The 144179-nt window shown below is 41.2% G+C and overlaps 7 protein-coding genes, 5 non-coding genes and 1 pseudogene across 13 annotated transcripts in view; 6 read left to right on the top strand and 7 right to left on the bottom strand.

Moving 5' to 3' along the window:
* LOC139479393 (uncharacterized) overlaps window positions 1-595 on the bottom strand; it is a 939-nt gene extending 344 nt beyond the window's left edge. Inside the window, exon 1 of the mRNA XM_071262246.1 lies at window positions 1-595. This exon is cut by the window's left edge and continues 344 nt beyond it. Coding sequence (XP_071118347.1) covers window positions 1-595 — 595 coding nt within the window.
* A 192-nt stretch (window positions 596-787) lies between these two features.
* LOC139479392 (uncharacterized) lies at window positions 788-1606 on the bottom strand. Its single transcript, XM_071262245.1, has one exon. It carries the CDS (start codon window positions 1604-1606, stop codon window positions 788-790), a length of 819 nt encoding a protein of 272 aa, XP_071118346.1.
* A 61213-nt stretch (window positions 1607-62819) lies between these two features.
* On the top strand, window positions 62820-82411 carry LOC139480044 (uncharacterized). 2 transcript variants are annotated; one of them, XM_071263025.1, is made up of 10 exons: window positions 62820-62887; window positions 71959-72102; window positions 73765-73848; window positions 74652-74731; window positions 76071-76124; window positions 77558-77650; window positions 78734-78843; window positions 79358-79448; window positions 81327-81416; window positions 82219-82411. In XM_071263025.1, exons 1-10 carry the CDS (start codon window positions 62846-62848, stop codon window positions 82280-82282), a joined length of 852 nt encoding a protein of 283 aa, XP_071119126.1. In that variant the 5' UTR covers window positions 62820-62845; the 3' UTR covers window positions 82283-82411. The 2 variants fall into 2 exon arrangements, with proteins under 2 accessions (XP_071119126.1, XP_071119127.1); XM_071263026.1 differs by lacking the exon at window positions 62820-62887 and adding an exon at window positions 70796-70875.
* LOC139479227 (uncharacterized) lies at window positions 64936-70646 on the bottom strand. Its single transcript, XM_071262083.1, has 3 exons — window positions 70129-70646; window positions 68340-68413; window positions 64936-65539 (listed from the first exon to the last, which is right to left on the bottom strand). Exons 1-3 carry the CDS (start codon window positions 70506-70508, stop codon window positions 65292-65294), a joined length of 702 nt encoding a protein of 233 aa, XP_071118184.1. The 5' UTR covers window positions 70509-70646; the 3' UTR covers window positions 64936-65291.
* A 9922-nt stretch (window positions 82412-92333) lies between the features above and the next one.
* Window positions 92334-98682, bottom strand: LOC139478755 (coiled-coil-helix-coiled-coil-helix domain-containing protein 7-like). The gene is made up of 3 exons (XM_071261368.1): window positions 98508-98682; window positions 97040-97138; window positions 92334-95035 (listed from the first exon to the last, which is right to left on the bottom strand). The coding sequence occupies exons 1-3, from the start codon at window positions 98607-98609 to the stop codon at window positions 94928-94930; spliced, it is 309 nt and encodes a 102-aa protein (XP_071117469.1). The 5' UTR covers window positions 98610-98682; the 3' UTR covers window positions 92334-94927.
* Window positions 98683-99053: 371 nt separating this feature from the next.
* LOC139479975 (histone-lysine N-methyltransferase PRDM9-like) lies at window positions 99054-118017 on the top strand. The gene is made up of 7 exons (XM_071262930.1): window positions 99054-99120; window positions 103815-104626; window positions 105796-105928; window positions 107436-107559; window positions 107869-108021; window positions 110625-110760; window positions 111649-118017. The coding sequence occupies exons 2-7, from the start codon at window positions 103861-103863 to the stop codon at window positions 113586-113588; spliced, it is 3252 nt and encodes a 1083-aa protein (XP_071119031.1). The 5' UTR covers window positions 99054-99120; window positions 103815-103860; the 3' UTR covers window positions 113589-118017.
* Window positions 118018-121778: 3761 nt separating this feature from the next.
* LOC139478642 (uncharacterized) lies at window positions 121779-133017 on the bottom strand (annotated as a pseudogene).
* On the top strand, window positions 124543-124614 carry Trnah-gug (transfer RNA histidin (anticodon GUG)). The gene has a single exon. It is a non-coding gene; the product is annotated as a tRNA-His (tRNA).
* On the top strand, window positions 125694-125765 carry Trnah-gug (transfer RNA histidin (anticodon GUG)). Its single transcript has one exon. It is a non-coding gene; the product is annotated as a tRNA-His (tRNA).
* On the top strand, window positions 126838-126909 carry Trnah-gug (transfer RNA histidin (anticodon GUG)). The gene has a single exon. It is a non-coding gene; the product is annotated as a tRNA-His (tRNA).
* On the top strand, window positions 129502-129573 carry Trnah-gug (transfer RNA histidin (anticodon GUG)). The gene has a single exon. It is a non-coding gene; the product is annotated as a tRNA-His (tRNA).
* Window positions 133018-136264: 3247 nt separating the features above from the next.
* Trnac-gca (transfer RNA cysteine (anticodon GCA)) lies at window positions 136265-136336 on the bottom strand. The gene has a single exon. It is a non-coding gene; the product is annotated as a tRNA-Cys (tRNA).
* Window positions 136337-141835: 5499 nt separating this feature from the next.
* Window positions 141836-144179, bottom strand: part of LOC139479390 (peptidase inhibitor 16-like) — a 10339-nt gene continuing 7995 nt past the window's right edge. The window contains exons 7-8 of the mRNA XM_071262244.1: window positions 143259-143632; window positions 141836-142244 (exon numbers count right to left, since the gene is read on the bottom strand). Of these exons, the coding sequence (XP_071118345.1) occupies window positions 142123-142244; window positions 143259-143632 (496 nt within the window). The 3' untranslated portion in view covers window positions 141836-142122. The remainder of the gene's footprint in view (window positions 142245-143258; window positions 143633-144179) is intronic.

Raw genomic sequence — 144179 nt, 5'->3', positions numbered from 1 at the left:
TCTGGTCCTGATGATGTTCTGATTCTGATGATGTTCTGGTCCTGATGATGTCTGGTCCTGATGATGTTCTGGTTCCGATGATGCTCTTGTTCTGATGATGTCTGGTCCTGATGATGTCTGGTTCTGATGATATTCTGGTTCTGATGATGTTCTGGTTCTGATGATGTCTGGTCCTGATGATGTCTGGTCCTGATGATGTTCTGGTTTCGATGATGCTCTGGTTCTGATCATGTTCTGGTCCTGATGATTTCTGGTCCTGACGATGTTCTGGTCCTGATGATGTTCTGGTTCTGATGATGTCTGGTCCTGATGATGTCTGGTCCTGATGATGTCTGGTCCTTATGATGTCTGGTCCTGATGATGTTCTGGTTCCGATGATGCTCTTGTTCTGATGATGTCTGGTCCTGATGATGCTCTGGTTCTGATGATGTTCTGGTCCTGATGATGTCTGGTTCTGATGATGTTCTGGTCCTGATGATGTTCTGGTTCTGGTGATGTCTGGTCCTGATGATGTCTGGTCCTGATGATGTTCTGGTTCCGATGATGCTCTGGTTCTGATGATGTCTGGTCCTGATGATGCTCTAGTTCTGATCATGTTCTGGTCCTGATGATTTCTGGTCCTGACGATGTTCTGGTCCTGATGATGTTCTGGTTCTGATGATGTCTGGTCCTGATGATGTCTGGTCCTTATGATGTCTGGTCCTGATGATGTTCTGGTTCCGATGATGCTCTGGTTCTGATGATGTCTGGTCCTGATGATGCTCTGGTTCTGATGATGTTCTGGTCCTTATGATGTCTGGTCCTGATGATGTTCTGGTTCCGATGATGCTCTGGTTCTGATGATGTCTGGTTCTGATGATGCTCTGGTCCTGATGATGTCTATTCCTGATGAGTCTCTGGTTCTGATGATGTCTGGTCCTGATGATGTCTGGTCCTGATGATGTTCTGGTCCTGATGATGTTCTGATTCTGATGAGTCTCTGGTCCTGATGATGTCTGGTCCTGATGATGTCTGGTCCTGATGATGTTCTGGTCCTGATGATGTTCTGATTCTGATGATGTTCTGGTCCTGATGATGTCTGGTCCTGATGATGTTCTGGTTCCGATGATGCTCTTGTTCTGATGATGTCTGGTCCTGATGATGTCTGGTTCTGATGATATTCTGGTTCTGATGATGTTCTGGTTCTGATGATGTCTGGTCCTGATGATGTTCTGGTTTCGATGATGCTCTGGTTCTGATCATGTTCTGGTCCTGATGATTTCTGGTCCTGACGATGTTCTGGTCCTGATGATGTTCTGGTTCTGATGATGTCTGGTCCTGATGATGTCTGGTCCTGATGATGTCTGGTCCTTATGATGTCTGGTCCTGATGATGTTCTGGTTCCGATGATGCTCTTGTTCTGATGATGTCTGGTCCTGATGATGCTCTGGTTCTGATGATGTTCTGGTCCTGATGATGTCTGGTTCTGATGATGTTCTGGTCCTGATGATGTTCTGGTTCTGGTGATGTCTGGTCCTGATGATGTCTGGTCCTGATGATGTTCTGGTTCCGATGATGCTCTGGTTCTGATGATGTCTGGTCCTGATGATGCTCTAGTTCTGATCATGTTCTGGTCCTGATGATTTCTGGTCCTGACGATGTTCTGGTCCTGATGATGTTCTGGTTCTGATGATGTCTGGTCCTGATGATGTCTGGTCCTTATGATGTCTGGTCCTGATGATGTTCTGGTTCCGATGATGCTCTGGTTCTGATGATGTCTGGTCCTGATGATGCTCTGGTTCTGATGATGTTCTGGTTCTGATGATTTCTGGTCCTGATGATGCTCTGGTTCTGATGATGTTCTGGTCCTGATGATGTCTGGTCCTGATGATGCTCTGGTTCTGATGATGCTCTGGTCCTGATGACGCCTGGTCCTGATGATGCTCTGGTTCTGATGATGTCTGGTCCTGATGATGCCTGCTCCTGATGGTGTTCTTGTCCTGATGATGTCTGGTCCTGATGATGTCTGGTCCTGATGGTGTTCTGGTCATGATGATGTCTGGTCCTGATGATGCACTGGTTGTGATGATGTCTGGTCCTGATGATGTCTGGTCCTGATGATGCTCTTGTTCTGATGATGCTCTGGTCCTGATGATGCTCTGGTCCTGATGATGTTCTAGCTCTTACATCCATTCCATACTGTTAAACAAATCATGCCCCATATACATGGAAAATATAAAACGAACCTGAAGAGAAATATACGACATACAATTCAAAGTATTCAAGGGACACAGTCATTATCTTGAAACAATATATGATATGATGCTCTATTTATATAAATATTGTTCAGTTAATTATTTTTATTTTTATATATTCTTTTCAATTATATGTCTTTGTTTTATCTCTATCTTGAAACGTTTCAAGGATGTTTTTAAAGAAATTCAATTTACACTTAAAATGAAAAAAAATAGCAAGTAATATGAGATCACATACATGATCAGTAATTATATTTTCCCTTATTTCAAATAACAGAAGCTGAGCATCCAATTTACATCATTTTCAAAACTAACAATCACCCTGTTGGTCCTAGGACCAGTTTTAAGGCACTGGCATTGTAAGTTGTTGAATATTCAATCAGGAGAGCCACAGAGCCACATTACTATTTTTCAAAAGTCTTTTGATAACATTCTTATCTCGATGTCTGCGGTATATCGATATGTAATATATAACTTATACGTCAGTGTTTAATATCTTTTGGTTTGATGTCAACGATATGTCGATATATATACTTGTCGGATCGTTCGATAATCTTAAAGAAATCGGCGCAAAACAGCTCTCTCCAACTCTTCCAAGCAACTCGGTCCTTCGTCCACCCTTCACTTGATTATCTCGAGGTGAACATGACGTCCCGTTCATAACCTACACATGAAATACATTAAATACATTGTTTCCATCATGTCATTGAGAGACTTTGATCTAATGTTTCTGTATAACATCAACTTTGTTCATCGGCATACTACTAATTCTAGTTCAACAAAATAAATGATGCTTCAACTACAAAGAATTTTGGAATCATATTTCTAGTGTAACCGAAGACCCTTACAGGTATAATCGCGAATTACCAATGTCATGATTTGTAATATAATACGATTATATTGCGTTGTGCAATATGACTCCATGTACTTTCAAGCTGAAAAAAGACTGTTGATTTTACTAAGTAAATAAAGGAAATATCCTGCAAATTAATCCCTCCGACCGGTAACACAACTCCGCTTCGTTGCACTTCTGTGCTTCAGCCCCGAGAACCAGATACGGCCAGGATTATCGGCTTTTTGATTCCACCGCCATGACGCTACCATTATGGTACGGCGTCGAGTCGACTATTTCATGAGCGGAGGCTAGCATTGTCCCAGAAAGGCCTTGATTCCTAGAACGATGTCCCGTGTTCCTCCTTTGTGTAACAGGAATCTGGTCGATGAACGTATAGGTCAAAACTTACCACTTCGCCATGAAGGTCAGAAGGTCGTGGGTCAGATTTGAAATATTCATTTCTGGTGATAATGGAGCTTCGCTGGAAACTGTAAAGATACCGCTTCGCGGGAGTCTTGTGGGATTTACTGGGCTTTTCAGTGTTTGAATCTGTAGAGGCGAGGCTCAGATTTAATGTGCTGGCGTATTATCCTCGGATGGTCCCCTCGTCATATAGCACGTTGGCAGGTCGATCAAGTCAAAGTTAGGATCAATTCTGGCCCATTTGATTTAATATAGATTTGTCATAATGTTATTATATTTTGCCAGGCGAGATAAAATCAATTCCGAAGCTTCTGGAGCGACGCCGCAGGTCATGAACATAAACTGTTCAATACTGCATGTGGAAAGAGGTAGCGTGCCCTTAGTCTTGGTTTTGAAGATCACACATAACCTCATGGCATGTATATAGGTTAATGGTTGTAGATATATGGCATATTCGCATAGCAACGGGACAGTGTAATATTTGCTGTAGCAGTATCAGCAGTAACGCGCATTGCATGTCACGCAAACGTTATTTATTCTTCATAAACTACACTCTTCTGAGTTCTAGTGCTTCTGTTTCTCGTACGGGGCGGTCCGGAAGTCTAGTGGTTAAAGCGTTCGCTCGTCACGCCGAAGACCCGGGTTCGATTCCCCACATGGGTACAATGTCTGAAGCCCATTTCTGGTGTCCCCCGCCTTGATATTGCTGGAATATTGCTAAAAGGAATACTGCTGAAAGGAATACTGCTGAAAGGAATACTGCTGAAAGGAATACTGCTAAAAGGAATACTGCTGAAAGGGGCGTAAAATCCAACTCACTCCAGAATACAAGAATCTGTCATTCATCCATGTTTGCAGTGAACGTCAAGGTACACTAAACAATAAAATAAAATGCATAACAACTGGCCATTAAATAACTGACCTCGTGGCACGTGGCATGTCTGTTTTGCTCGTCCCTAAGGAACATAAAAATCAATATTACTTACTCACTCACTCACTGTTTCTCGTACATGTTGTATAATTATTGCACATAGTTTTCCTTTGGTCAAAATGAACAATATGTTAGTGAGTGGGGTTTTATTTACAGCGCGTTGACCTGTTTCAGTTGTATCATTGATATGAAACAAACGCACTATATTAATTATTGGTCTGTAGTCTTTTGGTTGGTTGTTTTTCTTTTCAAAGCACCCCATGCTTGTCGCGACACCTGACTACGCAAATGATCGAGGAATTGGGATCTAATGGGCACTGTGCATGGCATCCGATTCGATGTTTGCAATATCAACTATAGGTTTGTCTGCCACAAGTCTGATTATTTTCTGGCTGCAATTACAATGAAACCAAACTACCAAACTCCAGGATCCGCTGGTCGTACTTTCGAATCACAGTTTCTCTGATTGTGAGTACAGCCACCCAGCTACAATCCTGGGTTTCACCAATACGGTAAAGGTCACGTCAAGTCTGCTGCTCCATGATAAACATAACCCCATTCGAGAACAAACGATCAGCGCAGCCTCGCATTGAAAGGGACACAACTCTGAAATACGAATGGACCATTGACACCAATTTCAGTTAGAACAAAACAATTTCCACCATGATTCTTCGCTGTATAATTTTCGTTAAACTGACATGCATGACAATAAAACCTCATAACAATAATGTTTATTATCATTTTAATAATGTAAAAAATAAACAGAAAAATACTAATTAAAACTTTCCCTTTTTTCTGCCAAATGATTGTTTTCTTTTCGTCCTATTTTTCATACGATTGACGGACCAGGCACTAATTACAATGTTTAGATAATCAAGTACTCTCGATGCTAAGGTTCAACAAAGGGCATAACCTTAGAAACAGATCAATAATGTATGTATGTCATGTGCAAATATAAAACGCTTAATCGTCGGGAACAATAAATGTTTCAATTAAAACAATCGTTTTCGGTATTCTTACCGTGAAAAAATAGATCTGAAAGTTGAACGTGTCGTGCCCTTTAAGCCTGTGTATATATCATTGTGTATTGTTCATCTTTAAGTAGAATGTGGCAGGGCGAAACGGATCTTTCCACTCAGTCATCCACCAGCTAATGATTTATTCTAATCCTGAATAGATCCTCTTGTGACAAGAGGGGTCTAAGTGCTTGTTTCCTCTTGGTCGGATTGTTATGTTGTTGGCGACAGTCGCGCGGAGCTTCGTTCAGTGGGTTATAAAGTTGCAGCAAACGAGGCAGAAAACATCCCATCAATGACATTTGTCTGATGACACGCATCAGTTACTTGACGATGTGAGGTGTGACTTACACATAAGCGTTATTATTGCGAGACTGGATGTTATTAAGACCGCCAGGGAATAAGTGTGTTAGATGTCGCGTTTTTGAAATTGTATTAAAAGACATGCGAAGGACCGAGTAATTATAAGGCATTATAACTGGCATAAAAGCCCAATTAATGACGTAGAAAGAGAAAAGGTATGAACGATGGCGACGGCGGAGACGACGTGGGTGACGAATAAGAGTGCAATATTCACGTTACATCACGGCGGGGATATACATTATAATACACTTAAAAAAAATGAATATGACCCACAAATTATAAACGTTAACAAAAGCATACTAGACGTCGAAACAATGCAAACATTAGTTCCAGAACACAACTATAATACCCATATCTTATACATCACCATCGAAGAACCATTTCATGTTTTGTTTCATTTTTAGCCACTATCAAACAAGACTGTGTACTTTTTTTTTACCAGCACTGTATTTTTCAGAATAGGTTCCATGTCGCCCCTACCTGTAACAGAATATACTGGTGATCGGGTCGATAGAATGTGTGACCTGGCTAATTGTGTGTCATCGTATACTGACGTCATTGGTAGCTCATGCTATTAGTCATTGGGTTGTGTTGTCAAGGCTTTAGAAGTTTATGGGCTGACGTGATACAGCTGTTATATCGCTGGCTACGTAAGTCAACATGTATTCCTACGCGATAATGCACACGCGGTCACGGTGCGGGATTAGCGAAGGCACATTACTAACATTGGTCAATACCAAACCGACAGTGACGCACTCAATGATGATGTCTCCACGATGCTTAGTCGTTTCAAGTTGAAAAAAAACGTTACTACATGGCACTTGTTGTTACCCTGCCTGGCGTTCGGGATAAGACAAGGCAGGCTGTGGGATGGTATGCTATGTCTGTATACAAACTCCGTCAACGGATCTCAGTGGGTTAGCAAAACCGGCTAACTCCCGACTCGCACAAGCAGGCACACACACACACACATACGAGCACGTCACTGTTTAAGTGCAATAATCTTGAACGCGTCGTTTAACCCCATTTCACCTCACCTTAGGGACCTACTATACCATTTGATATTCTTTGGTGGGGGTGGGGTGGGGTGGGGTGGGGTGTGTGTTTGGATTTTGTATTGAAACCAGAGACATATTAAAACTTAGAGCCACAAAATGTTTGTGGCAGACAATGTCTTTCTTTTCCAACAATATGGCAACAATGTCGCGGGTTTGCATATCCGTTATAATCGTCATATCCGGAGATGGATATGCAATGACCATATGTTCAACTATTTTCCTATTTTTCAATTTCTTGTGTTTCCATGGAAACAATTTGGACAATATGTTATGATGTATTGATATTCCCAGGATCGACAGACTGATCTAGCCGGAACTAGAGAACACCACCCACTGTGCTTTAACCAGGTGGACATTTCATGCTGTCAACTCAAACCGATATTGATTTCTGTTTACCCTTTAAAATATTTTAACAACTTTTCTAAAGATTCACCTCAGAGTAGATTTTCTTCAGAATTTTAATCTTTTAAGATGTCGTTATTTAAACGATTTGACGGTAACTTGGTCGATGATGATGGAGTGTGGCCCTGTCTCCGATTGAGACATCAAAGAGAGGGCGGCAGCTTCTGCAGAAGGAACCAAGGCAGGGTGTTGTTTTGCTATTTATTTCGAGAAAAATTGATGATTTGTTCTTCAAATGTGTTGGAAAATCGATTGTGAAGTATCTCTTTCTCGATAAATCCCACACTTACTGTCAGAAAAGAGAGCTATTGGTTATCGGCAGCGTCTTACAGCCAATAAAAAGACGATTAGTTTAGGGTGAGAAGCTACAAGTCAGGTTCAGCCGCGAGCTGATAGTTACCTCCCCTTACCTATATCGATTGTTTGAATGGGTGGGTTGAGTGATGTGTGTATTGTTCAGGTTTGGTGAGAGGTTATTGAAGCGGATGTCGAGAAAGTAAGCATCCAAAGTTCCCGTCTTGACCAGAGTCACTGACACGGCGAAATTAATCGCTGACACAAACTGGAATCTGGGCTTGAAAGTGTCAGCAAGGAATCTACAAAACCGCTCAACAACACAAGACCCTCTGTGGAACATTGTCGCTAAATTCTACATATTGATTCTGAAGTTTATGTCTGTACTTTTGCTGGCTCCCCTTTCAAACCAATAATTCCAAATTGTTTATCTGAGCTTTGCTATATTATTGTCTCTGTATAATAAATCTTGTATCAATGTATTAGTTTTTCATTCCAAAGCATTATTTTATATCGGGGTTCAAGTGTCGTCATTAAATGCCTACTCTATCCATCATTGTAAAAGTAAGCAGGTGTGGATGTACGCACTGACCCGACTCCAAAGGGACGTTACCGGTGTGGGGACAAGGGAAAATCAAAGGTCCAACTCATTCATTATGCTCGAGCAAGTTGTTACCCCTTCCAGACTAAATGAATTAAATTATGGCGTTGCAAGAGACAGCTCGTCTATCCTCCTGGACACTTCTTCGACCGGTTCCCCGCTCGGTGCTCACTGTGGCCAACATAAGCCTCCATTACTTCTGAGCTTCGTTTGTTTACTATGTTTCGTGGAGGCAGTTAAGTTGATGTACTTGACTACAGTCGACATCAAACACAAGAATGGGCTGATGTCGGTCTGTTTATTGCCTATCAACAAGATATGTGGCTCGTGGGATATGCTGGTACAGAAACATACGGTGTTGTATTGTCTGGCAGCCATCGAGAAGACCCTTCGCAGACCTTGCGTTGACCCATTCGTAATTATTCCAATGACAATATATTATGAAAAGCAGTTATCACAATACAGACATAGTGCGTGTGTGTGAGAGTAGGTAATCGAGGGTTCGACGTCGCTTTTAGCAGTATTTATGAAATATCAATTCGGAGAACAGAAATAAGCTTCATACTATGTATCCATATTGGGAGTCGAAGCTGTATTTTCTGTGTAATATGTGAACGTCTAACCGCTAGGCAAAGCTAGCACCTCGATCTGTGGCACCAGAGGTTTGAGAGAAATATGGGAGTGAACAGGCAAGGAGTCAACGCATCATAGACTACAACGACTCTCCCACTCCTTAACAATGCCCATCGGCACCCACACCCACATCCACATCCACACAAACACCCACACCCAGACATCCACACACACATCCACACCCACACCCATACACACATCCACACCAACCCACACACACATCCACACCCACCCACACACATCCGCACCCCCCCCCCCCCCCCCCCCCCCCACCCCACACACACACATTCCCCATACCCACATCCACACATCCATACACACTGACACAAGTACCTTACGTGCATATATGAAGTAACATTCTGTTGCTCATTTAATGTTAAAGCGGGTTCTGTAAATTTGCATTATTTAACTCACTTATGTAAAAACAAAATGAAAATCAAAATATTAACGATTTCTGTTGGTTCTGACATATTTGACAATTATTTATGTACTGACAACTAAGCCATACAGTTTCTATAAAACCAATCAAGTAACAGAACAACGTTAATGTATAGCAATATTCCAGCAATATCACGGCGGGGGACACCAGAAATGGGCTTCACACATTGTACCCATTTCGGGAATCTTCGGCGTGATAAGCCAACGCTTTAACCACTAGGCTACCCGACCGCCCCCAACATGAAGTGAACATTCTTTGTATACAGAAGCAATATCAGCAACATGGGACATGTTCCACTTCTTGTGCTTCCTTGGAGTTTATACATCGTCATTATATGGATAGGTAGCCTTGTGGTTAAAGCGGTTCCGAAGGCCCGAGTTCGATTAGTTTCAGTAAATGCTTGAAAATGGTTTTACATCTCTTTTAGCAAAATTCAAGCCTTAGAACAGCGATGGACACCAGCAGTCGGCGTAACCCGGGTCTTCGGCACCGCCAGCCAACACTTTATCCCCGAGGCTACCCCACTGCCTCAACATCACACGGGAACCCGTATGCTGGTCGTTACGCCAGCAATAACATAAGAAGTGGTACACCCTCATTACTTCTGCATACCAGTACCAGTGATGATGTATAGCTCCCAGGATACTTACCAGCCGACGACAATACACTGTAAATGATGAGATTCCAACATACCACAGGACCTACCGTTCTCAACACAATCTCAAGAATTCTGTTTCTGTATTGATGCAGCCTAATGCTAACTGAAGGTTGAGATGAGACACGTTCCGATGGTGGTGGTTGTGTCAAGACTTATACGATCTGCGGCCATGATGTAGTTCACGTATATATCCTCAAAGGTCAAGGTCAAGGTCACGGTGAACTGTTTGCATACAAATACACCATGTGTTTTAAAGAAGTGTTTGCTGGTTAATGTCAATGGACTCTTCTTTTGATGCTTAAAGTTGATTCAACGGACTGAAAAAATCAATGAGATAGTTCTAATTTATCATGATGGTCAAACGCGTGAGATAGTCTCTTGATGAAAAGGTCTTTTGACTTTAAAAAACGAACATAATTAAACCAACGGTGCCATCGCTGCAAGTACCACTGAGATAAAATATACGTTTGGGTGTATAAATGCATCGCTTTCAAATATATCAATCTGGAAATCGTGTTTTTAAAGTACGTTGTACCTTGATCGATGAGAAGGAACGTGGATACACAGATTATATGGGGAACATGGCCATTCATTTTCTACTGAATTTCTTTTCATCAGAAAAACGTATGAGGCATTTACCAAACTTGGACCTCGTGAGAATTAACCAAAGAAGGCTTCACCCACACTTATTCCGTATTTCTTCCGAAAAAACGCCAACAACTTGAGAGGCGTGAATGATTGAATGACAGACGGGAGCCGGGCAGCTGGGTCTCGTGGAGTGGGACTGGGCTGATATGTACCGCGTGGCATGCTACACTTTGAGCAGAGGCGGTAGTGGAATACTTGAAATATACTCATGGAAAGACAGAACGGAACGAACAAAGAAAAACAAGGTTTTTTTCAGAAATGATAGACCGGTAATAAAACATACTTTTCTTTCCAAACTACGAACGTCTGAAGGGTATGTGATTGATATGAAATTCCGAAAACCAGAGATTTTGCGACAGAGTGTTCACCGGAGTTGGATTTAACGCCGCTTTTAACAGTATTCCAGTTATATCGCGGCGTGTCAACTTCATGTGGGAGGTAAGCCCGTGATGCAGGTCTCAGACGTTTACCACTTCGGTGAAACCCATGAGCACGGGTATGGTACTGACAAACCTAGAAACATAATTGCGGCGAACCGGGATTCGAACCCACGGTCCTAGGTTTCCGGCGTGACCAAGGGACGCAACTCTCCACAGCGGTTTGCGGCGCCTCGACCTGGCTACCCGGGCCCCTTTGGTTTTGATCTTAAGACCAACGAACAACGAATATCATGAAGTATTGTATGACTTTGCCAACCATTTAACCGGGAAGTGAAGGTTAGCTTGTTATTGGAACAGGACACGACCGGACGCAATCAGTCTCGTCACCGAGGCTGACCACATTTGAAAAGAACCCCAGACAATTAACAAAACTTGCTGTCAGTATCAATACTCAAATATTTTCTGCATTAGTATTGTGGACTAATAACTAACACTAAAGGATATTTATTATATTTTTTGAGCGGCCGTATTGAAATTCGATTTTGGTGCATTGAACACATTTTTTACACCGTTATTGTAGCAAAACCCCAAACAAAATGTCTTCTGAATCCATGTTCGGAAATGAAACCTGCACAGACAGGTTGCCGTCGATAAAACATCTCACGACTGATTAATATAAATGTCAACATCACGAGAAAGCGAGGCTGCTTTTATCCTGCACTGAATATCTGAGTACCTCTGAACAAGAAATAAAAAACGCAATTTGATGAAACAGTTCGAAAAGAATAGAAACGACAAATTGGCTGTTTGGTAACTTTATCAACTGCATATCTATACAAACACATAGCTTCAGAAATGAAAATACTTCGATATTTTTTTATTTGATGATTTTGATTATATAATAGAAAGGAGACGAGAGAAACATAACTAATCTAGACTTGCCAAAGTGTGGAGACTTGTTTTCGAATATATTTGTTTCCGTGTCTGTGGAGAGACTTGTGCACGCCAGTGTGATCTAAACAAACTGTATGACGTCATGTAGCAACCATTGCGTCGAGCGGCGGCAACGCGAGCTTGATATCTGACTCCATGATGCATTTCCTACATTTCCCACATATTCAAATATTCGAATATCAGTCAACAACAGGCTGGCTGTTTGAGATTGCTGAAATTGCAATAATATGTCAATAAAAATCGAATGGATATTTCAGTTTCAATTATGCTGATTCTGCACTCGAACGCAAAGTAACCAAGTCTCCATTTGAGATCAGGAAATACACTGTTCTACATTTTCTCTGAAAAAGATTATAGGGAATAAAAAGAATAACCTTGAAGCGACGAGAAAGTATGGATTACCTGTCTCTCGGAACTTGCCAAATGAATTCACTCGGGACAGATAATCTGTAACTCCTCGACGCTCGAAGTTCATTCTCTAAATGTTGATAAAAAATCTTCACACAAAGCAGATACATACTACTCAAAAGAAGTTAAAGAACACGATTCTATCATATGACAGATTAACTATAGTAATATGAAAGCATGGGTGTGTTAACTTTTGTGGTAGATATCTTACTCTAAATGTGCAACTCAGTGCAGGTGGTCAAGTGACCATGCTGGAAAGTGAGTGACTAATTTTATCAGGTCGTCGAAGTGAGTGAGTGAATGAGTTGGGTTTAACGCCGCTTTTAACAGTATTCCAGTTATATCATGGCGTGTCAGCTTTATGTGGGAGGAAATCCTGAAGTGATGCAGGTCTCAGACGTTTACCACTTCGGTGAAACCCACGACAATTGAGAATTGTCTTTTTTTAAAAGAAGAGACGTAACCCTGGTAATACTGATGTGGGTTTTAATCATAAAAGAGAGCTGAGATTTTTTCATTCGCATTTAAAATTATACATATGGACGGAATGTTGAAATTTTCTCACTATCTACTTAAATATAAATTAACAGTACAGACATATGTGCTTTAATAACAATCCACGTAGTTCTGCGCAAAAAAGAATTTGATTGACTCATGGCCCTATTTAGCTATTGGATCCACCGCCCCCAGGCCAAGTTATCAAAACAAATAGCAAATCACACCTCCCAATAGCGCTGAGTAGTACGTATTTCCTAAAAAGCAATAGTGTTTTCCTAAAAACAACTCTTATATCAATGTTTATTCTGTTGGCGGAGTAGATGTCCATTATGTAATTTCTAGTTTTTGGATGACATATTGTTCTCAGTAACCGTAATGTACATGTGGAAATAGATAGTTGATTGGTTTTATATTCAAGTTGGTATTTCCGCTATTCAACGTGTTCAGTGAGGCCGTCTTATCAACAGTCATTTCTGAGACAAAAATGCAAAGTATAATTACCCTATTCGACGTAATAAGCGCCCCGCTCTAATAAACGCCCACGGCGATATTTGCTAATATATTGGCTAGTTAACAATCCGAATTAGCACTCGTTATATGCACACTTAATTATGGGCAATTAAATTCGGGAAAAATATATCTGTCGTACATAAACATTTCAGGCTGTCAGCATAAACCACGAAATTAATCTTATTAATATTCTAATTTTGAGAGCTCCCTTGGCGCTTATTACGTCGAATACGATTATTAAGTCTACGCTAATTCTTTTGCATTTATAATTAACTCGAACGTTAATTTCAAGATTTACAGTACATACTATTCAAAAGAAGTTAAAGAACACCCGATTCCTTCAAATGACTACGGTTAGTCATTAGAGGAAGCGATAGGGCGAGAAAGCTATAGAGCGATAAAGCGATAAAGCGATAGAGCGAGAAAGCGATAGAGCGATATAGCGAGAAAGCGATGTCCCCTCTCGGCCACCATACAAACTTGGTTATACTTCAATCTTATTAGCATACGTCATCCTGCAAAGAAAACAACAATGGAGCTTTGCCTCTTTTAAACATGCAGATACGTAACACGGTTAATACTTCCGGGCTACTACCACAATTCGTGACCATGCTGTGACTCGCCATGTGGCTTCTATGGTACCGATTGATACAGCGAATTTACTGTTCCACATGCCCTGAAAACAAAGGTTTAACTGTTAATACCGACAGTCAGTTCTTCATTGGTGGGCTTTAGGTGAAGATGCCGCACACGTGGCAGATACATGAACTGTAAGTTTTCGAGAATGTCATGTCTCAGGTAGTAGTTTTTGTCGAACCAGTCATGAATAAGCTTTTTACTATACAATCGCATGATGTCGTTTTTTTGTCATTTTCAATTTTTTTCAAAGTTATTTTACGACTGACGTTCGTCATCTGTTGAAGTTTACACGCAAGAATGTTTCGAACAAATGGTCCTTGTGTGTCATAAGAGGAAAGGGTACAGTCGTGTCGTGACAATATATGGTTCCCGGCCTCTCGACGTTTGGCCAAATTGTTTTCTTGTATGATTGAGGTCTTTTGAGACTTGTTTGTTTTATTTTTCAATTTAATTCTGCACGTGTAATACAGCACGGACTACACGAACTCCCGCCATATTGCACCCCTTAATTGAAAAAGTAATTGTAAAAATAAATGTCATTATAAATATAAAACGTCAACGCCAGAGAATAACCAGTCTCAAAGATCAGCCGACACAAATTCCATTGAACGCAAAAGACAAACTTATGAATGAATCACTGAAAATCAGCGGTGACACCAACTTTGGGCGAAATACCTGTTAACCTTAACTACCTCATGGAGTCTAGTATCCTGCTAAAAGTGGCGCAAAACAACATGCACGTTCTCATTCACGTTTGGGCGTGATTATCGATCGCGATTAATATTCATAGGGAGAAAACATAAAGAGACAACTCCATTTGTGGCTAGGAGTTAAAAATATAAATATTTGCTTCATTTAATAGATATCATGTCAATTTTTCTTCCGTGTGTTAGACTGATCGTTTGCCATACCTCACAGCGCGACGGGGTCTATCGTTAAACCCAACTGCGCAGTTGAAAAAGAAATCGATTTCTATTTTTTTCAGCCTAGATACATCATTTCGGTACATCACAACCAATACATGTAAATGTAGGAACTGTGTATTTCCGGACTGGTAATACGAAAAAAAGGAAATGAAAGCGGAACAAAAGCAGATGACGTGGTAATGTTTTCTCCCGTGTCATGTTTACCCAGTAAGTGAGAACTATTTGCCTCTTCAGTCTCCGTCAACATTCAGGGTCTAGTTTGCATGTTCTCAGTGGCAACTACGGGCAATAAGCATGCTTCTACTCGTGACCGCCAAGCCTTACTTCCAATATTTCAGTGCACAGACAGCTGATCTCTGAGTTTACATATCACCACATGTTAGAGAGATGGCTTAAGTTCCAAAAATCAGATCATAATGTCAACAGGACTTACTTCGACTTCAGGGTATACTCTGCTCTTCTTGAGTTAAAATGCCATCAGTAAAAGTCCATTTCGCGTGGGTGCGCTGCTTAGTAAGCCCAACAGACGTACTGAAGGTATTTCTCGAGTCAATGACAACTGCATCTGCCATATGTGGGCGAGTATTGATATTTGCCGCTTTTAACGATATTCAAGATATTCATATCACCGAGAATGGACTACCAAGTCGGGACTCCGAGCTAACCGGGGACATCTGTGTGACGAGTGGACGCCATGTCAGTAAGGTACCCAGTCATTCAAATATGACAGTGATTCAAAAGGAAAATAGTTGATTATATTGGAGATTTTGACTCGCAGCCCCCCTCCCCCCACACAAACCCTCCAAAAAACCCCAACAAAACAAACAAACAAACAAACAACAACACCAAAAAACACCAAAAAACCACACACAACAAAACAACAACAAACAAACAAACAAACGAAAAACAAAAAAACCATACAAACGCAAAAGTAGTAAGATCGAGTGTTGCTGATATCTATACAAAATAATACCATAAATAAATCGGCATTTCTGCATGGATTGGGAATGATATGTGTGGAAAATAATAAAGTATTGCCGAAATTTGGTGAAAAGATGAAAAAATCGTACAAATACAACCACCTGAGAGCCTGGCCCTGCATGGAAGGGTAGTTAGTTTTGGACTGATGGTGGCCATACAAGATACTGAGCAAAAATGACCTTCACCTTGAAAATCTACTGTTCCATGTGTACCAAATGAAACCTGGGTCAATGACAATGATGTGTGCCAATTCTGAACAAACGAATACCATCTGTTGATTGTTTATATGATGTATGAAATATACATCTAACAATATTTTTTTGTGATTTTCTTGCAGAGTATAATTGTCTTTAAAAAAGCAATAGGACTCCCCACCACCACCACCACACCCCACACCCCACACCCCTCAACCCCACAAACACACTTCCCCAAAGTAAACGGTAGAAGGTCTGAAGTGCGCAACCCATGGCATATACAGAGAGCGCGTTTTCATTATTCAGATATCAAGTAATCATAAATACATGACATATAGAAATGGCCAATTTGTAAACACCACTCATTCGAGTATCAAATAATTATTATAATTACCCTAATTAATCTAATATGCTTGGTCTTTCGTTTGAACACGTGCAACCTTTCGACTGATTAAAAAACCCAGACTTCAATTGAGGTATTTTTTTCTGTCAGATCCCCCAAAATATTACGATATCTCCATTGTACTTGGTATACTGTTCTAAGTCTTGCATATGGTGTACGTATTAAGTGCGTGCGTGCGTGCGTGCGTGCGTGCGTGTGCGTGTGCGTGTGCGTGTGCGTGCGTCTGTGTGTGCATCGTCCGCGCGACTTTGTGTGTATGCGCACGTCTGTGTTTGTGTCCGCGAATGTGTGTGTGTAGGTGTGTGTGTGTGTGTGTGTGTGTGTGTGTGTGTGTGTGTGTGTGTGTGTGTGTGTGTAGGTGTGCATCATCTGTGTATGTGCTAGCGTGTGTGTTTGTGTGTGTGTGTAGGTGTGTGTGTGTGTGCATCATCTGTGTTTGAGTCCGTGTATGTGCTAGCGTGTGTGTGTGTGTTTGTGTCCGTGAATGTGTGTGTGTCCGTGAATGTGTGTGTGTCCGTGAATGTGTGTGTGTGTGTGTGTGTGTGTGTGTGTGTGTGTGTGTGTGTGTGTGTGTGTGTGTGTGTGTGTGTGTGTGTGTGTGTGTGTGTGTGTGTGTGTGTGTGTGTGTGTGGGTGCATCATCTTTGTTTGAGTCCGTGTATGTGCTAGCGTGTTACCAATTTTAAATCTGGATCTGTTGTCTCCATATTTTCTGTAATTATATTGGTAATATATATAATATCAATCAAAAATATGTAAAGTTGAAGTAGCCATCTCATCACTCTTACTCGGTCAGTAAAAGGACTATGACAAGGTTGTCCATCTTGCAATCACCCTGAATCTATCGCTCACTTGTTACTGGAATGTCAAGGCCACGCCCCAGCCCGGGCTCGGTTAAAACAAGAATTGTTAGATCCGCTATCTGTCGTATATAGATCTCAAAAAGCCAAAAGATGCAATAGCGAAGGCCAAACTAACTATATTTCTGAGAGATGGTCAGCTCTTCGTTTATAAACACAGCGGCCAAAGAAATTCAATTAATTTCTAAAAATCCAAAATGAAATCATATCTGAAGGGAAAAAGAAATCTTATCAATACTAAATCTCACAATAGATAAGTGTACTCTACTCACACGCATGAGTCCTAAAGAGGGACAGGTCAGCCGAATTTGCCAAGGCAGAAGGCGACCTCTTAAACACTTAAAGCAACAACAACCAGTTATGTATTACTTCTGCTTTACTTCTTACCGTCTTTTACCGAGGCTGTCCCATGGTCGACGGGTGAGGTGAGGTGAGATGAGGTGAGGTGAGAAGGGGTGGATGGGGTGAGGTGAGATGGGGTCAGATGAGAAGTGGTGGATGGAGTGAGGTGAGATGGGGTGGATGGGGTGAGGTGAGATGGGGTGGATGGGGTGGATGGGGTGAGATGAGATGGGATGAGGTGAGATGGGGTGGATGGGGTGAGGTGAGATGGGGTGGATGGGGTGAGATGAGATGGGATGAGGTGAGATGGGGTGGATGAGGTGAGGTGAGATGGGGCGGATGGGATGAGGTGAGATGGGGTGGATGGGGTGAGGTGAGATGGGGTGGATGGGGTGAGATGAGAAGAGGTGAGGTGAGATGGGGTGGATGAGGTGAGGTGAGATGGGGTCGATGGGATGAGGTGAGATGGGGTGAGGTGAGATGGGGTGAGATGAGAAGGGGTGGATGGGGTGAGGTGGGGTGAACTTTGTTTGTGTGCCGCACTCAGCAATATTCCAGTGACTGATATCGTTAGGTCAGGGAGTCAACCGATCCTCTTGCTCGCCTCTTACGACTAGCATGGGTTGCTTATGACCTTTTCTACCCCGTATCTTCACGGGTCTTTGTACAAATGGGTCTAGGTGAACCCATTAACCTCATCGTAAAACCGGCACTCTGTTAAATAGAAGCGACGATCCAGGCTAACAAATCATTAATTTGGTGATGACTAAATTATCCACGGAAACATCAAACAGGAAGGATCTGACAATACCTAGTACAACTTAAACAGTTCCTTAGACGCAAAGACTGCCTTTAAAGTCACGGTTTGACATAATGACACTTTCAGACTGCCTTTTAAATGTTTCTATAAATATTTGACTACCATATCGATCGTTGTCTAACAACAACACGCTAAGAGCATACCACGTATATTGGTATGAACTCCGTCATGGTTCCAGTTTTAACAGCTGTATATGGAGGCTGATGGACTTCCAGTCGCGGTAAAGTGTGGCTAATGGTGGCGAAGGTCTCGGGGGTCCATAGTAAGAGCATTGAAGACGGGCTGATGCCCTGCAGAAGGTGGGCAGGTGAACACAGGTAGCAGGACTATTATGGCGAGTTGAAACGACTACAGCAGCTGGAGGAAGAACAATAGCTGGGGTTCGCTGGGTCTGTAATTGTTTGTTGTTGTGCCGTTGGTGGTGATGGCTGAAGACGAGCATGGAGACTAAATGTTCATTGGGGTAAAACATTTTGAATTCTTGGACACCCACGTTGTCATTGCAAGACATGGTCTTGATAGATCAAAGGGCAACTCATTCCGAATAATGATTGTGTGTGTGTGTGTGTGTGTGTGTATGTGTATGTGTGCGTGCGTGTGTGCGTGCGTGCGTGCGTACGTGTGTGTGTGTGTGTTCTTAACGCCGCACTCAGCAATATTCCAGCTATACATGATAATGACAAAGTAGACACAATTTATGGATAACAATTCCGTTGTCAAGCCGTTATCTACACTCTTGCCTGACAACTGTATAAGAATCTAAACCGAAACGTCGCCTTTACAGTAAATAAAGAAGTTGTTATCCATAAATTGTGTCTACTTTGTCAACCGTTAAACTTCTACGTAATGTCTACCAAGAAATATATGACGATGGCCTGTAAAAAATCGAACCTGGACCAGACAAGCCAGTGATTAACATCAGGAGCATCCATCAACGCAATTGGAATACGATGACATGCATCAGCCAAGCCAGTGAGCCATACCACCTTATCCCGTTAGTCGCCTCTCACGACAAGAGGACCTGTTTTAACTCGGAACCCCACTACTTCTTGATGATAATATAAAAAAAAGTCAGATAAGAAGGCTTTGGATATAGGTAGGAGATGTGATGTTATTTGTCAGTGCGGAAGTAGATGCCCACTGTTGCAGATCTCAGTTGACAGGAGACTGTCAGAATTCTATCTTTGAGATAACGGCATCATTCTTATACAACTGTGTATCTCCTGTGCCTTACTTGTTGGCGGGGAAAGCTATACTGACAGCACTCACCCAACCCTGCGCCGGGTTAGAACGATAATTCACTGTTGACCTACAGGTGGTTGTTCTTGTCAAAAGCTGCATTTAGTATAAATGTGTACTTGAGCATCAACCCACGCCCTCGAACATTCGTCACCACTCGAATCTTTCCGTAATCTGCAAGGCTAGTTCCGGAATGGCACGAGTTGGTCACGAATGGTCATCAGTGCACGATGACACGCTGTCTGTCAAGTGACACCTTCCCGAGGTAAGGGAGTTAGCTCACTCTAAAAGTCCAGTTTCCATCCTTGCCGAACAAGGCTGGAATTTCTGGGTTCGATCGTAGCGCCACCAGTGGCTATTACGAATAATGTCCCTTCTATGCCCCTCCTTTTGACCAGTCAGATTCCACCTCTCATATCACTTTCATTTGCTTTATACTAAATGGCGGCGCCCAGTCAAGACAATCTGATCGATGATCAAGATCTATATCTAATAAAACGGGTCTTACCTCGCGAAGTGCATCAAATTACGTGAGCACCTAGATTTAAAACATGAAAAGATTTGGTAAATATCTGTCGACGCCCAGTTGACGGTACACATGCTTTGCAAATACTGCAGTCGACCGAAATCTGCACGTTGAAGTTAATGGTGATTACGAACCGGATGTCGATTTCGTTACGCGATTTTGATTGGTCTATTCACAGACTCGTTAGTCCAGCCAAAATAAAACTCCAAAATTTGAACCTGGTTCGGCAAAGGTGGAAACTGGACTCTTTCGGTCAGTTTACTCCCTTGCCTCGGGAAGATGGTAAGTAACGGAGCAGAACAAGGCAGCCGGTCCTCCGGATTTCACGGCAAGAGTACTTGGTAGTTATTCTACTCCGGACCGCGGGCCTTATTCCTATTCATTAAAAAAATTTAATCATCATTAATTTAAATATGATATAAAGAGGTTCGTCTACATCTCGGAGCTACGACAGCTGCATTTGTGATGAAAGACTTTACCACCTTAGCCAGTGGACATCGACGTCTTAAATCTGTAACTATACGGATGATAAATGCGATAAGTGATAAATGTAACAGAACGTATGTTTTTATAATTTGCATCGGCGTGTTAAATTTAATCTCGGGGATCATTTAGAAACGCAGGTGATATTACAAGAGAGTGCGGGTAGGAAAAAAAGAAGCGAACGAATTAGTTTTAGAACTCAACAGACATCATATATTCCGCAATAGACATTAATCAGAATTCACCGACTGATACTGTCATTAAAGGTGATTTTCTCAGTTCATGTAATCATGTCGTTATCAGGAGACGAAAAAGCCCTAACCCGTAAAACGTGCAACTTGAGACGATTAAGAATGCAGAAAATAAAGGGAGATAACCTCATAGGCATAAAGACGAAAACGGCGATAAAACCGTTAATTTGTAAGAAGGAATTAGTCCAATACGCTTTATTTTGATCCGGCCGATGAGAGAAAGAAGACACACTGCCTTATTAATCTCCGAAGGACGTTCTTTATCTAGCTGCTGTGTCCTACGACCTTTAAGCTGCAATTGAAGCTGCTGAGAATAGCTTGTTTTGTCTCCAACTCCTAATCGACAGTGAGCAGACGTAGGGTCTTTGATAGTACCATGGCGCTATCATCTCAGAGCGAGGCTCTGTCCGAGTAGACGTAGATCAAAGCAAAATTCTGTCACCTTATTGCTAAACAAAGAGAAGTCGGCGGCGCACCCGCTTTTGATTTAAACATCATAGATCCATTTTTTATGAGTTGAAATCAAATTCCTTGAGGTCATAACAGGTCATTTACAAACTGTACATTATGAAACACTATGATAAATACAGAATCGGACAGTTATAGTGGGCCTAACGACACAATCGCTGCTGAGAAAGCCGTTTAAAATCGGATTTGATTTCTGAGACTGCCATCACCGCATCCCTGTTTATCCAGAGTATCATATCTCCATTCTATTGGGAGAAATACCCTGGACCCATTCACCACTATATATTCGTCTCGGAGGTTACCTTCATCGCTACCATAAATGTGCACGATATTTCCCTCGCTCATTAGAGTAGTTTTATTGGATGGCTACTTTTAGATTCGTACCATTCGAAGCGGTCTCAATAGGAAGCTATGATGGTGAATTGGTCCAGAGTATATGCTACTTAAATGGGGATATAAGACACTGGACAATCGAGGATAACACCATTTCCATTTCAAAAATGAAACTTTAATTTTAAAAATCAACGCAAATAAATCCTCCAAATTTAACAATGCTCTATGTATAATGTGATACACGTCCACGGCACGTTTCTATTTTTTAGAAATGCGAAAAAAATGGAAACCCCCCCCCCCCCCCCCCGAAACTACACGTGCAATAAGGGTATATAAATTATACGGAAGGCATTTCAGACCCTCGCACTGATTGAAAAAAACACATCACAGAAATGCCACCACTGACACCCGAATAACGCGAGCGGGCCCTAGGTATGCTACAGATGGGAGCCATCAATGCTCACACTGCTAGAACTTTCGTTGCTCCAATTTTGCTGTAACTAGCCTCATGCAGCGTTACAGACACACCGGGCAGATATCAGACAGGCCAAGTACAAGTAGACCCAGGGTAACGACACCCAATGAAGAACGGTACTTGCGTACAATGCATTTCCGGAATCTATTCCTGACAGTGACGTCATCAGCGACGAATGCGACGAAGGACATATGGTTTGTCGACAGACAGTAGCCAGGTGACTCTGGGCTCAAGGAATTAGGGCTTCAAGAGGATGGTTATTGACAGTGCAACAGCGTCGTCAGAGATTGAGATGGACTCGGCCTGTACGTTGGCAGCGACGTGACCGGCAGAGGGTCGTCTTCACTGATGAAAGCCGGTTCGGTCTCTTCAGAGCCGATGGAAGACAACGTGTTTACCACCGAAGAAGAGAAATAACGGCGACATGTTGCGTTTAGGAGGTCGTGCCGTATGGTGGAGGAGGTGTTATGGTGTGGGGTGGAATTTGTGGGCAGGAGAGAACACCACTGATCATCGGTAACGATGACAGATCAGCGTTACATGCATTGGATGACATTCTTAGTCCGATTGTCCTACCGTTTCTACAACAGCTGCCACGTGGTGTCCTTCATCAGCATGACAACGCCAGACCCCATGCAGCCCTAATCGTACAGAACCTCCTTGCAGCCAACAACGTCAACGTTTTGCCATGGCCTGCACGCTCCAAAGACATGTAGCCTATAGAACATCTCTGGGGTGTCATAGATCGTCGTGTTCATCAGCGATCACTTCCTCCAGCATTCCGACAAGAACTGATCCAGGCCCTCTTAGAAGAATAGCGACGTATCCCATGTGACGTCATCAGACGACTAACATTTTCTGTGCCCCGGAGAGCTTTTGCCTGTCTTGTTTGCAGGGGTCGTCATACATGCTATAAATGTGACGTGCCTTTGAACTTTAGATGTGTTTGCCCTTTGTCCATGAAAAGATTTTTTATTGTTACCCCACCTCAATTCGGGCAACTGTCTTGCCAATTTCGGATGCTGTATGACTGTCATATCAAATGTTGATTTCGATGAGATTTTGATCTTTTCAATATATTTTACTTCATGGATCTCTTGTGGTTTTCGTGGGAACGGGTGGCCCAGTGGTTTTCAAAACTACAGTAAAGTTTCTTTTGGTCGTCACTGTAGTTTCGAGATGTCGCCAAAGGCCAAATTGGGATGTACCATCTAACTTCATCAAAAGGTTCAAGATCACAATTGTTGTTTCTTTTATAAATCGTAGCATTTCATAAACCTAAAACATGACAGAACCGAGCGTTGAGGATAATATCTGGGGTAAATCATTCGGGAACTTCGGCTGCTCTGTCTGTAACGTTTATCTACAGTTCGCAGCGTAAAGACAGTAAATAACGCGTTTTCATGAGAGAGTCTTAATTGGTTGATATAAACAGTTCGATAAGGATTACATTGAATCCCAGTGCCGTAATGATGATGATGTTGATGATGATGACGACGATGGTAATGATGATGATGATGATGATGACGATGGTAATGATGATGATACAAAGCCGATATGATGAAGAGAGGCAGGTCTATAAAACAACATTAATAAACCGGGCAGCTTGACATTCATACACGCGTCTCTATGTCAGCCATGTCGGCCACCGAATCTAGGCCATCGTTCCACAGAAAGCCGGTCACTCGAACCTTAAGAATTCACACCATCTGAAGATCTTCAAAGGTTCAATTTCCCCAAAGACAAATACCATATTAAATGTGCATATTCTTGCAGGAGCTTTCATAAAACTTGCAGAATTTTGGGCTGAGAAAACATGTAAAACCGACTTGAACAACGCGCCAATCACAAAACACCAAGAACGCTGAAGGAACACAGTGGTATTAATGTAAGCCTTCAGGCAACACTAAATTAATTATTAGAATTTTACCATATTTGTTTTAATATGGCACAAGGGGAATGGTATTTTTTGTGCATGTGTTCACAGCATTTTTGCACATTGCCTGTCGGGGGCACGGGTGACCCAGTCGTCTGAGGCATCGCAGTTCGCTGAGTTGCGTCCCTTGGGCACGACAGAAATCTATGATTGTAGATTCGAATCTCGTTTCGCCCCGATTCTGTTTCTAGATGTGTCAGCACCATTTTCACCAAAATTATAAACTCACTCACTCAATCACTCATTTACCTGTCCATGGGTGTTTCCCATGGGTGATTCCCATTAAAGAAATGATAGGCTTGTTTGTTTGTTTGATGTTTAACGCAGCACTCCAGCTATATGACGGCGGCCTGTCAGTAACGACTCTGGACCAGACAATCTAGTGATTGATATCATGAGCATCGATCCACGCAGTTTGGATATGGTGACATGCATCAACCAAAGATGCGATCCTGGCAATCCTATCCCGTTAGTCGCCTCTTACGGCAAGCATGGGTGGCTGAAGATCTATTCTGAACCGGATCTTCACGGGTCGAATCTGGTAGTATATACGTAATTGTAACATTGTGTATTTCACCAAGTATAGAAACACGGCAACACGTGTTGTAACTTTCTTCGGTTGTAGTGAGTGAGTGAGCTTTGTTTATCGCCGCTTTAAACAGTATTCCAGTTATATCCATCTTAATGTGGGAGGCAAGCCCGAAGTGATGTAGGTCTCAGACGTTTACCACTTTGGGGAAACCCATGAGCAAGGTATGGTGCAGACAAACCTAGAAACATGACAGGGATGAACCGGGATTCGAACCCACAATCATAGGATTCTAGCGTGCCCAGGGGACGCAACATGGTGACTTGCGATGCCTGAGACGACTCCCTGTGCCCCCTTATCGTCTGTTGGAGACAATAAATTGATCTGAGGCAGGATGAAAATCTAAAACAGTATTTATCATGCACTTAATTTAGGATGGTCTATACTGATCTTGCGTCAATAAGTGTGAAAACCCTTGCATGACATCGATGTTATATTGGTACCAGACAGACAGTCATTTTGTTAACGCTTGTGTTTTGTGGGTGTGGTCACGTCTTGTGTTCCAGGGCACTAACATATCCTCTGTGTGATGTTTCATAAGGCAAAAATCATTATTTAATAGACATAAAATTGTAAAATTGCTCACTCTTATTTTGGAATATTGTGGACTGGATATTATCTCAGAATTCAATACAAATCAAGACACCTGTCGGCCTTATCGCTGTTGCTCTTGCATGCGTTACGTAAACATATGGAAACACAGACGCCACTAGACTGACATATGTTTGTTTGGTGCCACGGTTTGGGAACCGGCTCACTGAAAGGTCGACGCCATCTTGCCACGGTCAAGATGGCGGTTAACACGTGGCGTAACAAAGCTCGTGCGCGTCTAATGTGATCCACGTGCAGACAGCATTACACAATTACATGTAAATTGAAATAACAAAATAAACTAGAATCACAAACAATGATTAAAAAAGTTTGGGTGTGATTTTGGAACAGATCACAGGGGTTGATATGAAGGCACACATGGCGATAGTTTACGGCGCTTGTTTATCTGGGACGATTTTGCCCTGCGTGGTGTTGTTTTTGGTAATACGATGGCTAAACACAAATAAGCCTTCGCCTGGAATTAATTTGAGAAAGTCAGGAAAAAGAAATGTGTTTGTGTCGCAATTTAAACGAGTGAAATTCAGTTGGGTTCAAACAACCTGTCCATTCATTGAGATAATTGACTGAAATTATGGCTGTATTTGTTCGTGTTAAATGGGCAGTTATTCAGTACATGTTGCGATATGTATATCATGAATGGTATTAATTAAATATTTTAAAAAATAAATGCAAGGATACAAAACTGCCCAAATCAAGCGCCCGTGAGTATGTTTGTCATGACCAGGGGTGAGTTTTGTAACTCCGAGAAGGCAAACTGCTGGGCTAAAGATAGATTAACATCTAGTCTCTGAAATGAACATATCGTACAGAAAAAAACAGTTGTTAAGTTATCTTAATAAAAATATAATAAAAGGGAGCCCAGTGATTCTCTTCATTTTCAGATACTGATACTGCAGTAATCTAGACTTGCCAAACATTATAGACTTGCACCCGCTGTATTTGATATATATTTGTATCAGGGTCTGTAAGACAGACTAGGCTAAAGAAAGTACACATCGATGTTTGGGATGGCTAAAAGTCAAACAAACAAGAAATAGTTATTCGATGGTGATGTACTTGAAACGGATACCATAGTTGTGTTTGGGACCTGTTTCGATGACTGTTTTCAGCCTAGTAACATTTTGATAACGTTTGTCATTGTTTTAATATCAAATCCAGTTTTCAAGTATATACTTCCTTTTGCCCGGCAGTGTATATGAGGAAGATTTCACATGGATTCGCATGGAGAGTGTATACTAGTGTATTTGTCATCATCGACGAAGAAGGACATTTGCAATCATATCTTTTATATGAAGAGGGTGAAATGTAGGGATGTATCATACATAAAAAGGCGCTGTTTCTGTACCATGGAAAATATCTGTATCTTGTACTTTCACTGAACCATCTACGGGAACTTCTTTCCACAGTTATTCCTTTGTGAAATCGAGGATCATATATTGAAGTCGTTCACGTAAAGATTATTTCATATTTATTGCCATAAATTAACAAAATAATTTGATTTGTCATTTATTGTGCCATGTGAGTCAATTCGGTTGGGACCCTTGAAGATCCGGGGTAGAATAGGTCTTCAGCAACCCATGCTTGCCGTAAAAAGCGACTATGCTTGTCGTCTTAGAGGCGACTAACGGGATCGGGTGGTCAGTCTCGCTGACTTGGTTGAAGCATGTCATCAATCCCAAATGCGTGGATCGATGCTCATGATGTCAATCACTGGATTGTCCGGTTCAGGCTCGATTATTTACAGATCGCCGGTTGGAATCATATGTGCATATATTTGTTGATAAAAGCGAAAAGGCCGAAAACATGATAAAACCAAAGAAACGTGTCGTCATAATATGCAAGTCTCATAAGTATATACAACTTGGCAGATTTGTAGTGAGTGAGTGAGTGAGTGGGTGAGTGAGTGAGTGAGTGAATTTGGTTTTACGCCGCTCTTATGATATATTCCAGCCATATCTCGGCGGGGGACACCAGAAATGGGCTGCAGATTTGGAGAAGATCGTAATTCCGTTAATGCAAATACCTTATTCAAAACATCCAATGCGGCGCAAACATAAGGTTTATTTGCACTTTTGTCCAGTCTATCAATTTGAAAGGCGTTTGGAAAGAAAATACAGTGGATGCGGTGCCTTTATTTTCAGAGGCTCCATATATGGTCAAAATGACGGAGATAACCTCCAATATAAAAGGCTTCATCGCACAACAAGCCCATCCCTCCGTTCGCACTCTGACCGGCAAGCCTACGTTCACCTTTCTTTAACTCTTAGTGTGAGTGAGTGAGTTTGGTTTTACGCCGCTTTTAGCAATATTCCAGCAATATCACGACGGGGGACACCAGAAATGGGCTTCACACATTGTACCCATGTCGGGAATCGTACCCGGGTCTTCGGTGTGATTTAACTCTTAGACATTCTCCTATCCACAATTAAACAATGATCATTTGTACACTGCACTTTCCTTGGTATGAGTGAGATTATCTGATTGAAAAATAATCCTCTTTCTTTCATCAGCGGAAATGAGACAAAGGACATTTACATCACAAATTGAGTTCACTACTCGGTGAGAGACCAATGTACGAAACATACTATTACATCAATTGTGTTTATTGGTCGCGTTTTGGTAATTTTATTGATTTTGTTGTAAGACATTTCTATGTTTAAAATATTCACTGATCTGGGCATTCGTGACCAACTCGTGTTATTCCGGGACAAGCCGAATAGCGACTCGTGCCCCTCTCGTGGCCATTTTTGCGACCGGGTTCCGTCTTAGCGCAAACGGGCAAACCTAAAACAATTGTCAACTCGTTGCGTAATGGTTCACAAATATTTCCCCATATATTACATATATTTCAGATGTAATTTAAATCACATCGGGACATGTGGATTTATACAGTATGATTGAACACATTTAACTGTGTCTTGGGTATATTTTTAGATGCAAGACATATGTAAAATCAAAAATTGTTTCTGAGGGATTCTTTGACGAAGAACTTGAAATCATACGCACATTCTGATTGGTTTGTCGTATTTTCGCACATAACATTCATCGATAGGGGGACGAGTCTTCTTGCAGGTTACGGAAAGGGGCGAGTGGTGACGAATGTGATCTTGGTATAAAATGATGGAGCATCGATCGTACTAACTTCGTTCCTTTTTGCCGTATCCTGATCTCAACGATATGCCCGACTCTGACAGTGACAATTGTTTTCGAGTTATCGTGGACTGTGAGGTGAGTGACTATTGGTGAGACCCAAACCGGTCTGTTTAATTGTCACTAATTGGCGACAAAGGTCAATCGATGTCTATCCTTTTTACGGCACGGATTAAAGGGTGGGGACGGGGGAGGGTTAAATCAAGGTTACTTGACACGCCATACTTTTGATGGAATGGAATCCATACTGGTGTCATATATACAACACATGTCTCCCCACAACTAATGAAACGATCGCTATATCCTGTGCCTGGCTGGTGGTAATACCCAATCAGCTTGCCGGCCTAGCCCGCTATGCTAATTAAACCACGCCTCCTCGTGAGCGGTTTTAAGATTCTTTTTGATTGTTACAAACACAGACCTCAAAATACGTACTTAAGCGCAACAGCGCTAGGTTTACGTTTTTCACACCTTTCTTCACTGCCATCGTATTGTACCTCAAACTGGCTACGGAATGATGTCAACAAAATGTTATTACTGTGTTTCCCGATATTTGCACTTTAAAAGTTTAGTTGACAAACATTTGCAGTCACGCATTTGCAGTCAAGCCAGTTCAAGCCAGTTCAAAATATTTATGTTAGTTGCGTTTCTTTTCTTGCTCAGTGTAGCTTCCGCAAAACTGATATGCACCTTGTATACCGGAGACTTCCACATCTTCAGATACGCATTTAGATCGCGATTCTCACAAACAGAGAGGGATATGTGGCTGACAGGCGTGTTAAAAATCTGTAAGGTTTTCGCCTTGATTGAATCAATCGGCACATTTCCTGCTCTGCCAATCAAGTTTGCCCTGATATCTCGGCTATCGAAAATGTCACTTCCGGTGAGACGAACATGTCCGTTTAGATAAACCATTATGTTTATTAGTGTGAATGACACTGCGTATACGACGACGGGAACACGGAAGCTGGGATCAGGGACTAAATCCAGAAGATTTGTCGATAAAATTTAATATATACGATTAAGCTTTTGAAACCAGATAGAGTGACTCAGGGTTTGTACTGACGTGGGTTGTCAGTTTAGCGAGTTTTATCTGGGGAGTGCTATAGCGAAATTTATTGGGATATACTACAGCGAATTTTATCTGGGGAGTACTATAGCGAATTTTATCGCGGGTGTACCATAGCCAGTTTATGGGGTGTTCTATGGTGACTTTTATCGAGGTGTTCTACAGCGAGCTTTATGGGGTGTTTTATGGTGACTTTTATCGGGGTGTTCTACAGTGAGCTTTATGGGATGTTCTATAGCGACTTTTATCGTGGATGTACTATATAGCGAGTTTTATCGGGTTGTCTTATAGCGAGTTTTATGGTGTGTGTACTAAAGCGATATTTATCGTGGGTGTACTATCGTGAGTTTTATCGAGGATATACCATAGCGACTTTTATCGGGGTGTACTACAGCGAGCTTTATGGGGTGTTCTATAGCGACTTTTATCGGGGTGTTCTATAGCGACTTTTATCGGGGTGTTCTATAGCGAGCTTTGTGGGGTGTTCTATGGCGACTTTTATCGGGGTGTTCTATAAGTGTGTTTTATGAGGTGTTCTATGCTGACTTTTATCGGGGTGTTCTACAGCGAATTTTATGCGGTGTTCTATAGCGAACTTTATCGGGGTGTTCTACAGCGAGCTTTATGGGGTGTTCTATGGTGACTTTTATCGGGGTGTTCTATAGTGAGTTTTATCGGGGTGTTCTATGGTGACTTTTATCGGTGTGTGCTATAGCGAGTTTTATCGGGGTGTTCTACAGCGAGCTTTATGGGGTGTTCTATGCTGAATTTTATCGGGGTGTTCTATGGTGACTTGTATGGGGGTGTTCAGTCGTGGTTTAAACCTATGTGGGATGTAATGTCGTCGGTTGTATTATCGGCTGTTTCTATCCCGGCTTGTATAATCATGAGTTGTACTCTCGTGTAATATATATAACTGTGGGTTGTACCATCTCGTGTTGTACTATTATGGGTTGAACAACCATGGGCTGTACTATCCAGGGTTGTACTATAATGTGTTGCACTATCTTGGACTGTATATATCTTCGGGTGTAAAATCGTGTGTTCTATCGTGTGACGTTATGTCAGTGCGTGATCCTCTCACTGGTTGAAAGCAGGAAACATATTTGGAATTAACCCATTCTGTCCCAACCATGCCTAGCATGAAAAGTGTGTAGTTGTACACACTGACACAGCCTCAAATAACATAACTATAATATGTAAGCACTACATTACACTGATTGGTCAAAAAAACTTGGTATACGTGACATATCAAATAATGCCACATACAAGGGGAAGACCACTTGATATTCCGGGGGGCGCTGTGATTTAGTAAGAAATTTTCTGCCACAAAAATTACATTGTTGTGATCAATTTTCTTTTTGAAAAAACCCAAACTATTTTGACTATAGTTTCAATTAAAACAAATATCTGGTTTTGCAGCTGGAGCTTAAAAAAAATCTGGTCTCAATACAAAATTTTATTATCGTAGGATGTACTATAGTTGGTTTTACTATCGTGGGATGTACTATAGTTTGTTTTACTATCGTGGAATGTACTGTATTTGGTTTTATTATCGTGGGATGTACTGTAGTTGGTTTTATTATCTTGGGATGTACTGTAGTTGGTTTTATTATCGTGGGATGTACTGTAGTTGGTTTTATTATCTTGGGATGTACTGTAGTTGGTTTTACTATCGTGGAATGTATTGTAGTTGGTTTTATTATCTTGGGATGTACTGTAGTTGGTTTTATTATCGTGGGATGTACTGTAGTTGGTTTTATTTTCTTGGGATGTACTGTTGATGCATATGCATAGAAATGTCAACAATGCCCATATTTGGGCATATATCAATATTCATGCGCTACCAGATTTCCAACCGGTTTCAGTTTGGTCTGTGTATTTACACTCTTATACATATTTAACGTAGGTAATAATTAAAATACTAATAAAAACAATAATTTAAACCATAACATTTCGTCAAATAGAGGGCTGATCAGTTATCAGACAGACTAACAGACCCGTACATGATACGTGGGGATTCCGAGGTATCAAACGTTCCCAGCAACATATGCTGGTCGTACAAGGCGACTAACTGGATCGTGTGGTCAGGCTCGGTCACTTGGTTAACTGTATGTCATCGTATCCCAGTTGCGTGGATCGAAGCTCATGATGTCAATCACAGGATAATAGGTGAGGTGAGGTGAAATTGGGTTTAACGTCGTGTCTAAGATTATTGCACTTATATAGCGATGTGCATGCACGTGTATGTGTGTGTGTGGCTGCTTGTACTAGTCCGGACTGATGTCGATTTATAGTGCTAGCTCACTGAGATACCATGCCGCAGTTTAACATGAATACCCCACTCAGACACAGTATACTGACTCCGAGCCGACCAGTCCTTGTTTTCGCCCCTTAATGCCGAGCGGCAGACAGGGTAACTACAGGTACCATCTTTTAACGTCTTTTTGTATGACGCGGCTGGGGATCGAACACTGAACCTTCCGCTCTCCGGGCGGACGCTCTACCACTAGACCACGGGGGCGGTCCACAGGATAATGGGAATCGGACACGATTATATAGAAACCACCGTCATATAGCTTGAGTGCGGCCTTAAATAACAAACAGACAAACAAACAAACGACAGTGTACATAGTTCTTGGCTTTCCTCGCGCCGCAATACCTGTGTCGAGCATTTTATGGTTTCTTAACGCACGTCTCACTTCCGGGAAACCATGCACGTCTTTCTGAGAAAGAGACCAATGAATTATCTTTTAACCAAGACCGGCTTTCAGTAATTCTGCTATTGTTTCTGTTGACAGCAAAATGTGTTTTTCATTGTGTATATTTTTGTCATCTGTTAACCGAAGATATTCATTGAATTGTGGGGTTTCAGAGAGTTGCAAATCACAATATTCGGGGAGTCTCGTAACTTTCCGTGACATTGCGTTAAACATTAAACTGGTTCTCCTGATTGAGTGCGCAACACACATTAACGAAGCCCAGGAGCAGAATCACTTACCGTCAATGTTGGATGATTTCGACGACATGCGCCCCGACCCCCGGGGCGAACAAAACGTTTGGATCGGTTGGTCCACATAGTTTTTGAGTGGATGCAGCATTTTTAAAAGGGTTGGTCCAAAATATAAGAACCCTCTTTCGGATAATTGTACTGCTTACAACATACTTTATTTGGTTTTCCCGCTACTACTGCTACTACACGTCCACCGCCACCACTACTACGACCACCACCACCACCACCACCACCACCACCACAACTACTACTACTTCCACTACTACTACGCGACCACCGCCACTACTACTACGACGACCATCACCACCACCACAACTACTACTACTTCCACTACTACTGCTACGACCACCGCTACTACTACTACGACGACCATCACCACCACCACAACTACTACTACTTCCACTACTACTACTGCTAAGACCAACGCTACTACTACTACTACTACTACTACTACTACTACTACTACTACTATTACTACTACTACCACTACACGACCACCGCCACAACTACTCCACCACAACTACTACTACGCGACCACCGCCACTACTACTACGACGACCATCACCACCACCACAACTACTACTACTTCCACTACTACTGCTACGACCACCGCTACTACTACTACGACGACCATCACCACCACCACAACTACTACTACTTCCACTACTACTGCTACGACCACCGCTACTACTACTACTACTACTACTACCACTACACGACCACCGCCACAACTACACCACCACAACTACTACTACTTCCACTACTACTACACGACCACCGCCACTACTACTACGACGGCCACCACCACAACTACTACTACCTCCACTACTACTACTACTGCTATGACCACCGCCACAACTACTCCACCACAACTACTACTACTTCCACTACTACTACTACGCGACCACCGCCACTACTACTACGACGACCTTCACCACCACCACAACTACTACTACTTCCACTACTACTACTGCTACGACCACCGCTACTACTACCACCACTACACGACCACCGCCACAACTACACCACCACAACTACTACTACTTCCACTACTACTACACGACCACCGCAAATACTACTACGACCACCATCACTACGACTACCGCTACTACTACTAGTGCTGCTACTACTACTACTACACGACCACCGCCACTACAACGACCACCGCCACCACCACCACCACAACTACTACTACTTCCACTACTACACTGCTATGACCACCACCACGACCACCGATACTACTACTTCTACTACTACTACTACTACTACTACTACTACTACTGCTACAACCACTTAAAACCTGTTTCTTTTCAGCTTAACGTTTCATAGATAGTCTTCCATCAACAGTCATGACTCACATCCAGTGTTGCGACGGCAACAATTCAGCATAACGACGTTTTTTTCTGTCCTGTAATTTCTCAACCCTCGTCAGATTACATAATTATTGTAATTCCGTACACGTGAAACTATTTTTCGCTACTTGCATCACTTCTGTGACGTCAACAACACACAAAACATCCCCGTCGCCGCCCCGTTGTCTGCACCAGGAGTAATTATGACGTGGCGTTATCAATATCACGACATATTAATAATATTGCAAATCAAATCATTGAGGGTACTTTAATGTAATTTAAATATTTTTCGTTTATGTAATAAAACTTCATTCTAGGCTATTTGGGGCAGTATATTGCCTCTCAACATGAACCCGTGTTCGTTTGTCATATGAGTCCCTTGGGTAAGATTTGAGTGAGTGAGTGAGTTGGGCCGCTTTTAACAGTATTCCAGTTATATCACGGCGTGTCAGCTTAATGTGGGAGGAAAGCCCGAAGTGATGCAGATCTCGGACGTTTACCACTTCGATGAAAGCCACGAGCACGGGTACGGTGCTGACAAACCTAGAAATAATCGGGGCGAACCGGGATTCGAACCCACGATCATAGGTTTCTGTCGTGCCCAAGGGACGCAACTCTGCACAGCGAATCTCGGCGTCTTAGACGACTGGGCCACCCGTGCCCCCTGTATGATCGGAGACAGTTCGCAGTACATGTGGGGAGTGTGTCCGTGGTGTACGTGCATCTTCCCGAGGCAAGGGCCTGACTATAAAAGTCCAATTTCCAGCCTTGCCGAACTAGGCTCGGATTCTGGAGTTTACATTTTGGCTGGACTAACGAGTCTATGCATAGTCCAGTCAAATCGTGTAACGAACTAGACATCCGGTTTGTAAACAATATGGATTTCAACGTGCAGATTTCGGTCGACTGCAGTATTTGCAAAGCATGCGTTCCGTCAACAGGTTGTCGACAGACATTTTTCAAATCTTTTCATGTTTTTAATCAAGGTGCTCAAGTGATTTGATGCACTTCGCGGGGTAAAACCCGTTTTATTACAATATACATCTTGATTATCGATCAGATCGTTTTGACTGGGCGCCGTCATTTTGTTAGAAGCAAATGCAAGTGATATGAGAGATGGAATCTGACTGGTCAGTTGGGGGGACATAGAAGGGACATAACTCGTAATAGCCATTGATTGCGCTACGACAGAGCCCAGAAATTGCAGCTCAGTTCGGCAAGGGTGGAAACTGGACTTTTATAGTCAGCTTACTCCCTTGTCTCGGGAAGATGTGTACGTGAGACGTGCTTGCGTTGTATGTGGGAAATGTGCACGGACGAGGACCTATCTTTGTGATCCGTGAAGATACGGGCAATCCATGCTTGTCATAACAGTCAACTGTGCTTGTCGTAAAAGGTGACAAACAGGATCGGGTGGTCAGGCTCGCTGACTTGGTTGTCAGGTCGAGATTCGATTATGTACAGACGGCAGCCATATAGGTGGAATAATGCGGCGTTAAACAACAAACAAACATAGGTATCTAACTGCAAGTTGGAAGTGTTTATTCACGAGGAAGTACGAAGTGAACGAGCATTCGTTATGCGTCGTCTCCGTGGAGAGCGTGTTCGTCACTTTACGTCGGCAATGTATTTATAGTTATACGGAGGAAGATTAAACGTGGCAGGAGTGTGTAATTAAAGTAGGAAATCGAAAAGGTTTCGTAGTGTACGGGACAAGTGCGTACGTTCAAAGTGTGTTCGTATACAATGTAGTCAGGAAGCCTGCAAAAAGTATTCATATATATAGTGTAAAGATGAATTGTGGTTTTTTTTCCAGTTTACGAAGTATTTTTTCACAGCGTAGGACTGAAGAATGTTTGAACGGTACGGTGGAAGGGTCGTGATAATGTTAAAGTAAGTAAGTTTGGTTTAACACCGTTTTGGACAGTATTGTTTCGATATCACGGCGTGTCAGCTTGATGTGGGACGAAAGCCCGAAGTGATGCAAGTCTTAGACGTTTACCACTTTGGTGAAATTCACCACTGGTACGGTGCTGACAAACCTAGAAATATAATGGGGACGAACCGGGATTCGAACCCACGATCATAGGTTTCTGGCGTGCCAAGCGGACACATTGCTGCACAGCGAATTGCGGTGCCTTAGACGACGGGGCCACCCCCACGTCCCCGTTATGTTACAGGGGGGCAGAACCCCTGAAGATCCCGGGGTAGAATAGGTCTTCAGCAACCCATGCCTGTCGTAAATGGCGACTATGCTAGTCGTAAGAGGCGACTAACGTGATCGGGTGGTCAGGTTTGCTGACTTGCTTGATGTATGTCGTCGATCTCCATTGCGTGGATCGATGCTCATGATATCAATCACTGGATTGTCTGGTCCAGACTCGATTATTTACAGATCGGCGTCATATAGCTGGAATATTGCTGAGAGCGGCGTTAAACAACAAACAAACAAACTACAGAGGGACACTGTTGTCGCCACGTGAAGAGAATAGTATAACCAACAGCTGTATTATATGAAACCGAAACTGAGACTAATGTTTTGACCGACCATGTGATAGGGCGGGGATTAAAAAAATATAGTGTTCCAGACCAAAATGGAAAAAGATAATTTGTTCTCATCTTTCACCAAAAGAATGTTCGCTGGACATGCTGCTTGTGAAAAAAGGAAGGTGTTTGTATGCCATTATATTTGTATGTCGCTGTGTTGAATACTGCGTTTTATAACAGAAGCACAAGGATAAGGAGGCGCTGCAGGTCGCTTAGCCAGAATCCGATGTTCGAATCTGAGAATGATTTTAGCAGGAATTTACCTTGCGTCCGGGTTTCACTTTGAGCGGACACGTTCTGATGTGTGTCAAATGCTTACAGTGAGTGAGTGAGTATGGTTTTACGCCGCTTTTAGCATTATTCCAGCAATATCACGGCGGGGGACACCAGAAATGGGCTTCACACAATGTACCCATGTCGGGAATCGAACCCGGGTCTTTGGCGTGACGAGGGAACGCTTTAACCACTAGGCTACCCGACCGCCCCCAAATGCTTATAGAAGTGGTTTAAAACTCAACTCACATACTCACTATTCATTGTTAAACTGTGTTCCCCGTGCATGGAAATCTATAGGACATAAAAGGTCCCATATTTGACGTTGGCCGCCGGAATGGACTATAACACTCATGCTTCTCCTATAAAAGCCAACACAATTTTAATACCGTCATAATTAACGGCGTCCTTTATCATGTTCTTGTTTCTCATCGACCGACTGTCAGTATTTTAGCTGCCGACGGCAAATAAACTTTTTTTGCAACCCCGCTGATTTAATTTTGAAACCCGCCAGTTCTAAAGCAATTTCATGATTAAACATGAATTAATAAATTAATTAAACAAGAAGAGTGTAGAATCTATAGCTTGTATTAATAATGCATTGTTATGGAAAAGTGATATATTGTTATGGTTACATAATAGTTCTAAATATAAATCTGTGAAAGTCTAGTAGTAATTTTACAGTCCTTTGTTGACAGGTTATCATATAAACTGACGGCCAAAATAAACCTTACCATATTTTTATATAACTCTAGTTTAAAAACCACAACAAGACAGATAAGTAAATTGTATTGAAAAGATCAAAATATCAACGAAATCAACATTTAAAATGAAAGTAATACAGCATCCGATATTGGCATGACAGTTGGCCGAATTGAGGTGGGGTAGCAAAAACAAGATTACAACGTAATGGATGAAGGGCACACACATCTAAAATCGCTCAAGTTCAATGACAATTCAAATTAAAAGCGTGTATGACGTCCCCCTAACCAAGACACGCAAAATCACTCCGGAGCACAGAAAAAGTCGTAGGATACGTCGCCATTCTTCTTTGTGGACCTGGATCAGTTCTTGTCGGTTGGTAGGAGGATGTGGTCGCCGTCGCCGTTCGTTCTCCCCTTCGGCGGTTTTCCATCAGGTCTGAACAGACCGAACCGGCTTTCATCAGAGAAGACGACCCTCTGCCAGTCACATCGCTGCCAACGACGTGGAATCCGGGCCATCTCAGTCTCTGACGACGCTGTTGCGCTGTCAATAACTGTTCTCTGTAAAGTCTGTAAGCCCTAATTCCTTCAGCTCTGAGTCGCCTCTCAGGAATCGATTCCGGAATGGCATTGTACGCATGCACCGGTCTTCATTGGGCGTAGTTACCCTGGGTCCGCCAGTCTTGTTCTGATGTCTGCCCGGCCTGTCTGTAACGCTGTATCAGATTATTTACAGCAACACGGGAGCAATCAAAAGTTCTAGCAACGTTGGCATTGGTGACTGCCATCTGTATCACACCCAGGACCCGCGCGCGTTGTTTGGGTGTCAGCCTTGGTGGTTCTTTTGATCAGTGTGAGTGTCTGACATGCCGTTCGTATAATTTATATACCCTTACTGCACGTGTAGTTTTGCCTACTCAAGTGGCCTTTTCCACAAACAAACCGTGCCGTGGAGTTGTATCACTTTCTACATAAAGCATTGTTGTTTTGGGACGATGTGTTTTGCATTATTTTTTTTCAATTTCATTTTAAGTGGTCAAGTTTCTTTTGGCGCTCAGTTTAGTCTAAATGTATTTATTAGGTACAACCTTTGAGAGTCACGATATGGCTGAAACATGGCTGATGTGACTTTAAATTTTAATTCACTCACTTTTTCATCCTTTCTGGACTTTTTTTAAATTTCTGACCGATCGCCCGACCTTAGAGCAACGTGAAATATACAAAGTATTTCGGTGGACTGATATTTTTTATAATATGGTAAGAAAATGCAAACCGTACAGTTCTGTTTGACGTGTCATGTGGTTCTTTACGTCAAATTAAATTCTAAATTGTGGGAAATTAAACCAAAAAATACACCCTTCAATACTCGGACTGGAAACAGGCGACAGATGGCAATTACCTCAACACGGTATCTGTCAAATAAAGTCATGTCAGGAGCTTCCAGACTCGATGGCTCATTAAGCGAAATATCACGTTTTGACGTCTTGCATGCCAATGACAACTCATAATCTTTGTCACTGAAGAACAGAGGCTTTGTGAATCATCTCAACTAATTAATCGTCTTTCAAAGTCCGTTCACAACTAAAAGACTGACGTCACGGCCACGTGTTTTAAAATGAAGAAGATCTGTCCCCTGGGGGCACGTGCAAATCTACTGAAACGACGTCACGTTCGTGCGTGATGTTTTTAGTTTTTCGAAATTTCAAAAGTGCATTTTTATCAAACGACATTTAATACCAGATGGAATGAGAGATGAGTGAGGTTGGGTGAGTGAGTGAACATACTGACTCCGAAGTGGATACCGAAGCACGCTTCTACGGATCTGTGTGTGTAGCATTTACAAATTACTGTATCAGGGAGGGATATCTTAGATAGAGAATGGGTTACAAATTTTCTGCACCGTGCGAGGACACACTGGGTCCTCCATGCATCCTAACTTCTCATGGAGATCAAATTGGTTGTAGACAAACTATAAGCCGAAAATATTTGTGACACAGACAGAATAGTACATCCTAGTTTGTTTGACATATGGTGAGTGAGTATGGTTTTTACGCCGTTTTTAGCAATATTCCAGCAACATCACGGCGGGGGACACCAGAAATGGGCTTCACACATAGTACCCATGTCGGGAATCGAACCCGGGTCTTCGGCGTGACGAGCTAACGCTTTAACCACAAGGCTACCCGACCGCCCGTTTGACATATGGGTTATATAAAACAGGTGTCATAATAAACGAAGGTTTGCGCATGATTTCCGACACGATTGTCGTTAGTATGTTTGTTGTTTATGGCCACACTTAGTACTTTTCCAGCTATACTACGGCGACCTGCAAATAATCGAGTCTGGACCAGACAATCCAGTGGTTGATATCACGAGCATCGATCAACGCAACTGGGATACAATGACATGCATCAAGCAAGTCAGCGTGCCTGACCACCCGATCCTATTAGTCGCCTCATATGGCAAGCATGGGTTGCTGAAGACCACTTGTAACCCAGTTCTTCATGTGATTGGTGGCATGTATTGTATGTAGTAAAGCTGCGACACATGTAAGATCAACGTGCCTACGGTTCAAAACACTTAGCGTACACAAGACGTCCACTCGCTATTTTTTAGCGGCTAGCCAGGTGGTACTCACAGGGCCCGCTATCGTAAGTTTGAATCCAAGATTCTACCCGATTCGGATCCTTGGTTTTTCAGAACCACACTTGCTCCTGCAGTGGTAAACATGTACAACCTGCACTACTTGGTTGAAGCATGTCATCGATCCCAATTGCGTGGATCGATGCTCATATCAATCACGGGATTGTCTGGTCCAGACTCGATTATTTACAGACCGCAGTCATATAGCTGGAATATTGCAGGGTGCGGCGTAAAACAACAAACCAACCAACCTGCACTACTTCCGGGTGTCCTCCAAAATTAAGATGACAAATAGTGCCACATCTAAAATACTTTTCAAAGCCGTTGCCCCGTGAAAATCTGGGTAAAAACAGGTCTTCAGCAACCCATGCTCACCGTAAAAGGCGTCTATGCTAGTGGTAAGAGGCGACTAATGCGATCGGATGGTGAGGCTCGCTGACTTGGTTGATGTCTGTCTTTGTATCCCAAATGCGTTGATCGATGCTCATAACATCAATCACTGGATTGTCACTCGATTATATAAAACCGTATAGCTGGAATACTGCTGGGTGCTGCGTTAAAAAAACAAACACACAAACCAAAGCGGAGTTAAACCTACCTTACACATTGAGAACCGATATCTCGGTGTATTCAAATCCCTTCACCTCAAGATCGATATTCAAATCCCGGTTCTAGTTAGTTGCTGGCCGGGGTGTGGGTAGCGTTGTGCTGACGCTGCATCAATTAAAGGCCGATAACTGCCAAGTGACTGAAGAGCGTCGAAATTGGATAAAAATATTTTCTCGATTTGTATTATCATAGTAAACGGAGGTTGTTATCTACCAAATTCACTTCCCAAATAACCGTGTCTATCTGATAATCAAAAGCGGGGTTACCATCATGGAGCTAGTTCCCAGACCTCTAAGAACGCGTCTGTGCGCTGTTGACGGGACGCCATGGCAGAAATTACCCACTTACACCACCAAGCCCAAGGCTGATTCGATGAGCGCAAGATAAGGAATACTTCAAAAGAAACACCCTGGCAGAAAAGATTGTTAATTTATAGCTTATCTCAAAAAGGTCACATTTGGAAAGAGTATCCTTTCAGTGAGTTAGTCCCTCGAGGACAGGAGCTGTTGTGGTAATGGACGTTCATGGCGCAACGCTTGCAACCCCCCCCCCCCCCCCCCCCCCCCCTTCCCAAACTATACCAGAGAAATACCCCAGGGATTGAGGCAAGGAGGCCATTGAGAAGGACCTCATTGCAGCTTGGAATGACCTCATTGCAGACTGCGCTACTTTAAGTCTTCAATGGGCAGTGATTGGCAGTGGTCTGTAGTTCCATGACGAGTCCGCCCACGCAATCTGTATTGAACAAGCAAGTACTGCCAGCCCATCGTGTTTTCGAGATGGAGAACTTAATCACATAGGCAGGCGTTGTCTTAAGCTAAAATAAATTATACTGGTTCGTGATAAAAGACGATCACGCCTATATTGAACCCAGGAAAGCAAATATTTTGTGTTCTAATTTAAGTCACGGATGTTGGGTCGTGTTGCACAAGACGTACAAGGAATGATTAACAGACAGGTCCATGGCGGCAGTCCCTGAAGATCCTCGAAATTATTTCAGTTAGTAATTACTATTCTTGGAGTACGGGTTGGTAGTTTTACATATATCAACTGGACTTGAATATTTGACTGGTCTCTACGGTGTTGATTCCAAGACCAAAATCAGTACTGTGGCAGAAATAATATTTTGAGGAATTCAGTATCATAGAATCTGTTTTAGATTTGTGTAATTACAATAACGATAGCCCTTTGCCTCGCGGAGTTGGCTTTAAAATATACCCTCATTATCCAAGTTCCAGTTGGAAGTGACCAGTGTCCAGGCTGTGACTTGTGACAGCGTGTCATCGTTCCACGATTATGCAGATCGTTACTCATGACATCACTCATTGGTTTGTCTGCTCCAGACTCGATCATTTGAATCACAAGCCCCCGGGACGAAGTTGACTATTGCTGACTGCAGCATTACACATGTTCACACATTTACATACTCAATATCCAGGGTAGAATAGGTCTTCAGCAACCCATGCTTGCCGTCAAAGGCGACTGTGCTTGTCGTTGAGGCAACTAATGGGATCGGGTAGTCAGGCTCGCCGACTTGGTTGATGCATGTCATCGTATCCCAATTGCATGGATCGATGCTCAAGATGTTAATCACTGGATTGTCACTCGATTTTTTACAGACCGACGTCAAATAGCTGGAATACTGCTGAGTGCGGCGTTAAACAAACAAACAAACACACAAACCAAAGCGGAGTTGAACCTACCTTTCACATTGAGAACCGATATCTATGTGTATTCAAATCCCTTCACCTCAAGATCCATATTCAAATCACGGGTCTAGTTAGTTGCTGGTCGGGGTGTGAGTAGCGTTGTGCTGACGCATCAGTTAAAGGCCGATAACTGCCATGTGACTGAAGAGCGTCGAAATTGGATAAAAATATTTTCTCGATTTGTATTATCATAGTACACGGAGGTTGTTATCTACCAAATAGGTAGATAATTGTCACTCGATTATTTGCGGACCGCCGTCAAATAGCTGGAATATTGCTGAGTGCGGCGTTAGACACAAATAAACAAACAAGCATTAACATACACAAGAAATGGAGCATTGCGAAGCTACGGCAATAAAAATACGCATGTAGTTAAAAATACAAACCCGATTATAGATACGATCATTTATGGAAAAGGTCATGCAGCGTGTATTGAGGTATGTAGAAGTAACGTCCTGTAAAACGTGAACTGTGTGCGTCTTTACTCATCCGTATACACAGTGCTTAAATACCATCCGCCAATGTTCTTCAATATCCCCGCATTAATATTTGAAATGACAAAATAAGAAAGGCGAAATTAGAAATGATCAAAGTGGAAAAAAACATGTACACAAATTAAATCTTATGGAACTAGGCCGCGCCAATCATGGGCCATAGCACTAATGCAGATCTCATTGAACTGATCCGCGGAACGATTTTCTTAGAGAACGGCTAAGGGGAGGTAAGTCTGAAATATTCAGAGAAAATGGATATGGGACAAGGTCATTTCAATAATCAATCATAAAAACTGGAGTGAATAGTTTCCGGAATAAAGGGGGATTGTACAACACGCCCCGGGGTTGATATTGACCGGGCTGATAGATTCCCTAGAAAAATAATACCGAGTCTTTCTACAGTATTCTTAATGGAGCTATTGAACAAATCCATGGAAATTGTGTAAGCAAAGATAAATCAAATGATAGGCCGGAGCTTTCATTGTTTTCATTATAACACGCTGAAAAGAAACAGCTTAGACAGCGGCTTCCAACGCCAGGGGGGGGGGGGGGGGGGGGGGGGGGGGGGGGGTGGGGGGGCTATGTGCATCAAACTGCTCTTTCCGTGGATGTGGTTTGTTGTTTCGCAAGGATGAGAGATTTTCTTTTTTCTCCTATCGATTTGGAAATGTTATTTGTCAGTTACCGCACTTCAATTTCTGGTGGTTATAGTGGGGAGAGTGTAGGAAGGGGAACTATACGTGCGTACTTCGCTATTACGACAAGGACGAATGACAACACCCCGTGAACGTGTCCTAATATGTAACATGTCGGAAAATAATATCTTTTGTACATTTTGAGAGTGTTTTAATAAAAAAAAAACCAACATTCCTGTCTCCCTAATAACAACAATGTACACACACACGCCTACACACATACACACCGAGACCAGGGGCGGATCCAGGTAGGGGTGGGTGGTCCAGCTGGGCCAATTGTACCTTCACTGGGTGTGGGGGTCCGCCGACAAACACAATATGTAAGCCATTATTAACTTTATCTTAAAATGTTATTATGGTAGGCACAAACAACATGGCATTAGATATATATACCACCCCCACCCCCCCCCCAACCCCCACCCCCACGCGCGTGGAGACCTGAAAAGATGTAGCCTTTAGCAGCTATAGTTCTATTCACAAAGTAAAAAAAGGACACGTCCTTGTGGAAAAGAGTTGTTGTTCTTAAAAAAACCCGTACATTTGTCCTGATAATAATACATTTCCTAAGAAAAATAAATGCCTTCTTCAATCTCATGTAGTCTATCGAACCACTGGAACAAGGGTAGAACTGCTGATGTCGCCATGTTCATCTTAAGCTTAGCATTCTTTACATGGGGATTAGACTGACGGGAATGTTTGGCCTAGACCTGTTCTTGTGACATCGCTGCGCAAAACAAGATGTTGACAGATGATATTAACGTCAAAATATGTTTGCTTGGTAATGCTCACCCAAAGAAGCAATTTCCAATCTCTAGTCCAACAGTGTGCTTTCTGCGCCTACTTAGAGTTATCTCCCTTTGATTCAAAATTGCTCGATGATTGGTAAACTGGGATCCGTCTCTGTACAGCTTAAGCTGAGAGTTGAATCTCGAGCACTGGCAGATCACACATAAACGTCAGTCAACTTATACCAGCCTTGCATTTCAAACAGTCATCTGTATTATCCCGGTTTTGCAAAATGGAGATTTACATGGGTTTTGTCGTGCATGGTGCAATTCAAATCCAATTAACTGGGATATCTTTGATCGAGAAATTGATAGAATCTGGTGTTCATTGATTATGTGTGTTGGATGACATCATTCCATTCCACTTACATGAGGACGAAATGGGGGTGTTCAGACAGCTTATGGAAATGGTATGCAAATTAGGCTCTTGCTAAGAGAATGAAAGCGTGAAACGAACGGTGGCTTCAGTGAAGGCCAACCGTGGCAATGAAATGTCATGGCCAAATGAATGAATATCCAGATTTGAGTGCCGTGTCATAAATTATACCATTATTATACCGATTTAGGGCTTAGCTGGGTTTATCGTAGTCCTTTTCGTGTTTTAATGGCCATCGGTTATATGTTGGTAGTTTTCAAGTAGCTCCAGATCTGATTTCATTTCAATGCTTCGAGTCCTGTTTAACTTGTTTCCTGCAAACGCGGATTGAGCTTTTTGGAAATGGAGGGGCACATTTCTTGATTTGTCAATTCGCGTTTTGTAATCGTGTAATTGTGTGAAAATATATCACCGACTGAGTTAATTGTAGTGTTGTTCTCCGTTTAGTTTCCGAATGTGTAAATATTCAGTACCCTTCAAAAACAAGACCGCGCACCCCTGCACCCTGTTCGTTGATCCGCATGTGGCCATGCATAGTCCGTCTCCTAGACTCTAAAGAATATATCTCAAGTCTAGAATGATTTGGCAAGTCTCACAGGAAATTATGCATTGTTCTTGTCTCTATTTGTATTATATTTTTGTATTTTGTAGATGGATATATTTAAATAAGATAACTTTATTTCGGGAACTAAATGTTAGTCCAGCTCTATAGCGCCGTACAGTCATTTGGCGTCCTTGTTCAGTGGGGGATGCAGTAGCCTAATGGTTTACGCGTTCGTCTAGCCGAAGACCTGGGTTCGATTCCCCACACGGGTACAATGTGTGAAGCCCATTTCTGGTGACCCCTGCCGTGATATTAGTGGAATATTGCTAAAAGCGGCGTGAATCCATACTCACTCACTCTTCGCTCAGTGTGGTAGGCAAGGCGACTGTCTTGACGCAAAGGCAACTAGGTACCAATTAATGAATTGCGTTTCTCCAGGAGGGGAGTTTCAAATGTCACTGAACAAAATAAAAATATACTCACGAAATAATCGTTATGAAGGTTGGAGTTGAATACTAGTACTCAGTTTTCGCCTTGTTACAATACGATGTATTGATATACACCTAGCCTTGTCATACAGACCCTGAAACAAATATATCCAATACAGCCCATGCAAGTCTATAATATTTGGCAAGTCTAGATTACTGCAGGGTCTGAAAATGAAGAGAGTCTCTGGGCTTCTTTTTATTATATTTTATTACTATAATTTAACAACTATTGTTTTTCTGTACAATATGTTCATTTCAGAGACTAGATGTTAGTCTAGTATACACAGTAAAATAGTCGTCCTTGGTTTGTTTAGGTCCCGCCAATATTGTGCTTTAATACATATATCTGCGCGATGAATTGTGTGGCACAAGCAATCACATGCACGTGGAATAATCTGACCGTAGTAATGAGTTCACTTTGAAATACTAGTCCTGGCTTCGTCATGACTCCACCGACCGCCTCCGCGGTCTAGTGGTAGAGCGCCAGCCCGGAGAGCGGAAGGTCCGGGGTTCGATCCCCGACCGCGTCATACCAAAAGACGTTAAAAGATGGTACTTGTTGTTACCCTGTCTCGCGCTCGGCATAAAAGGGGCTAAAACAAGGACTGGTCGGCTCGGAGTCAGTATAATGTGTCTGAGTGTCAAACTGCGGCATGGTATCTCTGTGAGCTAGCACTATAAATCGGTCCGGACAAGTACAAGCAGCCACACAAACACACACACGTACATGCACGTCGCTATATAAGCGCAATAATCTTGGACGCGACGTTAAACCCCATTCTGGGGCGGTCGGGTAGCCTAGTGGTTAAAGCGTTCGCTCGTCACGCCATAGACCCGGGTTCGATTCCCGACATGGGTACAATGTGTGAAACCAATTTCTGGTGTCCCCCGCCGTGATATTGCTGGAATATTGCTAAATGCGGCGTAACACCATACTCACTCACTTAACCCCATTTCACCTCACCTCACCTCATGACTTCACCCCTCATGTGCTTCACGGTCCAACCCGAGGCCATGCCTATGTGGAGACGGCTTAAAAGAGCCGTGTGGCTGCTTGCACTTGTCCAGGCTAATGCTGGTTTTATAGAGCTAGTCCACTGAGACACCAAGCCGAAGATTAACATGGCTACCCTAGTCGGACACACTTACTGTGGGGAACAGGGTAAAAACATTGCTCAAAAGTGAGCAGGCTGGTTTTCTTTGAACTCAGTTGGAGGGCATTTCACTGTCTCTCTTGGCCAGTGGGTGATTGACAACTTTTGATTAATTGTTAACAAATGGCTCTAACTCTAACACCATATTCTAAGATGGATTGAAAACTTACTTAAAATCATATATGGGAATATTCATTTTGTTATCACTTTTTATCAAGTCTCTGTTACCATTTCCAAATAATGCAGATTTAATGCTACAAACTAAATTTAAATTTGTGCATGGTGTAACATCCTACAGAATTAAGAAATGTATTTACAATGCAATGTTAGAAATAATCGCCATAAACTTCACACCTCTCTCTGTGTGTAATATGAAATATAATGCAACTAAATGCAATTAAATTTATATTACTAATCCTAAACTGAAGCAGTCCTCTAAACTATACATTCAATGAAAAACACTATGAACATATTAACTTTTTATACATATTAAAATTTTATTAACATACATACACATCATTATCAATATTATCATGATCGATGTTCATGATGTCAATCACTGGATTGTCTGGTCCAGACTCGATTTACAGACCGCCGTCATATATTGCGGCGTTAAACAACAAACAAACGAAACTTCAGAAACAGTGGTGTACATCAAGTGCATCACAATATGTTTTCTTGGGACACTGTACACCAGCAAAAAAAGAACACTTGTCATTACTTCCAGTAGAGAGTGGAATCACCTAAAGAAGAATTGTCACCCAGGCAAGCACATTTCCATTTAACGCATATACATGTACATGTTACTCTTTCATGTTTTGGGGCGGTCGGGTAGCCTAGTGGTTAAAGCGTTCGCTCGTCACGCCGAAGACCCGGGTTCGATTCCCGACATGGGTACATGTCTGGTGTCCCCCGCCGTGATATTGCTGGAATATTGCTAAAAGCGGCGTAAAACCAAACTCACTCACTCACTTTCATGTTTTATTTCCTGAAAGATGAGGATAAACTATCCTGCTTTTGATTTTATAGAAACATAGAAACATAGATCAACAGTTGAAGTTAAGTTTTTGAAGGTAGCAAATGATAGTTTACCGGCATATGGTGTCTGATTTACTTTACAGTATGCATGAAGAATATTTAATGCAGGATCAACCGCATGAGGGAGTAGAACTGAAGGGGTCGTTGCGTCATGGGTACTGCAGCTATACAGAAATGTACCATAGCCAAATTCAGAGCCATCAGCGGGAGTAGAGAGATTAATTATCATAGACCTGCTAAGTACTTTATGATATTCATGCTAGCTCAAAGGAAATTTTGATATATTTTTACAGTTTAGTTTAATGCAAATAAGTTGGATTAAACTGATATATTAAGATGACATAAAACTGAATTATATTTGCTGTTTACATATCAAAGTTTGCTTCATTGTTCAGAATGTTTAAAACCACAGCAAGGCTACACACATTCTCAACTAGTCTGTCTTACAGACCCTGATACAAATATATATCAAATACAGCCCATGCAAGTCTATAATGTTTGGCAGGTCTAGATTACTTCAGTATCTGAAAATGAAGAGAGTCACTGGGCTTACTTTTATTATATTTTTATTAAGATAACTGAACAACTGTTTTTTTTCTGTACGATATGTTCATTTCAGAGACTAGATGTTAGTCTAATTCTCAACACGCAAGGCACAATATAGCTGGACATAGACCTGGGGGACTCTCCCTTCAGTTAACAGTAACCATATGGCTGATTTTGGTGACAGGCTTGGCACGGATGGTTGGAAGACTGCAGGGGGCTGAGGGCCTGAAGATGATGGTACAGACAGACAAGAGAGATAATTTTACAACTGCAAACCCTTATTCCCCAAAGTAACATTATACTGACACCGAGTCCACCAGTCCTTGTTTTATCCCCTTAAAGCCGAACGCCAGTCAGGGTAACAACAAGTACCATCTTTTAACGTCTTCTCGAGGCAAGGGAGTTAAGTGACAATAGAAGTGGAAATGTGGACACTTGAAGTCACTGAACGCCTTGCCTCGGAAGGATTATTGTGTTTGGGTATGACGCGTCAATGGATCGAGCCAACGACATTCCACTCTCCATTTCATAACGCAGGCTATTCGATAAAATCCCAGTCCTCCAAGATAGACGAAAACTAATGATTTGTTTGTTTGTTGTTAAACTCCTCACTCAATAATATTCCAGCTATATGACGCAGGTCTGTAAATAATTTACTCTGGACCAGACAATCCAGTGATTGACATCATGAGCATCGATCTGCGATGGGAATACGATGACATGCTTCAATCAAGAGTGCGAACCTGACCACCTGATCCCGTCAAGCCAGATACGGGAGCACGGGTGCCCCAGTCGTCTAAGGCGCCGCGATTCGTTGTGCAGAATTGCATCCCTTGGGCACGCGAGAAACCTATGATTGTGGGTTCGAATCCCGGTTCACCCCGATTATGTTTCTAGGTTTGTCAGCACCATACCCGTGCTTGTGGGTTTCACCGAAGTGGTAAACGTCTGAGACCTGCATCACTCCCACATTAATCTGACACGCCGTGATATAACTGTTTAAAGCGGCGTTAAACCCTAATCACTCACTCCCAATTCTAACTCGGATCTTCGCAGAACTGACGAGGACGGGATGGTTACATCCTGGCTGATGATGTGTCATCGCACCTCCACGGCGTGGATCGTAAAACAACATATACTCACTCATTATGGCTGAACGACTGGGCAACCGTCTATATATACTTGTAGAACAGTGTCCAATAGGCATCAAGAATCTGTCAGATGTATCTGATTTTGAGTACCGTTTGATCAATAAGCACTCTTCTTAAATATATCTTCTAAAATCTTCTATTGTTCTATTGTTCTAATAACCCTGGACCGTTCCGCTGCGATTTTCTCCTTTAGGAAGTGACGTCACCATCTCAATCTGTCAGTAACTTCCCACCGAGAGCACATCGCATCTTGGTGGTACGTGATTTGTACGGAAGTCTTTTAGGGCCATTTGTTTTTTCCCCTTTTTTCAAGATAGTAAGTTGAACTTTCAAGATGCTAAAATGAAATTTCAAGATACATACTGAAGTGCAATTTCAAGATAATAAGTTGAGATGTTAAGATTATAACCTCAAGGTTTTCGTAGATTTGACTTGCTTTCAACAGAAACAAAGATATGGTGGCGAGTGTGTTCATGGTTCTTACCATCATAAGATGGATATATGATATACTGTATAATCGAAGTCGTTAAACTGAATAAGCAATATTCGCTCTTGAAACCATGTCTACAGTAGATCGTACAAAATACAATGATGATATACCAGTAACAGTTTGTAGAGGTCAACTGACGCATTGTATACACGTCCAACTCGTCGGTACTTGCAGCACTGTGGATAACCAACCTCGTGAAGTAAATTCAAACGCCAGTAGACTTCAAGGGAGACAACTGCAAATGGAAAACTGGCACGGTTGATTGATGTGAGGACGTTATTAGTTACGATTCCATCCGTTAATGCGCTTTATGTTCACGTGGTTGAATACAAGGAAGTGTTAAGTGCTTTGTTTTAGGCCTCTCATTGGTCGCTTTATGTTCACGTGGTTGAATACAAGGAAGTGTTAAGTGCTTTGTTTAAGGCCTCTCATTGGTCACAGTCTCACTCGCGATGTCGTCATTTCGACGAGACGCGTGAGAAGGACTGAGAATTAGGCCGACTGAAAACCGTACACCTCATCATTTTAAAGAAGCGGGAGGGACAATTATTCTTCCAATCAATAACAAACACATCAAATTGTGTCAACCTCCTCAAACCTTCAATATATATATATATATATATATATATATATATATATATATATATATATATATATGTGTGTGAGTGTGTGTGTGTGTGTGTGTGTGTGTGTGCATGCGTGTAAGAGGTGTGTGTGCATGCGTGTAAGAGGTATTACCCTCACTCCAGTATTAAGTAAACTGTTTGAAAGACTTCTGCTGAATAGAATTGAAGAGTGGGCAAACAAATCTAAGGGCTTCCCCCATGCCCTGTTTACATTAATGGAAAGCATAGCGTATTATAACGAAAGACAGTCTCCAGTTTACTGCGCTTTTCTCGACAACGAAAAAGCTTTTGACAGAGTCTGGCTTAATGGTCTTTTCTTCAAACTGTATAACTTTGGTATTAATGGAAAATTATGGCGACTTTTACGCACAATATATACCTCAATGCAATCATGTGTAAGCATTGGAGGTTTTACCTCAAATGTGTTTCATGTTAAGCAAGGTGTTGGTCAAGGTCGCGTTTTATCGGCATGGTTTTTTACTCTATATATTAACGACTTGTTGTATTCACTTGATGATTTAGGGCGTGGCTTGTGTCTTCCATGGGGTAATACACCCGGCATCCTATTAGCAGACGATACTACGCTGTTGAGCAGCTCCCCTGACGGACTGCAATGTCTACTGAATAATATATACACCTTTGCTAATAGATGGCATTTGAAATTATAATGCCAGTAAAAGTGCATTTCTACTGTTTGGGAATATTCGCAAATCTGTCTGTCAATGTGTCTACATTGGTTCACAAGTACTTCCTAAAAAGGAAAATGTAACTTATGCTGGATTGCTTCTAAGTACATCAAAGAAAACCTTAGAACGTACCCATCTAATATGTGAAAAACTCAGAATGTTAGTCAATATAAATTATAATCATGGACTATACTTTGGTGGCTTAAATCCTATCCCAGCTGTTCGTATATGGGAAAGGGTAATTTTACCATGTGGACTATTTGCTTGTAGTCTATGGGGTAAACTGTCACCGAAGGAATATGAAATGCTTGAAATTATTCAACGTTATTTTTGTAAAAAGATTCAAGGACTGTCTAGACGCACTCCTTCCGTCGTCACCAGAGATTGTCTGGGTTTAATTTCTCTCCAGGCGTACATTGATCAACGAGCTCTCTTATTTCTGGGAAGACTATGTAATAGTGACATTAACTTTGCATTTAAAAGACTATTTCAGCACAGACTTGTTCAGTATGAACTCGATACAATTAAAGAAAAAGATGATAAATGTAAAATGTCACCCGTATACCACATGCTTTCACTTGTAAACAAGTATGAACTCAATAATGACATAAACACATATACCATTTATTCTCATTTCCCCTCAAAACATGCATGGGCGAGTCGAGTTAAAGAAAAAAATAAGCGTATGTGACCATAACATAATTCATGCAGAGATTCATTCAAGAGAAAACCTAAAACGATACTCTCTTATACGATCACCTAAGGTACACAGACTTTGGTTACTAACAATTGAAAGGCCGGAACACTTCTATGATTTAGCATATTTATTATGCCTTAGCACCTACAGTATACAATCTGATGAATGTTTATGCGGCACATTTGCTTTTGATATTATCAAACATGTGTTTATGTATTGTAAAAAGACTCAACAACAAAGAAATATTCTTGTTGAGTCTATTATTGATTTACTAGATGTGACAACTTTCTCTAGTATCTGGAACGATGATGACGATACCTTTCTGTCCTTTTTACTTGGCGGTTTGCCAACAGAAAGTACTATGGCAATTGAATACAATCTATGGGCAAATATAATGCTTCGTGTATGTAAAACTGTTAAAATGTGGAAAAACCTCTTAAGAAACATTATTTGATAACGATGTGAAACTGTCTGTACATACAATATATCAGCTGTTATATGTATACATTTATATCTCATATCAATGTATCTTCATCAACTGGAGGAAATAAAGATGATCTATCTATCTATCGTGGTTGAATACAAGGAAGTGTTAAGTGCTTTGTTTTAGGCCTCTCATTGGTCGCTTTATGTTCACGTGGTTGAATACAAGGAAGTGTTAAGTGCTTTGTTTAAGGCCTCTCATTGGTCACAGTCTCACTCGCGATGTCGTCATTTCGACGAGACGCGTGAGAAGGACTGAGAATTAGGCCAACTGAAAACCGTACACCTCATCATTTTAAAGAAGCGGGAGGGACAATTATTCTTCCAATCAATAACAAACACATCAAATTGTGTCAACCTCCTCAAACCTTCAAGATATATATATATATATATATGTGTGTGTGTGTGTGTGTGTGTGTGTGTGTGTGTGTGTGTGTGTGTGTGTGTGTGTGCATGCGTGTAAGACACTTTTACTTTGGAAACAACGGCGAGTGTTTCTCTTTTGTGTTTTTTTTCAACCAATGAAGAAAACCAAACTATTGTTTTAGCTTTAATTACGCGTAGTTAACATAAAATGATTCAGGTAACGTGAATATCACATTAACACAAATATATGATTACACGGTGTAACAGTTATGCCATGCTGAATGAAAAGACGTTTTCTGCAATCGTAGTTACTTTTCATATCTTTTCTTCATAAAACATACGTCCTGTATTCATCATAAGAGTGTGTATATGGTCATACTAGGAGAGTGCACTTTCTTAATGCAGATTTGTTGTCCTTCCGTTATATTGCAGATGTTCTCTCATGCTGACTGACACGTCAATCTCACAATACGTGTGTATGTGGCAATAGTTAAACCATGTACTGCATATACCCGGCACCTCACCAACAGATTAGGAGGGGGCTGGTTAGGGGTCGGTCGTGTGGTGGAGGTGGAGAGGGTTGGGGTGAGATGTGGGTGCCATTCATGGCCACTTGTTATCACTTTTGTTGATGTCCTGTGGGATGATGATGATGATATAGATGGTGTCATAACATTTTGACACGGGTCGACGCTATAAAGGGCTTCACACGTTGTACCAATGTGGGGGGTCGAACCTCGGTCTTCGTCGTGACGCGCAAACGCTATGACCACTAACCTACCACATGTTTAAATACCGACTCTCTCCTGTGGTGTCGCCGTTAGAGTGAGGTCTGTTTATTTATGTTCATGACCTGTACATTATGGTTAATAATTATCCTTTTCTGTTGCCAGGTGTTGGCAGTCTTGCTGCAAGACAAAAGTCGTCACAGTGACGAGTATGGTTCTGGACCACAAAGCGTGGATGGTACCTGGTATATGCATATCTTACAGTAAAATGTCACAGACAGTGTTGGCGATTGTCGTGCTTCTGAAATACTATGGATCAAGGCTAGTGACACTACTGGGTTTTTGAAGTAAATTTTCAATGCGAGAGTAAATGCTTCGGCTTGTGCCAGGGGAAGCCACATTGTGTGTTTGTTGTCTGTATCTAGCTTGACGAGGTTTTGGAAGAGAATTGTAGACTTACTTGCGAAATTGAAATTGTATGAGAGACCGGGTCTCCGGGTGACTTACTCTCCCCGGACCGTCTCCCTGTGTAAAGGGCGTGGGGGGGCTGGAGAGCAGCATACCGAGTGGTCGAGGTCCTCTGTCGGGGAATCTCGGGGGACGTGCATACAGTGGCTGGCTTTTACTAAATCCGGAGAAACCGACATCTGAATCCGGTAGTGATTTAATGAAACATGCCGGCCAATTATCAGAAATAATTAATGCCAATCGATCGACTCGTTCGTCGATACAGATCAGCGTCCGAAATCCTGAAGCTTTTGTGGTAATCAGCTGTTGCTTTCAATTTGCCGTTGGCAATTAATAAGATTGTTAGGCCAACACGAAGTTATTTCCTGTTGTATAGAAAAGGTTCACACTTTTGTACATTATTCTTAACATAGTGAAATACGTTCTTATGCTGTGGTACGTTTCGGGCAAAATAAGACACAAACAACTTCAAGATTGTTCGCCATCCAAATTTATCAGAGACAATATTTTATGGTCTCTGATTTTATGTACATTTAATTTCACACACACGCACGCACGCACGCACGCACGCACGCACGCACGCACGGACGGACGGACGGACGGACGGACGCGCGCGCACACACACACACACACACACACACACACACACACACACACACACACACACACACATCATTACATACAACATTTTTTTCCAAAAGAAACCAGCCCGCTACAAGAACGCTACATCCAACTGCGCCACCTACGTGAAAGGACGAGACACAGCCACCTAAACCGCATCCCAAATACCCGGACTGCGCAGAATCTCCGACCAGACCGTACGAAACCGTTTAAGAGCAGCAGGTCTACGAGAATGGCGTCCTGTTCGACGCGTCATTATAAGTCGACAACAACGTCAACAACGACTGCATTGGTGTCGTCAACACAGGGTATGGCCTCAACTGCGATGGAGAGATGTCTGGTTCAGCGGCTAATCAAGATTTCTTCTCTGTCGAGGGGATGGAAGAGCGCGGGGAGAACGTTACGCCGGAAACTGCGTACAGGAAGTGGACAGGTTTGGTGGGGGTAGCGTTATTATGTGGGAAGCTATCTCTCATCATGGCAGGACATGCATGTTTGGTCCATATCCAGGGCAATCTTACGGCTCAACGATACATCAACGACATTCTCCTACCACACGTCCTCCCAATTGCAGCCAACGGCAACGGTGTATTCAAGCAGGACAACGCTCGACCGCATACAGCACGGATCACACGTTGATGTTCTCCCCTGGCCCTCCAGATTCCCGGATTTGAACCCGACAGAGCATCCGTGGGATGAATTGGCTATAGACGGCTACGCCGACGTCAACCACAATCCCAGACGTTACAGCAGTTGGCTTTTGCGTTGCAGGCCGAGTGGGATACCATTCCCCAGGGGACATACGCGTTATTGATGATATCTGACCTTCACCTTGGACTTTACCTATGTACCGATAACTGAAATGACTACAATCACCAAGTGTTTTCTCCACAACATTTTGGCTCAATACCTTGCACGGTTCCTGGTATAAATGTATTTTCCTACCTCACACAAATCTGACTTTGCGTTTCTTTTTTTTGAAGAGTATATACATATATGTCTGTTAGGCGCGGATACAAGAATCGAGAATGTTATTGTACAATAACGCAAACGTTAGACATGGTACAAAAAGAGGACATGGATGTCGCACAGTGTCAAGAATATGGTTATAAATACAAAACATAAATGCATGAAAGCATTTTATTTCTATTTTTTTAATAAAAGCTACTTGACGGTGGCCTGTAAACAATGACAGACAATCCAGTAATTGACATTATGAGCATCGATCTATGCAATTGGGATACGGTGAGGTGCATCAACCAAGTCGGCGAGTCTGACCACCCGATTAGTCGACTCTTACAACAAGCATGAGCTGCTGAAGACCCTATTCTAACCCGGATCTTCTCGGGTAATAGGAAAACATGATGGAAATAAAATAAAAGGTACACAACCCTTCCGAAACATATGATTATACAAATTCTAAAATTATTTGCAATGTGTAATATACATCAGTGTATATTTGCAAGATACGAGGGGTGTTCATTAAAGATTTCCCGTAAACCACTTAGGTTTATCATATTTGGTTGAAATTTCACATGTGTAACGATACATGTATCTATGGGTTATGTCTGAATTTGCAGCACCGAACTATTAATCTTACCACTTTTACAGGTGTTATGATCGAGTAGGGTGTCACAATGGAGCCAGTAGAATACCGAGCAGTGATTAGGTTTTTATATTTGAAAGGTCGCACACAAAAAGAAACTTTCGATGAAATGAAAGCAACTTATGGGGAAGATGCCCCATCATATGACGTTGTTAAACACTGGCATCGTCAGTTCAAGTGTGGTCGGACATCTGTGGAAACAGCTGGCATTCCTGGTCGCCCCCATTCAGCCATTGATGAGGACACTAACCATCAAGTGGAGACCGCCATTTTGGCAGACCGACGTTTAACTGTTCGCCAGTTAGCACAAGATGTCAAGAGCAGTGTAGGGTCTGTGGAAAAAATCATCCATGACAATTTGAACATGCATAAGGTGTCTGCATGATGGATTCCCAGGTTGCTCACACCTTTCCAAAAGCAGGAACGAGTCAATTGCTCAAAGGATCTTTTGGACATGTGCCAAAAAAAACAGGCAAATTTTTTTGACAGACTTATCATACAGGATGAAACACGGGTCCATCACTATGATCCTGAGACTAAAGTTCAGTCGATGCAATGGAAGCATGTGGAATCACCACCCCCAAAGAAGGCACGTGTCCAACCCTTTGCAGGCAAGGTCATGCTCACGGTGTTTTGGGACCAGCTCGGAGTAGTGATAATGGATTTCTTGGCAAAGGGTACCACAATTACAGGAGCTTATTATGCTTCACTGCTGCGGAAATTACAGGACGCTATCAAGCTTAAGGGGCGTGGCATGCTGACCAAGGGTGTCCGTCTCCTGCAAGACAATGCTCCAGTACACAACTCCCATGTTGCCCAGGCAGAAGCGCGGTCCTGTGGCTATGAAATCCTTCCACATCCTCCTTACTCTCCTGACCTTGCACCATCTGACTTCCACCTCTTTCCAACCATGAAGTCATTTTTGAAGGTAAAACGTTTCATAGATGATGAAACACTGATTTCTGAAGTCAAGTCCTGGTTTGAGATGCAAAATGAGGGCTTTTACAAGCGAGGTCTCCATTTTTGCATAAAACGATGGGAGAAGTGTGTAACTCTTGGTGGTTCCTATGTGGAGAAAGACTAATACCTATGACAAGTTCCATTCCACTAGGTCCATCGGAAGTGGGTCAGGGGAAATCCTAAACGAACACCCCTCGTAGTTGTATCTGATTATGATTAATGCACAGACGTAAATAACTGATACAGAATTATCCAATTTTCGCTATTACTTCGTCAATGAAACATAATTCTGGCAACAAAACCAGAAATTCTTTCAGGGGTGCCACCATTGTTTTTTTTAAGAGGGTGGTTTGGTCAATCTGAAACGGATGTTCTTGAAATAACATTTCAGCAGAAACATATGTATTGGGGGTGCGGAGAGGGATATGCGTGTTGATTTAGTCCGGCATTACCCTACGGTCCCTGCTGTGTGGCAGTGAACCAAGATGTTTTGACCACTGACAATTATCGTTTATTTTCATGTCAGCCTATTGCTCGTGTAAATTCCATCCACGTGTGCGTGTGCCACGGAAGGCTGCACGTGCTGACGAGCAAAGTCAAAAGAGCCAATCATTGAGCGGCGATCTAATAATCGACCTGAAGAAATCGATATTTATGCGCAAATGATTTTTTATTATTCATGAAGATGCGCTGACATTGTTTCAAGATAAACAGTCAGATTTGCTCTGAACCAGAAGCCAAGATACAGAAAGACGCTATCATTTCATGATGTCCTAAAAATTAAATTCTTGTCCTTTCTCTTTAAGTACATGGTTTGTTTGTTTGTTTGTTGTTCAACGCCGCACACAGCAATATTCCAGCTATATGATGTTGTCAATCTTACACAGAGCGTCTTTCACTGTGGTAAACTGGCTCCATGTTGGTTGGTATGGTAGCAATTTCCTGGACGAGAGTTTCTTGCCGCAAAGAACAGTATATATATGCTTCAATAAATAATAGATTTAGTTACAATGAAAACATTTACATTGCATGTAATGCCATATATATGCGCACGCCGAAACGTTTTTATAACACGATTCCGCCTTGATAAAATATTCTAATCTAATCTAAATCTAATAAAAACATAATCGTTTGCTGGATACGTTCTTACCTACGAGATACTGGTTAAACGCCGCCCGAACTGAAGCAGGTCTAGACTTGTACCACTTGACCCATGAGCATGGGTTGGTTGGTTTGTTGTTTAACGACGCACTCAGCAATATTCCAGCTATGCGACAGTGGTCTGTAAATAATCGAGTCTAGACCTGACAATCCAGTGATTAATATCATGAGAATCGATCCACGCAATTGGGATCGATGACATGCATCAACCAAGTCAGCAAGCCTGACCACCCGATCCCGTTAGTCTCCTCTTATGACAAGCACAGTCGCCTTTTACAGCAAGCATGGGTTGCTGAAGACCTATTCTACCCTGGATCTTCACAGGTCCCATGAGCATGGGAACGCAAACCCAGAACACACGATCATGGCGAATCATTGATTTGAACCCATGAACACAGGCTTCTGGTACGCCTAAGGGACGCAACTCTACATGTCACACTGCTACATGCATATCATCGCCGTTTTGTTGAAACTTCATGCACTATAGATTCCATGAAGTATATGGTATTGGCCTTATTATAAATATATTTCACGGGCGGATATTCAGAGAGGACGAGCATGTGTGAATTCATTACTGTCATGTTGATTCAAGACCAACACGTTCTTTAGTTCACTAACTTAATGATTCCTAGTTTTATCCGTAGTTTACTCCAACATGGCGGCCATAAGCTCAGTCACGCAGCACGTCTTGGACAAGGGGAGGCAACTCCCAACGCAGAGGCGTCGCTTACAATACAATTACGGTTGAATTTGGGTCGGGTGAATTCGCGCGAGGGATGTTTATAGTGCCCGATCAACCCATCCCTTCATATTTGGATATTTAAAAAATACAAATTGTCGATGAATGCACATTGCAACAAGGCAATTTGACGGGAGTTGGTATTTAGAATAACTGAAGAATCGAAATAAGAAACACATAGATTACTGTAGTATTAGTCTCTTAGACCGACACGGGAACGAAAACATCCCAAAACTATAAAGCAAGTCTATAATATGTTTGCAAGTTAATATTTCTCCATTGTCTTCAAATGAAGCTTTCCCCTTGTCCCAGGAGGCGACTAAAGGGATCGGGTCGTCAGGCTCGCTGACTTGGTTGATGCATGTCATCGTATCCAAGTTGCGTGGATCCAGGCTCATGATGTCAATCACTTGATTGTCTGGTCCAGACTCGATAATAAAGTGCGGCATTAAACAACAAACAAACAACAAATCTATTACATGATAAAAAAAACCTAACGGGGAAAATTGTTTCAAAAAAATCATTTGAGACTGAAGGTGAGTCTATGTTAGTCTCTACAAGGAACCTTGCACGTCGCGATTCACATGTCAGTGGACCTCTTCCAGGCGTATTTCAGGCACAGTTTCTACGTCGTTGGATATAATCCTGCATCAGCTTGGAGTGTCTGTGATAACCATCATTAGTGTATCCTGGTTATTCCTGAATGTCCAGATAAATTGTGAAAACATTTTCTTAAGATAGCATTAGGAAGGAACGGGTCGGTGATCGTACCCTGACCCCAATCGCCGCATGATCTTCGGTATGCTGACCTTCAAGTGACCTTGAAACCCCCGTGGCGCTGAGACATTAACGAACCGTGACGTCTCCCGACTTGTTCGCAAAATGTTAGTTTCTCTTGTTTCGGACCGAAATGGTTCTTTTGTAAAACGTTTCTCAAACACAAAACGCACTAAAGGTGTATGTGACCTTGGACACTACGAAGAATACATGGCAACCGCTAAGACCGCATTCATAACGTAGAACCAGTCAAAATGAGACACTCTTCTCTCCTATTATTTCTGAATGTCAAATTTCAAAATGATACATGTACATCCAAAAATGGCTACGTAATGTGCAAACACTTCTGTCAGCAAATTTCAGAGACATCCTTGGTAAGATCGTATACAAAAACTTCTAGCCACGTAGATATTCAGAGGAGATATAGAAAATACAGTCAATCTAGACACACAGGATCACGTTTGGGACCAGTGTCAGAGCAGGGTAGAAGCGTAATATACGCCCCCAAAACGCACGAAAAGTGTTGCCCAGTATATATACCACAAACGCACTGCATATCAGATGTAACGCTTTCTTGAAGTTCAGCACGAGAAAACTGGAAAAGTTTTTTAATTTTATTTAGATTAGAGATTAACACCGACCAAACAAAGGTCATTTTAGTGAAAGTCGTGCATATTCATGGCCCAAACCGCCTCGAAGGGTGCTTTGGTCCACAAATATGCATACGTTTCGCTAAAAGGTCCTGTGAACCATTTGAAAATTAGAAATGTTTGTCTTCGAAAACAATTGCACGCAGTAAGAACTGTTTGTAATCGACGGAACCACAAACCTCCTCCGTGCATGTGACCTGTGAAGATCCGGGTTAGAATAGGTCTTCAGCAACCCATTCTTGTCGTAAAAACCGCCTTTGCTTGTCGTAAGAGGCAACCAACAGGGTCGGGTGGTCAGGCTCGCTGATTATGACGGTTGGTGGTTGATGATGCATGTCATCGTATCCCAAATGCGTGGATCCATGCTCATGATGTCAATCACTGGATTGTCTGGTCCGGATTCGATTATTTACAGACCGCCGTCATAGAGCTGGAATAGTGCTGAGTGCTGCGTTAAACAACCAACAAACACGCACACCTCCGTGTGTCTTTTAATGTGACTAACAGGATCGGGTGTTGTCATGAGGTAATTCATTGCTTTGTCTGGTCCGGACTCGATTATTTACAGACCGCCGTCATATGTATAGCTGGAATGTTGCCGAGTGCGGCGTCAAACAACAAATAAACAAACCTTGCTTGTGAATTGTACAACTCTTATAAAGGTTAACGCTCTTTTCTCTGTTTGTTGTTTAACGCCGCACTCGGCAATATTCCAGCTCTATGACGGCGGTCTGTAAACAATCGAGTCTGGACCAGACAATCCAGTGATTGACACCATGAGCATTGATCCACGCATTTGGGACCGATGACTTGCATCAACCAAGTCAGCGAGCCTGACCACCCGATCCCGTTAGTCGCCTCTTTCGACAAGCATATAGTCGCCTTTTACGGCATGCATGGGTTGCTGAAGACCTATTCTACCCCGGATCTTCACGGGTCGAACACTCCTTAGAATTACACACAACATGGAACTGAATATGCACATCGTAAAGACCACTGTGACAGATTCCGGAATAAAAGATAGCTACTCTTATTTTTTATTCTTCTTGCATGGTGTTTTTGTGACCAACTTTCACACGCGTTGGTAAATGAAATGTGCATTAACGCAAAACACATTTACTGTGTATGTCCGCGCGTCGACTGTGGACACGCAGATTGCATCCCATGTGTTAGCAGGTATCTTAAATGTTCACATATGTTTCTTGTTTGTTTGTTGTTAAACGCCCCAGTCAGCAATATTCCAGCTACGCCACGGCGGGCTCACATATGGAAATCGGTCCATGCATCTATGCCTGTGGGCAGTGGGGTAGCCTAGTGGTTAAAGCGTTCGCTCCTAACGCCGAAGACAGGAGTTCGATTTCATAGATGGGTACAAGGTGTGAAGCCCATTTCAGGTGTCCCCCGCAAGTATTATTTCAGAAAAACAATGAAAAAATGCATTTAAAGGGGCAAAATGTATGACTTGACCGATACATTTTGTTATATCGATAGTATCGAACTATTTTACCTGATTTGACAAATTTGACCTGATTGCGAGAGATATCACTCATGGACCAGCCCGGCCAATTAATCAAGGTTCGTGATATGTTTCATTAATGAAGGACAAACTTGATTAATTATTTTTTTAGTTAAGAATGTCGTGTACACGAATCTGTCATATTTCTTTACTGCATTCCTAATTAGGAATCACCCATGGTGCAAACCACTTCTGGTGTAATGGAGGGTTGTTGAATGTTTGCACCGACTGGGTATGGAACACAAGTCGTTCATTATAGAAATATTGATTCTGACCATCGATGCACCTTTACTATTAACATTCCTGACGAGCACAATCAGTTCGTGATTCGAGATTGAATCACTAGCCCGAGTCTTGTAAAGTCGGTGTGTGTTTCAGTTAATACGTACTGACTTGCCCTGGTACGGAAGTGTGGCTTATATAATTTCCTATGTTGTCTCGAAACAATGACGCAATTCCCACGAACATGTTCGTGGCGATCGAGGGAGCGCCTCGGTCAATAGGTTAAAATAATGCACTCCATTGCGTGTGGTGTACTCTTTGACAAGCATTCTGCCAATAGGCGCAATTATGTCTGAAGACAGAATGAATCTGAGTTGTGATTGTTGCTGGGTACGTATTAATAATTCATATTTCCAATGCTGGAGATTTTGAGCAGCTGGTGCTGATAAGTATGATGGAGGACTGACGTATTTTCACAATCATTTTTCATTTTACGGTCGAATGTTTAATGTTTCGAAATTTATTGCTTGTCACCGGGATTATAGAACTTTTCTTCCCGCTCTTCAATCAAAATCGATCAAACGTGGTACAAAACGCTCACAAATCATGTTTTACACGTGCGTTGGGGTTTCATCAAACGATTGAAACGCACGTAAAATATTCCCTATTACCTCGACAACGACCATTCACACATTCGTAATGTCCAGTGCATCTTGTGCAGTGTTCGTTTGAGGATTCTGAGGAACCAAACCTTTAATGTGTGTCGTCCCGTTTGCATGTGTTGTGCCTGGTAGAATAGGCCTTCAGCAACCCATGCTGGCCGTAAAAGGTGACTCTGCTTGTCGTAAAAGGCGACTAAAGGGATCGGGTGGTCAGGCTCACTGACTTGGTTGATGCATGTCATCAATCGCAATTGCGTGGATCGATGCTCATGGTATTAATCACTGGATTGTCTGGTCCAGACTCGATTATTTACAGACCGCCGTCATATAGCTGGAATATTGCTGAGTGTGGCGTTAAACAACAAACCAACCAACCAACATGAATACGTGCCACTTTTTTTATGGATAGCAACTTCTTTCAGAGCTACTCCTTGCTCTATTAGGTTAATGCATTCACCTGATGACGGAGAAAGAAGAAGCTCTGAAACCTCGTACAAAGAATAAAAGAAGTTGCTGCTACCCCCACCCACCCCACACAAACAGTCATGTATTTGTAGCAGGGCATGGAGTCGTCCCACAGATGACATCCTTACCTTGTCAGCTTGCTGACGGGGTTAACCTCTTTGGTCATGTGGACAAGGCGTCCGACCTCGGTTCAGAAGGTCCGTGGTTCGAATCCCATCACGGGACTCGGAAATTTTATGGCCGCTACATATTCATCTTCTAGATTCTCCACTTCTGAGAGGAGTATTTTATATCTTTCTGTGAGAGACAAAAATGATTCTGATATGTCATGTGTATATTTAAATAGAACGACTTATCGGATAATCCCTATCAAAAGTTGAGCAGTATAGCTTAGCACTGAAAACTATACATATTCATGTATAAAATATGGATTTACAGAATGTACCTTGTATTGTGTTTCTGAGGAAATTCACATGTGATTCATATTGAAATACAGAAACGGAAGTCAATTGCCTTATATGTTTTGGTTACCATGGCTACAGTTATCTGTGTACCCTTCCTCTGTTTGATGGCAGAACCTGTGTACCTCCACACTAACATACAACATTCCATTGCCAATGTTTCATCAAGTATTCGTGGGATCTTAGACATGTGATAAAATGAGATCAATGTCATGTTTAAATATTCCCAAAAGTATCATGGAAGTTCAGGATATATGAAAAAATAGGATTGGTGTAAATAGTCAAGTAAGTCAACAGCTAACTACAGGAGAGGTGGTTAGTCTAGTTCAATGCCATTTGCATGGTTCCATGTGCGAAGCCCATTCTTGGAGACCTCGATTCTGTTAAGCCTGGAATTATGCTAAACGTGACACAAACCATACTCACTCACTCACTCACTCACAAGTAATTATTGTCATGGAAACGAACACAGTAACGTGTACCGTTACAACTAATCAGTTTTTTGTTGATTTTGCAAAGGGCACAAATACAAAAGTTGTTAGGGAGAGATATCCCTTTCTTGTCTTGCAAGAAATATTACCATTAAATATAACATTTGTTTTCAATTCAGTAAGCCCATATAAAATCGAATACCAGATGAAGCACCATGTAAAATTGGCAATAATGTATTAAAATGTTATCTGTTAACATTCATTCTTTTGAGAACAATGTAATTATGTGTAAACAATGTATTTTGGATGAATGCAATAATTCTCTTGAACATTATATTAAATCTATTGCAAGGATAGCAATATCAAGCAAAGCAACAAAAACTTCATCATATTTCTTTTATTCCTGAGACTAACTAAAAAATGTTTATTTTGTCTACAGTTTAGACCCATGAAGATCTGGGTCAGAACCAGTCTTCAGGAACCCCTGATTGTCTGTGGTAAAAGGTGATAAATGGGATTGGGTGGTCAAGCTTGCCGACTTGGTTGATGCATGTCATGGTGTCCCAATTGTATAGATCGATGCTCATCATGTCAATCACTGAGCTGTCTGGTCAACATTCGACTATTTACAGACCACTGTCATATAGCGCGAATATTGCTGAGCATGGTTTTAATATACAGTTTGAGCAAATATTTTATTCCTCTTCTGTCAATACCCAAATCACATCTCCCAGTCATTCATTCACATGGTACATCACCATGATTGTCACATTTGTCACCTCTCCCAGGGTTTGGGTTTCCTGCCCATGACAGATGGTGAAGGATCAGCATCTGTGGGCTTCACGTCCACTGTCTTGAGGCCTGGGATAGTCTTCCCACTCTGGATAAAGTCAATCACTTCGCTGAACGTCAGTGTTCCTGATTCAGAGACAGTGTTCTTGTCTGAGTCCTCAGTGGTGGCAGCAGGGCTGCAGGAGTTGCCTCCCTTATCCTCCAAGTGCTCGACCTGTGGTGTTGCCATACCTGTCTCAACAGGAGAAAGAAGGATTAAATAGCATTAGCATGTGCCTGTGGCAAAATAAACCTCTCAAAGCCAACAACCTCAGCTGAAAGAAGTCTTTGAAAAATATTTAAACAAAAATCAATCCTGGGCGGCATATGTTTTGACATAAGAGCGATATCAGTTACTCAGATTATGTGACAATAAGAGGTTCACAGGATGATACAAGCTGACTGGACTTGACACAAAGTTGTGCACCAGAGACTGAAGGTCAAGGGGTGTTTATGAACGTTGTTCAATCCTACACCTTGACATGAGAGACGCAATCTCATTAAAATCAGATCTTTGTTCTCGCTATCGCCTAAACAAAAATCTGAGGACATCCCATTATGGGTCATGTCAGATCGACCTTTCATCCAACAAATCAGAGCGTCGCTTACCAGATCATGAAAGTGAAAGTCGGAATATGTCATGCAACCACGAAATATTTAACACGTGGTATTCCGAACGACAGTTACAGGTTTTATGATTATATCCAGACAATCTAGGCCATCTATAAGCCATTCCAGAATTTCTTCTTATCACCTTTATATTTTTTAATCAAAAATACATCAAAATATGTTTTGATGCGTAGTCGCCAGTTTGAAACTAGTGTCGTAAAGCTCGAGAAAACTGCCTTCTGATTGGCTTATGTCAATTTCTTGTCAGTCATTTCATTGGTCGGTCAAAATTCGCGAAAGATCGTTCTGACGTGACCCGTAATGGGATGTCCTCAGATCTTTGTTTAGCGGTAGCGAAAACCTTAGATCTGATTTTAATGAGATTGATATGGACACAACTAACAAGCTTATAATCATGACTTCACAGTTTCAAAGAACATGTTTCCATATGATCCATCTTGTATGTGAGAGTTGAAGTAACATGGCATGAATGTGATTGCACATCAAGTATTATATGATGACGTCCATACCCGAGTGCTAGTCAATGTCATTAATCCCATGCAAGTGGGATAACTAAATTGTGCCATGATAAAGTTCTTAGAATGAATTTCTTGTCCTTTCTCTTTAAGAACATGTTTTGCTTGTTTGTTTGTTGTTTAACGCCGCACTCAGCAATATTCCAGCTATATTATGGCAGTCTGTAAATAATCGAGTCTAGACCACACAATCCACTGATTGAAAACACAATATTGATCAACGCAATTTGGATACGATGACATGTATCAACAAAGTCAGCGAGCCTGACCACCCAATCCCATTTATCACCTTCTACCACAGATCCTCTTAGTCGCCTCTTACGACAAGCATAGTCGCCTTTTACGGCAAGCATGGGTCGCTGAAAACCTATTCTACCCCGGATCTTTAAAAAAAATGTAAAATAGATAGCAGATAATTAGTTGGTTTGATGACTTTGGTCCATAGAACATACTGCATGTGAGCCCTGTTGCAACTTACCATGAGCATAACAGTTACTACTTATACCATATTCGCCCTTATAAGCTCCCTGAACGTTTAAAAAATTTATAAAGGGGGCGCTTGTAGTCCTGCACCACGACCGTGGAATATATTTATTTTATGAAAAAACATAATCTAGAAATGCATACAAAAGCAAGTCTAGTCAGCTCAAGCTAGCTCTATTCCACATATTCTGAAATCAGCATAGGGAATTTTTTTTTTTTTTTAGAGTCAAGAAGGATCTTGTGTAATATTAGATTTCAGAGACTAAATGTTAGTCTAGGGTGCTTACTAAAACCATACACTCGTTAAATTTGTCAAGGTTTGAGCAGTAGTGAACAAATTGAGTTCAAACATCAATAAAACCGAAACATATGTGATAGTTACAGACAGTTATATCCCTCTTCTACACAGCTGTTTTCTGCAACAAATCTGTGTATCTTCGCGTACAGTGTTTTCGAGCCCCTAAGAGTGAGTGAGTTGAGTGAATATGGTTTTATGTCGCTTTTAGCAATATTCCAGCAATATAATGGCAGGGGACACCAGAAATGGGCTTCACACATTGTAACCATGTCGGGAATCGAACCCGGGTCTTCGGAGTGACGAACGAACGTTTTAACCACTAAGCTACCCGACCGCCCCTCGAGCCCCTAAGAACTTATCATTATGTGTATTAAAACAATCGCAATGCACTACAATTAAGTCTTAACTCTGAGAACATTTATTTCTGTTTACAACTGGAAACACAAGTGGCCACATCTCGTCAATTTAATCGCGATAATGCCTTGCCAAATAAGACGAGTCAATGAGGCACCATCCTGTTACTGTCACCTATATTTCTAGCCCCTCCATTAAAGTCAAGTTAAAAATAGATGCACAACATGATCCGTCACATGACATTACAGACAGGAAGTTTACAAACAGCAGCTGATACAGCATCGGTGCATACAATTGTTCTGTTGCAAAAGTATCATCAGATCAAGTTTGATCAAAACGTGAATTTGTGAAAAAGACAGTTTTGAGGTATGTTTGCATTACTTATTGAATATCTTACCTAGTGTAGCTTGATTCCTAACATAACTTCAGTGGCAAGTGGTGAACACTTTGATGTCTTCAGTGGGCTTTGAAGGATCTACCCTGATTACGTCACTTTGTGTATCATTACTTATTGTTTAGGGGCTCGAAAACGTGTTCTGTGGGGATATTTTTAAAAATATGGACTGTAAATGTATGGTCATAGTAGGTACTTACAAAGACTATCCTGACAAACTGGTGTTGAGGTTGGTCACTTATTGGAGCAGGGCGATTAATCTGGCAAATATGGTAAGTTAATCTTTTCAGCAACTTAAAGACAACAAGTTTACTCAACCTTTTACTTCAGTCTGGTTTAAAGGGTTTTCTTTCCACTTCATGTATTCCTCAATGTCGACAGCTTCAATGTGCCTGAAAATACAAAATGTTTTACAGTCTGATCATGATAATGCAGGCTAAAACTATTTTGGGGGGGGGGGAAAGAAATATTATTGTTAAGTGGATTTGACAATCCATTGAACTTTCAAAATATCCCTTATTTTTAACTTCCAAAGTATATTAGTACAAACTGTACTGTTATTATCTTCTTTGATGATTTGTTATTGGCAGTGTTTTTAGTGGTTTTGTTTGTAAGGCAGTATTTGAACTTGATGGTATTGCATCATCAATCACTTCTATCATTGGTCATACATGTGCTTGTATTTGGTTTGTTCCTACCAATCACCAATATTATCAGCCCAAATACTTAGTGAACTTTCCAGAAATTCAATTTCAAAGTCTTACATTTTAAATGAAAATTGTTTGCATATTCTACCATGTATTTATCTGTGATAATGTATGATTGTTTTCAGATTAAATTAATCTTTGAACATGAGAGCAAAATTTCTGATGTGAAGATATTTTTGTCAACTATAAATTATGAACACATGTACCGATGAATTGTTTGATAGGCATTACTTAGAAGTTGACGGATGAGAAGGTAAACATTATTTTATGGATAAAGACTTCTTAAATACTGTAAAAAGTGACGTTTCAGTAGACATCTTTATGCATTTGTCTAGCAAGACTTGATCTGATCTATACCGAAACATCACTACCATTATATACTGTTGTCAAAAAGTCTTGCTTGACAAAGGTATAAGGATCTATAACAAAACGTCGCTTTTTACAACAAGAAGTTGTTATCCATAAAATTATGTCCATCTTGTCACCTGTACCGATCATTGCATTTCGTTGGTGAACCGACTAATTGGTTATAACCGGTCTTCAGAATATCACTAATGTCAGGCGCACTGTACATGCAGGGCTTCCAGTTAACGTGTCAGCTTCCTGTGGTTTGAATTACATCGTAGGACCAAGACATTTAATGACCAATAGTGTTAATTCTTTGGGGTGTTTGCAATGTGTGACAACGGTGACTGCATCTCATCGCACCCGGTCGACTTGGATCATGTGCATGATGTGGATTGTTGTTCATAGTATCAATCCCTGGTTCACAGGTCCTAGATTTGCAAAATTTGGCTTATAGTCTACTACTTTTACAACATATATATTATAGGTATCTGGGGCATATAATTTGTCGATTCTGAGCACCCAAATGACAGATGACTAACATCTAATTTCCATTTGTATCATGGTTATCGACAGTTTATCAAGCCAAATTGACTAGCGCTATTTATATATATTATATCATGTTATATGATAACATGTATAAAGGTGTTGAATTCCTGGTTCTCTCTAGCACATATCTACCATGTGTATTGGTCATTATGAGTGAGTGAGTGAGTTTGGTTTAACGCCGCTTATAACAGTATTCCAGTTATATCGCGGCGTGTCAGCTTAATGTGGGAGGAAAGCCCGAAGTGATGCAGGTCTCAGACAGGTCCCTGCACAGCGACGTGCCCCCGGTCATTAAGACACTCAAACACTTTGGAAGCAGAGCAAAGAGTCTCACTGATTGTTTTGTAAGCTTCGATTCTCATAAATTGGTTCTATGTGAATTAACTGAATGGATCTGTAAACTCACATATGGAAAAGGGATATGTTAATAATTTTCAAGAACCAATTCAAGATTTACACATGGACAGAGGTGGAATTTTCCTTATACATAGATAACATCATCTTACTTCGAATAATAGAAAAGTTTTGCTCTGAGGTAGTGTTTGTCTCGCTCAGCCGATGGTACGACACTTGAGAGTTTCTTCCATCCCGACTGGAACTGCTCGTCATTATCAAACTCATAGTCTTGAAACTTCAGATATCTCAACTTTCTCTCGATGTCCGCCACGCTGTCTTTCCTTGAATCTTTGGTCCTGTCGGTGCTCATATCCTGGGTTGCAGAATCAAAGCCTGATTCAGCTACGTGGGTTTTTAGGCTTCCGCCAACTCCGTCAGTGAAATCACCGCTGCTAGCACTTGCAGGGTTTTCTGATTTTCTAGAATTCCGACTATTGTCAGTTTGATCGGGCGGGCTGTCTTTCAGTGTCGTTGGCTGTTCGCTCGCCATCGTCTATTCATTTGCGCTGGGTTTGTTTCGTATATAGCTCAGTTATAAGGGTGGGAAAATGATCATGACCACCAATTCCTATTTTCCAGTTCTCATGCGGGGATACGAGCAAAGTCCATTTTCAAACCCGGAAGTGATCTTTAGCCATGACAATGATATGCAAGCCAATAAAAACGGTGCTCTTAAACTCACATGTACTTTTGGCCAATCAAATTTATTGTAAGCGCAGTCGTCCTTTCCATTCTTTACACGTGGGTTTGTTTTTGTTTACACCGGAACTAGGGTCATCCTCACTGGCAGTCCTCACTTCCTGATTCAAGGTGATCAAAGTCTTGGGTGCTCAGATGGAAAAATGGCTTTATTCGAGGTGAACATACCCTTTTCGATCGCGATCGTCTAAGTAGTTGACATGGCCCGCTTCTATATAAACTCTGATTATAAAGTTGTAAAGAACTGAAACCATCAACGGATCAAGTGACTGACGAAGCCGTCGAGAGCCGCGATGGCTTCCGACGGTTGTCTGGACCGTCGGCCCCCAAACATGGTTTAATTAATACACCAAGCCGGCTCTCTGCTACAAGCGAAGCTGCTGGTAGTTGCTACTGATCTGTTTACACGTTTAACATTTGGTCTGCGTGGTTGTGACTGTGGGAGTGATTAACAACATGAACTCCCCAAAATATGAATATGCTTGAAGTGTTGCCATAGCGACCAATTCATGACACTGACACGAAATCGGCACAATGTATTAAATATTTTATCTATAATCACCTGTGTCCATGATAAACGTAAATAAATCTAACAATAATACTTCATCCTAAAAAGTAGCTAGGTTAGTTATGTATGACACATGATGATAAAATAACCAACACTAACCCTACCTGTGAAGATCAAGGTTGTCTTTGAACAGCAATCCATGCTTGCCGTAAAGGGCGACTGACTACGCTTGTCGTAAGAGGCAACTAATGGAATCGAGTGGTCAGGCTTGCTGACTTGGTTGATGCATGTCATCCTATCCCAGTTGTGTGGGTCAATGCTCATGATGTCAATCACTGGACTGTCAGGTTCAGACTCAATTATTTACAGACCAACATTGGGGCGGTCTGGTAGCCTAGTGGTTATAGTGTTCGCTCGTCACGCCGAAGACCTGGGTTCGAATCCCGACATGGGTACAATGTGTGAAGCCCATTTCTGGTTTCCCCCACCGTGATATTGCTGGAATATTGCTAAAAGCGGCGTAAAACGAAACTCACTCACTCACTCACTCACTCACTACACACCACCATTATATGGCTGGAATATTTCTGAGTGTAGCGTTAAACAACAAACGAAACAAACAACCCTAAACCGTTGATTTATTTTTGTCTCAATATTGTCACAGAAGTGAGTCCTAGAAGTGTACTACTTCTGCTACTGGTAGTTGTAGTGTCACTTGTAACTTGTGTTACAGCTGAAACCATGGGTGTTCTATGAGGAGGGCAGCACCAGATTCTGGGTCCACTATGGCCTGGTCATATTTGGGTTTGTGTTGGCAGCCATCACAGCCTGCGTCCAGTGCTGTAAACCTGCTCCCTATGGCAGGCATGAGGGTGAGGTAAGTCTCGTGGTACCATGTCGGTATCTCAGTAGTTTGACCGGAGAGCGGAAGGTCTGGGGTTCGATCCCTGGCCTGGTCATATTTGGGTTTGTGTTGGCAGCCATCACAGCCTGCGTCCAGTGTTGTAAACCTGCTCCCTATGGCAGACATGAGTGAGTGAGTGAGTTGGGTTTAACGCAGCTTTTAACATTATTCCAGTTATATCACGGCGTGTCAGCTTAATGTGGGAGGAAAGCCTGAAGTGATGCAGGTCTAAGACGTTTACCACTTCGGTGAAACCCACGAGCACGGGTATGGTGCTGACAAACCTAGAAACATAATTGGGGCGAACCGGGATTCGAACCCACAATCATAGGTTTCTGGCGTGCCCAAGGGACGCAACTCTGCGCTGCGAATCACATCGCCTTGGACGACTGGGCCACCCGTGCCCCCGGCAGACATGAGGGCGAGGTGAGTCGTGGTATCAGGTCGGTATCTCGGTAGTTGTAAATCCCTAAGTTTACTTAACAACCAGGTTGTAACACATTCCTGAGTCCTTTTGATCCTTTATTCCTTTATCAGTTTACAAAACAATGTTTAATGGATTTGACTTCATTTCTTAGTATAAGGCTTTTTTTGAAAGTCAAGAATTTCCATTAGCATGTGACCTGATTAGTTACAGTTTTAGTGTAAAAACCACACACACGCACGCACGCACGCACACACACACGCACACACACACCAGCTTTAACAAACATGATGGGGATTAGCCCTGGGCTGGCTGTTGTACAAGTAAGAAGTCACTGTTTATGATACCCAACAGGATGTAAGTAATCAAATTCTAGTTACAGATTGTTAATTGTTATTTTAATTATTTACAATATCAAGATCGAAAGTGATGGTTCACATGTTCAACAATGTGTACAATGTTGTTATTTTTTTGTAGAAATAACAGAAACAGTATATGTGATCAGGGAGTCAATGCAATACTTATATCCTAATGAAATATGAAAATAAATTGTCCGGCAAAATAATATATGTTACTTGATTGGTGAAATAAGGCGTGTGCCGAAATAAAGACGAAAAGGGCAGTGTTTGTTTGTTTAACACCGCACTCAGCAATATTCCAGCTACATGACAGAAGTCTGTAAATAATCGAGTCTGGACCAGACTATCATATGATTGACATGAGCATCAATCCACGCAATTGGGATACGATGACATGCATCAACAAAGTCAGCGAGCGTGAACACCCGATCCCGTTAGTCTCCTTTTTACGGCAAGCATGGGTTGCTGAAGACTTATTCTACCCTGGATCTTCACGGGTCTACTTTTTATAGGACAAATGATATTTGCAAAAAAATCGCGATCATATTTTTAATGCTGGAAGATAAGAATAAGAGAAAAGTATTTCATGAAAACAAATGTATTTGTTTCTTTTACACACACGACATAAAAGCCCAATGCTCTACCCCCCCTCCTCCCCAACTACACACATAAAATGTGAACCCCACTAACAAATAGTGAATAAATATGTATGTGACCCCTTGAAGTTTCCAATTTCCTCAAAACTCACACCTGTAACAAATACCTGATCAGCCTCTACTGTTGATTATTGTTGTTTTCATGTGCACGTATAGTTACAAATTTACATACAGTATGCTGGTATATTTATTCCAGGATGGAGGATTGGTTCCCAAGATTCCTCAGCGTCTGAGTCACATGATGTCGGATGCGTTGCCTGGTGTTGTCATGTTCTTGTTGGTAAGTCGATGTACAGGTACAGATGAGAACACAGTTTGCTCATCACAGCTGCATCCATGAGCAGCCAGGTTTGTGCATGTCGTGGGTTAGAATCTGACAATACTGATTATCTGATTATGATCCATGGTATGCCAATACTGTTATTTGATTATGATCCATGATATGCCAGTACCGGGAATCTGATTATAATCCATGGTATGCTAACACTGATTATCTGATTTTCATCCATGGTATGTCAATATTAAGAATATGATTATGATTCATGGTATGCCAACACTGAGTATCTGATTATGATCCATAGTATGCCAATACTGATTATCTGATTATGATCCATGGTATGACAATACTGTTATTTGATTATGATCCATGGTATGACAATACTGTTATTTGATTATGATCCATGGTATGCCAATACCTAGAATCTGATTATAATCCATGGTATGCCAAAACCGAGAATCTGATTATGATCCATGGTATGCCAATACAATATCTGTGGAAAATATTCATGACCTGAGTCAGTCTGTCCTCCCACATGAAGCAGAAACACTGATAGTGGCCAAACAGCAATAAACCCTATTCACTCACTCACTCACCTATGTGTACATAATGAACGTCTCCAACACTTAGCCTTTGGTGCTTATGGGTTCAGATTCTGGTTTGCCAGGTCCAGACTCAAGTAGTTGATGGTAAACAGCCTTATTGTGATAGAGGAGTGTGCTGATGATATTATTACTGCTGATTGTAGTCCTCAGTCTGCTGGCTATTTTGTCCTGATGTTGAGGCATGTTCGGCTTGTGTTGCAGGTGTTCTTCCTGTACGGTTCTGTGAGGTCCTACCAGAACTACGTGTTCCTGGTGCTGTTCCTGCTTCACTATGTCCACAGGTACCTCAGCACAATCGTCACGGTGTTACAGTCCTCGCCACTTGAAATAGAATCACGAAAAATCTCGATGATTTATTAACGTGTGCTGATACTTATTAAGTGTAAACAAGACATTCCGCTGATAACGAATATTACTTACAGTGATGACAAGAATTGTAAAGTGTGCTTTTCGACATATGTCCATTTTTCTTAGCGATATCCTTCACCATTGAGTTTTTATCACGTGGTTACAATCTTACTGAGAATGGGCAGTCAGGTGAGCGACTATATTTAGCAGCATGTGCAGCTTACATCCATTACCAACGCAAGCTGAAAGAAAACATGTGCAGATAAGTTTTAGAGTGCTATTTACCAAGGTCACTGCTAAAAATGACTGCTTAGTCACCTGACTATCGATTTTACCCAGATTGTAACCAATGGTCAAAACTCCTTGATGATGTGAAGTGGTGGTAACATACTGATACTCAGCAGAGCATGGGACACACAGTCTAGGTGCGGGTCTGGGTACATGTAGGTTTGTTGTTTAACGCCACATTCAGTGATATTCTTGATCGGACAATCCAGTGATTGACATTATGAGCATCGGTCTATGCAATGCGGATACCATGAAATGCATCAACCAAGTCAGAAAGCCTGACCACCCGATTCTGCTAGTTGCCTCTTACGACAAACATGGGTTGCCGAAGACCCAGATCTTTACAGATCACATACAAGTACTCTTGCAGTGAATGGGACACACAGCAATCTAGGTGGGCATCGACACGTACAAGTACTATTCATTCTGCAACACTTGGCATGACTGTGTGACCTATGCAGTGTTTTGAATGATTGGTTAGGAAATCTATCTCAACAAGAGGGTACACGTGGGTAGAAATGTCTTTATGTAGCACGCATTGAAAAGTGGTTTCTAAACCTAAATTTTATTACTTGAAGTTTTTGATGGGTTTTCATGACAACTATTAACAGATCTAATATTTGTTTGTTTGTTTATTTGTTGTTTAACGCTGCACTCAGCAATATTCCAGCTATATGATGGTGGTCTGTAAATAATCGAGTCTTGACCAGACAATCCAGTGATTGACATCATGGGCATCGATCCACACAATTGGGATACAATGAAATGCATCAACCAAGTCAGCGAGCCTGACCACCCGATGCCGTTAGTCGCCTCTTACGACAAGCCTAGTCGCCTTTTACGGCAAGCATGGGTTGCTGAAGATCTATACTACCCCAAATCTTCATGGGTCTAATAGATCTAATAAGTTAGGTTGCAAGTGGACTGAAACTTTGGAGAAGATGATTGAGCTGCTGGTAATAGACTGCCTATGTTATGTTCCAGGGGCATCATTCACCCCCTGGTGATGAGGTACAGGAGCTCGTGGGTGTACATAGGGTAAGTGCTGATGCACCAGTGCCTGGACTGGCAATGGCTGCCATTTTGATTTAGCAGGCATATTATTAACTAGGATTTTATTCCAGTAGTAAAAACACTACAATACTCTTTTACATTTGTTTCTTAATAGTCTGCAAAGTTCCAGCTATATGTCAGCCTTGTGTAAATAATCAAGTCTGGACCAGACAATCCAGTGATTGACATCATGAGCATTGATCCATTCAATTGGGATACAATGACATGCATCAACCATGTCAGTGAGCCTGACCACCCGATCCCATTAGTCGCCTTTTACGGCAAGCATTGGTTGCTGATTGGTTGCTTTCTGTCTGCTAATGATTTATTTATCCCTTAGAGTGTATATCTGTACAGATAATACGCTTGCCACCCTACTAGCATTAATGGACAATCAATATCATCCCACTGGCAAAATATCCCGTATATGGTGAACTTGCCAAATCCTGTCAGGCTCGGTCAGATATTGGTGTCTCAAGAAGATACCTATCACTGGTACGTGTGGAGTTTCTGCTCTACGTGTACGGTATTTGTTACAGCACTACTGCCAGTGTCCCACAGGGAAACCTGTCAACCCTATTGCTGTGGTCAACAGCATGGAAGATGCAGTTCTAGGTTCTAGAGTCCAGTCATGATTTTCCTTAGTTCCACCCTGCTGTGATATAGCTAGAATGTTGTAAAAAGCAGTGTAAAACCATACTCATTCACTCCTTAAGCTCATTTAGCAGATGTAAATTTAGATATATTGGGCAATCTTTACATTTTGATCCTGCCAATCCCTGAACCACATGCCCTTGTGTTGTTGCTCAAATACTTCCAGATAAATCACGAGTGTCAGAATGTGTAAAGGTATTGTCGGATCATAGGTTTTCAGACATCATATGTTTTTGGACGGCCATGTTTATCGCGACTAGTCGCGCTATAACAGGGGGTGTACCATCACACAGACATTTTAAATACTCAAATGATGGCTTGTTTTTAAGAGAAAGTTGTGTTTTATAAGGGAATGGGATGTTTTACAGTTGTTCATGTGAGAAATAAAGAAAAAATCTACGAATGTTTCTTAAGCATCCAAAACCCATAACATGGGATTTAATAGGATAGTGCATTTCTGACACCCGGGATATTTTAATTGATCTAGAAATATTTAAGAAATGGCACAAGGGCCTGTGCCCTGAACATGTTGAATGGGTAGACACTTTCTAGTAATGTAAATCACTTAGGATCATCTGATACAAAATGTCCATGGAGGACTGTTTTCCAACAACTTCGGTGAGAACCTTTTTAAATATATCATGTAGTTCGGATGCAGTTTTGGATGTGACATATTAGGGTTTAAGTTTTCAAATCTGAAATTACGAATGTCCACCAGATGGTCAAGATGTGTTGAATTCAAGGGAGATAACTCTATTTTTCAGAATAGCCATTGGTGGATTTATACCCAACTGCATTTATCATTTCATCAATGCTGATTTCATTAGCTCTGCCACTTATGCAGGGAATTATTACTAGTAAGTACAGATCATGGTCTCCAGATTAGTGAGAGATGGTGCCACCCTGAAAACAAACCAAAACAGAATATAAATATTGAAATGATTGCAATGTTTCTAGTGATAAGATTTTTAGGGACTCGGCATATATAAGTGGGTGGTAAGGCCAGGACGGGTAGCTCAGGTACCCGGGTTGGGTAAGTCCTGAGTAGGACCCGGGTACCCACAGGACTCTCCGGACCCTGGGATAGTCACGTGATATATTGTTTAATGACAAAAATTATCTAAAACTCTATGGTTACTATATAAGTCATGAATGTTCCCATTTCTTTCTGACAATGCACCCATTCCTTCTGACTTTTTATATGTTTGAATAAAGATAAAACTTCATGCAGTAAACTTCAGAGTATGCATGACCAGATCGTTTTACATGTGAATCTAAATACATTTTGCCAGGGCTAAGGTCAAAATTTTCCAAATCGGACAGTTTGTACCTATGTCTAAATATCTACAGCAGGTACCCGGGTAGGGTCAGGGAATAGGGTGGTGGGTACCCGGGGGTAAAGTTTGACTTGTCCCAGCCCTAGTGGGTGCCCCAGTGGAATTGGTGTTAGGACTGTATCATATTTGTCACCCCCACTTTAAAATAAGTAACATACTTTCATAACCCCTCTCCCTGTAATAAATGTCTTGTCTAAATAATGATCAAATGTATGACTTTTTTAATTTGTAAAAATGGATTTGTGACCCCCCACCACAACCCTATCTCACCAGCCCTACCCTTATAATATATGACCAGTCCCTCATACACATTTCAATAAAAATGATAATCAAAATTTTGATTCATTTCCAAAACTTTGCCAAATTTAATATACTGGTATTTTGTTTCTGAAACAAAGTAATCTAAAGTCATCAAGGCTTGGAAGTGTGACAAGTGGAGTATAGACTGTGTGACTGAGATCTTGAACAACTCTTGCTAATGTGTACTTTGTAATCTTTCCTTAATAACATAGATATATACTTGACAAGCCATTTGTTGATATAGGTAAATAAATTACATTAAAAGAATAATAGTTTTTAATTCATTGCTATTTTTCCTTTCAGTGATCCCCGGTTTATTTTGGGCATTATTTTATACCTTGTCGGCTTCGTCATAAACAGATGGGCTGACTGGAAACTCCGCTCCCTGAGGAACACCAAGGGAGTACCTGACGGTACATGTCCTCATGCTACTTACCTGACCACTGGACCCGTTAAGATCCAGGGTAGAATAGGTCCACAGCAACCCATGCATGTCGTAATAGGCGACTGTGTTTGTCAGAAGTGACCAATGGGATCGGGTGGTCGGGCTCGCCGACTTGGTTGATGCATGTCATCGTATCCCAATAGCGTTGATCGATGCCCATGATGTCAATCACTTGATTGTCAGGTCCAGACATGATTATTTACAGACCGCTGTCATGTATCTGGAATATTACTGAGTGCGGCGTTAAACAACAAACAACCAAACAAACCTGATCACTAGGTAAAGAATCAGTTCATTTCAGGCTGCCCTCATATGGCATTGCCTAACAAATGAACAAACTAACAAACAATCGTGTGTAAACATAGCTTGCCTGTATATATCTACTCTGTATAAAGCTGTGACAAGAAGCAGCTAGGAAATGTCATGACAATCAGTAGGAAGTTCTTGTGTATGTTTCTATGACTGTTGATGTCTTGCTACAGGAGGGTCAGATTACAACATTCCCTACGGAGGACTGTTTGAGCTGGTCAGCTGCCCCAACTACTTCGGGGAACTTGTGGAGTGGACAGGATGGTGAGAACCTCGCACACTTACCGTAGTGGCTGTATTAAGGGTCTGGTCATTTCTTGTGGGGTGTGGTGGGTCAGTGACACTATGGGGGGAATATGTGTGTGTGTGTGTCTGTTAGTGTGTGTGTGTTAGTGTGTTTGTGTGTGTGTGTGTGTGTGGTGGGGGTTGTACATGAGAAAATGACACAGGGTCGCCCAAATGTATCACAACTATGGGGGTGGGGTGTGAAAAAATGGCACTTCTATATTCATCATAAAGAAAATAAATAGTTTGGGTACAAAATTGTCAATCCAGTAAAACCCTGCAATAGGAAGGTGCAGTTATTGCTTGCAGAAACTAGATCATAGTGAGTAGTGAGTTGGGTTTTCACCCTTGCCGAACTAAGCTGGAATTCTGGAGTTACATTTTGGCTGGACTAACAAGTCTATGCATAATCGAATCAAAATCGCTTAACGAACTAGACATCCGGTTCCTAAACAACATGAATTTTAACTGCAGATTCAGTTTGACTGCAGGATTTGCAAAATGTGTACTGCTAATGGGCGTCTATAGATATTTTCCAAATCTTATTATGTTTTCAAGGTGCTCAAATGATAAGGTGCACTACGTGAGGTACGACCCGTTTTATTACAATATAGATCTTGATTATCGATCAGATCGTCTTGATTGGGTGACGCCATTTTGTTTAAAGCCAATGCAAGTGATATGAGAGGTGGAATCTGATTGATAAATAGGAGGGTCATAGAAAGGACATAACGTGTAATAGCCACTGGTGGCTCTACGATGGAGCAACAAAATTCCAGTGTCGTTCAGCAAGGGTGGAAACTGGACTTTTATAAGATGCTGTATTCCAGCAATAGCACAGAGAACGGGGCACCAGAAATGTGCTTCACACATTGTACCCATGTGTGGAATCAAACCCGGCATGTGGCGAGACAAGCAAATACTTGAACAACCAGGCTACCTCACCGTCCAAAACTAGATCATAAGACTTGATTTAACGGCCATATTGACTTGACAACATTTTGTTTCAATAAAATGAAATCATTGTGACATGTTACATGGGAATTGATTGTTACATGTTACATGGGAATTCATTGTGACATGTTACATGGGAATTGATTGTGACATTTTACATGGGAATTGATTATTACATGTTACATGGGAATTGATTGTGACATGTTACATGGGAATTGATTGTGACATGTTACATGTGAATTGACTGTGACCTGTTACATCGGAATTCCTTGTGACATGTTACATGGGAATTCCTTGTTACATGGGAATTACCTGTGACCTATTACATGGGAATTCCTTGTGACCTGTTACATGGGAATTCCTTGTTACATGTTACATGGGAATTCCTTGTGACCTGTTACATGGGAATTCCTTGTGACATGTTACATGGGAATTCCTTGTGACATGTTACATGGGAATTCCTTGTGACATGTTACATGGGAATTCCTTGTGACCTGTTACATGGGAATTCCTTGTGACCTGTTACATGGGAATTCCTTGTGACCTGTTACATGGGAATTCCTTGTGACATGTTACATGGGAATTCCTTGTGACCTGTTACATGGGAATTCCTTGTGACCTGTTACATGGGAATTCCTTGTGACCTGTTACATGGGAATTCCTTGTGACCTGTTACATGGGAATTCCTTGTGACCTGTTACATGGGAATTCCTTGTGACCTGTTACATGGGAATTCCTTGTGACATGTTACATGCAGGGGTGCAGTGTTTTTTGCTGCCATAAACAATGACCATAAGTAATTTATTTCTTAAATAAACGCATAAAACATTTTCAAAGTCAATTTTCAAATAACTTCAACAAAGTGAAATGCGAGAAATATACTGTTTATTTTCCCTCGTGTAGGTGCATAGCAACGTGGTCTCTAGCTGGACTGGTGTGGCTGCTGTTTTGTGCTGCAACGTTTGTACCACGGTCCAGACATAATCATCTTTGGTCAGTGCACTTTTGATTAACTTTTATGTTTGTATTTCACAAACCGGTAGCCCACATATTCGACTCAGCTTCCATAGATCTACACACAAATCTTGTACCTTGCATTTTGTAATTTGTAAATTTTCTTCACGTACATCATCTATCGATCTTCTGTCAGGATCCCCTCACTTACACTTACCTGTAACCGAGTTTGAAGCTACAATTTCAGTGAACATTTCTAACTTCATACATCATGATGTTTGTGTATATATAAAAAGTATTTTGAACATGTTTTTAGAATCAGAATCTTATTTTTGAGTGAGTGAGTTGGGTTTTACGCCGCTTTTAACAGTATTCCAGTTATATCACGGCGTGTCAGCTTAATGTGGGAGGAAAGCCTGAAGTGATGCAGGTCTTAGATGTTTACCACTTCGGTGAAACCCACGAGCACGGGTATGGTGCTGACAAACCTAGAAACATAATCGGGGCGAACCGGGATTCGAACCCACAATCATAGGTTTCTGGCGTGCCCGAGGGACGCAACTCTGCACAGGGAATTGCGGGGCCTTAGACGACTGGGCCACCCCCGAATCTTATTCTTAATAATCGATCTTGGAGAAAGTTGCAAACTTTTTTGCCTGGTTGCATTCAGAGAGAACAGTTCGTGGTTGAATCATCAGCTGTGAATGTTGTATTCATTTGTCACCTTTAAACAGGTCTAGGGTTGAATCATCCTTTCACTTGTCAGATACGTTTTTAAATACACACGTAATAAAACAGTATGTCGTGGAACCTCTTTTAATAATCTATTTTCTTCTGGCAGGTACAAGCAGCAGTTTGAGCTGTATCCGCCCAACAGGAAGGCGTTGATACCATTCTTGTTCTGATGCTCATGGAGGGAAGGACCAATGTTGGGATGGGTAGACTTGACCTTACTCTGTGCCACATTTACCTTTGACGGCTTGACCTTCTATGTGGTCACTTTGATATTTGTCCGGGGTCACCTTGACCTGTGCTATGTGTCACATGTTTAAACCTGTCAAGGATTGACCTACTGTGTGGTCACTTTGATATTTGTCCTGGGTCACCTTGACCTGTCCTATGTGTCACATGTGTAAACCTGTTAAGGATTGACAGCTTGACCTACTGTGTGGTCACTTTGATATTTGTCCTGGGTCACCTTGACCTGTGCTATGTGTCACATGTTTAAACCTGTTAAGGATTGACCTACTGTGTGGTCGCTTTGATATTTGTCCTGGGTCACCTTGACATGTGCTATGTGTCACATGTGGAAACCTGTTAAGGATTGACAGCTTGACCTACTGTGTGGTCACTTTGATATTTGTCCTGGGTCACCTTGACATGTGCTATGTGTCACATGTGGAAACCTGTTAAGGATTGACAGCTTGACCTACTGTGTGGTCACTTTGATATTTGTCCTGGGTCACCTTGACCTGTGCTATGTGTCACATGTGGAAACCTGTTAAGGATTGACAGCTTGACCTACTGTGTTGCCACTTTGATATTTGTCCTGGGTCACCTTGACCTGTGCTAGTTATAACCATACTGTACATCATATATACGACCTCTAAACATGCTAACATGGAGTGTGTGACTCATCTTCCTGAGACAAGGGAGTTAACTGACTAAGAAAGTCCAGTCTCCACCCTTGCCAAACTAGGCTGGTATTATGGAGATATACTTAGGCTGGAATAACAAGTCAATGCATAGTCCAATCAAAATCGCATAACGAAATCAACACCCGGTTTGTTAACTTCAGTGCAGAATTCTGTCGATTGCAGAATTTGCAGTGCATCTGTACTGTCAACTAAGCATCAACAAATATTTTCCAAATCTTTTCATGTTTTTAATTAAGGTGCTCACATGATTTGATGCACTTCACGAAGTTAGACCTGTATATTACAATATAGATCTGATAATCGATCAGATTGTCTTGACTGGGTGCCACTGTCTGTTGTTTGAAGCAAATGGAAGTGATATGAGAGGTGGAATCTGATTGGTCAATAGGAGGAACATAGAAGGGACATAACTCGTTCTGGCCACTGATGGCGAGACGATCGATCCAGTAATTCCAGCCTACTTCGGCAAGGGAAACTGGACTCTTACAGTCATTTAACCTGACTGAAAGACTGTGTCATCACACCCAAACATCTTTGTTGTTGTTCATGCTATTGACCAGTGGTTTGGTAGGTCCTGACTGGTTATGTTCAGACTGGTGTCATGTCTGTCTCTGTAAGGCTTTAAAGGGGCACTGATCTAACGCAATTCCCCAGGACTGGTTGTTGCCTTTGTTATTGTTTTTTCCCAGTGAGTACCCGGATGTATAGCAGAAATCTAGACTAGTTCGCGACCTCTGCTGCGCCTTTCGTAAGCGCATTAGTAACGTTTATGGATACCGGTAGTAATAAGGGCGTATGGTCACATTGATCAACAAAATGAAATACAGTTTTCGAGATAATAAGGAAATATAGGTATCCTTGGGGGTAGCATCGGTAATGGTGACAAAGTCACTTGCTTAATAAGTTTGCGATTTTCGTTTACACTATTTTTACTTGCAACACGAAGTAAATATTTCACCTAAGCATTGCTTTTTTATAGTGTGTATATTGTTTTACTGTCAAAATGTGTAACATATTTATTAAACGTCTAAATATTTTACAAAGTGACTGAAAAACATTTCGTTGAAAAGTACATGTCTATGTTGTTTGGCTTATAATCCTACATAATAATCTGTTGTGATGTTTGTATGCCCTTTTGTTCGTCTTAATCAATCTGGACAGATTTCTTAGTCAAAATGGCTGAAATATTTACACATTTTATAAATTGCCTGAGAGAATCAAATTTTACAAATTGACGGTAATATATACACGCTTACAAAGGAAAAGACCGGAGAAAACAACGTCTATCGCGCATTGAAGAATTTCCCAACCAAGACATAGAGAAACAAGAACGAATCGGTTCAAATGAAGGAAAACAAAATGCAAATACCATAATTACAACCCACCAAATTTATGTGTATAAATTTTAGGCAGCTTCCTTGTTCGAGGAATCCGTGAATATCTACACAAAGGAACAATATCCCACTCGTCTGCAGCTGTACAAAGAAACTTATTCGATGTCACGTGTCTCTGTAACAATCAAATATTTTAAAAAATATATATCGTTTCGGGATATTATAACCATGTTCGTTTCTCAACTGATCACTTGGATTGTTTCAGGTGTTTCACATAGGTGTCAAGTCTTCAAGGGTCGGCTGAGAAAGCCCACGTGACAACTATTTTCATAACGTCCACGGTTCCATTGAGTGACAGATAACAATGATCAATCAATCAACGTATTATCAGTTATCCCTTTGAACAAAGTATGTTGTTTTAACATCGGCACTTCACGCCATGATATGAGTGTATTCCCTTTGTTTTAGGAAACCTAGACATGTAAACACTCACTTTTGACATATCCACTGTCCGAGATAACAGTGATTAATCAATCAACATATTTTCTGTTAATCCTTTGATGACCAGGAACGATTCGTTGATATACAAAAAAAGTAAATGAACTGATCATTCATCTCTTTCTTGGCTGCCACGTGCATATTACATAACACACATTTCACCTCACTTCCAACCTGGATTTAGATTGAATAATTACCCCAGACACAGTAAATGCCAAATGGGAACCTTTGTCAGGTAATCTAGGTGGTGCTACCACTAATTGTACCTGTAATAAATTCATTAACTGAGCATCAAGTGAATGACGACAAATACACAAGTGTAGGGTTAGACGAGAAAACGTGGATGACAACAAGGGAGTAGTAATCGTATTATCGACGCAATCCAAAACCCGAAAATTCTTTCACTGCATGGATACCTTTTTTAGTATTAAACTATAACCATCTGGGGTATTTCCAAATTACGACATCCGATGAGCTCCGCCGTTCTTTTTGTCTCTTTGTTTAGGCCGAAGAAATGAATTAACATGCGCCCTTTGTCGAAATCTTTATAGATCACAGTTAATCAATCAGTGTTTATGCAAAAATGCGTAAAACAAATATTGCCTCCAGCCTTCAAGTTCATTTAGCTGTCCTTGCAGACGGTAGCCCAGTCTCTGGTCACGCTCAGTTGTGTTGCGTATCATCCGGGTACTCACGGGGGAAAAAACAATAACAAAGGCAGCAACCAGTCAGGGGAATTGCGTTAGATCAGTGCCCCTTTAAGTACTTCTTTCTTAATTGTTGTCCTCTACAAAGCAGATTCTAGGTTAAAACTGGTCCCCAGTAGCCTATGCTGGTCATAAGAGGCGAGGGGTCACGGATGGCCCAGTCGTCTAAGGCGCCGCGATTCGCTGTGGAGAGTAGCAAAACCTATGATTGTGGGTTCGAATCCCGGTTCGCCCCGATTATGTTGCTAGGTTTGTCAGCACCATACCCGTGCTCGTGGGTTTCACCGAAGTGGTAAACGTCTGAGACCTGCATCACTTTGGGATTTCCTCCCACATTAAGCTGACACGCTGTGATATAACTGGAATACTGTTAAAAGCGGCGCTTAACTCAACTCACTCACTCACTTGTAAGAGGCGACCATTATTGTGACATGACATTGCTGCAGTACGAAGAAACCACTACATCTGTTATAACCCACTGTTTGACAGGTTTGTCACTGTTTATATATATTTCCAAAGAGAGAGTTTCATTGTTCAACTGACTTTTGTCAGCTTTGGAAGTCTTTTCTTTCCAAGAAAATGAAATGAAGAGTTTGCAACAAATACATTTGAAATACAGCATACAGATAGCTTTAGACATTACTACTATAATTGAATGGGATTGTGGCTGAATTCTGATTGTTTGAAAAAGGTTGTTAAATGGGAATCATCTTGAATTTTCACTGCGTATAATTGCTTTTCTTGATAAGTACCAGTATAATTTCTTTCTTGATCAAGTTGGTGCAAAAGTTTATTCAATCTCATTAAAATCAGACCTCAGTTCTCGCTACCGCTAAACAAAGATCTGAAGACATCCCATTAGGGGTCGTGTCAGAACGACCTTTCATCCAACCAATCAGAGCACCGCTTACCAGATTATAAAAGTGACAGTCGGAATGTGATTTCTAATCATGCAACCTTGAAAACTTTAACTCCGAACGATAGTTATGGGTTTGACGACTGAATCCATGCAATGTAGACCATCTATTAGCCATTCCAGGATGTTCTTTTGTTCAGGTTTCAAATTTGTAATCGAGAATTTGTCAAGTTATGTTTCGAAGTGTAGTCGCCAATTTGAAATTAGTGCCGTAAAGCACGAGAAAACTGCCTTCTGATTGGTCATTCCATTGGTCGGTCAAAGTTTCAGCTAGGCCTGTCTGACATGACCCGTAATGGGATGTCCTCAGATCTTTGTTTAGCTGTAGCGAGAACAAAGATCTTATTTTAATGATATGTTGACATGATAAAGTTTGATCACTATTCATCAAAACGTCAAGTGAATTCTTTTTTCTCCACATTCAGCTGAACTGGTGATTTTAGTTACCCTGAAAGGATGTGATGACATCCAATCCACCATGACATCATAACATTCCAGAGTGATGTCATACATCTCACAACTGTTAGAGTTTACATGTGGAGAGAGACAGTGTTATGGAAAATTACTAATAGCTTTTGTATTTTATAACATCAATACACATTACAGCGATATATGTTTTCAACTTGGCCGGTGTTATTGAGCTGTTCTAAATAAAGCCATCACAGCCCAATTGAGTAGATTGATGCTCATGATGTCATTCACTGGATTGTCTGGTCCAGACTTTAGTATTTATGGACACATAGCTGGAATATTGCTCAGTGCAGTGTTAATCAACAAAACTCAGTAACACCCAGAAATCTGAAAACACATGTTTATCTCTTAAATGACACTTCACCAATAATGTGATATTATTTATCTCAAATATAGTAATACTCACAAGCCTCATCTTTGTATGGTATGTTTGACATTATCAGAAGAGCCAATACCTTGGCGCATCAACATTGACTGTCAATATGTTTCTGGATTTTATTTCATTAAAACCAGATCTTAGTCTTTGCCATCACTAACCAGAGCATGTTAAGCAGTGTCGAGTACTAAGATCTGACTTAATGAGATTGTTTCTTGGTTATGATTCAAAAATATATTAAACGATTTTAACCAAGTTTGATTTACAAACCCAAACAAAAGAAAACCAAAAAGAAATATTTCCAAGTCAGACACGAACCATGAAGGGTAGGGGAAATAGTAGGGTTCAGGGACTTTGAGACAGAGACAGTTCAGGTTGTAGGACATTGTGAATCTGTCAGATTAACTACAGTCATATGTTTGAATCAGGTGTTCCTGAACTTTTTTTGAGTAGTATATGTGAAGGTCACATGATGATTGCTGCAACTTATAGCGGTAGTTGATCTGGTTGACATCTGGATGTACAGTAAACTACGGTTATAACGAACACACTTATAACGAACAGACGGATATAACGTACTTAGATTTTTGGTCCCGACTATTTGCTGTAGTTATGCTGTATATATGCTTATAACGAACGACGGTTATAACGTACTAAAATTAGTAGTCCCCATGAGTTTGTTATAACCCTAGTTTACTGTATGTACTTACATGGCATATTAACCAAGCTAAGGAAAGGCGTCCAAGCCATTTTTTGGTCCAGTAAATGCTGCAGTTTTTGCCAGAGAGAACCTGGGTTTGACATGGTCTATTCCTCGTCTCAAGAGTCAGAGCCGTGTGGATTCCGGTATAGGATACAGGTCCCCACCAACACAGTAGACTTGGTGGTTGATTGTTTCATTTCATGTCATCATATCCCAATTGCGTGGATCGATGCTCATGTCAATCACTGGATTGTCTGGTCAAGACTTGATTATTTACAGGTTGCCATCTTGTAGCTGGAATATTAAACAGCAGACAAACAAACTAACCTCAGAGTTGACTTTGGGTTGTCAGGCTTCATAACTTGGTTGATTGTGTGTCATTGTACCTTGATGGCATGGGACATGGCTCATTAGATGAATCACTGGTTTGTCTGGCCAGACTTGATGATCGGATCTGCAGGCTGCTGTGATATAGGTAACTGTAACAGTGCTGGCTGGCATAAACAAAACAGTCTCTTTGAAATCAGATTGTAGTTTTGGTATCGCTAAACAAAGATCTGAGGACATACCATTACTGGTCAAGTTAGGATGACCTTTCATATGACCAATCAGAGTCTCGCTGAGTATTATTTTTCAAAGTTCAATCTGGAATGGAAGTCGCCAGGTTGGCACTGGTGCCATATAGCTTGAGAAAGCTGCTTTCTGATTGGCTAATGTCGACTTTTTGTCAGTGATTTCATTGGTTGGTCCCGAGAGGTTGTTCACATGTGACCTTTTATGGGATGATTTTAATGAGATAGTGTAAACAACCAACCAACATGCTTGAACTGTGAACATTTTTAAGAATTGTCATGACTATCCTTCCATCAGCAGTGACTGTATAGTTGTGATGTGATTTATACCATGGCTTTTGCAATGTTTACTTTGATATAATCTTTAAGTGATATACAAACAATATATATACACCATATTTACTTTGTAGTTTTTTGTTTTTACTTATGCTTTTCGGAATTAACTAAAAATTTGATGTATGAACATTTATGAGATCATCATATTATTGGTTGTAAATTTCAAAGGTGCTATCACAAACTTCCACCAGGTTTAAGAAATAGATACATTTCTATTTCAAAATATACATGTACATGTTTGCTGTACTGATCAAAATGGTAAATTCTTTTCTTTGCAAGTGAAACATTAAGATGTCCCTGTAAAGCAAAGGACTAAGTGAAGACATGGTTCGGGACTTTGTCCTTTCTATGATGTTCAGCCATTTTGGATTGGCAGAAGTTCACAAGACATTCCAAAGTAAACCAAACATAATGTCAAGAGTTTTCCCAGTTTGTTATAAGGGAAGAAACTTCCAGTAATATGTTACTTGGACTGTAAATATTAGTTCATGATAAAGGGACACCTTGTTAACTCCATGAATTCAAAATGTTATGTATATAATGTAGCTGTGATCCATGCAGAATCAATATAGCTCTATAAATGTTGGCGCTCTGCTATCTTGATATAGATACAGGGGGCACGGGTGGCCAAGTCGTCTAAGGCGCCGCGATTCGCTGTGCAGTGTGGCATCCCTTGGTCACGCCAGAAACCTATGATTGTGGGTTCGAATCCTGGTTCGCCCTGATTATGTTTCTAGGTTTGTCAGCACCATACCCGTGCTCGTGGGTTTCACCGAAGTGGTAAACATCTAAGACCTGCATCACTTCGGGCTTTCCTCCCACATTAAGCTGACACGCCGTGATATAACTGGAATACTGTTAAAAGCAGCGTAAAACCCAACTCACTCACTCTGCTATCTTGATATAGATACCTATTTACCACCCCGCACCAATAAGCGCCCCCTGACAAATTCCTGGGCCATATGTAAAGTAGTAAGGGCACCATTTTAAGACTGAAACTTTACATGACGTAAAGCATACAGAAAGCAACAGTGTTGAATGGGAATGTAATTGCCTAGAAACTATTATAGAAATCTTTTTGTATTATCTACGTTTGTTCACTATCCCTCGATCCCTAACAACACATTTAACTCATTGTTTTGAGTTTCAATAAGCAACCACTTTGTCAATTTTTTATGATGGCAAATACATCAATGTGATATGTTTGTTTGGCATATATATAAGGAAAGAAACAAAATTAATTTGTTTTTTTGGTAATGATATGGGTAAAAGGGTACCTGTGGGTGTTTTGTTATTTATTACACCTTCCATACATTGTGAGACCTGACAGTGGTTGTCATATAAGAACATCGAATCGCTCTCAGATTTACCAGTCGTCAATCTCTAATTCGCTACTTTATATGACTATAGTACATGTATATCTAAAATGAAGTAGGAATGGCAGCATCTCGTTTTTGAATGATAAAATTTGCTTTTTCAAATAAACATTTTTTCAGTTCCAGTTTGTTTCTTTCTTTTCAAACAGAGGTTAAGAAAAGTGTTTAGACAATACAATGCTGTCAAAGTGAGTCGTTGGTGAAATAAGCAAGTGTAGACATGATGCTTACACAACAAGGCCAATAAGTGACATCAGTGAGACCAGTGAGCCATCATGCAACATTTAGTGTACAAACACTCTAAAAAATTCCATAATCGGCTAATCAGCAGATCCTGGAAGGACAAAGGAACACAACTCTGGACAGTGCTTTCCAGCACCTTGGGCCACTGGGCCATCTGTGTCCATGCAGGCAGCTTGAGAGTGAGTGAGTGAGTGAGTGAGTATGGTTTTACGCCGCTTTTAGCAATATTCCAGCAATATCACGGTGGGGGACACCAGAAACGGGCTTCACACATTGTACCCATGTCGGGAATCGAACCCGGGTCTTCGGCGTGACGAGCCAACACTTTAACCACTAGGCTACCTGACCGCCCCCAGCTTGAGAGTGAGAATATTTGTGCCGAAAGGAAGTCAGAAGAGCATGTAATACCACAGATACGAGTGAAGGAGCAGTCTTGAAGAGATATCCAACAGTTGAGCCCATAATATTTGTTCTTCCTGTTGGATAAAAGTATCAATGATCTCACTGTGTGATAAAAAGTATCGATGATTTCACTGTGTGATAAATCTATTCATGATCATACTTTGGGATTAAAGTATCAATGATCTCACTGTGGGATAAAGCTATTCATGATCATACTTTGGATAAAAGTATCAAAGATCTCACTGTGGGATAAAGCTATTCATGATCATATTTTGGGATAAAAGTATCAATGATTTCACTATGGGATAAAGCTATTCATGATCATACTTTGGGATAAAAGTATTCAGGATCTCATGGAATAGAAGCATTTGTGTTCTTCCTCTGGCATAACAGTATTCATTAATTTACTATGAAATAAGTATCATTATCTTACTCTTGGATAAAGGTATTCAGGATTTTAAAATGGAAAAAAAGTATTTCTCTTTCTGTATGATAACATTATTCAGGATCTACTATTGGATAAACATATTGATGACCTTATACTATGCAATAATAGTGATCATGTCTGGATGTCAGACCGCCTCCGTGGTCTAGTGGTAGAGCGTCCGCCCGGAGAGCAGAAGGTTTTGGGTTCGATCCCCGGCCGGGTCATACCAAAACACATTAAAAGATGGTACTTGTTGTTACCCTGTCTGGCGCTCGGCATTAAGGGGCTAAAACAAGGACTGGTCGGCTCGGAGTCAGTATACTGTGTCTGAGTGGGGTATTCTTGTTAAACTGCGGCATGGTATCTCAGTGAGCTAGCACTATAAATCGGCATCAGTCCAGACTCGTACAAGCAGCCACACAAACACACACATGTACATGCACGTCGCTATATAAGTGCAATAATCTTGGACGCGACGTTAAACCCCATTTCACCTCACCTCACTACCTCTGGATGTCAACAACTGAGTCCTGGCAGACTCAGGACAAACAGGCATACACAATGTACAAAATAAGCTCAGTTAGAGTTGTGGTTGTTATTCCTGTTTATCCCAGTCACTCGCGGTAACCTCAAGGACTGCCATCACTTCAAGCTGACACGCCTTGATGTAACTGAAATACTATACAGTAAACTACGGTTATAACGAACCCAAAGGGACTACTAATTTTAGTTCGTTATAACCGTAATTCGTTATAAGCATATATACAGCATAACTACAGCATATAGACGGGACTAAAAAGTTAGTTCGTTATATCCATTTGTTCGTTATAACCGTGTTCGTTATAACCGTAGTTTACTGTATAACTATTTAAGGCGGCACCACCCACCCTCACTCACTCTTGTTCTGGAGACAAACAATGAGACTTCTAAAACCAGGACAAATTTTATTTCCAATAAAATATATTACATATACCTCCAAATACATGATCTATCTTATACACAACATCAGTATCAATGGTGGTACTGCTTCATTATAAACTATACATTCATGTACAAGTCTATTACAATGAAATGTCTCTACAGACAATTAAATAATTCCATCTCTAAAGGATTCATGATCACAGAAGTGACAAGCCTGTTTTGGTAACAACTCGATGATGCAATTTTGATATTGATCATCCTTAATATTTCTTCCCATTGACGATAATTCTGATTATGGATCTTTTTAGCCAGCCCTATCACATATGGTCCTACTACGACTAGGTCTTCAGCAACCCATGCTTGCCGTAAAATGCTTGTCATTGCGACCAACAGGATCGGGTGGTCAGGCTCGCTGACTTGGTTGATGCATGTCATTGTATCCCAATTGTGTGGATTGATGCTCATGATGTCAATAACTGGCTTGTCTAGTCCAGACTCGATTATTTACAGACTGCTGACATATAGCTTGAATATTGGTGAGTGTGGCGTTAAACAAACAAACTAAACAACACCTAGATCAACATATGGTCATTATACTGCGGAGTGTAGTTGGATACCCCCAATACCATACTCAGAGGTTCAATGACATAGTAGTGCATCTTCTCCTTACTGATTGTCATCGTCAATATTTTATGGATTTCAAGGCTGTAGTTAACTTTTTTGACAGGGGGGGGCAAATATTTGTACAAGTATCACTTGTCCCCAACTTGTATTTTCATGATTCAAATAAAACTGTTTTCTATAAAAAATCCAGGAGGGCAACTCCCCGGCTGGCTACGGCACTGGATTTATGTACACTACATAACTCCATCACCTGTAAATACATACATCTGCTGAGCAGTGTAATTGTGACTCATTCCTGTTTTTAGCCAGGTAATGAAACCACAGGGGCCTGTAACGCAAAACCTAGCAGCTACAAGATATATAGTCACACCCGGTGCTAGTACTGGGTGTGACCATTACAAGTCCCTGTGAATGAAACAAGGCCATGTATAACTCACAGAAGTTGAATGAACCTCAGTCTGTATAAGAGCTCTGTGTGAACTCTTCTGATGCCTGATACTGAAACAATATTGATTTGGTGGAATAAAATAGTGACTACACTGCAAAGCAGTTGTAAGTATTCACGGTTGATGTAGCAATGCAGGGTGTACAAACCTGTGAAGTTTGGATGAAACATTGTCGGATGAACATATTTGGATTATCATTAATAACAGACCAGTTGGACCATCTAGATCATTATGATCTTTAGACAATAAACGCTCTGCCCAGGGGCCACATGCACAAAGTGACTGTAGCACAACAGCAACTCTTAATAATTTAAATCTTTGCTTAACTACAGTAGTTACAAAAGTCATCATGCTCAGACAACTGTGTGAAAATAACCCCTGAATACATTCCCAGATGCCAACCCCAGCTTGAGTGAGTGAGTGAGTTGGGTTTAACGCCGTTTTTAACAGTATTCCAGTCATATCGCAGCGTGTCAGCTTAATGTGGGAGGAAAGCCTGAAGTGATGCAGGTCTCATGAGCATGGGTATGGTGCTGACAAACCTAGAAACATAATCGGGGCGAACCGGGATTCGAACCCACAATCATAGGTTTCTGGTGTGACCAAGGGATGCCACACTGCACAGCGAAAAGCGGCGCCTTAGACGACTTGGCCACCCGTGCCCCCTGTATCTATATCAAGATAGCAGAGCGCCAACATTTATAGAGCTATATTGATTCTGCATGGATCACAGCTACGTTATAAATAACATTTTGAATTCATGGAGTTAACAAGGTGTCCCTTTATCATGAACTAATATTTACAGTCCAAGTATCATTTTACTGGAAGTTTCTTCCCTTATAACAAACTGGGAAAACTCTTGACATTATGTTTGGTTTACTTTGGAATGGAATCTTAGGTTTCTGGCGTGCCCAAGGGACGCAACTCTGCACAGCGAATAGCGGCGCCTTAGACACCCGTGCCCCCCAACCCCACTTTGAGATCATCAGTCACACTTGCATTGACTGGAAATGGTAAAGCTAAGCCTATGTGACAATACCTGTGATAATTTACTTATACCGGGCACCACAGGGGTAAAACTCTTCTTGTGACTCAATGTGACTAACTTACTGTATATGACCTGAGATAAGCCAAATTTTGAGGACCAGAAAAAAGATTCTGTAGAAAGGGGTTGGCAAATGTAACCAACCAACCCAATCTACCGGTGATTATGTTAAAACATACCCAATAATATAACGGAAAAGAATTTTGATGCAATTATCAGAAAATATGCTGCCATTTCAACATGTTGTCCATTGTCTAACATTCTTTCTGCCATGACAGATGACATCAATAGCTAGTTAAAATCTCTGGCAATGATTATTGCCAATATTTGTAACAAATTCCACTTTATTGTATTGGTGGAATTTGGTGCAAAATATAATAATGATTCCACCAAAATGGTACTGTTTGACATTTCTGATACATTCTGTCCTGTTGACTAATATCATGCACACGTCTCAACACACACTGACGGGAGTGGGCCTAGCCTGGACTGATGTCACCACCCAAGGATGTGGCTGTATTCTGCTCGGACCTTCTCCCGATCTTCAACTGCGGGCAGTACCGGCAGGATGCCTTTCCTCTTTCTGTCCGTCATGATGCGGCTCTGAAAATATATTAAGGATCAGGCACGATAAAGACTCTTTTTAACCCACTAGAAATTTCAAATTTCATGTAATATATTTTCTAAAGTCTTCTTAGTGAGTTGGGTCACAGGAATTCGAAGATGAACCTAAATATAAAATAATTCTTTATGATCCATGCATCCTTCAAGGCTAAAGGGTTTTATATGCACAGCTTTGAATTTGCTTTCGTATGGCGCCTCACTGATTTAGTGATAACATGATGTGTGAACTTAATCACTATTAATGTGGGAGGGAGGGTCATAGGCATTTGCCACTTTAGTGTTTGTTTGTTTCAAGCCACACTCAGCAATATTCCAGCTATATGATGGTGGTCTGTAAATAATCAAATCTGGACCAGACAATCCAGTGATTAACATCATGAGCATGGATCCACGCAATTGGGATACGACATGCATCAACCAAGTCAGCGAGCCTGACCACCCGATCCCAGTAGTCGCCTCTTACGACAAGCATAGTCGCCTTTCACGGCAAGCATGGGTTGCTGAAGACCTATTCTAACCCGGATCTTCATGGGTGCCACTTAAGAGAAACCCACTGGTATATGCCTGACAGACCAGAACAGATCAGAACTGAAGTAAATCTGGGAATCAAACCAACGACCTGTGACCTGTGACAGCTGCCCCCAATTGACGCGTCTTATAGACCCGTGAAGATTCCGATGTAGAATAGGTCTTTTAGCAACCCATGCTTGCTGTAAAAGGTGACTATGCTTGTCGTAAAAGGCGACTAACAGGATCCGGTGGTCAGGCTCGCTGATGTGGTTGATGCATGTCAACGATCCCAATTGCATGGATCGATGCTCATGAAATTAATCACTGGATTGTCTGGTCCAGACTCGATTATTTACAGACCGCCATCATATTGCTGGAATATTGCTGAGTGCGGCGTTAAACAACAAACCAACCAAAGTGTCTTTTAATACGTTTTTGCCATAAGTCGGACAAAAATGTTATTCTGGTACTCCTTATGCTCATTATGGAACAAACACAAACTTCATTAGAGTGTATGGACATTATTCGGTTTTTGAGCAAGGAATACCCTGTAAAACACTAAGTCGTGTGAACATTCATCCATGCAATTCTCCGATTACACACACAATGCACTCATGGACTTTGTTTTGAAAGAATCTAATGAAACTCTTTAAAGCTTAGACTAATGCTAAGTTTCTGAAAATATATCATTTAGATAGAAACAAGCAACTACACTTAAATTGAAATGGAGCTCCAGAGATATGGAAAAATAAAGAAAATCTAGACTTGCTTCATTTTGAGATATGATTACAGTCAGGGCTGGGCAAGGGAGACTAATATGGTTCAGGCTCTGTGACACACTCATTGAGGCTGTATTCACTTTGAGACAATAAGATGACAAAAGTAAGATTGTAATACAGTACATGGTTATATACCCACAAGAAGGATTGATACAATTGTTGGCAAGAAGTCTTAGTATTGTATTGAAGGCTTATTTTAAAAGATCACATTTAGCTATGGAAACTGTCTCCCTTTTTTTCTGCTCTCACTGCAGTAATGATAACCAGATAACATATTACCAAGCTATCAAAATATTAAATTTGTCTGAAAGAGGAAAAAATAACCCTTCATGGAATCAACTTCTTTATTGTTTGCAACAATGTTGACATCATGATCAAACACTGGTCAGACTACTTTGGGTGAGTAGACAAGTGCCTCCACGACCTGGCTCAGTGATACTTTCTCCTATCCTGAAGTATTGTGACGTACATATTCTGAAGTATTGTGATGTACAAGTATTAATAATATTTTGGTAAATGATGAATCGTTGCAGTCCAACTGATTTGGTTCATGATGCTTAATTCAACGACAACTGCATAAACATGATAAATAACAAAGTCCATGAAGACATAACCAACAAGTGAAATACACTGACAGTCAATCAAGTCTTATCGGTGGCAACAGAATTTCAGAAGAATTTTAAATCAGACATACCCAAAACTCTCGGCAGTTCCGGTAATTCTGGAAACACATAGAGCACTTCTCCCTGTCGTAACCATTGTCATCCAAACACTTGTACGACATTTGTTGCTCCTGTTGAATGAAAACAGATTTCCATGATTAGAGATATGATATATGTATTCTTGGTAAAAAAAATAGAAACAGTATTGGTGTAATGGTTCATTACCAGGATTTAAGCATGACAACACCGACCTGTTTTATGCCGCTGAGCAGTATTCCAGTATATCTGTATATCATACCTTAGGATACTTGAATTATATATACTCTCATAAAAAATATGGGGAAAATGCAATTTACCGGACTAAATGTTCTGGAATTCAATTCTGCCTGCGCAGAGGATCGAACTTGCATTGCCAGCTTGAAGCTAAGGTAGGCTAATTAACCATCCCTTTACTATAGGACCATGGGAGCTATCACAAGTAATTAGTCCTCGTTTACTTTGTGTATCCGTACCAGATTGTTTTTTGTCATGGTAGCAACTTTTCTCTGCAAACTCAAAACGATAAGAATTCAACAGATTTTCCTCAAATTACATTAGAGTCTTTCTTCAATGAGATGAGACAGCTATCCATAACCTAACTCACATAGACGTGTTAATTTGGCTGGCAATGGGTTCCCAAACAAAAGGAATGTGAAGGGGTGTTTGATCCGAAAGAGGTACCTAAACCTGAGGATATAAATGTGGTTACTTAATCTGAAAGGGGGTCCAATGGCTAAGGATACAGTTAAAGGTAACCTACCCCAGAGCTCCAGATAAGCTGCATATCTGCGTAAAATACGCATCAGAAATGCAGAAATACGCAGTAAAATAAAATCCAAGCGTTCAAATAAGCAATGAACATTACAGATATGCTACAAAAATAAAACTTGTGCGTATCATCAAAATATTGTGAAGTAACCCTGCGTATTCAATTAGCAAATCAGCAACTTATTCTGTCAACCTTACCAAACTCCACGATGACAGTTACATCATGATCATTTGCCATCACACTTTCTTGTGGAAGTATCGTGGTATTTGTTTTAGTCCTATAAAGCTCTCGAACCCACACGACACGAGTTTGCAGGGACTAGATGAATAGTGTTTTTAAATATTTAACTTAAATACCCACATGTTTAAAAACAAGTGGGTAACAGAAATTTGAAAACCCCGATAGAATTACTGATACCCAATGTTTTCAAAATGCATGGGTAAAATACCCACAACACACCAAAAGCTTATCTGGAGCGCTGCTACCCAAACCCTAACACAAATAGCCCCAGCGATAGAAGTGGCACGTGTGATCATTTAAGAGACAGTCAAAGACGAGACCAATTAAGGCTAAAGACTGCGTCCGGTAAAAAGGAATTTTGCTCAAAATATATTTTGTTTGTTTGCAGCTATGAATTTCTTTGATGTCAGTGACCAGTGACGGTGTCACCAAGCTGTCACTGTCAGACTTACCGTCATGCATGGGTTCTTGTCGCTTGATGCCTGTCTTGTAGATCTATTAATTTTGTTTTGTCTCTCCTCTTCGTTAATGGCGCGTCCATTAGTGGAAGCCATTTTCGAAATACGTTGCAAATATCTGGTAAATTTCGATGCATACAAATCAACACAGGTTTTCCATGCGCGCTGACATCTTGTTTTTTACAAGAAAGTATTAGGGAAAACTAATGTTAGTTATATTACCTTCCAAAAGTAGGGCAAATAACTTTGAGGTAATATGAAGTCTTATGTCATTAATGTAACTTTCGTATTACTGGTGTGTGATCACTTTCTTGAAGAGTAGTTAAATCATAAGAAAAGTTGTTAACATCTTAAACCACGTACTGATACAAAAAGTTTGTACAAAATAAGTTGTTCGACAAATACATGGCTGGTGGCCGGCATACAAACTCTACGACAACGCATATTACACATTTCACACCGCAACTATAATATGACACCGAACTAAGCGTTCTGCGACGTCGGTGTTTGGAGCCTAGTCCGAGGGGTTTTCCCGACCCACAATACTTTGTTAGTAATGGCGTCGCCAGACAAGGTTGGAAATTGTGCAGACCATGAAATAGAGGAGGTTTGTGCTTAGATATAACTCATTTACACAGTTTGAATAACGGATTTTGTAAAGATATCGATTTCAGAACCTAAATATCCCTCTTTCTATATACATGTTGATTTGGAAAGCACACTTTTGTAATGTTACGTTTTGCATAGAACCTTGCGAGGGCCTCCAGATAACTGTTTCCTAAGGAGTAAGGTCACAGTAATGAATTGCCATGTACACTGTGACCTTATTATTTAGAGCGAACTGTCATAATTCGGCATTGTGTTTACAGTATGATTTTGAGAAAAGCATGGGGATTTAACACAATGAGTAGGGATGCACAATGGAGTTGTTTAGCGTTCGCTATTTTCATAAATATATTTTAATTGAAATCTTAGTAATTTAAAAATAACTTTATACATGTATAATGTAGATCTACAGTAGATCCAGATTAATGATATTGAAACTATTAGTTTAAAAAAAATTAAATTGTCACAAACTGTTATGTTGCAACATACTAATGGAGGAAAGGTAATCCTCAGATAAAAACCCAACACTTTGACACATGATAATAAACAAATGTATTTTCATTTCATATTTAGGCTAGTAAAGTTCCTCTGACGAGAGCTTGTCAAATGTCCTCACTTCGTCTTGATTATTTTTTTATATTAATTCTGGAGCCAGTATGTGCAAATGTTTCCAAGTTATCTATACACCTAGATTCTATGTATATGTAGAGTTTAGAGTGAGCTATTCGTGTTCTAAAGGTCTTTTTGCGTCAAGAATAGAGTTATTTCCCATCTCATGCTTATGACTAGCGTGATAAAACAAAAAAACCAAAAATGCAAATGAAAAATGACTTGCCTTACTTTTCCATTTTCAGGGAAACAATTGGTAAGGCCATACCAATTAAATTACTTGTTTGACATTCTTTTTTCACAAAGGAGGGGAAAGAAGCCACACGTCTTGTTAAGAAGGGTGAAACAATACTATGACATGCTGATGCACATGACATGTTACCTTTGATATGATACACAATGCATACAGACCTGTATCAAGAAACAAGGCGATACAAAGTCCCTAGTTTTCACTTACTTAAAGGGGGCACTGATCTAAAGCAATTCCCTGGGACTGGTTGTTGCCTTTGTTATTGTTTTTTCCCTGTGGGGGGCACGGGTGGCCCAGTCATCTAAGGCGCCGCGATTCGCTGTGCAGAGCTGCGTCCCTTGGGCATGCTAGAAACCTATGATTGTGGGTTCAAATCCCGGTTCGCCCCAATTATGTTTCTAGGTTTGTCAGCACCATACCCGTGCTCGTGGGTTTCACCGAAGTGGTAAACGTCTGAGTCCTGCATCACTTCGGGCTTTCCTCCCACATTAAGCTGACACGCTGTGATATAAATGGAATACTATTAAAAGCTACGTTAAACCCAACTCACTCACTCACTCACTTTTTCCCTGTGAGTACCCGGATGATATAGCAGATCTAGACTAGTTTGCGACTTCTGCTGCGCCATTCGTCACCTTTATTGACAGTATGGTGTATGGTCATATTTTTGGAAATAATAAGGAAATGTAGGTATCTTTGTGGGTAGCATCAGAAATGGTGACAAAGGTCACTTGCTTGGTAATTGTGCGATGTTCGTTTACACTATTTTGACTTGCAACATTAAGTAAATATTTCACCTAAGCATTGCATATTTTATCTTGTTTATATTTTTACAGTCAAAATGTGCGAAAGTTTCACTTAGGATATTTGTTAAATACCTAGATATTCAGTTATTTTACAAATTGACTGAAAAATATGTCCATTTGATTATTATGATAACGAATTCCAAACATTTTTATGTTTAACATAATAAACAAGTGACAGAAAATGTTAGGATTGAAATACATTTGTATATTGTTTGGCTTCTAGTCCTAGCAGAATTAATCTATTGTTATGTTTTTCAGCCCTTTGGGCCATCTTAATCATTTTTAGTTAAACTGTTAAATAAATGGACGTAGAGGATCAAGAATGATTCTGTTCAGTGCTACAGCAAATGAATGAAAACAAAATGCAAATATCACAATTACAACCTACCAAAGTTATATATGTATAATTTTAGGCAGCTTCCTTGTTCGAGGAATGTATCCATGAATATCCACATAATGGAACAATATCCTACACGTCTGCAGGTGTACAATGAAACTTATTCGATGTCACGTGTCTCTCTAACAATCAAATATTATAAAATATATATATGTATCATTTCGGGATATTATAACCTGTGTTCGTTTCTCAAATGATCACTTGGTTTTTTTCAGTTCTTTCACATAGGTGTCGAGTCTCAAAGGTCAGCTGAGAAAGCCCACGTGACAACTGTTTTCATAATGTCCACGGTTCTTAAAAATATCCATTGAGTTAGATAACAATGAGCAGTCATTCAACGTATTATCGGTTTACCCTTTGAACAAAGTATGTTGTTTTTACAGTATGCACTTCACGACATGATATGAGTGTATTCCCTTTGCTTTAGTATAGTACACATGTAAACACTTACTTTTGACATATCCACTGTGCAAGATAACAGTGATTAATCAATCAACATATTTTCTGTTGATCCTTTGATTGCGACGAATGATCCGTTGATTTACAAAAAAAGTGAATCAGCTGATGATTCATCCCTTGCTGGGCTGCCACGTGCATATTACATAACACACATTTCTCCTCTCTTCAAACCTGGATTTAGATTGAATAACTATCCCAGACACAAGAAATGCCAAAATGGGAGCCTTTGTAAGGTAATCTGAGTGGTACTACCACTAATTACACCTGTAATAAATTCATTAACTGAGCATCAAGTGAATGATGACAAATACACAAGTGTAGGGTAATACCAGAAAACATGAATGACAACAAGGGAGTAGTAATTGTATTATCAATGCAATAGGAAATCCGAAAATGCTTTCACTGCAGGGATACTTTTTTTTATTATCAGACTGTAGCCATCAGGGGTATTTCCAAATAACGAGGGGCGGTCGGGTAGCCTAGTTTCTGGTGTCCCCCGCCGTGATACTGCTGGACTATTGCTAAAAGCGGCGTAAAACCATACTCACTCACTCACTCCAAATAACGACATCTGATGAGGTTCCACTGTTCTTTTTGTCTGTTTGTTTGGGCTGTAGAAATGAAAAAACATGCACCCTTTGTCGAAATCTTCATAAATCGTGGGTAACCAATTAGTGTTAAAAAATGTGTAAAATTAATAGTGCCGCCAAGTTTATTTAGCTGTCCTTGCAGACGGTAGCCCAGTCACTTGTCACAGTCAGTCACGGTCAGTGTCAGACAGCTGAGAAGAAGCCAGAGATTAGTGCCCTTTAAGAAAAGAATAAGGCTTTCTTGCTATATGAGCTGTGTATAAGTTTGCCAGTCGTCCACTTTCAATGCTAAACATGCTCTGTTATTTTATTGGTTCATGTTCACTCAGCAGCCAATCACAAGCCTAAGAGGGTGCTTCAACCTCGCTGGTTGCACACAAGCTGAACATTGCAGAGGGTTCAGCTTCCCGAAGCAAGGGAGTTAACTGACTATAAATATCCAGTTTCCACCCTTGCCAAACTAGGCTGGTATTATGGAGTTATGTTTTGCCTGGACTAACAAGTCTATGCATAGTCCACTCAAAATCGTGAAGCGAAATCAACATCTGGTTTGTAAACTGCTGTGCAGATTTCGGTCGACTGCAGGATTTGCAAAGCATGTGTACCGTCAACTTAGCGTCAACAAATATTTTCCAAATCTTTTCATGATTTTAATCAAGGTGCTGACATGGTTTCATGAACTTCACGAAGTGAGGCCTGTTTTATTACAATATAAATCTTGATTATCGATCGGACCGTCTTGACTGGGCACCACCATTTTGTCTGAAACAAATGCAAGTGATATGAGAGGTGGAATCTGATAGGTCAGTAGGATATACAAGGGACATAACTACAGCCTAATTTGGCAAGGGTGGAAACTGGACTTTTATAGTCGGTTTACTCCTTTACCTCGGGAAGATACAGAGGGTGGGGATAAATGTTAGCTTGAAAAGTTGGCCGCATTCTACAAATCAGCTGTTAGGATCAGATGAGTTCAACTGTTATATTTCGTTGGTTGAGCATATGTTGAGTGAGCAGGAGAGAACAAACACAGTCAAAATGTCTACGTATTGTAAATGAACATCTGGAGATAAAATGGTTACAAGAACCAAATGGTAGAAATGAATATTTTGTGTGACCGATTTTGTATATGGCTATTAAAAAAAGACTGTTAAAACAAGACATTAAAATGATCTAATGATCATGATACATGTATTTTGTATGTGCTGGCCTCATCTCTCCAACACATTTAAGAAGCAAATTGGCAGATGATTGTTGATGTTATCATGTTTGTCAAGGCTCTCTTATATGTCATTCTGATGACTGACTGTGACTGGCATACCTACACATATGTGAATGTGGTGTCTTTTGATTTTAACTTTTGGCAGGTAGGTATGTTAAAATGTGTGAAAAAATTGTCTTAATGTAGTCGCGTTATGAATATGCCCGCCTTGTTTTTATTATAGCATTATTCTGATTGATACCTTTCACAAGCACCTTAATAGTTTGCCCTATTAATGTTATTTTTAAGATAAAAAGATGCATATTATTTTGATTATGAACATTTTAAAGTGGAGTTTGATTTCAGTGTTTTTACTCTTACAGGACGTCTCAGCCATGTTATGATGAGGATTGATTTTAATTGAAAACCATGGCGGAACAGATTCTCCAAGCTGTCCCGGATGTTAACAATGTTGGATCTTTAGCAGAAGTTGATGGTGTTGTGACCGACTTCCCTGCTGTTGAAGTCGAGGTACATGACAAGACCATCCATGAGATTGGGGGTCTGCAGACACTGACAGCAGTGATGACCGAAGTTGAAAACAGCGGGATGGAGGCAGATAGGGTGCTCGCGAATAATATGGTCAAGGACGTAACTCAAGGTCATTCTCACAGAGACTTGGAAGGGCAGGATGGGGTGGATCCTAAAATGCAGATTCTAATTTCCAATGAAGGCAGAGAAAATACTGCTGTGTATTTGGTAGATTACAATTACTCAGACAAAGATCTGAAGGATCAGATTGTTTCTGGACTGTCTGATTCCAGAATGATGGTGGGATCAAAGGATGTTTCGTTAAAATCTGAAGAAGAGAAATCTGACCAGCTCTCCTCTCAGGAACATGAGCCCTCGCAATTAGGGTCGTCTGTTGAATGTGGGTTGTCTGTTGAATGTGGGTCACCTGTTGAATGTGAATCATCTGCTGAGTGTTCGGCCAAGGCAGCATGTGTGCACCATGAGGACAGTAGACAGAAGGCCAACCATCGTGTGTCAGTGTCAGGGCCAGGAGCGGTGGAATCTCACAACACAAGATCTCAGCAGGAACTCCTGCAGCATGTGGAACTAAGGGGAAAGGATGTAGCTGTTACTCGCTCTGGAAGAAAAGCTGCTTATAGGTCTCCTCAGTGGAATCTTTTATGTGAGAAATATGCCGTATTTTATGAGTTATATGATTGAATACCAATATGACCATTCTTCTGAGAAACTTTGGGATAAACATAAATGCTTCATGTCATTCAGGGGCTTGACTGTCCCAGTACTCTTAGGCACCTTATCTTTCTGGTGTTGCACCCCTTAGTCATAGCACGGGTGGCCCAGTCGTCTTAGGCGCTGCGATTCGCAGTGCAGTGTGGCATCCCTTGTGCACGCCAGAAACCTATGATTGTGGGTTCAAATCCCGGTTTGCCTCGATTATGTTTCTAGGTTTGTCAGCACCATACCTGTGCTCGTGGGTTTCATCAAAGTGGTAAACGTCTGAGACCTGCATCACTTCGGGCTTTCCTCCCACATTTAGCTGACACTCCGCGATATAACTGGAATACTGTTAAAAGCGGCGTGAAACCCAACTCACTCACTCACTCTTTGGTTTCCCAATTATTTTTCTTAATAATGTTCCAGGTATAGCCCAGTTCATCAAAGTGGTAAATATCTATGACCTATGTCACTTAAGTTTCTTATCACATGCAATGTTATATATGAATTACTGTTAAGCTGTGTTGAGAACCCAACTGGCTCCATGTAACTAAAGCATATTAGTTATTATTACCCCCCACCCCCAATCCCCCCCCCCCCCCCCCACACACACACACACACTTGCTTTATTTTACACTATAGTGTAATTACCATCAGCCCTTTCATCATCCCTTGTGTTCAGGTTGATGTCGGGGCAGTGGGGTAGCCTAGTAGTTAAAGCATTCGCTTGTCATGCCGAAGACCCAGGCTCAATTCCCCACATGGGTACAATGTGTGAAGTCCATTTCTGGTGTCCCCCACCATAATATTGCTGAAATATTGCTAAAAGTGGCGAAAAACATACTCACTCATTAAGGTTGATGTCAATATTTGAATAGTTAAGGACTTTGAACATGTGGAAAATTTGATTAGGAACAAGCTGAATGACTATCTGATTAGCGATCTTACATTAATACTACTCAAAAGAAGTTAAAGAACACCTGATTCTTTCATATTACTATAGTTAATCTGTCAAACTAGCTGTAGTAATGTAAAAGAATTGGGTATTCTTTACCTTCTTTCCTACGTTGCTTGGTAAAGGAGTCTGTTTATGATTGTTGTGATGTTGTGTTGCAGGGTGCCAGGACTGTGGCAAGAGCAACGTCGGTCATTGTCGTAAACATGGGTCCCTGATCACGGTCCCCGACTCGCACGTCCCTACTTACGCTCGACTTACGCTGCCACCTGTGCTGGTTATTAAAGTTGGTAGGTAAAGCTGTTCCTTCGGTCAGATGTCTGTAGGTGAAGCTACTACAGGAAGAAGTTGTGATACGAAATGTTTGATGGTTGTGTAAATGTGATCCAACAAGTAAAAATACGATGGCCTTATAAACATGAAGTCTTTGACAGGCATTTAGAAGTTTGGAGAATAAAAGAAGTTACTATCCATAAAAAAAGTGTCATGTATTCATACTTAAAAACATGATAGCAAAAAAGATTTGAAGCCACCATGGCCACATCAATTCTCAATTTCATTTTCTAAACCGTCACTTCTAGTTGTTCTAGACAATATGTTATGAAGCTGGTACACTTGCACAAGGCAATCATAGGACGGCAATAATCATATCTCCCATACACTAACATAGACTTACGATAGTCATAGTGCTATGATCGTTTTTGTGAAAGTGGGCCCTGATGTGTTTCCAGTTAGAAATAATTAACATTGTGTTACAAGTTCCATTTGATATGACATGATTCTATGGCTTATGATGCTACGTGACCAGTTACATACACAGTCAACCCGTGAAGATCCAGGGTAGAATAGGTCTCAGCAACCCATGCTTGCCGCAAAAGGCAACTATGCTTGTTGAAGAGGCAACTGTTGGTCAGGATTGCTGACTTGGTTGATGCATGTCGTCGTATCCCATTTGCATGGATCAATGCTCATGATCTCAATCACTGGATTGTCTGATCCAGACTCGATTATTTACAGACTGCCATCATATAGCTAGAATATTGATGAGTGCGGCGGTAAACAACAAACAAACAAACTACATACGCAGCCCTGTGAAAAAAACATTATCAGGAGTTGCATATGCCAAATAGATGTTATGGTCCCATGAGGACATGAAACCGTGAATACAAAATATCACCGATCCATTGCACACGAGGGGGCAGAGCACCAAGTCGTGTCATTGTTCGCTGATATTTTGTATACACTGTCGCGTGTCAATCATGTAACTGTTTTATCCAATGGCTGACGAACATACCCCTCAGTTAGAAGGGCACACCCACAGAACATCTTTCTGGCATGGAATCCAGTTCATAATTTCAAAATGTCTGACATGGAAGGGCCATAACTTTTTAATCAGCCCCCGAATGTTGGTACCTCTTTGTGTCAACATTGTTCTACTTTGTAATTCTACTATAGATGTAATTAATAATGTTGCTTTTTCTCCTTAATTCGTTTGATGTTGTTACAATGTATTGTGGAGGGTGACCCAATTATCGTCCAACTCAACCTTCTTTTGGTGAGTAACCAATCAGCGATGTCCTAAAAGTGTGGTGATATGTCAGATGCAACATATGTAATATCTGAGATATCAGGACCTGTTTACATGTATGGCATTTATCACCATGTAAATATCAAAGGAAATTATGCCAGCTGTTGGATAATAACTAGTAATAAGAAAGAATTGTATGTTGTTTCACTTCTTTTGAGTAGTATATAATGTCCCATGTTTTTCTGGCACATGTGTTTTGTGATCTTCAGGTAGTAAAGGGGAAGGTGTGTATGCCAAGAAATACATCAAGGCACGCACTCAGTTTGGTCCACTCAAGGCCCCATTTTGTACAGAAACCACCAAGATGGACAAGGGACGCTCAGACTTTTACCTGAAGGTATGTTGTCGTGAAAATGGCCACTCAAAGCTTCCTGTTGTGTAGATACTGTGTGATATTCCAACATGTCATGTCAGCATGGTCAAGGGGGATAACTCTGATTTAATATTGTTCAAATGGACAACTTAATGGAAAGTAATGAACTGTGTTAAAATAGGTCTGTTGCTTGTCATAAGAGGCAACCAAATTGAATTCTGTTGTCTGTGACTTGGCTGATTGTGTGTCATCGTACCACAGTGATGTAGTCACTGGTTTGCCTGTCCAACACTCAACTTTTAACAGGACGCTTTGATTGTGTGTATATTGCAGGGATATGACAATGATGACGAGATGAGGCAGTACGACCTGAGCAGTGAGGCGGAATGTAACTGGATGATGTTTGTGCAGCCGGCCCAGACTTACACTGACCAGAACATGGCGGCCTACGTGTACGACCGCAGGGTCTACTACACAACTATCAAGGTGACAATAACACTGTTGGTGCCTTTTTCTGAAGTGAAAATGTTGATGGATTCTGTAGGCATTTGGGATAAGATAAGTCTCCAGTACGCCATGTTTCACATAAGGCTTAAAAAAAAAAAAGAATTAGTTCTCAGGGTATGATTTTTGAAAATATAGTGTGGGTGTGTGGTGGCTTTTTGCTTGTTCAAACTAGTATGTACCCAAATAAACAGTTGTGTACCAGCAACTTGGGAAAGAGCCTCCCTACATAAACCAGCATACAAACTCCTATTGCAGCTATGACCATAACACGAGATGCGCAGTGAAGCAGAGTGCATGTAATGGGAAGTAACGCTATATTGGACTGCATCATTTTTAAGTATTAGGATTTTTATATATTTTTAAAAATGGAAATTAAAACTAAATGTACAGCAGACATTATGATGCTGCGTGCAGTGCCTGAGAACCAGGACTATTAATGTTTGTTAGGAAGGTGTAGTGTAGCTGATGTCTGGAAGGTGTAGTTTGGCTAGTGTTAGGAAGGTGAAGTTTGGCTAGTGTTAGGAAGGTGAAGTATGGCTAGTGTTAGGAAGGTGTAGTTTGGCTAGTGTTAGGAAGGTGAAGTTTGGCTAGTGTTAGGAAGGTGAAGTATGGCTAGTGTTAGGAAGGTGAAGTATGGCTAGTGTTAGGAAGGTGTAGTTTGGCTAGTGTTAGGAAGGTGAAGTTTGGCTAGTGTTAGGAAGGTGAAGTATGGCTAGTGTTAGGAAGGTGTAGTATGGCTAGTGTTAGGAAGGTGTAGTTTGGCTAGTGTTAGGAAGGTGTAGTTTGGCTAGTGTTAGGAAGGTGTAGTTTGGCTGATGTTAGGAAGGTGTAGTATGGCTGATGTTTTGAAGGTGTAGTTTGGCTAGTGTTAGGAAGGTGTAGTATGGCTAGGGTTAGGAAGGTGTAGTTTGGCTAGTGTTAGGAAGGTGTAGTATGGCTGATGTTTTGAAGGTGTAGTATGGCTAGGGTTAGGAAGGTGTAGTTTGGCTAGTGTTAGGAAGGTGTAGTATGGCTAGTGTTAGGAAGGTGTAGTTTGGCTGATGTTTTGAAGGTGTAGTATGGCTAGTGTTAGGAAGGTGTAGTTTGGCTAGTGTTAGGAAGGTGAAGTTTGGCTAGTGTTAGGAAGGTGAAGTATGGCTAGTGTTAGGAAGGTGAAGTATGGCTAGTGTTAGGAAGGTGTAGTTTGGCTAGTGTTAGGAAGGTGAAGTTTGGCTAGTGTTAGGAAGGTGAAGTATGGCTAGTGTTAGGAAGGTGTAGTATGGCTAGTGTTAGGAAGGTGTAGTATGGCTGACGTTTTGAAGGTGTAGTTTGGCTAGTGTTAGGAAGGTGTAGTTTGGCTGATGTTAGGAAGGTGTAGTATGGCTGATGTTTTGAAGGTGTAGTTTGGCTAGTGTTAGGAAGGTGTAGTATGGCTAGGGTTAGGAAGGTGTAGTTTGGCTAGTGTTAGGAAGGTGAAGTATGGCTAGTGTTAGGAAGGTGTAGTATGGCTGATGTTTTGAAGGTGTAGTTTGGCTAGTGTTAGGAAGGTGTAGTATGGCTGATGTTTTAAAGGTGTAGTTTGGCTAGTGTTAGGAAGGTGTAGTATGGCTAGTGTTTGGTAGGTGTAGTATGGCTAGTGTTAGGAAGGTGTAGTATGGCTAGTGTTAGGTAGGTGTAGTTTGGCTAGTGTTAGGAAGGTGTAGTATGGCTAGTGTTAGGGAGGTGTAGTATGGCTAGGGTTAGGAAGGTGTAGTATGGCTAGTGTTAGGTAGGTGTAGTATGGCTAGTGTTAGGAAGGTGTAGTATGGCTGATGTTTTAAAGGTGTAGTTTGGCTAGTGTTAAGAAGGTGTAGTATGGCTAGTGTTTTGAAGGTGTAGTTTGGCTAGTGTTAGGAAGGTGTAGTATGGCTAGTGTAAGGTAGGTGTAGTATGGCTAGTGTTAGGTAGGTGTAGTATGGCTAGTGTTAGGAAGGTGTAGTATGGCTGATGTTTTGATGGTGTAGTTTGGCTAGTGTTAGGAAGGTGTAGTATGGCTGATGTTTTGAAGGTGTAGTTTGGCTAGTGTTAGGGAGGTGTAGTATGGCTAGTGTTAGGAAGGTGTAGTATGGCTAGTGTTAGGAAGGTGTAGTATGGCTGATGTTTTGAAGGTGTAGTTTGGCTAGTGTTAGGAAGGTGTAGTTTGGCTGATGTTTTGAAGGTGTAGTATGGCTAGTGTTAGGAAGGTGTAGTTTGGCTAGTGTTAGGAAGGTGTAGTTTGGCTAGTGTTAGGAAGGTGTAGTATGGCTGATGTTTTGATGGTGTAGTTTGGCTAGTGTTAGGAAGGTGTAGTTTGGCTAGTGTTAGGAAGGTGTAGTTTGGCTGATGTTTTGAAGGTGTAGTTTGGCTAGTGTTAGGAAGGTGTAGTATGGCTGATGTTTTGAAGGTGAAGTTTGGCTAGTGTTAGGAAGGTGTAGTATGGCTGATGTTTTGAAGGTGTAGTTTGGCTAGTGTTAGGAAGGTGTAGTATGGCTGATGTTTTGAAGGTGTAGTTTGGCTAGTGTTAGGAAGGTGTAGTTTGGCTGATGTTCTTAAGGCGTTTGTTATAAAGGCGTGTTGTTTTGCAGCCTATTGAGTATGGGAAGGAGTTGAAGGTGTGGTATGCTGCAGACTACGCCGTGAAGACAGGTATGTCTCTCTTCACCGATGTCAAGCAGGAGACGGGCCCAGACAAACAGAAGCAGGGGAAGACACATAAAGGAGGTCAGTATTTGCTGGAATCAGCAAATGACCGGGTCAATGATTGATACTTCTTCAAGTCTTAACTTAGACTAATGACATAGTGCTAAGAATGCTTATATGTGATAAGCCTCTATCAGTCTCATTAACCCATATCTTTGCTCTGATGTGATACCACTCTGCCTGTAGAAGAAGTATTGTGTTCTGTGTGCGTTTCTTTGAAGATATAAATTCATGAATCAGTGGGAAAGATATAAATTGTTTTAAAAAGCTGTAATCGGATTGGCCCAAGAACCTATGCAACCTTTAGATTAGACCTATTATAGAAGGTTTGTCAGATCTTCATGCCAAGAGGTAGTAGTAATAGATTTTATTTTAGTGGGATGGGGCTTTTTCGTTTTCTTGAAAAATGCAGGTGTGGTTGATAAGTGTTTTCTTTGACCTGTTGAGTTCATATAATCATTCTTTATTGTTTGTTTGTTTTGTTTGTTTCTTGTTTAACGCCGCACTCAGCAATATTCCAGCTATATGATGGCAGTCTGTAAAATAATTGAGTCTGGACCAGACAATCCAGTGATTGACATCATGAACATCGATCCACGAAATTGGGATCGATGACATGTATCAACCAAGTCAGCGAGCCTGACCACCCGATCCTGTTAGTTGCCTTTTACGACAAGCATAGTCGCCTTTTACGGCAAGTATGGGTCGCTGAAGACCTATTCTACCTCGGAATCTTCACGAGTCAATCAGTAACCAAGCAGTCAGTTTGTTTCCATCTTTGTTAGTACACAAACACCAACTGAGGTCATATCAGTGTTGCATCTGTCTTGTCTATATTTTCACTGCTGTTTAAATTAGTATTATATGTCAACCTATGTATACACAGTCTAACATTATGACTTGCTTCAGATGATAACACAAGCACACCGCCGGATTTGGAGGTGGACATAGCAGACAACACTGATGATGAGTTCCAGATTGTGGAAAATGAAGGCGGCAACGGTTCCTCGGACAGCTACAGTGGAACGTACTGCATCTCGTGTGACACTCAGTTCAAGACCAAAACCCAGCTGTTCAGCCACTCCTGTACCCCCAGGAAGATGTCTAGCAAGAGGAAGCGAGGCTCTGGCTCCACCAGGCGAAAAGGCAGTCCCAGGAAGCTGGCCCTAGATGATGATGAGGATGAGGATGATGATGAAGATGAGGAATATGAAGAAGAGGTCAAGGCCAAGAAGAGCAAGAAGAAGCCAGGACGGAAGTTACAAGATAAAACAAAAGCTAAATACAAGCGGAAACGGAAGGAGAGTAGTGAAAAGAAGAAATACGCAAGAACACCCAAGTTTTCTTGTTCGTATTGCCCGGAACAGTTTGCGGCAGAAGACTTTTATCGGGCACATGAAGCTTCTCACACTGGGAAGAGTGCTTACACTTGTGATGAGCCTGATTGTGGGAAGGGCTTTGTGACCAAATTCACTCATTGGAGACATATGCTGTCCCATCGTAAACCCATGAACAGAGAGTGTCCGTATTGTGATAAGGCATTCAACAGAATGGACCATCTGAAAACCCACCTCAAGACTCATGATCAGCATCGTTTTTCGTATCTATGTGACAAATGTGGAAAGTCTTACTTACATAAAAACACCTATGACTATCACATGGCTTTGCATGAAGCCAAAGAAGGCATGTCTCTTGTGTGTATGATATGTACTGCGAAGTACGAAACCAAAGACGATCTTATTAAACATACCCTCACCCACAATAGGTACAAGTCCCTTGTTGATACACCCAAGAAACATGCGTGTCCAATGTGTAATAGAATGTTTGGGACGAATAAGGATGTAAAAAGACACATGGTTGTGCACACTAAAGAAAAGTGTTTTCTTTGTGAATTATGTCCCCAGACTTTTGGGAGAAAGGATCATCTACACAGGCATTATAAGACAAATCATTGTAAAGAAGCTAAGAAGGAGAAGGCAGTTGAAGGAGAACAAGTGTTCAGTTGTCAGCACTGTCCAGAGATGTTTCAGAAGAAGAAGCTGCTGACGAACCATGTCAAGTATACTCACGAACAGGACCTGAGACAACAGCTTCCCGAGGGAGATGAACATCCTCTGGCACAAGCGGCTGGTGACATCACGGAGGCAGCTGTGACATCGTCTTCCTACAACCTGTACACCCTCTCCACACCACAACTCAACACTAACAACCCTGTAGCCGTGGTTCCCAACCAGGCAGCTAAAGCATTGGAGCGCTACATTAACACCAACGTGACCACCTCCAGCACTGTGATAACACCACAGACCGTGATGGAGGTTTCTGCGCCTGTGACCTTCATCAACGGCCAGGCCAACATGCCGGTCACTGTGATGCCTCAAGGAAGGGAGTGCCCTGATCACCTTCAGCAGGTGAAGGATCGACCAGTGTTCCAGCAAGAACAGATGGCCCCTCAGCGACAGACTCGACCAATGCCATGGTCATTCACTGTCATAGAGGAGAGAGATGACCACAGCTATTCCACAGCACCAGCTCCTGCCTGGACTCCTAAAGTGCCGAACTTTCGTCAAGGGGGAACATCGGTTGCTGAAGTAGAGACTGCACGGTTGCTCCAGTCGGCTCAGACGTCTCATGGCTCCTTCTCAGCACCGTGCAATAATGCCACCACAATGGCTGTAGCCTGGGACACAATGACGGAGTATTTTGCTGTCCAGCCGTGCAATAACATCACAGAGGTTGTGACGTCCAACAGTATCGTACAGCAGACACAAGCCCAGCAGATCACCCAGAACATGGCTCATGTTCCCAGAAGTCATCTCCAGCAAAGTCACTCACACCATCAAGCTCAATAAAACTACCTTTGGTTAATCTTAAAGGTTAAAGGTGCTAAAACTATTTGGCTGAAGACATACTGTTAGATATTTTTTTCAAAATATTTAGAAATAGTTTACTTTGTAATTTGTCTGCAGATAATTATAGATTTCAGATCTGAGCTGAAGACGATGCTGCTTATACAATTTGGGTCAAGGTCACCATGTAATCAGATTCCCAAATATTTTGAATATTCAGGAATATTCAGTGGTTGTACAATCAGTCTTAGTGAGGTATTCCTGTGTTGCTCAGTTTGGTAATTAGTTGTCAAGTAGATGCAATGCACCAAGTAATGTCTGGCAGCATTGAGACGCTTCACACAAAAAGTGTCATCTATTACTGGCTGAAATGGGTCCAAGTTTATTAACCAAGTTGTTTACACAGACAATACTGAATAATGGTCATAGGATTTGTTGCCTTAACTGTTGAGGTTGGTAGCCACCGCCACTTTCCCTATTGTCAGTGTTGATCATATTTTTAAGGAATTGATTGAACGACATTTATGCAAAATTATAGGGAAATTATAGATAGATATACAGATTAGAAATTAAAAGTCAGAGAAATCACTGGATTCTGTTTATTCCTGAGAATAATGAGCTCATTCAGGGCTCATGGATTCCACTTCCGGAACCAACAGATTCCAGTGATTTCTTCAATCATCATATAGATTTATGAAGTTGTGAGTGTTTTACACCGTTCATACTTTGGTTTTGCAGTTTCCACTCAGAGTTTAGTACAGAAAGAGGCAATAGCTCTATAAGCATGACAAGCAGAGACAGAATATTTAATAGTAACTTTATTACGGTATGTACATTTTTATCCTGGCAGGGTTGCCAATGTATGACATTTTACAAAGTGGTCGGTTAAGTAGGTTTTTCCATGAACCATGTTACAATTTGTAGCATTGTAGTTGTACATTGTACCTTGGAACTGATAAACAGATTTTAACAGACTAATGAAGTGGGCATTATGGTCACAGGAATGAGATATAGTTGTTGTTTCACTTCTCTATTCATTGTCTTATCACAGAAAAGTGATTGTTTCCAAATGTCAGTGCTTTATCAGTGTGGCCAGTATCACTAGTGTAGTCTGTTACCAAAATGTCAACCACTACTTAATACACAAGACCATATTACAATTTTATATAGTGGGAGACAAGTCGTTAGGCTGTTTTCCAATAGTTTCAGTCACTGTTAACAGGCTATATTTAACAGAAAGAGGATGTATGGCTTTCCTTGTCAATTAACATGTTTATGCCAGGGAGTGACCTGATTAAACTGTCATTTTTTTCAGGTCATACAGCATGTACACATATACTCCTCCAAAGGGGTTAAGGACCCCCGTTTCATATTACTATACTTAACATGGAATGGCATGGTATTGATGGTATTAACTATAGCATGTATAGTAATGTCAAAGAATCTTCTTTTGAGTAGTATGTTTGGTCATAGGATGGGAAAAAAATAAAATGTCATATAACGAAATAAGGGTGAAATCAAAACACCTATTAACAAGTTTTGATAACAGTTGGCATTATTTTGAATGCGTGAATATTTATGGTTACGTTATAAAGTTAAATTATTGGACATTATCATCTTAATACGTTGTTTAAGATGGATACATTACACAACCCATGCTTGTCCTGAGATCGGGTGGTTAGGTTCAGTGACCTGATTGATAGTGTGGATTCCGGGTCAGTACAAGCCCCCAGCAACCCATGTTTGTTGTAAGTTCGGGTGGTTAGGCTCAGTGACCTGATTGATAGTGTGGATTCCGGGTCAGTACAAGCCCCCAGCAACCCATGTTTGTTGTAAGATCAGGTGGTTAGGCTCAGTGACCTGATTGATAGTGTGGATTCCGGGTCAGTACAAGCCCCCAGCAACCCATGTTTGTTGTAAGAACGGGTGGTTAGCCTCAGTGACCTGATTGATAGTGTGGATTCCGGGTCAGTACAAGCCCCCAGCAACCCATGTTTGTCGTAAGATCAGGTGATTAGGCTCAGTGACCTGATTGATAGTGGGGATTCCGGGTCAGTACAGGCCCCAGCAACCCATGTTTGTCGTAAGATCGGGTGGTTAGGCTCAGTGACCTGATTGATAGTGTGGATTCCGGGTCAGTACAGGCCCCAGCAACCCATGTTTGTTGTAAGATCGGGTGGTTAGGTTCAGTGACCTGATTGATAGTGTGGATTCCGGGTCAGTACAGGCCCCAGCAACCCATGTTTGTTGTAAGATCGGGTGGTTAGGCTCAGTGACCTGATTGATAGTGTGGATTCCAGGTCAGTACAGGCCCCAGCAACCCATGTATGTTGTAAGATCGGGTGGTTAGGTTCAGTGACCTGATTGATAGTGTGGATTCCGGGTCAGTACAAGCCCCAGCAACCCATGTTTGTTGTAAGATCGGGTGGTTAGGCTCAGTGACCTGATTGATAGTGTGGATTCCGGGTCAGTACAGGCCCCAGCAACCCATGTTTGTTGTAAGATCGGGTGGTTAGGTTCAGTGACCTGATTGATAGTGTGGATTCCGGGTCAGTACAGGCCCCAGCAACCCATGTTTGTTGTAAGATCGGGTGGTTAGGCTCAGTGACCTGATTGATAGTGTGGATTCCGGGTCAGTACAGGCCCCAGCAACCCATGTTTGTTGTAAGATCGGGTGGTTAGGCTCAGTGACCTGATTGATAGTGTGGATTCCGGGTCAGTACAGGCCCCAGCAACCCATGTTTGTCGTAAGATCGGGTGATTAGGCTCAGTGACCTGATTGATAGTGTGGATTCCGGGTCAGTACAAGCCCCAGCAACCCATGTTTGTTGTAAGATCGGGTGGTAAGTCTTGGTGACCTGATTGATAGTGTGTCATTGTACCCCAAGGCGTGGATCATTGCTAAAAATATTGACTCCTGGACTGTCTGGTCCATTGTCTGGCGATTATTTACAGGCTGACAAATAGATGGAGTGCTGCATTATCAAAGAAATGCATGGTATATAATCAGTGTTATTGTTAACTTGTTGAGATAGCGAGAGGGTGTCACAACATGGCTCTATTACAGGTACCTGTTAAAGGGGGACATGGCTCTGCCAATTTGGCACGCCCAAGTCACTCAAACACCACTGTGATTGTTAACATAAAATATATGATGTACATTCTAGCAGCAGCTAAGTATCCTAATTACACAAGACATTGTCTACGTTTCACACAGGGCATTACTTACAAGGTCTTGACCTGGAATAGATGCAGACCAGGGCCTGCAGCTTAGCCTCTCACCCTACTTACCCTACGTCAGGTGCATGTTGGGAATAGATGTTGGCTTTACAGGGGTGCTATTTACACCAAGCAACTCCACATGACGATGTTAATAAACCACATTTCTTTTCAGAGTGATACATTTACATTTTTTTTAGATATCTTGTGTTAAGATATGTTTTCTGTGAGCTATGTTATGGCTGATTTAAAAAAATATATGTTGCCATGGTTACAAAAATTTGAAATTAAAAAAGCTGTGTCCTTTCTGTGTATGAAAGAGCTGTTGGAAGAGTTGTAATCTGTATCTGCAACCAAGAGATGTTAAACATTGTGCTTGTTGTTATCTTGCATTAAGGAGATAAAACTAGGACTACTCAGTATAATGTATTTTTTAGTGGGGTATCCATATTCAACTGCCGCATGGTATCTCAGTGGGCTAGCAGTATAAAACCAGCATCAGTCCTGACTAGTTCACGCAGCTCCACACAAACACATTCCCCCTTCCCCCCTACACACACCCTGCAATAATCTTGAACTTGACCTGCCGACCCGTAGAATAGGTCTTCAGCAACCCATTCTTGCCGTAAAAGGCGACTGCTTGTTGTGAGAAACAACTAACAGGATCTTGTGAGGTTCGCTGACTTGGATGATGCATGCCATCATATCACAATTGCGCGGATTGATGCTCATGATGTCAATCACTGGTTTGTCTGGTCCAGACTCAATTATTTACAGACGCTGTCATGCTGTCATGTAGTTGGAATATAACTGAGTGAGGGAGGCATTAAACGACAAACAAACTTGACCTGCCAGCTGATTTTACCTCAAATTACCTGAAAAATATCTGATATTAGTTTTTCAAGGATGTGTTAGAATGAAGTAAACTTTTCCATAAACCATGCAGGGAGTGAAAGTGATAAAATTGAAGTAAAGCATTTAAACCAAATAATGTTTGTTGGTGTCAACAGTTTTACCCTAATATTCCAAATAATTACTTGTTAGTGTATATGTTTGTTTTAAATTCTGATGTATTTATTCTGTGAGCAATATGAATCGGTACTTTATTATGTTGAACATTCGGCATACTCATATTGTCAGCATGCATAGTTGTCAGACATTAAACATGTTAGTTTTGTTGTCTTATACGAACCTCTTCCATCAATGCATTTATTATGACTGTCTCTTGTTTTTATGAATACAATATTTGTTATTGACATTAAACTAAAAGTTATCTTCATGAAGATGCCTTTGCCTTTATTGTGGGGGCAGTGGGGTAGCCAAGTTGTTCAAGTGTTGGCTTGTCCGGCTTAATGTTCTGGTTCTATTCATGGGTAGGGCTGCAACGATACAGGAAGGTCACGATACGATACGCATCTCGATATTCTGGTCACGATACGATACGTATCTCGATACGCAATGATAAAAAAAACAAGACTTAAAGCATGTAAAGATTGAACCTTTCATGATTTTGGAACAGTCAAAATTATTTTATAATAACAAGACTACTGAAGTTGTTCAACTTTCCTACAAAACAATTCAAAGTCCAAACACCAGAAAATAATTAATGTACTCCACCAGTGATACAACTTCAAAGAATTTTGATGCAATGGTCGAAGAAATTGTATCTGAAATTATTGTTTTGTCAGGAATAATTTATTCCAATATCGTGTTACCTTAGTTGCAGCTTTTACTATATAATTATATATTTATAATTATAAGCACAACAAGTGTAGCATTTTGGTACTGGTGATTGCTGTTGCAGGATATTTTTACGTATGGAACAATTTGACCAGTCACCCTAGGGACTTCCCGTGCTACATGTATTTCGATTGCGATAACGTTATGTTGACATATATTAGCCAAATTGCCACAAATATGACTTTTAACGAGTCAAAGTATGGCATATACAATATATGTATCCATTCTCGGGTAACTAAAGTTCGTTTCAATGCGTCAAAAGCTGTAATCTGACCGTGGTTGCTGTATCTCTTCACACACGATTTCACATAACTTAATGAAAACAATATTAAATGAAATTTTGAATAAAATCAATAAAATATATTACAAACACAAGTCCAGATATACAATGAACACGTTTTAATAACAAGATAGTATAATAATGGTATTGAATTGCGTACTTCAGTTCGGATTTGCTGACTGGTATTTCCATTGTTATGTGCTTGCGGTGATCAGCTGATAATGTTTTATGAGATGGGGAAAAACATCTGTCGGTGTAAAACCTGAGCTTATTAAAAATGTAAGTACGATTTTGGGAGCCATGCGTTAGCGTGCGCTATAACCAAGTTAGCGGTTTATTGAAAGGCACAATACCGAGGAAACGCTGTACTTGAGATTTGCGTTCCGTATCGTGGCGTATCGATAAATGGGCCCACGTTTATCGTATATCGTATCGTGGGTCAAGTATCGCGATGCATCGGAATATCGGTGTATCGTTTCACCTTTATTCATGGGTTCAATGTGTGAAATCCATTACTGGTGTTCCGGTTGAATAATCCTGGAATATTGCTTGAGTATTGCTAAAAGATACATAAAACCCAACACATTCAGACCCGTGACTTCTGCAACCCATGCTTGCCATAAAAGGCGACTATGCTTGTCATGAGAGGCGACTAACGGGATGGGTGGTCAGGCTGCTGACTCGGTTGATGCATGTCATTGTATCCTAATTGCATGGATCGATGCTCATGATGTCAATCACTGGATTGTCTGGTCCAGACTCGATTATTTACAGACCGCTGTCATATAGCTGGAATATTGCTGAGTGCAGCCTTAAACAAACAAACATCTGTATTCTGAACTGTTTTTGTAAAATATTGTAGTGTTATCTTCAGAAGGTTTCCATGTATTAACTCCCAGGAGAGAGAAACCCTTTTCAGGTTACACTGCAATATTTGTCAGCCTTTTATCTTCACACAGCCCTGTCGTACTAATTTCCAGTGAATCTGTCAAATAAATGGATATATTTTATCATTCCGTTTGTAAACTGACTGAAATACTTGGCCTGCCTGTTATATATTGGATCAGTGAATCAGGCAATTTACAAATTGACTGATTTTACACATTGACTGTAGTATATTAGCCTATATCACTGTGACATGGTCGCCTCAACCTGTGATCTAACCAAACTTGTTCTCTGGAAGAGCTGGATTTATTCAACTTTCTTCATGTTCAAGGAATGCTGTCGGTAAACATCAGGCAATGACATCTGTGAGAACAAGCCGGCAAGATTCCTCATTGAACTTTTAACTGAAAACTATCTTTGACTGATGACTCCTGACGCTACAGATAACGAAAACCCAAACGTAGCCTAAAGACGTACACTGGGCGGAGATGTCCAATGTTATGGCGGCGACAAGACATAAAGGGATTTTTAATTCATGTGGTAACGATTATAAAAAAAAAAAATATTGATCGCCATGGTAAGAACATTGTAAAAAGTCACAATTGCAATAACGCTCCATGATGTCATTTGGTACAAGAACGTTTTCATACACGCACCACTTTTTACGCAACCATGAATCGTGACGTATCACTTCTGTGACGTCATAGACAACCACGCAGTCTTGACAATGTCGTGGAGCCAGCTGGTATGAATATGCGCGAGATCACGGGCAACTCGACGTTCTAAGTGACAAAGTTCATTACAATGGATGTCATATGCGGAAAGGTCTACCCGATATTAGAATGTGTAGCCAAGAACAATGGCGTCAACGCTCCGCTGGTTTCAAGTGTGGTGTTCGCAGGAGCATGCTATGCTTTGAATTACCCCACCGTTAGGAAAATCTTCAAGAGAAGGTTCCACAAACGTCTTCTTAAAGTTCTTCTGGTTGGACTCGGAGTGGGAGGCCTAGTCACGCTTCTGGTCATGCTCACTGCAGTTCAGACACGATGGAGCATGTGTCGTCTGCTTCGTATCTCGGGGCTTGGGAAGTCAAACCTCCAGTCCTCCATTGGATATATCGTGTGCTTCAACATGATTCTCGCATACCTGCGGTCAAAGCTGCTAAAGTTCACATACGGGAGGGTGAAAGACATGGTGGAATACTTCAGGTTTAGAAGCCGCAAGCCAGCGAAATATTTCTCGGACTACATCAAAGTGGAGCCAAAGATCACACGGAGTGGCACCATTTATGGTTAACTGTACAGACAATGTGTATAGAAAACTGTTGGATTATCTTCAAACGTGATAAAGAACAATTATGGATATATCCTTGTCAGTAAACATTTTCAAGGATACATTATTATTGGTACACCATGATGTAATTTAGGATTTGATTGTACAAATGTAGAATAGTTTCATGATCGTTTTTTACTCTACACCTTCAAATTATATTTTGTACTGTTAGAGCTTGTCACTTTTAAGTGTTGAAGGATATCTCATGAGAAAATAGGTATTTTTTGTATATGAATGCTTTAATAATGAAGTAATACTATTGTCAACCTCTGCCACAAGGAATCCTATTTTCCTTAAGGGGGAATGTCCATTGATATAATATTATTAAAAGTACAATTGTTGAATTTATAAAACACGTGTTGTTCTATATATATAATTACTTTATAAACCAGATTACCATTTTCTAGTCTTGAAAACGGACATCTAGTATGCCCAGCGTAAATCAATAAGGAAAAATGATTTCCCCCAGTATTTTATGAAACGTGGTTAAAAGAAATATCCAAACAAGAAACATGGCATTCAATATATTTATTAGTTTCATATGGTCGTTGCCGTAATGGTGGCCATGAGAGCGCCTGAGGCGAAGTTTCCAGCCAGAAGATGTTTGCAAAGAGTCCTGGTTTGCGAGAATCCCATGGCCACTGTCCGTGCCATAAATCAGCATTGTAATAAATCATGTAGTGGGAGTTTGTGTGCAGAACCAGGCCGATGTCAGCAGCAGCGATGCTGATGGTGCCTCACACACACAGCTTGTCCTGGCAGCTACCTCGACACATGGAGCACGGCGCGCCGTGGGTGTAGGGGTTGAAGCCCATGACGTTGCCCCTGGAAACAAACATATACATACGGTATATGAACTCACACACACGAAGGTTAATGTATGCACGGATTACACTCCAAAATAATTTGTACAAACAAAACTGATCAACACTCATACACCTAGATATCCTAACAGAGGAACTATCCAAAATACCAAAAAAATAAACACAAATAGGTAAATACATTAAGAAATAATATAAAAATAATTAAACGAAACTGATGAACAAATGAAATATATAAAAAATATCCAGCTTTTATATTTGGAAACAAACTTTAAAAAAATATCGACTTCAACCAACTTGATTAAAATCATTTAGAAAAAAAATCTCTAAATATAAAAATATTCCAAGGGGTCATTTACATTTACAGTCATTGCGTCAGGGTCTGTCTGGACCATCTTCGATTATTTACAACCCGATGTCATAAATCCTGGAATAATGCGGCTTAAACAACAAACGAACAAGACTTTGCGAGAGCAAGTGACGGCAACTCACGGCGGAGAGTAGAAGCAGGCAAGGAGATACATATCGGGGCAGCGTTTGGCGGCACATCCCACGTTCGTCGTGCTGGACCAGATCATCTGTAAAGAAAGTAGCATACATACTCATGCATGTGTATGTTTTATTTGCAAATTTTCTTACTTACAGGACAACGAATATATGTCCATATTGTAAGCACGTATGATTTATGAGGTTAAATGCGCTTCCATTTGATTTCGTCTCATAATTACACAAACAATGGGGTTTCCACACAAATGTAGCCAGCGATTTTCTAATGCTACTCCATGTTTGTAGTACATTCTCCCGTAAACACTTACTTCCCTATTCAACCCGTGAAGATCCTGGGTAGAATAGGTCTTCAGCAACCCATGCTTGCTGTATAAAAGGCGACTGACTATGCTTGTCGCAAGAGGCGACTAACGGGATCGGGTGGTCAGGCTCGCTGACTTGGTTGATACATGTCATCATATCCCAATTGCGTGAATCGATGCTCATGATGTCAATCACTGGATCGTCTGATCCAGACTCGATTATTTACAGACCGCCTTCATATAGCTGGAATATTGCTGAGTGCGGTGTTAAACAACAAACCAACCAACCTTTTCGTCTTTATTTAAGCACAGGCCTCATTTTACCAATCAAGGAACATATATTATTTTGCGGGACAATTTATTTTCATATTCATCAGGATATAAGTATTGCATTGACTCCCTGGTCGCAGTCGACATCAATCCTCTTCCCTCACTACCTAACACTTACCATGACAGTTGGTAGCCCAGTGGGGAGGACAATCGCTCGATAAGTCGGATACAGGGTTCTATTCTCAAACTGGCTGCCTTGCGCAGTACGAGCTTGTCCCAGTTGATACACACCATATCCAATCGTAAATACTTTACAATACACAAGAAATATGTCGTTGTCAGAAGTTCTTGTGACCCACCTGTGTATAGTGGCCAGTGGCAGCCGAGAACTCGTCCCCGTATCGCCAGCTGTTTTTCTCGTCGTACCAGCCGTTGATGCCGTAGTCGACGAGGCTGTCGATGTTCATGAGTGACCCTCCTACCATGGCGAGGTTCTCCCCCCGTCCTCCTTGTTGGTGCTCCATCACACAGCGCTGTATCCACGAGTTTGCCTCACTCGCCAACTGCTTGTCCCACCGCTGAAGTCATCATCATCGATATTATTATTGTCTTCACCACAATTATTGACGCAATCATCAACACCACCATCAATATTATTCTCGTTTTCGCCACCATTGTCAAAACCATCATCATCGTTATCATAATCATCATCTATATTATTCTCGTCTTCACATCATGATTACAAACACCATCGGCATTACCGTCTTTATCACCAATAGAAAGAACACAATTATATCCTTATCTTTGTAATCAATGGTATTACCGTCTCCATCAGCAGCTTCGTCACCATTGAAAGATCATAATCATCATCTAAAAAAACTCCACCACCCTCCACCTAATTATCAGCCTCAGTATCATTATTGTCTTAATCGCCGAGAACATAATCAAACACAATCATCATCATCATCATCATCATCATCATCATCATCATCATCATATTTGGTATCTTACAACTTTATAGGGGGCACGGGTGGCCCAGTCGCCTAAGGCACCGCGATTCGCTGTGCAGAGTTGCGTCCCTTGGGCACGACAGAAACCTATGATTGTGAGTTCGAATCCCGGTTCGCCCCGATTATGTTTCTAGGTTTGTCAGCACCATACCCGTGCTCGTGGGTTTCACCGAAGTGGTAAATGTCTGAGACCTGCATCACTTCGGGCTTTCCTTCCACATTAAGCTGACACGCCGTGATATAACTGGAATACTGTTAAAAGCGGCGTTAAACCCAACTCACTCACTCACTCTTACAACTTTATAAGCTTCATCAAATGGCAGTCTGAACGTCGTCATCAATAAAGGTTTCTACACTTTTAAAGATATAACGATATTTTAACTTTCATATTACACTGTGTGTGCACTAAGCCATCTCTTTTCGACTGTCACTGTGTGTCGACAAAAACACGGAAGAGAACGAATATGACCGAAGTGTCCCGTTTCTCTGTTGAACAATGTGCCGTGCCATGACCTGCTTTCTACTGATAAGCACTTCACAAAGATAAGATCCTGTTGTTGAAGTACTCGGCTTTTGTCATGGGGCACTTCAGCCGTGATCGTCTAGTGGTTAGGACTTTGCGTTGTGGCCGCAAGAACCCCGGTTCGAATCCGGGTCACGGCATGTGTCTCTATGTTTTTAAAGTCGTATTTCAACAAAAAATAATGTTTGATGAAATACTTTCTCTTTCGTTTGATGAAATACTATTCTTTTCATTTGAATGTGCTTATGAATTAGACAAAATCCGGTTCAATTTAAACCGCTTTACGCGTAAAGGAGTGCGTGTTAAAAGCTCGTATGTCTCATATCCTTATATGGCATCATGGTATACTGAGTCATGCTTCAGTTCACGAAAAAGTACCTTTGGTTGAAATGAGACGATACTTTTCATCTCCACTTGATGACCCCACTAATGTAATGGTGCAGTTATGGTCCGACATCGACAGACCAACAATATCACAATCGTAAGTCTCTGTGAAGATCCGGGTTAGAATTGGTCTTCAGCAACCCATGCTTGCCGTAAGAGGCGACTAATATGATCGGGTGTTCAGGCTCGCAGACTTGGTTGATGCATGTCATCGTATCCCTATTGCGTGGATCGATGCTCAGGATGTCGATCACTGGATTGTCTGGTCCAGACTCGATTATTTACAGACCGCCGTCATCTACCTAGACTATTGCTGAGTGCAGCGTCAAACAACAAACAAACAAAACCGTCTCCATCAGCAGCTTCATCACCATTGTAAGATCATCGTCAGCAGCATCATATACATAAATAATCTCCACCACCCTCCACCTAACTATCAGCATCAATATTATTATCGTCTTAAACGCCGAGAACATAATCAAACAGTCATCGTCATCGTCATCATCATCATCATCATCAGCAGCAGCAGCATATGTTTAACTGACATCTTACCACTTCTCAAATGACAATCTGAACGTCGTCATCAATATTCAGTGAAGGTTTCTATACTTTAACGATATTTTAACTTTCATATCACACTGTGTACGCACTAAGCCATCCCTCATCGACTGTCACTGTGTGTCGACAAAAACACGGAAGAGAACGAATATGACCGAAGTGTCCCGTTTCTCTGTTGAACAATGTGCCGTGCCATGACCTGCTTTCTACTGACAAGCACTTCACAAAGATAAGATCCTGTTGTTGAAGTAATCGGCTTTTGTCATGGGGCACTTCAGCCGTGATCGTCTAGTGGTTAGGACTTTGCGTTGTGGCCGCAAGAACCCCGGTTCGAATCCGGGTCACGGCATGTGTCTCTATGCTTTTAAAGTCGTATTTTAACAAAAATAATGTTTGATGAATATACGAATTTCATTTTCGTTTGATGAAATACAATTATTTTTGAACGTACTTATAAATTAGACAAAATCTTCTTCAATTTATACCACTTTACGCGTAAAGGAGTGCGTGTTTAAAGCCTTTATGTATCATATCCTTATATGGTATCATGCTTCAGTTCACGAAAAAGTACCTTTGGTTGAAATGAGACGACACTTTTCATCTCCGCTTGATAATCCCACTTATTTAAATGTGCGGTTATGGTCTCACATCGATAGCCCAAAAATATCACAATCGTAAGTCCCAGTGAAGATCCGGGTTAGAATAGGTCTTCAGCAACCCATGCTTGCTGTAAGAGGCGACTAACGGGATCAGGTGGTCAGGCTCGCAGACTTGGTTGATGCATGTCATCGTATCCCTATTGCGTGGATCGATGCTCAGGATGTCTATCACTGGATTGTCTGGTCCAGATTCGATTATTTACAGACCGCCGTCATCTACCTAGACTATTGCTAAGTGCAGCGTCAAACAACAAACAAACAAAACCGTCTCCATCAGCAGCTTCATCACCATTGTAAGATCATCGTCAGCAGCATCATATTCATAAATAATCTCCACCACCCTCCACCTAACTATCAGCATCAATATTATTTTCGTCTTAATCGCCGAGAACATTATCAAACAGTCATCGTCATCATCATCATCATCATCATCATCAGCAGCAGCAGCATCTATTTAATTGACATCTTACCACTTCAACAACTTCTCAAATGACAATCTGAACGTCGTCATCAATATTCAGTGAAGGTTTCTACACTTTAACGTTATTTTAACTTTCATATTACACTGTGTGTGCACTAAGCCATCTCTCATCGACTGTCACTGTGTGTCGACAAAAACACGGAAGAGAATGAATATGACCGAAGTGTACGGTTTCTCTGTTGAACAATGAACCGTGCCATGACCTGTTTTCTACTGACAAGCACTTCACAAAGATAAGATCCTGTTGTTGAAGTAATCGGCTTTTGTCATGGGGCACTTCAGCCGTGATCGTCTAGTGGTTAGGACTTTGCGTTGTGGCCGCAAGAACCCCGGTTCGAATCCGGGTCACGGCATGTGTCTCTATGTTTTTTAAGTCGTATTTCAACAAAAATAATGTTTGATGAATATACGAATTTCTCTTTCGTTTGGTGAAATACTGTTATTTTCATTTGAATGTGCTTATGAATTAGACAAAATCCGGTTCAATTTAAACCGCTTTAACGCGTAAAGGAGTGCGTGTTAAAAGCTCGTTTGTCTCATATCCTTATATGGCATCATGGTATACTGAGTCATGCTTCAGTTCACGAAAAACTACCATTTGTTGAAATGAGGCGATACTTTTCATTTCCACTTGATAACCCCACTAATGTAATGGTGCGGTTATGCCCCCACATCGACAGACCAACAATATCACAATCGTAAGTCCCAGTGAAGATCCGGGTTAGAATAGGTCTTCAGCAACCCATGTTTTTTGCTGTAAGAGGCGACTAACGGGATCGGGTGGTCAGGCTCGCAGACTTGGTTGATGCATGTCATCGTATCCCTATTGCTCGGATCGATGCTAATGATGTCGATCACTGGGTTGTCTGGTCCAGACTCGATTATTTACAGACCGCCGTCATGTAGCTGGACTATTGCCGAGTGCAGCGTTAAACAAGAAACAAACAAAACCGTCTCAATCAGCAGCTTCATCACCATTGTGAGATCATCATCATCAGCATCATATATACTCAACAACAAACGTTCCTGTGACACCAATATTTTAGTGTATTTTTCAAAGAAGTTAAGTTTGGTTTTCAATATTGTAGTACATGTATGGAATCAAGTCACAAAAACGCAACTGCTACAGAAAAGCATGCATTCCATGCAAAAGTTGACTTTTATGCAAGCCCCATGCATTTCACTACCAAAGAATGGGTATAAAAACATGTGCGTCTACGGGATTCCATATGCATTGTTTAGCATCGTGCTGACAACAACCACTCAGAAAAACAACAAAATTACGCAATTATTCAACATTACGAAATGCCACGCCTGTCCGAAAATGAGCGTCTGCGAGCTATTGGTATACTTGAAGCAGGATCGAGTCAACGTGATGGTGCAAGACAATTTAACGTCTACACAAAACACCATTTGGTGTTTATGGGAACGTTGGCAACAGACGAATGCAGTCAGAGACCATCCTCGGAGTGGCAGGCCACGCGTAATCAATAATCGACAAGACAACTGGATACGAACAACACACCTACGAAATCGATTCCAGCCAGCAACATTGACTGCAAGAAGCATCCCTGGCCTTCGACGAATATCTTCACAAACCGTACGTCGCCGCCTCAGATGTGCAGGGATTGTCGCCAGAAGACCCGCCAGACGTCCATTTTTGACAGGAAACCACCGTCAAGCACGTCTACAGTGGGCGGACAGCGTCTACGCTGGACGGCCATGCAGTGGGGACAAGTTCTATTCACTGACGAGTCTCGTTTTCACCTCAGCCACAGCGATGGACGGATTCGAGTGTACCGACGTCGAGGTGAACATTACGTCAATCATTGTGTCATGGAAGAAGATCGGTTCGGGGGCGGCAGCGTTTTGGTATAAGGTGGGATTACAGCAAGACAGAGGACCCGTTTGGTAGTGGTAGAGGGAAATCACAATGGACAGCGCTACCGCGACGAGATCATCGGCCCTGTTGTTCCACCGTTTTTGCGTCGCAATGGCCCAGGCATTACCTTTCAACATGACAACGCCCGGCCTCATATTGCTCGACTTGTTCAGGATTCTCTTCAACAAAACAACGTGCATGTCATCCCTGGCCGGCCTCGCTCCCCTGATCTCTCACCAATCGAGCACATGTGGGATGAGATTGATCGGCGCCTTCGACGTCAACCACGTGTTCCACAGACACTCCAGGAACTTCGAAACATGCTCCAGCATATATGGACAGATATCCCACCGGACTTTGTGCGACGTCTGGTCCATTCCATGAGATGAAGATGTGTTGCTTGCATCGCAACCAGAGGTGGACACACACGCTACTGATTTGTAAATTGACATTTTGGCATGTTCATGTGGTTTTTTTTTAATGAAATCACGCATTTTCTGAAGTCAGTATGGCAAATTAAACCATTGAACACTTACAGGAGTCTTTTTATCTGTTGCAAACCGACATTGTTTCACATTTGATAAAAAATATAACTTTGCATTAAATCTTATTTAATGTCACAGGAACTTTTGTTGTTCAGTATACATAAATAATCTCCACAACCCTCCACCTAACTATCAGCATCAATATTATTATCGTTTTAATCGCCAGGAACATAATCAAACAGTCATCATCATCAGCATCATCTATTTAATTTACATCTTACCACTTCAACAACTTCTCAAATGACAATCTGAACGTCGTCATCAATATTCAATGAAGGTCACTTTCAAAGATATAACGATATTTTAACTTTCATATTACACTGTGTGTGCACTAAGCCATCTCTTTTCGACTGTCACGGTGTGTCGACAAAAACACGGAAGAGAACGAATATGACCGAAGTGTCCCATTTCTCTGTTGAACAATGTGCCGTGCCATGATCTGTTTTCTACTGACAAGCACCTTCACAAAGATAAGATCCTGTTGTTGAAGTACTCGGCTTTTGTCATGGGGCACTTCAGCCGTGATCGTCTAGTGGTTAGGACTTTGCGTTGTGGCCGCAAGAACCCAGGTTCGAATCCGGGTCACGGCATGTGTCTCTATGTTTTTAAAGTCGTATTTCAACAAAAATAATGTTTGATGAATACACGAATTTCTCTTTCGTTTGGATGAAATAAAATTATTTTGAACGTACTTATATATTAGACAAAATCTTCTTCAATTTAAACCACTTTACGCGTAAAGGAGTGCGTGTTTAAAGCCTTTATGTATCATATCCTTATATGGTATCATGCTTCAGTTCACGAAAAAGTACCTTTGGTTGAAATGAGACGACACTTTTCATCTCCGCTTGATAATCCCACTTATTTAAATGTGCGGTAATGGTCTCACATCGATAGCCCAAAAATATCACAATCGTAAGTCCCCGTGAAGATCCGGGTTAGAATAGGTCTTCAGCAACCCATGCCATAAGAGGCGACTAACGGGATCAGGTGGTCAGGCTCGCAGACTAGGTTGATGCATGTCATCGTATCCCTATTGCGTGGATCGATGCTCAGGATGTCGGTAACTGGGTTGTCTGGTCCAGATTCGATTATTTACAGACCGCCGCCATATAGCTGGACTATTGCCGAGTGCGGCGTTAAACAACAACAACAACAACAACCAACCAACCAAACAAACAAACAACGGTGAAACCAAGATTTGATTCACACACAGTATACCCACGTTGGGAATCGATGTTCGGCATGTGAAGCCAACACTTTAACCACTACCCCTCGCCCCATACATACTTGAAAGAGATTTTTATAACAATTCTGTCTCTTTTGTGAAAACGGTTTCAGTCTCATTAAAATCAGATCTGAGATTTAGTCAGCAGTAGCGAGAATTAAGATAGCGTGGATCAATCCTCATGATGTCATACACCTTTTGATGAGTGCGGCGTTAAACGGTAAAGAACGAATATGACAGAAGCGCCTTGTTTCTCTCTTGAGCAGCGTGACTTAGGACTGTATCATGACCATCATTATGCCGACATCAACCCCCCTCCCCCACCCCCCCCACCCCCCCAAGGTAACATGTTATTATTGAATATTTGTAAGCACAGGTGACCATGGTAAACCCCATTTCACCCTTCGGCTGACGTATAAATCAAACGTTCTTCCCAAATCATTAATTTCGTCAGCTGTCAACAGTCTTTCATCAGACGGCACCGTCTGACAGACAGTCATGCTTCAGGACAAAACCAGTGCTTGTTGTGATCAACAGTAGCCCGTTGTCTACATTCTGAGTCATCAAGGATAAATGAGGCCATATCGGATACTTGACCTCGACGGTGGTATTACTTATGTGATAGGTGGAGTCTGCTTCCGTATGTTTTTCTAATTCGGACAGATTTCACAATGAGCGTATGTTTTGTCATCTTTAGAAAAGTTTGGAAGACTTCAGTCCCTTATTATCATTTCAATTGTTTCATATATCACTTTCTTTTTTCTTAAAGTACACTTCTGATATTTAAAGTCGAAATATTGTATTTTCTGTTGAAACGAACTTGACCTTAACCATACATCCTCATTTATCCAGTGTATTACACCTCATTCTATTTGGACAAATCCCCAGGACCCGCATCGTTTCTGAGATGGCGTCATCACAGATAGCACAGATGGCGACAGCACAGAATTTCCTTCGCACAGGACAGTGATTAGATTGGACGGCCTTTTCTATAGGGTCGTGACATTCGAATCTGGCTCAAAAGTGAACGATGATGGCTTATGGGAGGTGGGTAATTATCAACAAACACATATGAAACACTGGATTATCGTGGACGGGAAATAGGAGGCAGTAGAGTTAGTGGTCAAGGAGAGTTCAAGTTCGTTGCACTCCAAGCTAACAGTATTCATATAACTGAGTGAGCGAATATGGTTTTTTTGCCGCTTTGAGCACTATTCCAGCAATATCACGGCGGGGGACACCAAATATGTGCTTCACACATCGACCTATGTGGTGAGGTGACGGTGAGGTGAAATGGGGTTTAACGTCGGGTCCAAGATTATTGCACTTATATAGCGACGTGCATGCACGTGTGTGTGTGTGTGTGTGTGTGTGTGTGTGGCTGCTTGTACTAGTCCGAACTGATGCCGATTTATAGTGCTAGCCCAATGTGATACTTTGCCGCAGTTTAACATGAATACCCACAGTATACTGACTCCGAGCCGACCAGTCCTTGTTTTAGCCCCTTATATAATACCGAGCGCCAGACAGGGTAACAACAAGTACAATCTTTTAACGTCTTTTGGCCTATGTGGTGAATCGAACCTGGGTGTTCGTTGTGAAGAGAGAACGCTTTAACAACTATACTACCCTACCTATACTATTCATATGAATACAACTGTAACATACGTCTGATGTCAACTACAGTTTACCAGCATCTGATATACACAAGAAAACAGTATTTTGTATTACAGAAAAGCAATCGAACACATGAGTGAGTGGGTTGGGTTTTACGCCGCTTTTAACAGTATTCCTGTTATATCACGGCGTGTCAGCTTAATGTGGGAGGAAAGCCCGAAGTGATGCAGGTCTAAGACGTTTACCACTTCGGTGAAACCCACGAGCACGGGTATGGCACTGACAAACCTAGAAACATAATCGGGGCGAACCGGGATTCGAGCCACAATCATAGGTTTCTGTCGTGCCCAAGGGACGCAACTTTGCACAGCGAATCGCGGCGCCTTAGACGACTGGGCCACCCGTGCCTCCTCGAACACATGAATAACCAGATAGCGAATGTCAGCATCTTACCATGAGGTGCATGTCGGCAGCACCAAGTTCCCGTCGAGCGTTGTTGTGGGCAGTGAGCATCTGCTGGACGTGTCTGGACGTCAGACCATATCCGGCCGAGGCGCCTCCCGCACCGGAAGTCGTCGGCAGGGCAGGAATGACGTTGCGAGGCGGGTTGATTCTGCGTTGAATACTGGTTCTCGGATTTTCGCTGACGAAGTCCATGCCATTTAAACCAAACTGACTTTCAAAGGATTGAAACACATCCGGGATTCTTTGCCGACGAACCTGTTGCCTCCGTTGAGTGGTCCTCTGAGGCTGTCGCCGGATGGTCCAGCTGAAACTTCTCTGTCCCGGGGTGGACATCATACTCTGGAGGAGTCCGGTGAGGTCCAGACCACCAGCACCACCCTGGGAATTCCCAGAACGTTGAATTATTCTTGTCCCCCCGGCCCCTCCGGGATAGGACGTTCTGGACGTCCTTAAGACTCTCCTGATTGTCCTTCGTGGTTGGTAGTGGCGCGGACAACCCGGTTCCACCCGCCCGTGTATTGTATGCATTACCCCCAGATTGTATCATGAAGTTCCCCTGGGGTAGAATTTCGCCCCCTCCGAATCCACTGTCAATGAAATGGCCACCCTCATGGCCCGATAAGATCAGTTCTTGCCCAAAGTCAAAGTTACCAATTCCTTGTCCAGGGATTTCAACGATGCTGAGGAAACAGAGCAGCAGTGACACCAGGCTTGTCGACGACATCCTTCTGAGAGAACTGTTGTGAAAATTCCAATCGAACAACTAACAGCACAGTCCGAAAAAATTCAACAATATGATACCTGGAAAGGATGTGGTGTTTATAAACACTAACGAATTAAGACATACTTGGTAGTTCCCGTCAGAGATCGCTGTCGTCGGATCATGCAGGTTAGTGTGACAGACGGGGGACACGGGGCTGAGATCACAGGGACTCTTATAGCTGCAGGGGAGGGGTGTAACACGTGCTGACTGGAAGATTGAAGTGTGGGGCCTCTGTGTGACACAAGCGCCTGTACCCCCAGGCAGGTAGTGAAGTCTGAATAGCATTTATCACGGGGGTGCTTCACGAGACACCATCACACACACTCTTCTTGTGATGTAATGTTTGTACTGTAAAAGTTATATAACACATCTTCCAGCCTTTTCTCGCTCATTCGCAAGAAAACTATTGGTCTACAGCTGCTTATTTATTAGTTTAATGCATGTTCAAGTCACCATATGGAATTATGTATTGATAAAAAAATGTATACTAATTAACCGATATCTTGTGTATACATTTAGTTACGTCAATGTATCGCTCATGCAAGTATGTTCCTTCGAATACCTACCCTCGAGTGGTCCTGTGGGGTTAACGCAGACCAACACAGTGTACCAGTCTCGAAAACATAATTCAGTCTGTCATATCGTTTCACAAACTATAATAGTACTTGTTTATTGGCATTTGTCGTTGTCAAATCCATATTAAGTCATTTTCAAGTCAGCATGTATCAATCACATGGGCTATCTTTTCACCGTGAACAAAACTATTTCAAACAAGTCTGGAGAGGTACGTCGTGTCTCAACAATAACGGTCAAACCCCATACAGTCGACCGCCTCCGTGGGCTAGTGGACGAGCGTCCGCGCGTCATAACAAAAGACGTTAAAAGATGGTACTTGTTGTTACCCTGCCTGGTGCTCGGCATTAAGGGGCTAAAACAAGGACTGGTCGCCTCAGGGTCAGTATATTGTGTCTCAGTGGGGTATTCATGTTAAACTGCGGCATGGTATCTCAGTGAGCTAGCACTATAAATCGGTATCAGTCTGGACTTGTACAAGCAGCCACACAAACACACACACATACATGCACGTCGCTATATAAGTGCAATAATCTTGGACGCGACGTTAAACCCCATTTCACCTCACCTCACCTCACCATACAGTCATGCAATGACTGACGTAATCCCTTGCTTCAAAATCTTCCAGTTTGTGGCCTGGAAATTCTCGATTATCAAGTATATTAAGTATCGACTCTATTACCATAAAGACATCATTATAGAATGGAGATAGAATATATTCGATAATCGAGGATTGTATGCATAAACCGTGTTTTGTGTCCCGTATTAACAGATTCAGTCTTGTCCGATAATCGTGGTTCCGCTGCACACTGTCATGCCCTTAGCTAAATCATCACTGCTGTAGATATCAAATTGTTAAATATAAGTTGCACTGCACATTGTACATATTTGCAAATATTTCCTCTTCCTTAGGTCGTATTTTTTTAGAACAATGTATTTTTTTACAAGTTGTATCCAACACACCCTATTTATTTACTGAGCACCATCAACCAATGTATTCAGTTTCACTAATAACAAACAAGAAAAATGACGTTATTTTTTTTTCACAAAACGAATTGTTCACTTATTTCACCGATGCCAACAAACTATTCATTTTGGACATATTTCTGAACAAACTATTTGTTTAGGAGATAAACATACTGTGTTTTCAATGTAGTGCTAGATTACCTGTAGATTTAACCGCGCTAAATTGAATTTGGAACCGAACGCACAGTATGTTTATCTCCATTCTACCATGACTAAATAAAACGCAAACTCTTTGGTGTTAGCAAATATACTGAGTGAGGTTATCGATCTGAATTACGGAATCACCGAACACAATATGGCGCTGTATATATACTCAAACAGTTTGTTTACACCGTAATACTTCACTCGAACATATTACAGGAATTGAAAGCATATAACCACGGCAACTTGCAATTGGTAAGCTAACATGAGGAGGGCATCCCTAAAGAAAACAAAGCAAGCTTCGCAAGGCTATCGCTCTACATCGCGCGTCATCATTATGACGTCATATCGCTCATTGTGACGCAAAAGATATGACTTCACAGTCGTATATATATAGAAAAGCGCCAAAATTCCAAGCTCTCTGTTGTCTCCAAAACGTAAATACTTTACCTTTGTAGATTTCTATCGTGTTTTCTGCACGAAATGTATTGCCACACAATCTTTGAATAGTGTAGTAACCGCATATGTGCATTATGTAACCTGTAATTGTAGATATAATTGTTTAAATATGCCTACCGACAATGACTGAAAATAGTAATATTCTATGAATATTAGCTTCCGCGGTGATGCGGCCGTCAAAACAGCTGTTTCAATCAGTGGGGGCTTATTGTGATTTAACAGCCTCGGATTGACCAATCACAATCGAGTAAATTCCAAATTCATGGTAGAATTAAATAATATCTCCCCCCACTCCCCACCTCAACAGAAATAAATGGATGCTGTTAACGGGATCGGTTGGTCAGGCTCGCTGACTTGGTCCATGCATGTCATCGTATCGCAGTGGCGTAGATCGATGCTCATGATCTGCATCGTCTGGTCCAGAGTCGGTTATTTACAGACCGTCGTCATATAGCTGGAATATTGCAGAGCGCGACGTGAAACAACTAACCAACAATCAAACACATATAAAAATCACACTCTCGTAGAGAGATCTTCCTCTCCCATCTCAGCATGTGAAATGGGTAGCTTTAATTGAATGAACAAGAAGTGAATGTCAAAATTGTGCATAATAATCTGTTTATGATTGTGGTCGTCTGATTCCCCCCCCCCCCCCCCCCCCCCCCCCGCCCCCACATTTAACCGATTAATTGTTCGTTTTTTTTATATAGTTATTAATTTGTTTCGCACCATGAACTATTCTATTCACATGTGTTTTAGAAATTTTAAGAATGATTGAAATTGGAAGATTATTTAATTTCACCTGCCTTATCATAAGTGATGCAAAATAATTGTTTCGTGCAGTAACACTGCTGCCCACCTAAAAACTATGATTTCTCTTTAGTATGCGTGTAAGTAAAACAAACAAAAGACACTTATCCTTTTCAACGCTGACAGATAGATTGCTTGTATCTAGTTTGGCGCGTTGGTAGGACGACATTCCCAAAACGTAAAACATAGCAAAAGGTGAAGGGGGCACCCGGGATCGAACCGGGGACCTCTCGATCTGCAGTCGAATGCTCTACCACTGAGCTATACCCCCTTATTTTCCGCTTGTCATTTTAGCTACATATTCCACCGTTCAATAGTACACGAGCTAAATTTAGTAACAGATGAAGCGTTCAGCGTTAGTCACCACACAAACTCGGCTCCGGTCTGCCGATTGTTTGAACACCGCGCATGCGAAACAGTCAACGTGCACCAGTTTATGACCGCATTGCCTGGATATTATTGCATTCGGGACTATCCCATTCGAGGACCGCTATATTCTCCATTCGTGACCACACGAGAAATTCCGGCTAAAGTAGGTCGTAAATGGATAAAACTAATCCATTCGTCACCGCAAATGACAACTAATCACGGAACGGACGAAGCCGACTATTCCGTATTAAAGGGACGTTATTCTACATGCGCTATATTTATAGAAGCTCTTGTAAAATCATAGTTAGGACCCGTACGGTACGAAACGAGTGTAGTTTTAACAATCTTCCAGCAATATCACGGCGCGGGACACCAGAACTGGGCTTCACACATTGTACCCATGTGGGGAATCAAACTCGAGCAATCGGAGTGACGAGCGAACGCTTTAACCAAATGGCTAAACAATCGTCTCAAAATAACTAAAAATAGTTTTTCGTAAATAAGACCACAAAAACATTAAAATGAAATTAAAAATTATTTGGGAATTAGTGAAAATAAAAATACAAGGCACGATACATTTCAAAATTTTACCGGTTTATGATCGGTCGGTTATGTCGACACTTTTGAAATAGAATGATACGTCGGTTAAATATACACTTTTCAGATAGAATCAACCAGTCACCAGTTACCATACTGTGTAAGTTCATTTTTCTTCACGTAACTATATTTACGTATGTCCACAGGGGACCCAGCGCTCTATGGCATGTCGTGCGAAGCTACTGAAACGATCGGATTGCCAGACTTATGGTGTATAGATTATACTAGTATTATTACTCCGTTGAAGATATCGGTGTTTAATAACGAATAAGCTGATAGAGAGTGACATTGTGTGTAGATATGATAGATCGCTGAGAGGAGCTCATGCACACTCGATGACCCCAGCAACCCTGTGGCTGAGCTGACGTCACATAACATTGATTCACCGGTATATATTGCAACACATTTTCACAAATTACGTCATAGGCTGATTGTAAACTTTGTGGTGCAAGACCCCGTTCTACAAAGCGATCGTAGCACAACGACAATCGTAAGACTATGTAAAAATATGTCAGTTACGATCACCTTAGCGCTACGATAGCGTTGTGAAACGTTCCCCTGAATTCTAAAGGTTGGCGTTTGTATTGTATTAATATAATACGTGTCAACTTTTAATTCTGTTAAACTCAATCGGATATTGCTGTGGATCGCGTAGATGTCTTCCGTTTTACACACGATAGTGCAATTTTGAAAAAAGTTATAAACGGCAAGTAATAAATAAGATAATAAACTCGCTCCCGTGTAATACAAATTTCGCTCGTCAGATATCCGAACTATTCAATCGTTTCCTACAATTTGTATTACACGGGAGATCGTATATTATTATACCGATGTATATTAATCATTGGTTTGATCATATACAGGCCGTCGTCATATAACCCGACTATATTACCCATATGGGTAGAATGATCGTATGTAATAACTTACCGATATTTGCACATGTGCATTATAGCGATTCGTAATGCTGATTGGTCAGGTGAAGCCGTATGATGTCACAATGCTTCATTGTTGAGTAGAAATACGATATTACGTCATCTATCGTTCATGACGTCACAAATTGATAACATTACGTCCTCCTAATCTGTAGAGTTAAATATCAAGTTTTCCTCATCGAGTGACAGGGGGAAGGGAGATATTTTGACGACTGGCGTAGCCACAAGTGAAAATACCTCCTTTCCCTCCGTCACGAGATGAGAGAAACGTGATATTTCACGAGACACATGGAATATCCTTTTGATGATATAATAGGTAGCTTTCTCGTCAGGATAAAGCCAACGGATAAAAACGATATCCTTTGGGGTCATATGCGGATAGAGATGCAAATATCAAAGGTCAAGTAGGGACTACTTTCAGTGTTTATAAACAAACACGGCGTCGCCGTTGTAATTCGGCGATCGAGTCTTAGAATTAAACATCGGGAATCTGGAGAAACTACTGGGATAAATCCTATCATCATCAAAAGAATAGTCTAACATATTGAAAATCAGTGTCTAACTGTGACGTAGCTTAGGCATTTTACAAGTTTGGGCAACTTTGGAGATGTAAAATGCGAAACAATTTTGTGATAGCTCTAGCCAATCGAGATCAGTTTCCATATCAGTGCTTGTAGACCTCTGCGACTTGGAACCCTTTCCACAAATAAAAACAGTTGGATTTTACCGAAATATGTCCGAATTGTTACCTTGTTTCGTTCTGTCGCTGTATGTACATCTGACTGCACTTGGTAACGTTATAACAGGACAGACCGACTTTCTACAACACCTGTCTGTGGCCGTGGTCTCATTGACTAGGATTAGAGTAGCTTCCCTTTGATTAAGGGCAGTTACTCTAGCGTACTCCCCCCCCCCCCCATCATATTGTAAAGTTGTACATGTTTTAAGTGTATGTTCAAATATAATTCCAGCAATAATAAGCTTACTAATACCTCTTTGAAAGATCATTGAGTCGCTGTATTATTATACTTAGATACAAGGAACAAGTTCATGAAAATAATGTTTGTTTGTGTTCATCGAAAGATGACAGCCGTAATTTTGTCAACTGAAGAATGCATCCCATGTCAATGACGTTACTTCGCTCAAAACAGCATCATACATTCTATTTGTACCCAATTTTCACTACACGGGAACATTATTAACTTAATGTGTATGTACATATGGTTCCTGGTTATAAGTAAAGTTCAAACAATGATTGTAAATGCTGTAGTGTCTCTCCCATCTCCAGCCTCTAACCATATGAACCGGGCAAAAGAGTGTATACACTTGGAAAATGGATTTGACAAAACAATTGCAAACTTTTTCTTTTGCCTGAAAACAGTCGCCGAAACACTGCACACTAAAGGTTCAGAACACAACTATGATACTCCTATGAAATAAACTGAAACGAAACTACATATAGCAGTTGATTTTATCATATGTTTGATTTTCAATTAAAAATATCTTAATTTATCGATATTGTATCCAATGAAATGTACTTGAGCTTTGTCAGCACTTTTCTTCTGTATGGTTTTATTTAAAACAAATTATTTGATTTAAAACTTTAAAACATTAATAACAATTATGATAACAAATGCTGATTGGTATATTAGATATCTTATCTTTGGAATTCAATAAATTTGTTTTTTACGACACAAATTTACATCTAAAAATGGTAGGGGTTATGTGGCTACAAAATCATTTCTTACCCCAGTCTTCATTGAACGAATATATTTTTACCCAACTTACCCAACCACAGATTACCTTTTACAAACTGTTGCAGGAATGAGTGATGATTAAATAGACATGATCAAATGTAACAACAGTTAAATCAGTTTTCAGTTACGTAAAAAACAAACTCGGTATACTTTCTTTTGCCCCTTTCTTTAACATCACCATCGAAAAGAAAAAAAACATTTCTTGTTTGTTTCTTTTTAGCAACCATCTAACATAAACCATAGGACCATGTAACTAATAATAGTTAGGAGATAAACCTACTGTGTTTTAAAATTGGATGTAGTCCCACTGTAGAGTAGATACCTTTTATTTTTTGTTGTTGTTGCGAGTTTGTATATTATTATTATTATTATTATGATTATGATTATTATTAGTTACATGGTCCTGTGCATGAACGTATACTTTCTTTTGCCTGACAGTATATTATCTATATTTGGTTTACACGCAGAATACATTACCATGTTATATAAAATCGGGGTTTCCTTCAATTTGGCACCTACCAACTTTGCATATAGAGTGTTCAAGAAATTGCAAACCAATACGCATCGCACAAAATTAACGGTCGTAGTGTGAACCCAGCCTTTCTAAGCAGACAAAACACAACACAAAATTCATACCAAAATATCGTTTATTTCACAATACGCACTATAGCACATAGGAAGCGTTATGTTGACCACATGACATTTGACTAAATTACATCTATCTAACATTCATTCCGCGTGCGTAAGATGCACCCCCGCGTGGCCGTCTCAGCTTGGACAAACTGTAAAATATTGGACGTTCTCTTTCTACTGATTTACTGTACATGTTTGCATTTATAACTTTTTGTCAGTTGATGTTAGTGATTAAATACATGTTACCATGACAACCATTAAATGTTGATAATAAATGATGGCCAATATAATTTCCATTTCGTGATTATTATTGATCACGACTACCGTTTTCCTGCTGTTCACATCTGCTTGTTCAAATTAAGAAAAGGGAGACAACTCACCGCGATCTCTTGCTATTGAAGCGTTGCCACTTGACTTCTAACTATGTTTTTTAAAAGGGCAATAATAGTAATTGAGCACATTCGTAACTATGTATTACAATATGAACGACAAACAGTGAGATGCATATATCTTGTATACAATGTAATCAAACAAAGGTGTAATACTAACATGAATACTGCTGTATGTACATACGACAATTAAAGGGTACATGTTTATATATTCACATAAAATCACAAATCGCGCTTATAGTGAGTGAGTGAGTATGTTCGCCACTTTTAACAATACTCCAGCAACATCACAGCGGGTGACACAAGAAATGGGCTACACACATTGTACCCATGTGGGGAATCGAACCTGGGTCTTCGGCGTGACGAGCGAATGCTTTAACCACTAGGCTACCCTAGTCTCGCCTGTAGAACTAAGACGTACACACCTATCATTGTCACAGCCTGCCGTACGCAAAAATGTAAAATGTATCAACTGTATATATTGAAAGTCTGTATGATCAGAATGAGCGTGGACGATACAGCTAGACTTGCAGGTGGCTCCTTTACAATTTTTTAATTAACCACCCACTAATGAATGTGGATGTTGCTGGTGTAAATATACTAAACATTAGGGCAAACGTGTATACCCGATAACAAAACGTAGATTTTGAAAGGTATAGGGCGAAACACTCCATTATACAACACTTGAAAAGGTACAGCTGTCACATTCAATCAATCTACAGGTGGAATTTAAATGTTTTGACAGATCATATCCAAATCAAATTAGGGCTAAACACTGGCAGCAATGTGTCGTTTCTCCATTTGCTGCATTGGACTCAAATCCGCCTGTGAATGATACAGTTGTTTTCACTCGGGCCAGGATCTTTACGCTTGTCGAGTAAATAACAAAAAACATCGCCCATCATCTTCACTGAGAACAATTGTTCGTCCATGATTATTTTTGCTGGCGGCTGTTTTTCGTTTACAAATATTTTGAAACGACAAAGGCCTGATTAAAATGAAGAAAACAAACAAACAAACACCACGCAACAAAGTAATCATTATTTGTCAAGACCACAGCTATATCTCACTCTGAAATTTTAACCTCAAGACAGGAATTCGTTATTGGCCAGTAAATATAAATATATATCCTATGTACAAGTCTCTACCTGTATAGCGGGTATATATGTATATTTATTGATCAATAACGAGTGAACCTCGCCTATCCGAGCTAATAACTTAACTCTGAGCTGAATACTTTACAGGGAGACAACAACCCTGAGTCTGAGTTGAGTATAACACCCGAACTCCATCACTCTGGTATAAAGAGGTCATAGTGTACCATAGTGTACCATAATGTCACAGTTGAATAAAGGTCCAATCTCTCATATATTATACTGGTTAGCAGTTTCCGCAGCTCTTCTTACAGTACAGGTCTCGCATCATGTAGTTCTCCTGACAGAACCCAGTCTTAGCCCAGTACACACACCGGGCAGCATAATTTGCGTTGTCGGTGCAGAAAGCTGAAACCAGACACAAACAATTGGGCCAGTTAGTACACACTCATACATTTGTTCAGTTAAACAAAATGATTTTTTTGACAGTTTGTTTATCCTCATTTTCAGCTTGGTCTAAACTCAGAAATGCCCCAGCTGCGTGTAAAACGATACGCTTGTTAGGAAAACAGATTATTTATTGCTTACAAAGATATTTATGTAAGTCAACAATAACTGAAATGTCAAGAATGAGAAAGAAACGAACTGTTTTGCAGGTTTTAAATCTATAAACGATCCAGTTAGCTGTTAACTTAGAAAACTGTTACACCACCGGACAGACACTGCTTAGGATGGTTTGGCAATGTAATATGTCCGTCCTGAGTGATCATGAGACTGTTTGCGGGTGGTACAACCATATCGGGGGGTATTGGAACTACCCTTATTCACTCATTCGTGATCAACTCGTGTTATTCCGGGACAAGCCGAATATTCTTGCAGATTACGGAAAGGGGCGAGTGGTGACGAATGCTTATTCACTGGCAGGTGATAACGGAAAAACACGAAGTGATAGACACGGCGAACTGTATCGTTTATAGGTGTCATAAATGTATTTCTAGGGTCCGGCAAATACTGGAAACACATCATTCGGGTCGGGTTTTACCCCGATGCTGGATGTCGGAAAAAAAACTTGTTATGGAAAACAAAATTGTTCAGCTGTATGTGAACTGTATGTCTTAACTCAGTGACCGAAAAAATATCCGTTCTTGGCTACTAGGTGATTCTAACACCGAAAGAAATACCGAGGAAATTGTTTGCTTAGCCAATCAAATTCCTTGGAATCACTTGCAGATCTTATATATGCAGATAACAAAGGGATGTTGCTGAACGTAATATACTAGCCGGCATTAAAAACGCAATAGTGTTGTTATGTCAAATCACGTTTTGAGCACAAACCTAGCCCTGTTTATGAAATGAATTATGGTGATAATCGAAACTGCGTTTTAATGCTGGCTACTATGAGATAATCTCGTGTTCACTCACGGGTATCCTTCTGAGGTAATACGGCGTTTTGCTGCTTCCGGTGCTGCGCAGAGACGGTATGTTTGTTTTTAAGATCTTGACTTCTGGTCTGGTGCACGGTACGGCGTTGTGTGGCTCTGCTGCCCCCCCTGCTGTGTTGTCGAGATTGGTGATGGTGTCTCCCAGTGTTGTGACGTTGTCCGTAGCGACTTTCCCGACTCGACTGTTGGCTGTGGTGATAGCGTGCCTGTCGTCTACTGCTGTAACTCTGTCGTCTGCTGATCTGACCTCCATTTTGACGGGTGCTGTCAGTTTTTCTTGCTGCGCTTTGATGTCGGTTGATGGTAGCCTTTTCAGATTGATGACGCTGACGTGCACTGGATTGGTGTCGGTTTCTGTAAGGAGGTCGAGAAATGAACGAGTCTCCATTATCAACATTTCGTCACAGAACGTTTATATCATTTATAAAATCATTTTAAAGTTAGCATGGCATTATGGCTATTAAAGAGTTTCGAAAATTTTTTAAATATAAAATTATATTTAAAACTCAAGTAGCATATGCAAACATATATAAAAGATACAACGCCAGAAAATAACAAGACTCGATTATCCCCCGAAACAGATTGCATAAACGGCAACGTAGCGGTGAAAATGAAATGAAGGGATCACTGAAAATCAACAATGACACCAGGTGTTCGCGAAAAGGGGAAGCTTGTCCTGCCCTATCGGTAGCACCACCATATTTCGAAAGAAAATTTAAGAGCAAATGTTGTTTCACGCAAACGGGCAATAAACCAGCCATATCTCGACTACTTATTTGAGTCTATCAAGGGAAACAAGTGACTGAAATCATGAGCAGCAATCCACCCAATGACACAAAATCACCGGATCGGATGCTCTCTTGGCGGCTCTTACGAGGGACCAATTCTTGTCCGGAATCCC

The sequence above is a fragment of the Haliotis cracherodii genome, unplaced genomic scaffold, assembly GCF_022045235.1.
Source record: "Haliotis cracherodii isolate W230 unplaced genomic scaffold, xgHalCrac1.p SCAF_4, whole genome shotgun sequence".
Lineage (NCBI taxonomy): Eukaryota > Metazoa > Mollusca > Gastropoda > Lepetellida > Haliotidae > Haliotis > Haliotis cracherodii.
Note: the sequence above shows the minus strand (reverse complement) of the source record. Positions and strands in the feature narration are given on the sequence as shown.

Coding starts and splice junctions, on each gene's coding strand:
- LOC139479392 (XM_071262245.1), bottom strand. CDS start 1,606: ATGATCAGAACTAGAGCATCATCAGGACCAGACATCATCAGAACCAGA.
- LOC139480044 (XM_071263025.1), top strand. CDS start 62,846: ATGTCTGAAGACAGAATGAATCTGAGTTGTGATTGTTGCTGG. Junction 76,125..77,557: donor AGCTCGTGGGTGTACATAGG/GTAAGTGCTGAT, acceptor TCTATTTTTCAG/AATAGCCATTGGTGGATTTA. Junction 78,844..79,357: donor CACCAAGGGAGTACCTGACG/GTACATGTCCTC, acceptor GTCTTGCTACAG/GAGGGTCAGATTACAACATT.
- LOC139479227 (XM_071262083.1), bottom strand. CDS start 70,508: ATGGCGAGCGAACAGCCAACGACACTGAAAGACAGCCCGCCCGATCAA. Junction 68,414..70,128: donor AAACTTTTCTATTATTCGAA/GTAAGATGATGT, acceptor TTGTATTTTCAG/GCACATTGAAGCTGTCGACA. Junction 65,540..68,339: donor AAACCAGACTGAAGTAAAAG/GTTGAGTAAACT, acceptor CTGTTGAGACAG/GTATGGCAACACCACAGGTC.
- LOC139478755 (XM_071261368.1), bottom strand. CDS start 98,609: ATGGCTTCCACTAATGGACGCGCCATTAACGAAGAGGAGAGACAAAAC. Junction 97,139..98,507: donor ACAAGAACCCATGCATGACG/GTAAGTCTGACA, acceptor TTCATTCAACAG/GAGCAACAAATGTCGTACAA. Junction 95,036..97,039: donor GGAACTGCCGAGAGTTTTGG/GTATGTCTGATT, acceptor ATATATTTTCAG/AGCCGCATCATGACGGACAG.
- LOC139479975 (XM_071262930.1), top strand. CDS start 103,861: ATGGCGGAACAGATTCTCCAAGCTGTCCCGGATGTTAACAATGTTGGA. Junction 107,560..107,868: donor GCTCAGACTTTTACCTGAAG/GTATGTTGTCGT, acceptor TGTATATTGCAG/GGATATGACAATGATGACGA. Junction 110,761..111,648: donor GGGGAAGACACATAAAGGAG/GTCAGTATTTGC, acceptor GACTTGCTTCAG/ATGATAACACAAGCACACCG.